General features: G+C 44.9%; 3 protein-coding genes across 6 annotated transcripts; 1 reads left to right on the top strand and 2 right to left on the bottom strand.

Annotated features, from left to right (window-relative positions):
- The first annotated feature begins 12,830 nt into the window (after positions 1-12,830).
- ALX4 (ALX homeobox 4) lies at positions 12,831-39,093 on the top strand. Its single transcript, XM_032189458.1, has 4 exons — positions 12,831-13,242; positions 34,617-34,927; positions 38,504-38,632; positions 38,770-39,093. The coding sequence occupies exons 1-4, from the start codon at positions 12,831-12,833 to the stop codon at positions 39,091-39,093; spliced, it is 1,176 nt and encodes a 391-aa protein (XP_032045349.1).
- A 7,771-nt stretch (positions 39,094-46,864) lies between these two features.
- EXT2 (exostosin glycosyltransferase 2) lies at positions 46,865-116,509 on the bottom strand. The gene is made up of 14 exons (XM_032188183.1): positions 116,458-116,509; positions 115,649-116,244; positions 115,398-115,487; positions 111,336-111,452; positions 108,013-108,208; positions 104,515-104,654; positions 103,629-103,722; positions 85,430-85,561; positions 76,202-76,391; positions 64,099-64,265; positions 56,669-56,812; positions 56,004-56,132; positions 54,751-54,833; positions 46,865-49,639 (listed from the first exon to the last, which is right to left on the bottom strand). Exons 2-14 carry the CDS (start codon positions 116,185-116,187, stop codon positions 49,501-49,503), a joined length of 2,160 nt encoding a protein of 719 aa, XP_032044074.1. The 5' UTR covers positions 116,188-116,244; positions 116,458-116,509; the 3' UTR covers positions 46,865-49,500.
- Positions 116,510-121,456: 4,947 nt separating this feature from the next.
- On the bottom strand, positions 121,457-137,044 carry LOC116490071 (1-aminocyclopropane-1-carboxylate synthase-like protein 1). 4 transcript variants are annotated; one of them, XM_032188947.1, is made up of 16 exons: positions 136,296-137,044; positions 134,500-135,107; positions 133,029-133,088; positions 132,146-132,157; positions 130,205-130,275; positions 129,576-129,645; positions 128,390-128,456; positions 127,825-127,922; positions 127,164-127,241; positions 126,106-126,206; positions 125,309-125,398; positions 124,223-124,268; positions 123,932-124,073; positions 123,224-123,366; positions 122,687-122,840; positions 121,457-122,469 (listed from the first exon to the last, which is right to left on the bottom strand). In XM_032188947.1, exons 1-16 carry the CDS (start codon positions 136,927-136,929, stop codon positions 122,171-122,173), a joined length of 2,673 nt encoding a protein of 890 aa, XP_032044838.1. In that variant the 5' UTR covers positions 136,930-137,044; the 3' UTR covers positions 121,457-122,170. The 4 variants fall into 4 exon arrangements, 3 of the variants coding, with proteins under 3 accessions (XP_032044838.1, XP_032044841.1, XP_032044839.1); XM_032188950.1 differs by having other exon boundaries at positions 136,473-137,044; XM_032188948.1 differs by lacking the exon at positions 132,146-132,157.
- Positions 137,045-144,179: the final 7,135 nt, after the last annotated feature.

Genomic DNA, 144,179 nt, shown 5'->3' with positions numbered 1-144,179 from the left:
GTCAATGCAAGAGGTTAATATGAAAGGTTAAGGAACTCGGTTCTGGCTGATTTATGGCTGGTCTGCCGGCTTTTATCCTGACCACAGCTCTGCAACTGTAGCTTGGGACTCTACAAAGCACAAGAGGGGGTGGTGGTGTTAAAAAAATAATGTGTATTTAGACATTATCCCTGCCTATAAAATAAAGACCCCAAAATGCTTAAATGACCAAGGAGCTTTCGTATCACCACATGCCACTGCGAAAGCAAAGCGCCTCCACTCCTTTATTCACAGGCTCCGAGACCAGAGGGGACGGCTGCGATCCTCCTGCCGGCTTCCTGCATTACACAGGCAGCAGGGCTTCCCCAGAGCTGGGATAGAGCCTGTGCTTCAGAAAGCTGCCCCGGCTGGGCTTAGTCTCCAAGTGACAGGACAGCCCTCTTCCCCCATGAGAGGCAGGGCTGCCTTCAGCAGCTACAAAAGGACACCTTGCTCCAGGGTTGAGTTTGTTTAGCTCCAGCTCCCAACCACTGCACCTTACGACGCATTTTTGGTTGCAGGGTGGAGAAGCTGCATGGGCACAGACATTTCTGTTTGCAAAAATCTGCAGCTGGGGATCCCCAAATTTTCTCTCCAAGATGATGACTGAGTCGTGTACAGCCTCCTGCTCTAAGATTTCCTTGCTGACCCCTCACCTTGACAAAATTGTCTGCAAATTCCTTCGGCAATGCTGCAGCCAGAGGAAAGCAGAGCTGAGGGTGACGTTTGGGCAGTGGTCTTACCGAGAGTTTTGTAATATCCATCCTCAGAAATATGCAGTGTTGCTACTGGTGTTACTTTTGCCTTAAAATACATGCACAAAATTATTTTTGTTTTAAAAAAAAATACATTTTAATTCCACATACTATGAGATTTTAGCCCTGAAGTTTTAAAAGAGACACCGTAAAGGAATACTAGTAGCCAAATTGGATGTAATTTACATTTGTCAAGTAGGCCTGTATTTGTGTTTGGAAAAGACAAGCAGTTCCTCTTACAAGGCGATTCCTGTGAAGCCATGTACCAGCAATAGACTTCTGTCCATGCAATTCGCCATAGCTGTTGCAGTGTTTAATCCATGACTGATATCAGACTACCCAGTCTATAGCTCCCTGAATCTTCTCTTTCAGTCCCAAGCTTCGTATTGTTTATTCTTGGAGTCTTGCGGATTTACCCTAGATTTACCTCTGTGTAACTGAGAGCCCAGTCTGGGCAACTGGGAGCAGCTCTGTGTAACCGTACGTGCTGGAGAAGGGACATAGCAAGGATACTTTCCCCATAATATTCTGCATCAATGATCCAAACCCACAAGAAATTCCTGTGCCTGCAAGTCTCTTACTTTGTTAGAGAAAATTGGGGTTGTCCCTCGATTTTTCAGTAAGAGCATCTGTCTGTCAATGATCTGGGGAGGCGAGACGTGTCTGTGCTCCAGCCCAGTACCAGCCGTGATGTTTTCCCACTTGGACTGAGAGACAGAGGCCACCCTTAGGCAGCTTGCCTTCCTTCCCCTGCAGCAGAGCACAGCACAGGGGGAGCTCGGTTGCCCCCACCAGGCCACAGCGTCCTCACAGTGCCATCTGGAGCCCTTGGCCATGGTGGTCTTTGCCTGTGCCACTCACATGCAGTGCCAAGATGCCCTTCTGGCCACCCTCTCCAGCACGGCACAGAAAGGATGCTCACGTACCATCTGGGCAGCAGCACAGAAGGGACAGTGTAGCTGCCTGTTTACAGATGCTCTGTGTGCCAAGGATACACTCCCAGACAAAAATAGCCTTTGGGTTCACATGCATTGGCTTAAACAAGTCATAAAGCTTTTAACCCCACTTGAAACCTGAATCTCCCGAGGATTTCTAATCAGAGAGAAAGAAAGGTGCCCTTAGTTGTTAGGGAAAGGCATTATTTGTTTCTTAGCTGCGTAACTAAGTTTTTTGTTCTCGCTTCATTTTCTTTTAGGTCAGTTATGCCTGAACGAGCTCAAATTTTTATATCTGCATGTTTATGCTACTAGCCACTGCTCCTTCTGGAGAATAGAGGATACTGGTTTATGGCCTATATGAGGCACAGACTGAGAGAGAGAGAGAAAAGAAAGTTAACTTTGACTTTAGACTATTCCTTACCGAGTTTTCTAAGATCAGCTGATGGGCATATTCCTGCTCTTGGCTCTTCAGACATTTTAATATTACCTGAAGGGTTCAAGGTGTACAAATACCTTTAAGAGCTCCTGTACAAGATTGAAGTACAGAGTAACTTCATTGAGGTATTCTAATCTGGGAAGGTAGGCATTCATATAATGAACCATACATTTTGTACACAACTGTTCGATATATAATATTTCACGTAAAAAAAAATAAATAAATAAATAAAAATAAAAAAAGCTTGTGTCTCCCTCTCCTCTTGCCTTCCCTATCACCACTTGACATCAATGGTTATAGACCTTGGCAGAAAAACTAAATCACAGATAAAAAAAGTAATATAAACAGAAAGTCTAATCCTGCTGCCAATGAGCTGAACAGCAAAACTTTTATTGACTTTAGTGCAGGCCAGACTGGGCCCATGCACACAAAAATTAGGACAAGTTGCTGTCTGTATTGTATGAGCCAATATAATGTGGGCTTAGGAGGCCAGGGAGAATATTTCCCGTTGGAAACATACCCTCCCAAACGTATGAAATACTGGAGTTTCACATGAATAAGTGAAGGAGGCAATTCCCAAAACTCATCTTTCCTCACAGACCTGGAAGCATGTTTCCTGGACAGCTCCAAATATATGTATATATGCATATACCCTTTTAGCAGGTAGAAAAATGTATTTAAGGTCTATGTGCCAGTATTGGTAGCATGTATGTGCATGAGTTCTTTTACTAGAAATATGGGCTGGAGAAATGAGTTTTCTGAACATTTGTCAGAACTGTTGCATATTCTTGCACCCTTCAGATACCTCTTTGCACTGCGCTAATTTAATGCCATGAGCAGCCATTGCTGTAGAGAGACGTCCCAGCTCAATGTGGTGTTTTGCTCTCTTAACTAGAAGAATCTCTCCAGAATGTTAAAAATCACTACAAAGACCTCGAATTGACCTGTGGTTCTGTAAGGAGTCTGCTTGGTGTATCCTCAGTAGATCCGAATAGCAATGGTGCTGAATTTAGCTTTGCTGGAGATTTTTGTTTTCCAGTGGAAAAAAAAAAATAATTTCCAGATAACTTCAGTGACAAGAGTTCTCCACAGACACATCTGAAATTCAGGGTGCAGGGACACAGTCTTGCAGCCCCAGTCAAAAACATACCTTTTTTTTTTTTTTTTCTGCTACTGTGATTATTTAGGGATCTCAAAGGAGGACAATCTAAAAGGATCAGCTTAGCAAGCTCAGGCCAGCTTCTGCTAACAAAACAAGCAGTGCCTGGCAGGCCCAGCAGCTGCTGTGTCCAGATGTGCAGTGGCTGTCAGGGCTGAGCATCTGAGAGGACGCTACCAAATGGTCCCTGCTGCTCCTGGCAGCAGGTTTCCTGGGCACTGCCTCAGCCTGCCAGGGCTGCACCCCAGGTAACCCCAAAGTGGTGATCCTGGGGAATTGGATACCCTGGTTTCCAGGGTATCTGTGAGGTCTCCGTTAATCTGTGCAGCTCAATGATCTCATCCTCACTGCTTGTTCCGAGGTAGAATACATTTATGGATTTAAGGCAACTCAAGGTTTTTAAAACAAATCTCTTCTTGTCCCTCAAGAAATATAAAAAAATCATATTTCAGCTTTCTGTTTTGTTTAAATGGCATCACACAACTCCATTGCCTTCATGGAAATATCACCCAAGAGCTGCCTTGAACATGAGCTGAAGGAGTGCTGATGCAGTTGAAGTAAATCATGCCGGTCATCCAAAGTGAACTGTTATTCCCATTCTCCTTATAAAAAGCATATTAACCCAGTAAAATATATATATATATATAATAATAATACAGAATAAAATGCTGAGTTTCTTGGAACTGACTGTCAGTCCGCTGGGTCAATTTAAGGTTTTTAGAGAATGTATTTCCTTCGTGTTGCTTGAGGCCTTGAAGAGGAACCACTATACACCTTCCAACATTTTGCAGTGCCACGTGTTGTATATAAAAAAAAAAAAAAAAAAAAAAAGAAATCAGGTGGACATATCTCTGGACTGTCTCCTCTTGTGCGAGTTTTGTTGATTCTCAGTGTTGAAACATGGCCAACCTAAGCCCGTGCATCCCTCCTTCTGATCAGCACTGCCCATTTTAAGTGTCATTCAATTTTTCAATTTCTCCTTTTCTGAATTGAGGCAAATACTGCAGAGTCAAATACCTTGTATAAACCACCACGATGAGGCCATGTCAGCTTATATTAGGTAAAAAATCCAGCCTGGGTATTCAGTGCACTAAGCCTACTGTAGGAAATTCTGCTGGGAAGGAAGATGGGAAAATATATACCAGACAAAAAGATGTGGCTTAACCCGTCTAGATACAGCAGGTTCACATTTCAAGCCCATGGGATCACAGGCTGGTGCACTTTTTAAAAACGAGTCAAAAAAGTCCCAAATACTATTCACTGGGCAGATGTTCTCCAGCTCACGGTAAAGACATGTTTGATTAATACTGTTTTGCCAGCATATTTAACAGCCTGTCCCTACAGAGTTAGTCTGCTAACTAAATTTCTCTTGAAGAGAAGAGTGAAAAAGTGAAGGACCAGGGTCTAGGTGTAAAACTATCATTAGCTTTACCGTGTGCTGTGGATACCTTCTGTAATTTATGTCAGAATACAAGAATTGATATGAGCTGATAGATTCCTCCACTTGTGAAAGTCGTGACCATAACATCTAATTTATGAGATACCACTTGCCCAATGGACCTGATGTCTTGAGCTAAGCAACATAGCAGAGGTTGAATCTACAGAGCGATTTTCTCCATGCCTTGGTAGTTTTAGCCTAGCATTGGATGTGAATTTAAGAGTAAGGTCGGCCTGCCTTCAAGCAGGGGGTGAAATCACACCTGTGCCACCATGGCATGATTGGATGGTGATGATCCAGTGCTCCTGACCCAGAGCAGCAAATGTTTCTGATTGCCCTGCTGAAAAGTGAGATGTGAAGACTATATCTAGGTATTCAGAGACCATAGATATCCCATGAGAGAGCCAGGTGAGCCTTCAGGGGCCAGTGCTGTTTGGCCTATGTGAGGTTGTGCTGGCACTGAAGGCTCAGTGAAACATCACAAGAACAAAGTGGTCAGTCTGTGAACCTGTGTGGGGCCTGCAGTGATCTGGGGAGAGGAGAAAAACTGGAAAACCCAGCTATATTCTAAAGTGTCAGAGACACAGCCCTACCGGTGTATGCCCGGGCTGTGGGACAGGGGATGCAAGGTGAGGTGTGCCTTGCAGAAAGGGAAACCCAAAAGCTTCTGCAATGTTTGAACCTGGTTACTCTTTAAACCTATTCTTCTGGACTGCCATACAGAGATGAGCTTCGCACGCTCTGAATGTGCAGCTCTCCAGGCTCAGCCTGTGCACCCTTCGCACACCCTGGGCAGATGGGGCACATCTCCCTCCAGCTGGCAACCTGGCTGTGTAGTGCCTGCCCTCGGCACATTTTTTTAACCACATCTGAGTCAAGTCCCATTCAAGGAATGCTACTTCTGGGTAAGCAATCAGGAGTTTAACTCACATCTGTGCAACTACTCACCATTGTATGAGGGTTTAGGCTGCTCTTACCAGTCAAGAGACATCTCTTGGAGTGTGCACTCCAGCCAGGCAATGCTGTGTCTCCTCTGGACGTGGCACCATCTATCCTCCTGGTTTCTTCCTTCCTCAGTGGAAAGTGTGGGTGTAGTGCTGGTGACAGTGAAGGACTGGTGGCTTCACAGGTCAGCAGGTGCTCTGAAAGCTTTAGGTAGCTCTGCCACGTGCTTCAAACCTGACTGGCAGCACCCCCGGTATTCTGTCCCTGCATTATTTGGCCAAGACTCAGCCTTCAACTTCCAGGCTTCGCTTTTTCAGCCTCAATCTCCACAGCTCTCTGTCCTTCAGAGCATCCCACCATGGAGCCTTGCTTAACACAGGTACGGCTCCCTGGGGTGCTGTTCAAACGTGCCATGGGAAGAGGACATAATGAGCACCCACGGCAGGACATCTGTAATTTAAGCCAGGATCGGAACCCAGGCCTTGGCAGATGGCTAGGAGAATTTTGCCCAAGTGTGCTTGTTTTCCTCCTTTCTTTTTCCAAGTGTTTGTTTCCCAGTTTGCACTAAATTTTATTGAAAACATCAGGCTAATAGCAATGGGGAGAGTGGTTGAGTAGGTTTTGCCTCTTTTTCCCTTTTCTTTCTGGAATGCAGCCATCAAAATAAACATTAAATACAAAATGCTGGGGCTTGAGTTATTACTTGTGAGGGTGCTGGGAGGGAAATTTATAGCAACGTTACTGTGTTTTGCTAGAAATCTCTTAATGCACCAAAGTGGAGAGGTGTGTGTGTTTTTTATTAAAATGTTACACTCTATAAATCTGAGCAGCAGGGAGGACACAGGTGGCCCTGGGGCTCAGCTGAGCGGACTGTCACTGCTGACACGGGGAAGGTCTGTCTGATTGTCCCCCTGCCCCATCCCACCACTGGCACAGCCACGGGCTCTCTCTTCTTTCATTGGTGGTGTTGTTGTTGCTCTCTGCTGTGCTCCCTCTTTTCCATCCTGCTGGGTTTTGAACCACCAAAAACATCTCAGACTGAGTCCTGCCTCGACAGTGGGTCTCCTAGTGATGCCTCTCAGAGTCTTGCTCTCTCTGGGCTTTCTTAGTGCCCTTCTCTCCTGCCCTGGCTGCAGTTGTGTCCTGATGAGGAGGTCTCATAGGAGGAGGATGCCTAAGGTGGGTGATGCCTAAGGCCATTCAGCGTGGCTGAGTGAAATTTTGGGCCATGCAGTCTGGAGACTGGGTGCACATCACCAGGGTTTTTGACTCTCTGGTCTGAATCATTGTGGCCTGGTTGCTGTCTGAGCTGCTCCAGCTTCTTCTGGCTCCAGGGGAAGGAGCAGCTCAGGACCTGGGGAAATCCCAGCTGCCTGTGTCCCATGCCTGTCGGTGGATGGGGCTCACCTGGAAGGATGGCTGCTGCTGCTGAGCTGCTCGCTGGGAAGGGGAACAGAGACCTGCAGGCCTCTCGAGCTCTTTTCCAGCTACCAGCAGCCAGTAAAGTCTGTGACTTTGTCTGAGTTGGAGCAGTCACGTGTCTGAGCCTCATTTTCCCTGCCTCAGAACAAGGGTGTTTCCCTGGGTGTGTGGCTTTAGAGTAAGTGGCATCCTCAGGACAGGCACATCCAGGCAAACCCCCTGCCTGCTCCGCTGCCTGAAAACTTGCTCGAGTGCTTTCTGTAAGAAAAAGAAATGCTGGAGCATCCTGCGGAGGGGTCTGGGAATCCTTGAATCTGGATACCCCTTAATTCATCACGGATTTTTTTACAGGACACCCTAAAAATAATACCAATAATAAAAGCAGCGTTCCTGGAAGGCTTAAAAAAAAAAAAAAAAAAAAAAAAAAAGCAAACGAGTAACAGAAAAGAAGAGGTCACGGCTATGGTCCAGGGGCCTCAAAGAGCAGCATTAAGCCCCTGCTAGGAACGACATCTGCTCGGAGGTGCCGCCGCAGCGGGGTGGCAGTGCCTGGCGGAGCCCGGCGGGGCGCTCCGGCGGCCGGGCAGCCCGCAGCTGCGGGGCCGGGGGGACCGGGGGGGACCGGAGGGGGCTGGGGAGAGCCGGAGGGAGCCGGAGGGGGCTGTAGGGGGCCGGGGAGAGGGCGGCAGCCGAGCTGCGAAATGTCCCGGGGGAAGCCGTGCGAAGGAGCCGGGCGCGTTATTCGCACACCCTCCTTCTCCTGCGCGTCCTGGCGCTGCTCCGCGCTCTTTTCAGACGGTTTTTGGAAAGGACTTTGCGACGCCTCGCCTGACCTTTTTTTTTTTTTTTTTTTTTGAGAGGGATAAAAAAAATAATTAATTAATAATTAAAAAAAAAAAAAAACGCGCAAACGGCAGGGAAGAGAAGTTTGTGCGCGGTGCAGCGGATGGGGAGCTGCTGCGTCTGGGGGGCTCTGGTCCTGTTTGCTTTCGGGGTGGTTTGCGGGAGATGCTTGGCGACTACGGCAAGAACGGCGGATGTTTTTCTTTTATTTATTTATTTTTGCAAACGACCCGGGAGGGAAATATCTGCTAGAGGGGCGAGCAAGGAAAGGAACAAACGAAACCCGACGGCCTGGCGGTGAGAGGCACCCCCCTGGGGTCTTCCCGCTGCTCCCCCCCGCCTGCCCCGCGGGCTGTCCCGGCTGTGCCCGGCTGGGAAGGTCGGGGGGGGCCGCTGGCAGGTGCACCAAAAGCCGCAGGATGCCTTCGGCTCGGAGCCCCCCTCCTCCCCCAGCCCCTTTGTTTCGTGCCGGGGGGCGAAGAGGACGGCCCCAGCCCCTCGCACCCCACCGGTGCTGGGGAGCGGGACAGGCGCGCCCCGGGGGGCTTCCCCCCGGCCCCCAGCATCCCCCCGAGCCCGGGGAAGGGGCGCGGGGAAGCGGCGGCCCCGAGCCCCCCTCCCCGGCTGCCCGGAGCCCCCTGCCCAGAGCCCGGTGGGGCGCAGAGCGGGGGGCTCCGGGGCCGCCCCCGCTCGGCTTTCCTATTGGCTGCCGCCTGATGGCGTCATCAGGGGGGGCCCCCGGGAATCTGGTGCCAAAGTCCCCGATTTTCGGCCCCGTTGTTTTTCCGGGGACGACGGAGGGGACAGGAGGGGATGCGGCATCCCGCGGCTGGATGAACGCCCCCCGCGGCTTGCAGCGAGCAAAACGCGTCCCGGGAAAGAAAAAAAAAAAAAGTAGAAGGAGGGGGAAAAAATAAAGCCCAATAAACAAATCCCCAAGCTTTATGGCAGAGAGGGCCTTTGGAGAAGGGAGGAGATGAGGTTCGCCAGCACACGAGGGGCAGGGGCCAGCTTGGCCCGACTCAGAGCCTCCTGCTTTGCTCCCCCTGGGAAGGAGAGGAGCGGGTCAGCTCCGTTTCTCTGCGAGCTGCTTCGTGACACCAGGAACGTGCTTTAATAACCATCGGCATGGCATATATGCGTATATATATGTGTGTGTGTGTGTGAGCACACATATAGCTCCGAGGAAAGAGGCGGAGGGCAGGAGAGCAAAGCCCCGGCCCCGGGGGTGCGGCAGGAGCCAGGAGGTACCAGCGGGGCTGTTGCTGGGCAAACTCCGCTCCCGAAATAAAGATGCAACCGTGGTCCTGCTGGGGAGGGGAAAAAATAAATAAATATCTTGGGGGAGATTAACACAAATACTTTTTTTCCCTTCTCCCTCCCCCTCCAGCCCCCCCAGCAGTGCTGTTACAAATAGGTCGCCTTCAGACCCCGGCCCGGTACAAAAGGAGCCCACGAGTGACCACACAAACCAAGCCGGTGAGGAAACAAACCGGGGACAGCTTCCAGGAGAGAGGCTCTGCCCGAGAGCCTGGAGGGAGAGGTGTGAAAGATGCCCCTGGCCCTGCAGCCCCCCTCCCCGCCGGGACGAGCCCACGGCCGGGTATTTTCTCTGCCCCCCACCCGCTCTTTCAGGAGGCTCCGGAGGCACCCTCCCGGCGATGCCCGGCGGACACCAAGCGGCTCCTCGGCTGCCAGCCCGCCGGGCTGCCCGCTTCTCCCGGGGTGTCTCCGGGGGAGGACACCCCGAGGACTCAGATGTGTCCCCCCCCAGCAGCGATTTGCTGCCCTAAACCAGGGGCCGGCTCTCCCCTGGGCTCCCCAGCGCACCAAGGGACCCTCGGGGTGGTGACACCTTCCCAAACCGGCAGCGGTTGCACCTGGGAACGGTCTCGGTACAGATTTAGCACCTACAGACACGCACTTCTCGGCCACTTTTTTCGGCCGCATTTGTTGTAGAGGCAGGGCAGATTTGGGGGCACTCGGAGGAAAAAAATACATATATAAAGAAATGCTGAGATCGGGTTTCGAGCGCTTCGTGTCCCTTTTTGCCCCCGCTCCGCCGATGCTCGCTCCCGCGGGTAGGGATGCTGCCCGGCCCCGGCTCCGGGAGCCCTCCCTGCCCTCCGGGGGGGCTCCCCGGGACCGGGACCCCCGCGGCCGGACCCCCCGGGACGGGCACCGGCAGCGCCCAGCCCCGTCCGACGGGGAGCGGGGAGCTCAGGCTCCCCTTTTGCTTTCCTGTTCTCTCCGGCTAACGGGGAATGGGGGAGCCCCCCTCAAATCTGCCCAGAGGACTTCAAGGGAAACCCAACCCCGGCAAAGGAAAATCATCGGGGAAAGCGGTTCCCCGGTTATTGCCCCCCCCCTCCTACCGCCTCGCCCCCCGCCATACGGGCAGGTATTTGCGAGCACCCTTTCTCTCGGTAACGATTCCCGACTTAACCTCTCGCTTCCAGTGCCCCAAATTGGCCATTAGGGAGAGGGGTTTATTGCGGTCCTTTCCGCGGGGCCGCGGATTAGCCCTGATTGGGAACTGATCGACTTTTCGTTGCAGTTTTTAATGCAAGGAGGGGCCGCGGCAGACCCCGCAGCCCTCCTCCGGCTCGGCCAAGCCGGAGTGCCTCGGCGAGCCGCGGTGCCGCCGGAAAAAAAAATAAATAAATAAGAAAAAAAAAAAGAAAAGGGGGAAAAAAAAAAAAACCTGTCCGGTCGGGGAATCTCTGCCTCGCAGTCTGGTTTCGTTGCCGTTATTTTCGCGTCGTTTTGCCGAGAGGAAAGCCGGGGAGGCCGAGCGCAACGCTGCAGCCTCGCCTCGTTTCAGTCGTGGGCACGGGTTTTTTTGGGGTGAGGAGAGGGGCTGCGGCCCCGGCCTTGGGGCAAATGCTGCCCGGGATGCGCCCCTGAGGCTCCGGGCACCGGGGTACCGGGGAGAGCCAAGGCTGCTCCCCCGGCTGCGAGCTGGTTGAGGGCTCCCCGGCGGCCGCCCAGAAGGGGATTTTAGGGAAAAGCTCGCCTGCCTTGCGTTGGGTTTGCTTTTTATTAAGTCGTGGAGAGGGAGAGAGGGTGAGCGAGAAGGGGCTGCGGTGGGGGGAGCCGGGGGTAGAGGGAGAAACTGAAAAAAAAAAAAAAAAGAAAGAAAAAAAAAAAACGAGGAAAGAATTAGGCAGGTAATAAAGAGAGTAAGGAAGGAAAATCCGCTGAAAGCTTTCTTGGACCAGAAACCCGAAGGAGCCCAGCGTGCCGCACTGCTCGGAGGGAGGCTTGCAAATGGTTTGAAACCTAGGAAATGGATCCACCGCCGGCCGGTTTAGCGGGGACCTCGCCTGAAATCCTTCTGCACCGGGGGGGCGCGGGGGGAGCCCCCGCTCTTGCCGGGGAAGTGCGCTAAGGCCGAGCCGACGAAGCCGTGGCGGCTCCTTCTGTGCCCCCGACCGCTGAGAACCCCCCAGGGGAAACTGGGGGGCGGCCACGAACCCCCCCCCATCCCGCTCCGCGCCCCCTCCCCGCCGCATCCCGCTCCCCCCGGCCGCATCCCGCTCCCCCCCGCGCCCCCAAAGCCGTACAAATAGAGGGAAGCCCCCAGGCTCCCCCCTGCTCCGCGCCGGGGGGAGGAAGCCGGGGGGAGAGGGGAGGACACACGGCCCGGCCGGGGGGAGCCCCACGCTCCCAGCCCGCAGCCGGCACCGCCAAGGGGTTAAGGGCCTTCTTCCCTCGCCTTGCCTCTCTTCCTTTCTTTTCCTTTCTTTTCCTTTCTTTTTCTTTCTTTCTTTCTATTTTTCCTTTTTTTTTTCTTATTATTTTGTTTTTAATTTTTTTTTTTGACCGAAGAACCGTGGATGTAGTTTGCGTAATATCTTTATTACTGAGAACTTCAAGGTAAGCGAGCAATAGGAACCAGATGTGGGGATGGGAGGAAGGCAGGGTAGGAGCGAGTGGAAGGGGTAGCAGGAGTTAAACGGGGGAGGAGGGGAATCAGGTTGAATGGCGGGTGGAGGGGGGGGGGGGCGACGGAAGGTGAGTATTGATTTATTTTTAAGCCCCTTTTGGGTCGCAATTGACCCTTCAAACCAAAAAGGGCTCCTTGCAGCCTCCGTCCCTTTGCAAGTTCACCTCCGCCGCTCCCAGGAGCCGGGGCCGATTTCGTGTGCTCGGCGCCCCTGCTAAAATCCCTCCCTGCAGCCCCCCCGGCCTTTGATCCCCTCCTTTACACCTGGGGAACAGGGGAGGGGGCAAGGAGCCGGGGGTCCGGGACGGCCCGGGGAGGGGGGGCACGGGCACGGCCCCGCTTCTCCCCGCGCGTCCCCGCGCTCATCCCCGTGCTGCGCGCACGTCGTGTGTCCGATTTTCTGCTTTTTATTTTATTTATTTTATTTTATTTTATTATTTTTTTTTTAACGCAAAAGATATGACCTCCACCCCTGTCTGCTTCCACACACCCCCATACACACACACGCACAACCCTCCCCGGGCCCCCTCCCCTCCACTGTCATCATCTACATATTAATTGGGGGAGAGGTCTCTCTCTCTCTCTCTCTCCTTTTTTTTTTTTTTTTCCTTTTTTTTTTTCTATGTGTGGGGGGGAAGCCCTGAGAAGCCTCTCTTTAGGCTGTAGATAGTTTGGAGGGAGAGACGGAGAGCAAGTGAGTGTGTGTGTGAGAGAGAGGGAGAGGGAGGGAAAGAAAAAGCCCCCTTTTACTGTGCGAGATCTTAAGGGGGCTTGGAGATCTGGTCAGCTTTCAAGAACATCTGAATCCTCTTAGAGCTCCCCGGCCCAGCTGTGGGTGTGTGTGTGTATGCGAGAGGGAGAGAGAAAAAGAGGTTCCTGGTGCCCCTCCAAGCGCATTAAGGACACTCGGGCCTTTTAATTTTAGGAATGAATGCTGATACTTGTGTTTCTTATTGTGATCCGGCTGCCATGGATTCCTACTACAACGCAGCCTCCCAGGGCACAGAAGGCTCCTCGCCTTTTAGGGCATTTCAAGCAAGTGACAAGTTCAGCCCTACTTTCCTGGCCAGCAAAGGACAAGGCTTTGGTGACAGCAGCGCTAAGTGCCGGAGCCGCTACAGCCAGCAGGAATGTCAGTCCCTGGATGGCAGCGTGCAGGCTCCCAGCTCCGCCGGGGCTCCGGCCTCCTTTAACAAATACCCTCCGCAGCAGCAGCAGCAGCAGCAGCAGCAGCAGCACCTCTACATGCAGCGAGGCCCCTGCAAGACCCCCCCGGAGAGCAACCTCAAGCTGCAGGAGAGCAGCGGCCACAACGGAGCTCTGCAGGTCCCCTGCTACGGTGAGTGGCGGGCGTGCGGCGGGGCAAGCAGCGGGACCAGCCCGGAGAGAGGCTCCCGGTGCTGCAAAGGGTCCCGGGGACGGCTGCCCGGCACCACGAGCCCCCCTAAAAATTCCCTCCTCCAGGGTCCCCCCTCCCGGCTCCAGGGGCTGCGCCGTGCTCCGGAGCCCGCAGGTCCCGGGGGAAGCGGTGGGTCCCCCACTAGTCCCGCTTCGCCGTGATTTTAGCGTCGTTTCCGAGCACAGCCGATGCATCCCCAGCCCCGGGGATTGTCCCCGGTTTGGGGGGACCCGCAGCGAGCGGGGAGAGAGACGGAAAGGGAAAGGACGAGCGGGCCGGGCCGCAGCTCCGCGCAAAACGCTCGCTCCGGGGACGCGGTGCCAGCGGGAGCCGTGCTGGGGAATGTCCCCCCGGCTCTCCGCTTTCCTGCCTCTCACTTTCTCCCCTAATTGCCACTCCCCTAATTGATTTCTGCCGGGCCGCTGCAGATAACCCGCTCGCATCCTCTCGGCGGGTCATTAGCGGTAATTAAAGACGCTGCCGTGTGCCCGGCCGGGCCCGCTTCTCCTCCTCGCCTTCCCCGGCGTGCGGTTATAAAAGGCAGGGCACGGGGGGAGGCTGCTGCTAAACCTGGGCGATTCGGGGAAAAAGGCAAAAATTAAAAAAAAAAAAAAAAAAAAAAAAAAAAAAAAGGAAGATAAAACAATTATATATACTTATTTATTATTTTTTTGGAATGGAAAGTGGAAACAACGTCTCTTCCTTTCCCCCACGATGCGGGGAAATCGGGGCTGCTCCGGCCCGAGCTCAGTGCGCTGCCGGGGCCGCCGTGACCCCGGGCAGGGACAGGGACAAGGGACAAGGGCCAGGAGCCGCCGAGAGAGGCCCGGCCGTCTCACCGCTCACGTCCCGCTCTCTCGCCGCCTTTTGGGGTATCCCCGCATTCCTTGTAGTGCCCTCTTTACTTTCTCTTTCTCCCCCGCACATTCCCTTTCCCCCTTTTAGGCTCGGAAGCAGGCAGAGGAGCCTTCCCCCCTCCCCAGCTCCCCATCCCCATCCCTCCATCGCTGCCCCTGCGCGCAGCCGAAGCCCCCCCGCACCCGCGGAGCCTCCGGGGGCTGCGGGGCGATGCGAGGGGAGGCCCCGGTGCCGTCCCCGCTCTGCTAACCGGCTCTCTTGTCTTCGTAGGTTAAAAAACCCAGGGCACCGCGACGACACGGTACAGCCCCGGGTAGACCCACCCGAATCTCTCAGCGGCCGTAACGCCGCCGGGGGTCCCCCCCGGGTTATTTTCAAGGGGGGCTCCGGGCTGGACCTCGAGTGGGAGCCCCGCATCGGCAGCCGATGGCCCGGCCCGGAGCCCCAGCACGTTTGCGAGCCCCGTGTGATGTGGCTAGGGGCCGCTGGGGCTGTAATAAGAGCCACATGGATCCGCGAGGATAATTAATAGCAATAATAATAATAAGGGCTAACGATTAAAGAGCGAGTCTCGCTAATAACAGCCACATTGGGCTTTCGCAGGGTGACTGCGGCGGGGACACCCGCAGGCGCCTCTCCGCCTCCTCGCAGCCGGGGCCGGGCGGCGCTGAGGCGGGGGCAGCGGCAGCCCCGATCCTTTCAGCCCCGATCCCTTCAGCCCCGATCCTTTCAGCCCCGATCCCTTCAGCCCCGATCCCTTCAGCCCCGATCCCCTTCCACCGGGGCAAACGAGGGGCCATCTCTCTCGGGAGGCCGGCGGCTGCCCCGGCTCCCCCCAGGACGCGGTGGGATGCTGTGCCCGGTTTTGCCCTGCGATTTCAATCGCACACACACAAAAAAAAAAAAATAATAAAAAATAAATAAATTAAAGAGAAGCACACGAGGGCGAGCACGGCGAAGCCTCTCCCGCCGGGCTGTACCCCAGCAGCCCGCTCCCTTGCTGTGCTGCGCCCCCTTTTTGCTGGGGGCGCTTTGCCCGTGCGCGTCTCCGCAGCCGGCCGGAGGGGTTTTGGGTTTTTAATTTTAACTCTTTAATAAACAAGTCGTTGCGAGTTATAAAAAGCCCATGCCTGCCATCTATTGCTGCCGGCTTCTGTTCCTAGACCCCTTCCGTTGCACTGTACGGGGAAATACAGGCAGGGGAGAGCTGCGCTCGTAAATACCCGGCCAAAAACCAGCGGCACTCGCCGAGGCGCTCCCGGCCAGGCTGCAGCGGCCGCAGCTCGGGGGCTGGCTCCCCGCAGCCCCCCGGGGGGCTCAGGAGGGGTCCCGCTGCCAGCTCGGCTCCCCTCGTCCTGCCTGTAACCAGCGGGCCACGGCTCGTCCCGCAATTAAAGCCGAAATCTTAAATAACCCCGCTCGGAGCAGGTTATATATCCTGGCTTAGGAGAGGGGGAAAGCTTGGGGGAGACCGCGAATGCGCTGGGGATGTTTGCTCGAGGGAGGCAGGAGAAAGGAAAAAGGGGCTTTTTCTTGCGGAGGAAATTCTCGGAGCGCCGTGTTATGCAAATAACGACCGTGTCTTTTATTTAGAGAGCAAACCAAAAGCGCAGGCTGGAGCGCGCTGTTAGCAGAAGCGCGGAAAGCGACGGCCGTAGGAATCGGAGGTTCGCTGCTGGATTTTTTTTTTCTTTCTTTCTTTTTTGTTTATTTTTTTTAATTTTTTTAATGACACTTTTAACGCATTTCTCTTCCTCCTCCTCCTCCTAACGTAATGTAAACGGCAGGCGCGGCAGGACGAGCCTGCTGGCGGCCCCCCCGCCTCCCGGGGGACACCGCTTGCTGCCGGGGCTGGGGCTCGCAGGGCCCCCGCCGGTTTTCGGAGCCCTTTGGGGTTTTCGGAGCTCGTCCTGCTCCGGGGGGGCTCGGTCCCAGGCAGGGCCGATGCCGAGCCCCCGTCCCAGACTCCGGCAGCGCTGCGGACCCCCCTGGGCATCCACCCGCCCCGGTGCGGGGGGGACGGGGAGGCTCGGAGGGATTTTGGGGCGGGGGGATCCCGCAGCTCTGCCGTGGGCTCCCGGCTCCCTGCCGGGCTCCTTCCCCGCCGACGAAGGGAGGCGGGTGGGGAGAGAGCGGGTGCCCTCGGCCCGGGGGGGGCCGGGGAAGGGGTGGGGAGGTGCTGCCCCCATCCCCGCGGGGAGCAGCGGGCAGGTATAAAGGCGAGCCTCCGGGGAAGGGGGCACGGCACGGCACGGCACGGGACCAGACCAGACCAGACCCCCCCGGGGTTAAGGGGCGAGGGCTGGGGGCGAGCTGGAGGGGAGCGGGGCCGCCTCGGCCGCCCGTGCCCCGCACCGCTGACGCCGCGCCCGCAGTCGGCCGCTCCTTCCCTCAATAGGGCCACCAGATCTGCCATTCAAGGGCGCCGGCACCCTCCCAGGGAGGGGAGGGAGCTCTCGCCAGGAGTTTGGCTCGGGCTCTGTTCGCCCCGGCGCTCGGAGGTGCGGGATCTCCTCCGCGGAGAGCTGCGGGATTTCCTCGGCAGCAGGACGCCAAGGTAGGGCTCCCGCTCGCTGCCCTGCCTGCGCAGGAGGACTCGCTCGCGGCTCTTCCCAAAGATGCCTTGCCCTTCCCTTGGCTCGGCCGGTAGAGCTGGCTGGAGACTTTTATAGGATTCCCGACCCGAGCTGTTTATAACACTCATGTGTCAAAGGACCGGGAGCCTCCCTCCCCCTGTGCTTGCGCCGCTCGCTCCTCGCCGACGATCTCTTTTCGCACTAGAGCTGTTTATTTGCCACTTGCCCGCTGCCGACTTGGGATTAACTCCGCCGGAGCCTTGCATCGCACGCTGCGGCTCCGGCAGGACGTTACCAGCAACGAGAAGGGTGCAGAGAGAGAGAGACAGGGGAAAAAAAAAAAAAAAAAAAAGTCTTAAACTTTTACTAGTCCGAATTGTTTTGAAAGCAACGCGGCGCGAAGCAGACGGGGAAAATACCGATGGGGAGAGAGATTTGGAGATGCTTACTGAGTGCGTCTTTTCCTAAGGGTTTGATGTAGGAGTGCTATTAACAATATATGCTGATGCCAGATAGCGCAAATGAGCTGTGTGTGTGTTATCTGGAGCTGCAGGCTGTTTATTTTGTGCTCCCTTTGAGTGTACATCCAGTGTGGTTGCATGACTAACCGGCGGGAGTGATTCACTGGCTGCTTTATGGGTGACTGCTCAAAACAAGTTGTGAATCAAAAGAGATTTCTTTGGCTGTGGTTTCCAACCTCCCATGTTAAATGCACTCAGGGTTTAAGGGGAGCTAATGTGCAGACTTCAATCCCTCAGATCTTGAAGATTTATTCCCTTTCCAAGCCCTGCATTCAAAGCCATGATGAGTTTCCCTTGTAAGAGGGAGGTGGTGTCTGGGAGGCTCGGAGCCAAGGTCTGCCACTGAAGGACATCTCCAGCCCCGTCCCTGTCCCTTCGGTGGCACCGGTCCCTGCTCTTTAGCCGCTTTTCGCCCTGGAGCCTGTTCAGGGCGTTGGGGTAGCTGTAGCAATTCTCGGCTGCGAGGCGCGATGCGCCCCGTGGCAGCAAGAGGATTTTCGTCCCATTTCGCAGCTGGAAAAACTGAGACCCGGAGCCCGCCAGCGGCTTGTGCAAGGGCAAGCTGTCGCCACGCAGGGGCACCAGTGCGATCGTCCCCGGGCCTGCTGCAGCAGGAGGCCCCCAGCAGCCGCTGGTGGGGTCGGGGGGAAAGGTCCCCGAGCAGAGGGCCTCAGCTTGGGTTTGGAGAGGGCTGAGGCACCGTTTCCATACGGCCAGGCCCTCGTTGGGGGCAAGAAGCTGTAGAAATCGGCACGTCCTCGTATGCTCACATCTCTCGGTACAGAACATAGGCTTAACCTGCCAGCCCACGTTAATGGGCTCACCTTTCAAAAGCAGCTCCATCACCTTGGGCAACCCGTGCTGGTCAAAACAAGAGACGGGTTGGTCTCGTCACTGCTTTTCAGAAAAGGCTGAGAAATTGCTGCCCTGAAAGTCATGTGTTTCTAAGGTATTCCTCCTACACATATGGAAAAAAAAATAAATCATATCCTAACCATTAATCAGTTTGGAAAGCAGAGGTCCTATGTATTCATATATAATAATAATTGGTAATAATATTAATATAGATATGTTTTCAAAAAGAAAAAATAAATAGTTCTGGATTAGGAGAAGCGCAAGCGTAACCCAGCTAATACAGGACCCCTGTGATGTGAGAATCGTTTACTAAGAGACGGATGGGAACGTTTCCCATGAATAAAGCATTAGAGTAATTTCCAACAGTTACATGTCTCTCAGCTGCCCCAACTTGTAAATGAGAGTTCTTAAGTAAAGGAGGAAGGCTACTTACATACATTAAATAAATGACCTCCACTTTATTTTCTGTGTAAGTTCGGCTGAATCAATGTTATTATACATGCTGCTGAATCTGCTCGGCTGTGTTTTTATTCGTGTTCACACACAATCCTCATATTTTGACTGTCACATAAGTAGCCACAATTTGAATCAGCACAATACTTCTAGGGACATTTTTCTATTGAAGAGAGAAGTCTCAGTGGGGAGTAGAGGAGGGTGGAGGGAGAAAGGAGCAGAGACAGAAGACAGGAGGCAGGGGGAGCAGGACCTGAGAAAGCTCAGAGGAGTGATGAGCAGTGGCAGGCTTAGCACTGTTATGGAAGGTGGTCTGTGACCGATTTTATGGATGATACGAATCCGCCAGCATCGCATTCTTCATCTCTCCACCAGGAATAGCTGTGATTCAACATGTTGTAGCTGCAGTCCTCAGGTCCCAGCAGGATTTAGCCATGACAAGCTGATATGTCACGAGCTATGCATCACCTCACTCAGCAGTTAAATGTCTGTAGAATCTGATAGTTATTTATGTGCTTGTTTGTTTGTTTATTTGTTTTGAGAAGATGTGATTTGAGGCTTTACCCTGTTGCAGTTCATCTGCTTGCTGGAAGAGGCTGGTTGAATCAGTACTATTCCTAAGCATATTCTTTATTATTCATCAGCTGTGAGGCAAGTGAGTTCTCTAGCAGGTGATGCAGCCTGAAAGGTAAGCTGTTTCAGTCACTGATAAGCACACTGTATGCTGAGGTAGCATGAAACCTTAGTGCTTGTTTAAAGATAGCAACTGCCTTTTTCTGTAAAGTCTGAAAAGCAGGGATGTGGCTGAGGGAGGGAGAGAGAGACGAAGCAACTGGAGGCACCACGTGAGGCATGAGCCACTGGCAGGGCTGCACAGGCCCTGAGCTAAGTAGGTGCAACCAAACTCAGTGCAAATCTTCCACACGGGTTTGGTGGTGAGATATATGTGTGCATGTGGGGCAGAGGAATCGTAACCAAAACCGCTGCAAAAACAAATAGGGGAAGTCAATAGCAAGTCAAGGCCAGTCAGAGGAGCTATTCAATGGGAAATGAGGAACCTGGGGAAGAGACAGAACAAACAATTTGGGCAGGCATCTGCCTGGGGAAAATCAAAGAAACTTGTAATATCAAGTCTAGAAATGACTTGCTGTCGATTGCTATTGTGTTCAGGGAGATAGATAGGGCTTTGTGTGCAAACACCACTGCGTTAAAGAAGTACCTCACCAGTTCCCCCCTGCAGTGGAAACTGCCTCCTCGGGGCCTCAGATACTGTCTGCTTTGGTCAGGAGCGTTCATGCTGGTGTCAAGGGTAGGGTTCATTTTCCAAAGAGGGAAGCAGGGAGCTGCATATTCTCCTGGTGCAAGAAGGATCAGATAACAACGGTGCTTACAGACAGCTAAGCTCCTCAGAAGCACTAGAAAGTGAAAGGAATTCACCCAAAAATGAAAACCAAACAAAGTTGTACGCTTCAGTAAGTGAAGGGCAATGCGGGGACTTTCCTCAGAAGTGGTCAAAAGCAACCTGGAAATGGCTCTCTGCTAGGATGGTGCCCAGAGGGATCTGAGGGGTCTTGACGTGCTGGGAACCTCAGGACAGAAGATGTTGTCACAAATCAGGGGAAACAGGAAGGTGTTGTTCAGCCTGAAACTTAGTAGGATGCCTGATCCACAACAAGGGTTTCTGAAAGAATAGAAAACCGTCTCAAAAAGCAAACCAAAGGATCACCAGGGTACCAGCCTGCTGGGTGTGGAGTTGGTCCAAGGCTGTCGGGGCAGTCACACAAGACTTGGTCACACATAGGACTGTCTGTTTGCAGCACGTGTGCTCCATAACACAGGCAAGCATCATTTTTTTCCAGCCCCAGCAATGACACTTGAGAAAGGACCCCCAGGGAGGCCAACACACATCCATTCCCACAGGGAAGAGAAGCCAGGTGGAGCCCAGCTCTGCGGCTCTTATCCACGAGGAGAGGCTGAGGCCGAACCCTGGGGCAGGGAGATGTGTTGTGGCCTGGACTGTGGTGCTGGTGTCTGGGTCAGGATGCCACGAGACCTTTTGGAGCACCGCGTGGTTCTCCTCCAGCCTCCCCTGGGATGGTGCATGCCCAGACCTCAGCCTGGAGCAGTCAGGAGCACAGCTGTGGCAAGGACCCATACCTGAGAGCTGAGAAGCACTCTGTTATAGACATAACCTGGCTTATCAAGATTTGGTCTGAACCTTCGTAAGCAGATTGGAGCCAGATATCAGTCTGAGCTAGACAGGACACAGCCAAATGCTAGGAGGCAAGAGGAAGAAGAGACCCACCTAAATTGGCAGAGGACCTGCAGACATTTGGTGTTCCTCACGTCTCCAGATGCCAGTGAGGACTTCCAAGATAAATAGCCGATGGACCAATTGCTAGACGTTTAGGCAGATTGCGGAGTAAGAGGAGGCCAGAAACACTCCATGAAGCTGTGGGATTTATGGCGGAGCTTAAATACTGCGTTTCAGCCCTTCAGCGGGAGTCAGAAAGCTGCTACTGGAAGAGAGGGAAGCTGGATGCTTTAAGTCTTACAGAGTTCTGTGCTAGAGAGAAGAGTATTTTCACCCAGCTCATACCACTTCAAGCTGTTAGAAAAAGGAGATTTTGCAGGGCAGAGAGCAACGGGGGATTGGCTACAACATCAAACGCGAGTACTGCGGCTGGGCTAAGAGTGGCTCTGCTGGGGAGGGGAGATGTCCATAGAGAGGCTTGCCATAAATACACGGCTAGTCAGGACAGAGCCTCGTACAGACCTGCTGAAAGGCCCGAACTCAGCTCAGGAAGCAGGGCTGTTTGGAGCTGCACGTGGTAAGCAGGGTGATGCTGGTGTTAAGGCTGCAGCAAGGCTTTGTGGTGCCCAGGGGGAGATATTAAGTTGGTGTTCAGAGCAATCCTCTCCTCTCTGTAACCTTTAAATAACTTGCTTTTGGGAAGGGTGCTTGTGTGGCTGATTCTGGGGAAAATCCTCGTTTCCTTGACCTTGCTGGCAAAAAGTGGTGCTCTTGGTTAAAGAGCACCACTTGTCCCACTTGTCTCCATTTGGCAGTGGTCACTTCAGAGGGAGGGATCCATGGTGCTGTAGCAAGAGAGAGGTCACTGCATGTCCGTGCAATGTACAGGCACCACAGGTGCTCGTTGAGGTTATGCAGTAATTAATTGAAACTAGCCGTAGACAACAGGGGAACCCAAACCAGAGCAGAGTGAGAGGGGAGGCAGCGACTGGGGAAAACGGCCTCATGGAGGAGAAATGCCAGCAGGAGACTGAGCCTCTGGGATCAGGAGTGATCTCAGCAAGGCTTTGTGTGCAGATTGCTGAGGCTGGTGCCTGGTCAGTGAGCACCAGGGCCTTTCAACCCTTACAGATGTGGCTCATGTGAAAGAAGAAGGTTTGGGCAATGTTTGTAGTGCTTCCCTCAGGCAGGTCCCTGAGCTGTCTCTTTGAGCTTGCAGCCAGCTCCTGGACCTCATTTCTTGTCCTGGTTAGAAGAAAGGCTGTGCTGTGTAATATGGGAAATTATGTTAATCAAAGGATGCTTGTGCCTTGCCATTAATAGATAATATCTGGGATGTGCTGCACTAGGTTCATTTTGGTTTCCACCATGGATATCTGGAGGTGAAAATGGCTTTCATGTTAGGACAAGTCCATAGCAAACGATCACATGGGTCTCCCAATGCCAGTGTACACTCGAGAGTTGAACAGAGCAGGAGCTGCGTGTCTGTCCCTCTGTGACAGCTGAGAACATTCCTGCATGTGGTGAACCTCTCTGGGGAAGTACCCAGCGTGAGGAAAGAGAGCAGCCGGCTGGTCTCCCGGCCTTCACAGCCCTCATGGCACCAACCCTACTGTCAGGGGCTTATCTGTGGCCTTGCAAGGTGCTTCTTGTGAGAGGGGAAAGCTGCCGGAGGAGGGTGGCTGAGTGGCCTCAGAGCTGAGGCAGTTTCTGCTGCACACAGCTGGGAACAGGCACGGTGCTGACACGAAACCAAAGGGAACTTGACCACAGGCTGACTCGATGCTGCAAAACTTGCTAGTGATGTATATGTGTGATCCTGTGGCGATTCAGTCCCTAGATACTTCCACCCAGCTGTTTAGTGTGGAGGTAAGCTCGTGGTCCTGGCATTGCATGCAAACGTGCAGCATCCTTATTTTCTCCTTCCTTTCTCCTTTCTTTGTGCTTATTTTCTCCTTTCTTTCACAGTCTGCAGAAACGAAAATGGTTCTGCCTCAGCCAGTAGATGCACATGTACAAGAGCAGGGTTCAAGTAGCTAACAGCATACCTCAGAAAGGCTCCTGGTCTCAACACAGGGCATGATGGAAAGACGAGTCATTTGGCAAACGTCTGCTTCGGAGTGTGGATTCCCTTCAGAGTAGCAGGGGAAAAGCTCTCTGGTCATGGTGGGAAAGCTGGAATTTAAAGGCGAAATATTGTATAGGAGAGGGGGAAATAAAACAATGGGTGATGAGTATTCATGGGAGTTCATTATACCAGAAATACTAAAAAAATATGAGTTTCTGAGGTTTTGCTATGATGTCAAAACCATTGGGCATCTTGAGGTTGCGTTCTTTCTTAGTCAGGGCAAGAGAGAACTGGTTTTGAGGAAAATGCAGACAGAGGGTGGAGAATTACTACAGGAAATGTGATGCATTTCTTGCATGGGCTACATTTCAAAAGTGGGTCCCCAAAGATGGGGAGAAACCCTACTGAGCACTGTCTCCTGGGGACCTCACTGCCATTCATTGCTGCTGATGTTGTTGGGTCTTTGCCTGAGATGGACCGTGCCAGACAATATTTGCTGGTAGCTATGGATTTCTTTAGAAAATGACCTGAATCTTACCCAAAAAGGAACCAAGAGGCTATGATAGCAACTGAGCTTCTAAGGCATGAATTTTTCACCATATTTGGGGGCCTAGACACAAGGAACATGCAGCATGGCAAAGGCTTTGAGGCCAAAGTATTTCGGCAGGTTTGTCAGATGCTAATAAATGCAATAGGAGCTGCCCAGCTTTCTCCAGCTGGCAGAGCAGGGAAAGCTTGGATGGTGCTGGGAGAGGTACTGGGCCATCTGCAAGTGTCTCGTGCTGGTGTAGATGTCCCTTTTTGTACCATCTGGTCTCCTGGTGCTGCTCCTAAAGATTTAGGTACCTCAGTGCATCTTGCACAGCACCAGAAACCTGGGAGTGGGTCCCCCAGATACCTTACAGGAGAATGACAAAAGGACCGGGGCTAATCCAGCCCTTGGTCTCTTCTGTTTATTTTAGCGACTTTTAGAAAAGTACAAGGGGAAAGCACAGTCTGACTCCAGCTCTTCTCTTCAGGCATCAGGCAGGAGCCACAGCAGGCTCCCGGGAGCAGTTCCTGAACTCGGGCCATTTGTTACGCACCAGTTGGGTCTATTGGGACGCTGCAAGAGTCTCCATGTGGAGTGGGTCAGGCTTTTCTTGAGAAAAACAACTGCGAGTGTGGCCTGAGGCAAAATGCATGCTCTCTGAGGTAGGCTCACATGTGGAAACCTGGCTGATCCCACATCCTGTGGAGATGGAGGGATGAGGAGCCCGAGGCAGATAAGGCACGGTGCGTCGCAGTGACCATGCACACGCGCCAGTGCTTGAGAGGCGAGTGGGCTCCCAGCCCAGGATGAGGGACCAGAGGGGCCCCGACAGTGAGAACACAACCATGAGTGTTGAGTCTGACAGAAATAATTTCCCTGCTTGGGGAAAACAGGGAATGGCCCTGTTCAGCTCACAGATTTCACTAAGACCAAAAGCTTTGCTGAGATCTCCCTCTCAGGGGCTCCAGAGGAAGCTGCATCACTTTAGCTGCAGCTAAAGGCCCACAACAGCATCTCACGGCATCTGAAATTGGCCCTATGAAAATGGCCCAGCAGGAAAATGTGGCACAAGTATGTAAACAGTTAAACTGATCTCTCTGATGCTCTTCATCCCTGCGCATCTGTGCCAGGCCACCCCTTCCCTGGGCATCAGCCCTGCTCCAGCCGCTGCTCTGCTGGCACAGCCGTCTCCCGGGGGCAAGGGCCATTAAATAAGTAGAAAAGATGCTGGATTCCCGATGTCCCCAGCTGGTGATCATCTGTAGAGCTTCCTACCATAGTACCCGAATATCCTAGCCCCTTTGCTGATGAGAAATGATGGAGCACTGAGGTTTTCTTTTCAGTTTAGCTCAAATCGTGTTCCTGACAAATTACCCTCACACACGTTATCTCTCTCAGCTGTTAGTTATTTTACATGGGAGTTATTACAGGGGAGGGTTATTTATTTCGGTATGTCCTGCAGTCTGAGCGAATTGTACTGCACAGCACTTGTGTGATCCCTGTGTATAAGACGCAGCTTCATCTGCTGTTAGAAGTGCCTGTGGGGACTGACGTGAGCCGATTCAGAAAGCTGCATCTTCACTTTGGAAAAGAGAGGATGTGAGCTACCTCCGCTCACGTGTCCCCAGGCCCAGACAAGCCCCCGGGTGCTGGCAGGCCCAGCGAAGGGGCTCGCTGACCCCTTCTTTGAGACAGAGGGTTTCCACCATTTCCACTAAAGCCTTGGCTCTAAAAAGCCCTGGTTTGTTGCAATCTGCAGCCTCATAAGTGTAGTCACTGCAGGAATTTTGTAGTTTGGAGAACCCCTATTTGTGTCTGACTGTGTGTATGCAAGGCTTATGAACAAAATCAGTAGCTGCAGCAATCACACATTCCTGTACAGGCGTGCTTGTTGCTTATGAATGCTGCAAAATTATGATGAAAAAGTCCAGTCAGATAGCCAAGGAGACATTGTGTGGGAAGCTGGGTTTGAGAGGGGAGGGAAGGAGAAAGCAACCCGGTGCAACCCCAGCAGCTCTCCTTGCAGACGTCAGCTCCTCGCCCAGCCAGAGAGCCGAGGATGCTCTGGGAAGCAGAGGCCAGTTGGTCCTGCTGGAAACCGAGGGAATCCCAGTCTACCCAGTATGTAGGGCTGTGCTCGGGATGGTGCTTGTGAGTCATCTTTGGTCAGCTCTTTGCACGTGCATGTCGATGTGTACAAGGGTCAGGAAGCCAAAAGGTGATCTGCCCTGCTGAGCTGAAGGTAGGTACATGGTGGACACATGGAGTCCTTCCTGCCCCTGACTGTGCGAGCATCCCTGGCAGAAATAGATTTCTGGGGCAAGTTCTCCTTTTCACGACTTCCTAAAAACAATTTCTGTAAATATTTGCTAATGTTTACTTGACATTTGCAGTCACTCATGTCAGTATGATCCTACCCTGGAATGTTAACTGGAAACAAACACAGAAGTGGGCACGAGCACCACTGATGTGAGTACCGTTTTTAATTTAGGCTGATTTTTCATGGTCATCGTCTTTCACGTAATCACCCGCTTCTGCTGAGAATTAGTGGTGCTCCAGGAGTTTCACTGTTTTTGAGATTCATGACTTTTTGTTCTCCATTCAGAAGTGTGTTACCAGAGTCCCTCTTGTTTGTGTCTACTGTCTGACACTTCCTACCAAAATCCTGCTTCTAACTTAATCAAAACTTCACAAAATGGGCTAAAAAACTCCCATAGCTGTTGTTTGCCTGTGGCTGTTTTTATAATAGTAGTAGAACAGTTGTTATTTTGTTGTGTGTTTTTGTTTTTAAGTTCATCTGAACCAATTAAGCTGTTTCCAAGAACGTAGCTAAAACCAAGCACATTTTTGTTTTTCCTCTGTCAGAAAAATCTGACAATGTCTTTTTTCAAAAGTTCTGGTGCTCAGTGCTGTGTAGCGAGTGTCAAACTCGTTGTGGAGCTGGGTTTTGGGTAGGAAATGTGCTTCCTGCCTTTCCTCTGAAAAACAGTCCAAGAACAAGCTTGAAGGAGCCGTGGCTCTCACTTGCTCAGTAGTGGCAGCTTTGATTTTCACACATAAATACACAGCAAATTCGGCTTTTCTGTGACTCTGTGGCATTGCTGGGCAGGGTGTGGGTGCCGTGCAGTAGGTAAGAGTTGCCTCCACAGGCTGGACGATGAGGAGAAAGCACAGAGCTGTTCACTGGGTGGAGCAGAGCTTCTGCTCTGATTTGCTTGCTTTTACCAGCCCCAGACAAAAGCTGTCCCCTGCCCAACAATTCTCTTGGCTCATGCAAACCTCTTTTTATTATTTTTTTTTTCCTGGTGACAATTAAAGACGTGAAGTAGTCCTCAAGTGAAATGAAATCCCCCCTCCCGGGGCCTGGGGCACGCAGTGTTCTGAATGCCTTGACATGAGCAGTTTACCCTCTGAGCAATTGGCGGCTCCCCTTTCACAAGTGAGAGCTCACTTTTGTTGAGGCTTTCCTTGTTCAGCATTACCTAATGGATTTTTTTCCTTAATAACTGTCATTTGCCCTGCGTCTTGCTATTCTCAACTGAAAATGAAAAATGTCAGTTGCCGGCTGCAAATACTATTTCATTATTCATTTACCAAAGGAATCTCAGGCACATTCATCCCATTTCCTCTGAGTGCCTCATTATCAATAAACCTTTGCCTCGCTGCTTCTGTAAATCATTTTCATCCCTTTCCTTTGCGAGCCAAGTGCTTGGGCTTTTGCACAAGGGTCTCCTGGGAGCCATTGGCCAAGTCATGCAGTGTTGTTTCTACTCCTTGATCAGCTGGCAAAGCTTCATTGCAAAGAGATTACAGAGCTGCACACACATATGTATACATATATATGGATGAGAAGGCATTGCACTTGAACTGTGAAGGAAGCAGAGGAGAAACGGGGGAGAGTTTCAACCACCCTTCCCCTTCTCTCCTCTACCCCAAGACCCCAAACTGCACTGCTGGAGCATCGCCGATGTGCCTCGGCCGTGGCACAAGCTCAGTGGTGAATGCCAATATGGCACGGAGAGCCCGGCGCCAGGTTGGGGCAGGGGAGGAGCGGCTGGAGGGATCCTGCAGAGGCCAAGGGTTTATTAAACTTCACTTCAACCGGAGCTGAAATATGTTCCTCCAGCGCCGGGCAGCAGAGGTTAATGGAGTCCTTTTTGTAGATGTTTTATGACACTCTTTTGGGATGCATATAAAAAGACCGTGACTTTCAGAGTAATTTAACCAAATATTTGTTTAGACTGTGTAAGGAGCAATTGGAGTTTCCAGGCAGGTCAGACATCGATGGGTTTTCCTTTATTTCCTTTATGACCGGGGCCACCCCCCAGCCTGCAGGGGGTGCCTGCAGCACCGTCCCCATCCCCTGAGCCCCCACCCAGGAGGTGTTTGGCAGCAGGTGAGGAGAGCTCTGGAGGCGACCAGCCTGCTTCTGCCAGCCTTGCTGTTATTTTGTCTTCGTCCTTGGTCAGCATGTTCCCGTTCTGGTTACACGCTGCTTTTCACTTCAGGTTGTGATTTTGCTGCCCTGTTCCTCTCTGCCAGCCGAGCAGATGCCCGCCCACCTCCCTGCCCCGCTGACTCTGAACCGGTGGGTTTAGTAGCCAGAATCCTAATTTCTTCCTGGACTGCTTACAAAAGCCTGGTGCTCGCAGCAACATTAGCAATTCCCAGACCTGGCTGGCCCCGAGTTTTGCGATGTGCAGTCAGAATGGAAATAAGTCCTAGCCGTGCTTCCAAGAACAGGCACACTTGGTAAAGGCTGAATGTTTTTCTTCCCTCGTCTGTGCCTTTCTTTACTAATCAGCTGTATAAAGCTGAAGAACGGCAGAACTGTTTTGCTAAAGAGCCTGGCTCACACTTTGGCCCAACGTTTAAGCTCAACCCTTTCTGTGGTTTGGTGAGGTTCAGCCAGCTTTGGGTGTTTTCTGTTTTGATTTCAGCTTTCCCATCACTCCTGCTTCCCAATTTCCAAGTGAAAGCGTCAGCACCCGAGTCCCCCAGTGACACACCATGCTCAGGGGGAGCCAGGGCTGTCCTGCCCCAGCATCTTGCCCAGGCTCAGGGGCCTCAGCTCATCCCCAGCGGGGTGCTCAGGTGCACAAATGGGGAACACGAGGAAAAGCAGCCTCTCCAGAGGGTGCCTGCAAGCTGCTGGAGTCTGTCCTGAACTGGGACTCCCTGGTGCAGACACAGCTCAGATCTTGCTCAGCTAGTGACGGAGAGGAGCTCATCTCCTGCCCCTGGGCTCTGCCACGTGGTGTCGGTCACAGCAGCACCAAACAGGCAACTGGAGGCCACCTCTGGGAGGCAGCTGAGCTTCAGCAGCGTGTGGCTGCCGCCGCTGCAGGGTCACTTTCACAAAGCAGACAGACAGAAGGACACAAAGGCACAGACTGATGGAGTGGCTGATGGCGTGAGAGCTGTCCAGGCAGGCGCAGGCACATCTGATGGGGTGAATCACCTTAAACCATGCCGTAGCCAGACCCGAGATGCAGGCTAGGTGGCTTTTGTTTTGGTTGGAGAGGCAAGTAGGATGTAGCACAATTATTTCCCAGACATTTATTGCCCACAGTGGGCAATAAAAGTTTTAAAAAATCTAAAAATACACTTCAAAATGCAATAGCTGACCCACTTTGGCTGTGAGACCTTCAAGCAGGACTTTGCACGTGGCCCTGCACAATGAAGACCATCAGCATCCAAAGCGTGGAGCTGCCTCTGTGGGACCTACCGGGGTCTGGCTTCCACCGAGCCACACGGGGGTGACTGTCACCTCCCGCTGCTGCCACCTGAAAAAACGTCCTGTGTGCGTGGCAGAGCACATCCCCAGAGCATTGCGTTACCACTGCAGCTGCTGAGGACTGTCAGAGAGGAGAGAGCCAGGTCTCTATGAAATTCATGGGTCTATCAGGGAGAGGCGAGACCTCCAGCTCCACAATACTTGGCATAAACAGTAATCTCTGCTCACCTTTGGTGGTGAGGAGCCATGGCACCCAACCAAGCAGCTTCATTTGCTCCCTGTGGAGGCAATGGCTGGGCATTTTTCTGTTCTTGCTCTTTTTCTGTGCTGCATTCTGGCAGCCAGGAGGTGAGCTGCAGTTACGGCAGAGGCGTTTTTGTGCCTTCAGAATTTGCTGGTCAGCTCTTTCCTGGTGTTCAGATGAGCGTGCCACATGAAGAAGGATTTGAGGTATAAGCTGTGCCTTTTTGCTCTCGCCACAGCTTCCATTCAGAGCCTGCAGAACTGATTTGTTTATATAAAAGCCAGTTTTGTTAGTGTCCTTTAAATAGCATGAAAGGGGAGCGAGCAGCTCATGGTGCATTTGTAGTTGATGCTGAGCTCTCCCCAAGTAGCCACAGGCTGTGTGAATTCAGCTAATCAGAGAATAAAGCAATACACACCCTCAAAAGCAGATGTTTGTAGGGGGAAATTAAAAAAAAAAAAAAAAAATAGCGAAAGGAACAGCAACTTCCACAAACAAATAGCACACACACAAGCGTTCCCAAGGACTGGCGTGATGTAAACTCCTCAGCAGCGTTAGGGCTGATGTTTATCAGGCTGTCTGTCCCCAAGTCCTCGCAGTGATTTACACAGCATCAGGCAGGCAGCCAGCCGAGGGGACCCAAGCACAGCCAGGGCTGAGGCAGTTTTGTCTCCCCGGGAAGCATCCCTGAGGCACGCAGGGTGCAGACAGAGCCTGGGGCTGAAGTCACATGTTGGCTGCGTGGCCACCAGGAGGATGCAGACCCATCTGAGCTGTGTGGCACTTTCGACACTGTCCCAAAACTGCCTTTCAGGAATAGGAAGTGGGTTAGAAGCCTTTCTGCTTTAGCGTTGCTCCTGCTTTGCAGTCAGGAGCATCGCAGTAAGAAGTGGCCTTCTCTCCCACCCTTCCTTCTACAAGTCGGCTTTTCTGTGGCAATTTGCTGTCTCTGTCACTATGTCCTCGAGGTCGCCAGGCATTTCACAGCTTTTAGATCTGCGGGTTTTATCCTCCAGCAGCATGTCATGATGCATGCAGGCTGTGGAGCCTCAGGAGGCAGCAGAGCAGCAGCTCCAGCAGCTTTGGTCGGGTCAGCGGAGATGGATGGTGGCCATGCACACATCTGTGTTCACCCAGTGGTCTCCTTGACACAAGGGGAGCCAGTGCGTGCCGTGCCACCAGCAGAAGAGCTGCCAGAGTACGTTCCAGCCTCCCGTCAGGTTCTGCAGGATCAACCAAATGAGCTCCTCAGCAGGGATAAATGGACTCGCATACAGGGATCACCTCTGTTTCGGGCAAGCTCAAGGGAACTGCGGGCAGGCTGGTCACAAGGATCTGTGTTCATCCTCATCCAGAGGGGAAATGGAGATGCTCCAAGCAGTTTCCACTGAGCAGCAAGGCTGGCTGCAGCTGCCAGAACAATGGTTTCTTACATAGCCTTATACCTCTTGCATTGAAGAGATGAATGTTGCTCACTGTTACGCCTGGCCCCAAGCGAGAAGGTTTGATTAATTATCTGATCATTGCTAATAAAATCAGCAATGCCAGAGTCAGCCACAAAGTCCTGGGTCTTCTCTCCATCTTTAACTCTTCTTTCTATCTGCAGACCACAAGAGTGCTCAGTCCCTGAGTGGGAATAAACCTAAAGATTAATTCCTCCTTATGTCTAAAATCCAGCCGCTCCTTTTTATCCTATGTAACCCAAAATGTGGATTTTTTTTTTTTTATTTTTTTATTTTTTCAAATGATGGCCCTGTGCTGCCTTCTAGACTGCAATGACAGACAGGAGGCAGAAGGCTGCAACAGACAACTCGGGGGAAAAGCATAATAGCTTCAGCATGTGTTCAAGCACGATCCAAGGGCTGGGTAGGGTTACCGCGGCTGGCCAGGTCCTGGAGGTGTGCTGGCAGGACGGGTGGTGCAAGTCCTCCTTGGTAAGAACTGCGGTGAACGCTGTCCAAGCCATACCTAGGGAAAGCTTCAGCGCTGGTATTTAGGCACGGAAAAAGAGGCTGCCAAGGCCTGTGGGTCTCATGCTGGCCACGCAGCTCTCGTGCATCCTCGCAGAGCACGGGGCTGCCGGCACGGGATCGGCCTCGGCTTGCAGGAGTCACGGCATGTGTTGTGCAAAGGACATGTTGTGCCAAGCTGAGCCTGATGCTGCTTTGTGTACTCGAAACGTCCCATTCTCCCCTGCCGTGTGGATGCGCCAAGCTGAATTCACTCTAAATTAAATTTCACGGATAAGACCGTACACAGAGAAGGGTTTAACATCCTCACCCTCCCAAGACAGCACCCTTTAGATACACACTGAGTCCGAACATGGTGATGATGTGGTTGAAAGCCCAGTCCCTGCAGGACAGCAGGGTGCTGCCAAGCCACCTCGGTGGGCACCTGTCCACCACAGCACCCAAGTGATCAGCATGGTCTGGGTTTCTCAGCTGTGGTTCCCAGCACAAACGTGGTGGCACCAGAAAGGCATTTCCCCTCTTGCAAGGATCCAAAAAGGAGCCGTGGCAGAGCAGCCCCATGCTGGGGACCCACGTGCCCAGCTGCCCCAAGCTGTCCCTGCCCATTGGCACCTGCTGTGGGGTGACTTGGGAAGGGCTCAGCAGTGCCAGAGGTCTGGCAGACGGCAGAGGTGAGCAGCCAGCAAATGTCCTCCTTCCACTGCCATGAGGGAGAAGGAAGCGGCCGTCAGCAGCGAAGGAGGCACCAAGCAGCCCGGTCGGGCTCGTAAGGGTGTAACGATGCTCACATTACCTCCTTGTCATGGAGCTCTTCACAATATGTAACTCAAGGTCTCTCCAGGTTTGATTGGAAACAGACACCCCAAACTTTGCATTGAAACTTTGAGGCCATCTCCAGTTACAGGAAGTCTGGGCATATCCATATGCAGATGTATGCAATTTGTTTCACTTCAGCCTTTAGCATGACTGTTTGGAGGTCAGGGATCCCGTTCCTGGGGAATGAGCCTTACTCCTCGGGACGCTCAGCCGAGGGTGGATGCACGCCATCCCCGCCCTGTGCCACTATCCATGCTTGTGGCCTCCTCCTTCATCCCAGTGCAGAGCAGAGCAGGCCCAGAGCTTTGCTGTGCACATAGGTACATGTGGAGGGTGATTTGCAGCTCTGCCATGACCACCTCAAGGACGAGGTGCTGCCCTGCTGCCTTCTGAGTCCAGCTGGGATTTGGGCAGGATCTCCCAGGGGCCTTCCGTGGACCTGTGTTGGTTTTTTTCCCCCTTTTTTTTGAGATGATTTTCCTCCTGTGATTTTCTACACACAGAGCTCATGGTGTGGTAGGAGGCTGGGTAGGAAAAGGGAAAGGAAAAGGGAATGGGAAAGGGAGAGGGAAAGGGAAAGAAAAAGGAAAAAAATGAAAAGGAAAAAAGGAAAAGGAAAAGGAAAAGGAAAAGGAAAAGGAAAAGGAAAAGGAAAAGGAAAAAAAGAAAAAAAGAAAAAAAGGAAAAGGAAAAGGAAAAGGAAAAGGAAAAGGAAAAGGAAAAGGAAAAGGAAAAGGAAAAGGAAAAAAGAAAAAAAGGAAAAAAAGGAAAAGGAAAAGGAAAAGGAAAAGGAAAAGGAAAAGGAAAAAAATGAAAAGGAAAAGGAAAAGGAAAAAAAAAGAAAAAAAGGAAAAGGAAAAGGAAAAGGAAAAGGAAAAGGAAAAGGAAAGGAAAAAAGAAAAAAAGAAAAAAGGAAAAGGAAAAGGAAAAGGAAAAGGAAAAGGAAAAAAAAGAAAAAAAGGAAAAGGAAAAGGAAAAGGAAAAGGAAAAAAGAAAAAAAGGAAAAAAAGGAAAAGGAAAAGGAAAAGGAAAAGGAAACGGAAAAAAATGAAAAAAAGGAAAAGGAAAAGGAAAAGGAAAAGGAAAAAAATGAAAAGGAAAAGGAAAAGGAAAAAAAAAGAAAAAAGGAAAAGGAAAAGGAAAAGTAAAAGGAAAAGGAAAGGAAAAAAGAAAAAAAGAAAAAAGGAAAAGGAAAAGGAAAAGGAAAAGGAAAAGGAAAGGAAAAAAGAAAAAAAGGAAAAGGAAAAGGAAAAGGAAAAGGAAAAGGAAAAGGAAAGGAAAGGAAAGGAAAGGAAAGGAAAGGAAAGGAAAGGAAAGGAAAGGAAAGGAAAGGAAAGGAAAGGAAAGGAAAGGAAAGGAAAGGAAAGGAAAGGAAAGGAAAGGAAAGGAAAGGAAAGGAAAGGAAAGGAAAGGAGAACAGGGAAAATTTAATGGAATACTTTATTACTCCATCTCTGTTGTCTCTCATAGGCAGTTGCTACAGACTTTCTGGAGCTGTCTTATGATTGTCTTATGATTGCTGTGGAAAATAATAAATTTCATTGCCGTAGCAGGTGACTTACCCAGGTCCCAGTGCCCAGGGTGCATAAATTGTGACAAAACCTCCTAGGGACCAATGCAGAGAGTTGAGATAGACGGGATAAGGCTTGCTTGAGCTCCTCAAAAGTCTGAGAGACCAGGGTTAGAAAGCACAAGTACTTCTGAAAACACAGTGGAGTAGTAGTGGCAAATATCTCCCTCCTCATCTCTAGTGTCAGTCTGAGCCCTGGCCGGGACTTCTCTGCACTAACTGGGCAATTTCTTTCTCAAATCCTTCAATTCTTATCCTCCCACATTTAACTTTGTGTCTCCCTGCCCTTGTGCCCGAGTGACGGCCACGTTTCATCCTTCCCCTTTCTGTCAAATTGCCTCGACGCAGCCTTTCAGCTGTGAGAGTGAGGATAGGGCAAGGGCACGGGCACGCAGCCCTCCTCTCAGATCCACTCCTTCGTAAAGCTGTGACAGAGCTGTTCAGCAAAACTACATGTAAATAATGAATTATTTATCCCCAATGTCATAACTGGGGATGAGTGCTGGAAAAAACAGGGATTTCCAAAGATATTGGCAAAGATGTCCGAGTTAGCATGAATGACCTTGGAGATGACAGCACAGAAGACTCCCAAGGGAAAGTTCCCTGTCGGGCTATCATTAGATGGTGGGGCTGTTTCTTAGAAAGGCTGATCGTGGACTTAGAGCATTTGAAAATAGACTAATGTGAAATAAATGTAAAAGAAAAAAAAAAAGGCTCCTGTTTTCCCTGTTCCTCCTGACTGTCACCACCTGGCTGTCTCTCTTAAAGACCTGTTGAGCTGTAGAAGCTCCTGGTTGAACCAAACAACTGACCATAAGATTTATGCCCATCTCCTTCTTTCTCTCTCCCTCCCCAAACAGGTAAAGAGAGCGGCTTGGGAGAGGCCGACTTGCAGCCGAGCGCCGACCCTTCGGGCATGGACAGCAGCTACCTCAGCGTGAAGGAGGCCGGGGTGAAAGTCCCCCAGGACAGGGCCAGCACGGACCTCCCCAGCCCCATGGACAAGGCGGACTCGGAGAGCAACAAGGGCAAAAAGCGGAGGAACCGCACCACCTTCACCAGCTACCAGCTGGAGGAGCTGGAGAAGGTCTTCCAGAAGACCCACTACCCGGATGTCTATGCCAGGGAGCAGCTAGCCATGAGGACAGACCTCACCGAGGCTCGAGTGCAGGTAACGGGGATGCAGTCAGCTATTTACTTCGGCTGCTGGGTGCAGCCCTGCGTTTCCCGGGGACACATCACAAGGGCATGGGGTGACAGCACGGGATACCAACTCCTACTGTAAGGACCGAGCTGAGCCAGAGCAGGCTGTCCTCCTCAGCCAGCCTGGTCTCCCTCAGGAGTTATGGGCAAGATCAGGCACAGAGCCCAGGCAGGGAAGTGGCAGCTCTGGGTTTATCCATCAGAAGTGGTGAAATAGCAGCTGGTGATGCCCGGAGCAGTGTGCGTGCCAGCAGCGGGCACAGCATGGCCCTGCCACGTGTGAATGGGGTGGTGGCATCCTGCCTGCCCCCTCTGCCCCCAGGAGAGACCCCTGCTATGCATGCTGCTGCTAGGACGCTGAAACCAACCTGCAGAGGTGTGCAGTGGGCATTGCTTTCACGTAGTTCCCACATAGTGCACTTATCCTGTGTCTTTCTCCTCCTCTTCAATGTTTTGGGCTGCAGAGACCCAGTAAGGGCTCCTGCTTGGCAGCCTGAGCTTTTCGAGTCCAGCCAGGGCTGCCACAGCTTTTCTTGGTGGTGGTGAAGCCAGGGCAGGGAGACAAGGACGGCTGAGGCTGGCAAAGGAAAGGGGAAGGCATGAGGAAGCCTTGTGGGCGTCCTTCTGTGTCCAGGCAGCGCTGTCCCTCACCAGCATCAGCTTCAGAGCCCTGGGTAGGGGAGGGATGGGATGGGATGGGGTGGGATGGCGTGGCATGGCATGGCATGGCATGAGGCTTCACAGCCAGGGAACACAACCCCTCATCCAGCCCCCTTCAGAGCCAGCCTTATGATTGCTGGGTCTCTTAATGAAATCTTGTCAGCGGTGCCCCTGTGATGCGGCAGGGGCTTGAAAGTGAGAGGGAAATGTCAAACTTGGCTGTAGTGAAATCACTGCCTTGGAAAAAAAAAAGAAAAAAGAAAAAAAGTAAAGAAAAAAAAAAGCAAAGCAAAGCAAGAAGTAATATATCTTGATCCCTTTTCCCCCATAAAACCCTGGGAGGCTGGTGGAAGGAGCGGAAAGACTGAGCTAAGCCTGCAGGAAATTAAACATGAAATGAAAACAAGCTCAAGTTATTCAATTCTCTCATCCCAGGCTCCAATTTCCCATTCCAGGCCACTGATAAAATGGTGTCCAGTTTCAGCGCTCAAGGATGAATTCTGGCTCTGTTCTTGCAAAGGGCTGGTGGCCATCTCCAGGAAGAGGGGAGACGGCCTGGCCGTCAGCAGGGGGACGGTCCTGGAGGCAGACAGACAGACAGACAGACAGACCCAGCGGAGGGAGGAGGAAGCAGGGATGGGGAGACATGGCTCTGCAAGGGGGCGAGCAGCCAGGAGGGAGGGGAGCTTGCTTTCATGCTGGGGAAGGACCGAAGCGATGGTGCAGCCCCTGAGTGGTCCCCAGCGATGGCCAGGGGTGCTGAGGCCTCAGCACCCTCACCTGTACCTTGCCAGCGGGGCGGTGGGGGACAAGGGCAGGGGGACAGGGGGCAGGAGCTGTGCAATTTGTTTCACGCCCTCCCCAGCCCCGCCGCCCCCCGTGGCACGTTGGAGGCACATGCATATGGATGTAGGCACCAGCATATGGCCGCCTGTTTATGGAGACATGAAACATTCTCAGTTCTGTAGGTTTTTATAGGGCCTATTTGGTACATCGGCGCTTATCAAAGCCCTGTCTGCAGGAGTCAGATCCACGCCATTCGCCTGCGCTGCCGCCCTAATCGTCAGCGGGGGGAAAGCCCACAGTCCCCAAAACGAGAACCCCTGCCTGGCTGCCCCACGTGCCACAACCCCAATGGGCACATCCCACACAGGTGGCACCTTGGCTGAAGGTAACAGAAAATGCACACTTCTCGCTCCTGCAGGTGTCCTTTAAAAAAAAAGCAGGTGTCTTCTGAGAGCGAGGGAGCCAGGAACACATCTCTCGGTCTCAGTGGATGTCTGTGCATCACCCACTGCCCTGCTCGCCGTTTCCCTCGAAGCACCACCTCTCAGTGCCACAGCCACCAGCACCTCCACCGAAGATGCTTGGGCCTGCCAGCTTAGGCCACTTTGCTCTGCCACCACCAGAACACCCAAGGCAAAAAGGCAGGGGCCGGGGGGATGCAGGGCAGTGCAGGTGAGCGGCTCGCCAGGCAGGGACAGCGGCATGTGCCCGGCATATGTGTGCCCCGGCACGGCGCCCGGCAGCTCCCTACCTGCTCCGCGCCCCTCTGAGCACAGCGGGGCCTCCGCCGCCCCGCGCGGAGCCGGGTCAGCACCACGGGCTTTGAATCTGCAGATCAAAGCGGCGTGAGCCCGGCCAGCCCTGGGACTGGCCTGCAGCTGGGCTGGAGTGGCCGTGCCAAGAGGAGGGAGAAGAAAAGCAGACAGACGCCTGGGGCACCCGGCCTGCTCCAGTCGGACACTTCTCATGCGCGGCGTGGGATGATGCTGGGAGCCTTCTGCTGGTTTCACTGCACCCTCTGGAAATCCTCGTAGGATGGAAGTTGTGCCCATAAGAAAGCCTCATGTAGCACTAATCCTTGTGCTGATTTCTTCCCAGACAAGTTTCTGCCTTGCCCCACTGCCCTCTGAGGACAGGGGCATCCCAAAAGGGGCTCCCGTTTCTGCAGCAGCCTGTGAAGCACTGGCTGAGCACTGGCATCACCACGCTGAGCTGCGGCTCGCAGGGCCCCCCTCTGCCCCCCGGTCACCGTGCAAAACTTGAAGCAGAAGCTCCCGGACCGCTCCTTTCATGCGCTGGCGTGACCTGCACAACCCAGCCCCTGGTGATCGCACGCATCGCTCAGTGCCTTCAAAGCAGCGCGTGATTGATGTGTTTCCCTGACTCACAGGCTTCAAGAGGCTTTGAAGACACTGGGCCAGGCTCTGATCTCTCTTACGCTGATGCAAATCAGGAGCAATGCTGCTGACAACAGTGCAATAATCCACACTGATGTCAAGCCAGTAAAAATAAGAGCAGAAGCAGCGTTTTGGTCTTTCTGCTGCCTCGAAGGCATCTGAGCAGCACCGCGAAGCAGAGAGCTACAAACCCCACAAAGCAAATTAGGTGCAAAGCAGGGCACATGAAACTCTGTAGAAGTGCACTTGTCATTTTCCAGCGCCAAGAAGAGAAGGGATGCTGCACCTTTAAAAAAATAATAATAAAATAAAATTAAAAAAAAAAAATAAGAAACGCAAGATGGAGAGCTCAGTGGGAAATACAAGGTCTTAGCCGACGGCATCGTCACAGCCAGGGCTGAGCCTGGGGAAAGCCCCAGCACTGCCAGTTCCAGCCTGGCACCAGCACACCCAGATGAATTTGCACTTCTTGTCTGGGGCTGGCTGGCACCATGAGCACTGCTGGCAGCAGCCAGACGTGGGGAAAAGCAGGCAGCGGGATGTAGGAGCCATTGGTGGCACCAGCCAGGACCCAGTGTCCAAAGCTGGGCTTCAAATTTTGCCTGGGTGCTCCCAGGCTGGAGCACAGGACAGTCCCAGCCCTGCCAGGGAAGCTCCAGGTGTCCCCCTGCTCACAGCCCCGTGCCCCCTCTCGCCCCCAGGTGTGGTTCCAGAACCGGCGAGCGAAATGGCGCAAGCGGGAGCGGTTCGGCCAGATGCAGCAGGTCCGGACCCACTTCTCCACCGCCTACGAGCTGCCCCTGCTTACCCGCGCTGAGAACTACGCCCAGGTGAGTGCGTGCCCTGCCCTGCTCCCTCTGTCCTTCTGTCCATTGCTGTTTCTGCTCCAAGCCACGCTTCGCTCACCCGGGGGACATGCGGCGCTCTGTCCCCAAGCCCTGATGCTCCTTTCCTCCCCTCCCTGCAGATCCAGAACCCCTCCTGGATCGGCAACAACGGCGCCGCCTCCCCCGTGCCCGCCTGCGTCGTCCCCTGCGAGCCGGTGCCCTCCTGCATGTCCCCCCACGCTCATCCCCACGCGGCCGGCGGCGTCTCCGACTTCCTCGGCGTCTCCGGCGCCGGCGGCCACGTGGGCCAGACGCACGTGGGCGGCCTCTTCGGCACGGCCGGCATCGGCCCCGGCCTCAATGGCTACGAGCTGAACAGCGAGCCCGACCGCAAGACCTCCAGCATCGCTGCCCTGCGGATGAAGGCGAAGGAGCACAGCGCCGCGATCTCCTGGGCGACATGACAGGGCTGCGGCCCAGCGCCTCGGGACACCGCCAGAGCCGGCGGGGACAGCCGGACAGAGCCGAGCCGCCCGCCGGGACTCCTCCAGCCCGCCCTTGCCTCCTCGGGGATGTGAACGCAGCACTTTTAGCTACCCTAGGTGTATAAAGGACGTGTGTGTGAACGTAAGTGGCGTGTTCCCAGCACGGACACGGGCAGCTCCCGGCGGTCAGGCTGGGGAAAGGTGGGGGGCACCGCGCCCGCCGCCACCCAGTCTGGGGGTGTCCCCTGCCACCACCACCTCCCCAGGAACCTGGGCGCCTCTTCTCCCCGCTCCTTTCTCTGCCTTTCTGGAGAGCAAGAGCCCGCCGGCATCCCCAGTGGCTTGCCCCATCCCGCCCCACACACACACACCCCTTCCCTTCCTGATCTGCCAGCAGCGAGGCTCGGATCTCGTCTGCCCCGGGCAGGGGACAGGATGGGGCTCTGGCACCAGCAAAGAGACACTTCTCAGGCTGCTCCCGTCCTCCTCGTGGGAGCCAAGACTTCCCACAGTCGAACAGGGCTGGGGGAACACCAAAGGCTAGCAAGGAGCCATGGAGGCACGTGAAGGGGATGCCCCCTGCCAGCAGGCACGGTGCTACCACACCGCCAGTCCTTGCCAGCTCTCTGGCCACCCAGCAGGAGAAGTGCCCAGGAGGTGACAGCTGCCTGGCACCGCCGGCAGCCCTGCAGAAGGTGACACCCCCACGGGCACCTGGGGTTTGCTCTGTGACGGTCGTGGCCATTGTGGTGCACGGTGGGGCAGCAAAACCTTTCCCCTGGCTTTTACTGGGTCAGGAATCGCCGCCCTCTGGCAGCGACATCAGGTCCCCAGAGACCCCACTGAGGAACAGCTCAAGCAGCAGTACGCAGGGCAGTGAGGGCATCAAAATCCTTGTCCACCCAGTCCCGGGGCCAGCCACGTGTGACAGCTGCCCTTCCCATTGCCCCCACACCCAGGGCCCCAGCACCAGCCCATGGGGAGACACCACAGCTCGCCCGGTTTGTCCCAGCCACCATCCCTCCCGCTATCCTGCCCTCGGTTTTCTCCCCGAGTGCTCCCACCAGTTAAGCAAGGTCTCCTTTGCAAGGCTAAATTGTTCCCCAGCTGCCCAGTGGTCTCGCAGTGCCAGGAATAATTTGCCTCGCTGAATGTCACCCAGACAGCAGCACCCACACCGTACGGCTGTGCACTCAGAGCCTGAGCTTAATCAGCAAAGGAACTGTAGGGTTTTGCTCCCACACCAACATTTTTCCCCTTGTCCTCCCTCCCTGTGCTCGGTACTGGGGGATCTCGTGGCTCTGTGTCCAGGGGTACTTAGTGGTCCCGGAAAGGGCTCCAAATATGCTACAACCAAATGTCAGGGCTCAGGTTAACTGCATACCATATAAAAATATTTCTACAGTGCCTAGGCGTTGTTGTACACCACATAAATGATACAGCAGTGCTAGATCAAATGTAACACGTATTTATTGGAATACAAAAAGACCGGCAGTGCTGTTTCTTTTCTCTAAAAATGCTAAGAGGTGCCTGGCTTGGTGCTCACCAGGAACCACCACGAAGTTAAGCAGACTACGCCTATGACCTGGGCTTTTCCCATCAGAAGCAAACAAGACTTATGTCCCAGCCTAAACATTCAGCTAAGTAATCAGGCTAAAAAAGTGTTTCAGGTGCTAAAAATGATGCTGATCGCATGGGATCGCTGCCGAAATCTCTTTTCTCCTGCATGCACTGGCACCATTACAGTTTAGAAACTGCATTGCGTACCAACTTTCTCCTTCCATCCACGGACACCCCAGACCTCCTTGTGTTAGAAAAGAGTCCTTTCCTGTGGTGTATTTTCCACCGCAGTGCTCAGCCCCCGGAGGAGCAGCGGAGCCGAGGAGCACGCAGCAGGCTGGGTGGGCACGGATGCTGCAGGACCCACGGGTACTGCTGGCTGCCCTGCTGGAGACCCGTGGCTATCCCAGGGCTTAGCTGCACTCTCTGCTGAAGTCTGGGGGTATTTCATCTTCCTCGGCTTCGCAGGGCCAGCATTTCACCCTTAGCAGCTCATGGGACAGAGTGCTGCATCCCTTGTCTCCTTGGAGAGGGCAGCCTCCTGGCAGCGCTGCTGGCCTTAACAGAACCCCTGCTTTCTTACCTTAAAAACCACGTTGTCTTCCATCTATCCTGAGCACTGCCACACGTGCCCAGCCCTGAGCTTGGCAGGGTGCTCCAGGAGCAGGGAACACCACTGCCCGGCGTGCCAGCACAGCCCCCCTCTGCCCACGGGTCAGCCTGGGCGGCTCGAGCAGCAAAAGCCTCGGGCAGCAGTTTTTGAGCTGCTTGCATCTGTATTTACATGCATTTTTTAATTAATTTAAAAGTTTTTTTTTTTTTTTTTTTTAATATAGCTGTTAAATTAACAAGAAAAGCTGTATAAATATATATATATATATACTTATATATATATATATGTATGTATCTTAACCTAGCCAGCCTGCAGCTACTGCATTTCCTAAGGGTCACAGGGTCAGTGCTGTTCTTGCAATCTCCAAGCTACCACGATGATGCCTTTTTTATTATTATTATTTTAATACCTTTCGACTCTATTTATGACTTTCTTCTCTATTTATTTCTTATTTAGTATTTTACTCCTGTCCACACACAGTCCCCTGGCTTGGATTTAAATGCCTTGGAAGCTGCAAGCTTCGTCCCCAGCCACCACCAAAACGCCCCACGAGCCCCCGGCCACCCCGTGGTGGCATCCTCTGCGGGTGCAATGCCTGCAGCCTGGGCCAGGCTCCTGTCTGGGCACCCTCTCCAGCCTTACAGAGGTAGCAAAGCACTCTTCTGAGCGGCCCCAGCCACGCAGCAGGCTCCCTGCGAGGGGGCTGCCTGGGTTTAGAAATGCAAGGGATGTCCCAGAGGTTGGAGACGAGGAGTAGGCAAGTGGGGAGAGCACCGCGGGTTCCCAGCCAGGTGCTGCCAGCTGCCAAGCACCCAGAGCATCATTTAGTTTGCCATAGCTCCCTCTACCCCAATCCCCATCCCCACAAAGCCCTTTGCTTCCCCAAACACCTCCTGCTGCCCAGGCAGGGTGCTAGGTGCCGCAGTGCCCCGGCTCCGAGGGCTGCTGTCACCACGAGTCCAAGAGCAGTGGGGCAAGGCAGCGGCCGGGCCGTCCCCCCGGGGACATTTCCCACCACCAGCACGGCCCAGTGCTGCTCTCATCTGTACTGGGGCACATCTGGCCCAAGGCACAGGTAGCGTGGCAAGGCCAGAAGCACTTGTGACACAGCAGAGCTGCTGGACACGTAGTGTCCCCTGCACACGGGGAGGCGAGGGGTTCCTCTGGTGGTGAGGGTGTTTTGGGGAGGGGAGGCCGGTTCCCCTGCTCCACGGAGCACACCCAGGCTCGGCAGCGTGTCGTAAAACACTCTCCAAACAAACAAAGCCAAAAAGGTAGTTTCCTGGAAAAAAAAGAAAAAAAAAGAAAAAAAAAAAAAAGGGTTTGAAAAATAATCAGGCAGATGCAGAGCCACGTGTTTATTTTGCTGCTCTGACTGACACAGCAAAAAGCAAACAGACCAAATTAGAAATTAAACCCAAATGGGAACGGGGGCCGAATCGAGCTGGAAGTCGTCCCCAGCCCTTTTCGGCTCGGGGAAGGGTCCTGGGAGGAGGCAGGGCGCAGCCTGGCTCCCTGCTCGCTCCTTGCTGGTAACGCGATGCCCCGCTCCCCCACATAGCTAGGTAGGTAGGTAGAGCTAGGACTTTTGTACTACTGATTTTGAAGGACAGTTTTCAATGTGTAATAATATATCGGTTTAGGTGTGCAGTGTTTGAAAGAGAGACTGGGAGAAAGGAAGAAAACAAACCTCAATCAATATTATTGTTTTTCGTTGTAAAATATTGTAACCTTGTATAAACGCAAACTTTTTTTTTTTTTTTCTTTAGCTTAAAGGCCTGGGGTAGAATATATTAAAAAAATAAAAAAGGTTGAAAAAGTTCAGGAAAAAAAGAATAAAAAAAAATCATTAAAACTGTTGCCATTGTGAGGTTTGTGCCATGCGATGTTAATGCCTATGCAGCCATGTATCACCAGTTAATTACAGTGGAATATTAAAAAAAAGAAGAAACAGCCTTGCAGCTTGGTCCTTTCCATGTTTTTTCAAAGTAAGTTATTGCACTTGCAGCAGCTTTTTTTTTTTGGGGGGGGGGGGGGTGAGGGCTGGAATTTCTGGGCACCAATTTTTATTTTTTCCTTTTTTTTTTTTTTTTTTTTTTTTTTTTTTTAAAGGAGTGAAATTGCTGGGAAAGCCCACGCTTCCAAGGCCCCCTGGCTGAGGAGATACAAACACTGTTGTTGTTGTTTTGGTTTGCAATAAACTCCTTCTCTTCTCCGCTCTCAACTGGGATCTGTCTGTTTTGTTCCTGACTCATGACAGATGAAATGCGATCAGAGGGGCCTCCAAAATCTCACGTTAATTGAAGTTGGCAAAAAATACTAACAGTGCCCTTTTGAACTGCTGACACAGTGCAGAATGGATTAGCCAGGGGTAGATTAACAACAGGTGGCAGCTCACGGGCCCGCTGCCTCTGCCCCTACAGAGACGGCCAGCAGCCCCGCAGCCAGCACGGGGACATGCGGGGCCGTGGGGCTGAGCCCTTTGGGTTTTGCTTCCCCCAACGCCAAGGCGAGGGCCTGGCTGAACCCCAGGGCTCCCTGTGCACGTCCTTTCCCTCCCTGTGTCCCTCACCTTCCCGTGGCTTGGCCGGCAGCACCAGCTCGCTTCAGCTGCGGCGTGGCTGTTTTCCATCTCGCAGAGAAAAGGAGAATGCAGGTGCTGTTGCGAGCTTATCCATTCCTCTCACTTGCAGAAGAAAAATTCCTTCCCTCTCCAAGCACTCGGAGCCAGATTCCCCAGATGTTGGCGAAGCTCTGACTATTGAGAGCCTGAAGCCAGCGTCGGTAACATCCCGGTGGTATGGGTTTACATCAGAAATCGCTCCTGGCCCGAGCATTGCCAAAGAGCTGAACAGCCTCTCTCTAAACTCCAGCTAGCAGCAGGACCCAGATGAGAAACGCGCCACTTCTGTCACAGCTATGCTTTCCCATCAGTATTACAGGAGTTGTTTAGAGCAGACGGAAACGTTTCTCACTGGGAGATGTGCCTACAGCACCTAGGTTAACATCTTCCTTCTCCGCTGGCAAATGCGACCTGCAGGCAGGGCAAAGTTCAGGCCGTTTTAATGAAAAACAATTTTTTCCTCCTGTAAACTAAACAGATCTGCCTTTTTTTTCTTCCTCTTTTTAAAGGCAGGTTATTAACCTTTAAGCAGATGGATGTACAGTAATCTTCTCGCTGGCAAGAAAGGTAACAGCCACGCAAGGTGCATCTGCTTACGGCCAGATGGAGGCCACATGTAAAGGTGTTGCATTTAATCTGAGACAAACAAGTGTTTATTATTTGTGAAAGGATCTTCCACTTTCTCCTGCTTTTCAGTTCGTAACTTACTCGCGGGGCAGGGACAGATGCTCCGAGTTAGCGATCTGCTCCTTTTGCTGCGGCCCTGCCGAATTCCTGGATCTCATTTTACAGCGCTTTCTGCTCCCAGCCTTCTCCCCCGCCTGCCTTTGTATGAAGTGTGGCAAATGGGGGATTGTTCCCCACCGGCCCTCAGCCAGAGGCACCCAGCACTGCCTGTGCCTAGCAGGCAGCTGGGACTTGGCCCTCTCTTCCGAAGGCAGGGTTCACAAAAGAAGGCCTGATACATTTTCAGGCAGCCAGGCCATCGGGTAAGAAACAGCGTTTGGCCCTGAAGCCCTTGGGTATCTTACCAAAGGTAATGCTGGTAGGTATTCTGCTCCTGCTGATGGGAGATGGTCACACTGGGCGGGTGGATGCCCATAAGCAGCACTTCACAATCAGGCCCACTTGCTGTTAGTTCTCTTTATATGACCTTCGTCCTCCTCCTGCCCACCTCATCCTCTCCTTCCCCACTCAGACAACCTAGCACCGAGCCCTGATCCAAGTTCAGAGACCTCACGAGACCACGGCCAAGTCGCATTGATCTTGGCTCCCAGCTATTGCAGAGCTGTTGCTCTCGGCTGGACAGGAACATTTCCTACTGATGCAAGTAAGCAGGCGTTTAGCATGAGGAAAGGAAATCTGAAGAAGAATTACTGGATCCTTTTCCAGACAAATGAAGACAGCAAACAGGCAACCTTGCAGGGAATACCTTTCAGCCGTGCTGCCTGCTTTCAGTCGGAAAACTCCCTGCGTGCTGCGAGCTCCATGCCACTCCACTTAATTGCATCAATTGTCGCTGTTATCCTTTAATGGGAAACATAACTCGCTTTCAAAGCGACCACAAGAAGCTGCAGACAGGGCAATCCTGAAGATCAGCAGAGGTGGGACTGCATTACAGCCATTTCCATCAGGCTGAAATTACACAGAGTGCACCAGGAATGTCTCTAAATGGCTTCAAGCCAGGACAGGCTGCAGCACGCCGGCACTGAAAGTCAAGGCCAGCAGTCCTCTGCCCTGGTACTGAGCTACCCAAGACTCCAAAGCATGGCTGTTCTGCCAAAACACGGGCTTAGGATGCTGCTGTTCAATCCTGTTTTCACCCACACAGCTCCTCTCCATTTGCTCATCTGCAGCAACAGGTACGATGCTGGTTTATCCAAGCAGGACGACTGGGGTACTCAGTTTGTTGCCCTGCTCAGGAACAGCAGTGGCAAGAACCAGAAAAAGAAGTTAGGCTATCCTACATATATTTGATCACACAGCACGACACACAAACAACAGATCCACAACTCAACAGCAAAGCAAAAGCGTTCCAGATGATCGTTCTGCTGAACAAATGCGCTCTCTCTCTCTCTCTATATATATATAAACATAAATATATATATATTTTTTTCAGGAGGGTGGAAGTGCCCACCTGCTAATTGGATACCTTTCAGGTGCTACAGAAAGATCCAAACTCTGCGTTCAAGGTTTCTGGTTGGTTTTGACAGGAACAAAGTTTTGGGTCCTAAAATTTTTTTAAAAGTCAATATAGGTGGAACATTTCTCTAGTTTTTATTCTGCTCAACTGTTCCAGAACAGCCTGAAGTTAGCAAGTGGACCAGCTCAGTTTATAGTAGTCATCTAAGATGACTTTGCAAAATATTTTTTTGCTTTAAGTATGTGGAAGAAACTCTCCGTGATTGCAAGAACTCCCTGTAAGGCACATTTGGAGCTATATATCAGTTTATAAACATACTTTGCAGCAGTCTTAGCAAAAATTAAACTTGCAACTCTTTAAGAGTGATGAAAATAATCATACTTGCTCTGTCTTCTCTCTCAGTAAGGCATTTAAAATCCACTTTCTCATCAGCACTGTCACTTTCAGTTTTTTTCCCGTGTTGTGCTGAAGAGTTGTGGCAGTAGCTTCCACATGAAAGGGATGGACAGGAGATCTCTGCAGTACAAATTAACCCTTTTGAGATCTTTCCTGATGCAAAGATGCTCTCTCTACCTGTGGTAAGTACGCAAGGTGCCAGACACTTGTTATGGAGCTTTCAGTGTAGGGAAGAACGAGTAGGCAAGGCAAAATATGGACAGGTCTTGCTGAAGTACATTGTGGATATTTGAGTTTAACAGAGATTTATGTAGCAAAACAGCCTGTCATTGCAATTCTCCTTGTAAATGCAGTCATCTTTCCTGATGCTTTTCCATATACCAGCGCAGCTCAGAAAGTGAAATACAACAAATGATCCTTGGATTTACCTTTTAATATACCAATGTTAAACTCTTTTGATAACATATATACAATGAAAAGTTAACAATGGTCTTAATTTAGCGACTGACAACAAAACCATTCCAAATCAGTCATACAGATACATCTTACCTTTACAGATTTTGAACCAACAAAACCAAAACAAATATAAATGTAGTGGGGAAGCAAGCCATTTTATTTTATTTATTTATTTATTTTTAAACCAGTCAACTGCCCATTTTTCTCTATGGCACAGAGAAAAATTACCATGTAAGTGAGACAGGGCTATGAAAGTAAAGTGCTAAAAGGTAAAACACGACTGATACAGGTCACTTGGCATTTTGAGGAAGGGGAACCCACTCAGACACTCCGGGATGCAGACACAAGGACCTGGTGCCTTTTACTGACTGGAGACCATAGACCGGTTTAGGAGGGCTGGTTAGGCTGTCCGCACCTGAAAATAATCCACCAACCATTTGAAATCCTCCAAGTCTTTTAAAATGCCAGGCAAAATGTGGATTTCTGGCTTTACTGAGAAAAAAGCAAGAAATCAGAGCAGCTTCACAACTTTGTGTAAGGAAGATGCGACAACTCAGTTATATTGCCAAACTATATCAGCCCCAAAAGAAAGGCTAAAATTCAAGTGACCGCTACACTTTCATAGAATAAATGTGCTGAGCTTCTCTTGATGCCCAAGCACCAGGGCATAAAGCAACAGAAAGATTTGGAAGATTCACGTGAATGAACAAACGACACTGCAAAGGAGAAATAGCAAGCAACAAACCTTCCTCGATCTTGTCATACCCACTGTGCTGAAGCAGTTTTTGTCACTGCAAAAGCTGTCCTCCTAGCTCCCTTACACCCTCTCCCACAGCAAATTCGGAATGAAACAAAGACTACAGTGAAAAGCATTTACTAGTAATTAAACGTTCCCAGAGTTTCGGACGATACAGTTTACAGGCACATCCCAGGGGAGTTATGAAGTGAAGCATCCCCTCAGAGCTATTGTTCCAATATGATTTTCATTCACAGCACATCCACTGCGTTGGGCAATAAGATAAAGTCTTAGTGGGGGTGAGACAAATAGGAGCAGATGTTTCCTGTTTCTAGCCTGACTTTCATTTGGTTTCTGTCATTGCTGCCTATCCAGCTTAGGAGAGGGGGTGAACTGTGATGCCTAACACTTGTCCTATTGTTTGGGGTTTGGCAAAATCTGAGGAATAAGGCTGCTCATAGCAGAGCAGAAAAACAGCCCATCGAGGAGGATATCCCTGTAACTGGCAGCAAGGGAGGTTTCAAAAGACAGCCAAATCACCCTTATCTGGTAACAGACGTTTTATCAGTGGAGCTGAAAAAGAGATTCTTTTCTCAGCCCAACGTGGAATCATCTTTAATATCAAAGGACAAGAGGTAATGGTCCAAGCAATTTTATTTCTGTTATTGCTGCATTTAATTTTCTAATTCAGGTTAATTTCAGTATTGAGAAACAATTCCAATGCTTTTCAGAAATGTAAAGCTTCTCCAAAAGCTTTCCTAAGCAGCATGTTTCAGTGGCAGCCTGTAGCAATGGGTTCCTTAGTTAAATCACAAGCTAAGACCCAGCAGTTTTTCCAACAGTAATTTACAGGAGTTTGCAAGTGTGTGTTAGTGTCTTGTGTGTACACATATCCCTGCACATCAAAGCTTTAACTGGGAGTTTCTGTAAATTGAAGGTTTTTACAAGTCAGTACTACAACACGCTGCTTGCTGAAGAGGATTCAGATGTTAAAACTTGCCTTCACAGCTGCCGTTCCAATGTATGGCTATGATGTAGAGTTGTTACCTGGCTGTTCTGTTTTGCTAATGAAAAGCAAACATGAAAGATACTTCTCTGTGAAATACTCGCTTTAACACAGTCCTGGTCTCTTGCATGGACGCAGCAGAAAACCTGAGATTTACGCGGAGAGAAGGGCTGCAGCATTTGGAGCTGCATCCTGCAGGTCTCTCTGCATTAAGAAGACCATCCTCCCAGCTGCTGTCTGTCTCAATTCACATAAAAAATAAGTAACACAAAATGGTTTGTCCTTTAAACCACGTGATAAACACAGATTTTGTATAAAAAAATTAATATTTGTCCCACCATGCAGAAAAACAGGTTTGGTATTCAATTAAGCCTACAATTAAGCTCAAAAGTTGCAGGCCCACCAATAACCCAGGAAATAAGCTCCTCCTGAAAGAGAGCACCTACACAATCCAGGCAGTTGTTTCAAATGTATGGATGCTTAGAGAATCAGAGGACTGCAGGACATTCGATAGAAGAGGTCACTCATGCCACAGAGAGCAATATTCAGTCTTATTCTCCCAGGCGCACAGCCTCCTTTGGGGAGAAGTGTCTGACATTTCTGGTAGGACGCATGAATATAATCAATCCTCTGTGAGCAACAGAGAGTCAGTTGTTCAGCTTTCCGTTCCACCTTTGTGCAATATAAAGGTAAGACAACATACTAAAATACAACATTAGTTCCTGTTTCCCGTGGGTGTAACCCACCCTAGCGTTTTTGTTTTTGTTTTTTTTTTTTTCTTCAGGGCCTCATGTTCCTCTTAGCACCTTTTCCACCGGTGTTTTCAGCACTCAGGTTTGTGTCACAGCTGCCGTTACAAGCTGCCGATATTGGGAAAGCTCTTCAGTTTCTCAGGAAAGTCATCTTTGTACAGGACGGGGTCAGCTCGGTGCTCCACCACTTTCAGGGGCATGGTCCCGAAGACAGAGGCAAACTTATTGATGCATTCAGATCTGGTGAGAGGGAAAGCAGCGTGATTAAGAACCACAATAACCAGGCTGGCTACCAGCTCCCACACCAACACAACCAGTAGGAAAACAATGCCGTAACCTCCCCTCGTGTGCTTGGAGGTATTTCAGCCATGCTGCCTACTACTCAATAAAAAAGAGAGCCTCATTGCAGAGAGAACTGAAAAGGAGCTGGTGTTCTTTGATTTATCCGTTTAATCACGGAGAAGAGCAAGGGGATGCCGGCAGCAGCACATGTGCACATGGAGGTCAAAGCTGCTCCTCTCCCTCCCCCTAGAATTCCAGTCATTCTTAGAGCGATGTACATGCTGTAAACCAGAACAGATTAACTGCCAACATGTCTCTTAAAGGGCCGCTCTTGGGTCAGTTTGGCTCATAACCACAGCTCTGCAAAATGCAAGCCTTTGTGAAAGTGAAGTTCTACAAAAAGTCTCTTTTTTTTTTTTTCCAGACCTCTTCAGAAGCTCTGCCTTTTCCCACAAAAAATAATCATGCCTTAATGTATAGGTAGCACTGATTATACTGTAACTTAAAGGTGAAGCTGAATAAAAAACTATAAAACAAAACCAACTAGCTTATTTTGTCTAAATCATGAGATACTGGGCAGTAAGGCCTCCCATTAGCATAAAGATGAGACCGCTGACGATTCTTTCGGTTTTAATAATCCCGGGTGTCAGCAGTGCTGTGGAAGGGAGCAGCCTTGTGCTCCAAGAAGCAAGCAAGCAGATGTTTAACCTTCCAGTGCTCCTTTAACTCTTTCACTGAAAGACATGCTACCTGTGGAAGCAAGGCAAGCAGAACGTGCCTAATCTCACCCTGGCCAGCACTCAGCCCACAATCACTCCCTACTTCATAATGCAGCTCTTAAAGCTTTCAGACACCGAGAATCATGATGACAGTCCCTTAGATGTAACACACCAGAGACAGGTACAAGAAAAAGGGTCACGTTTCTTCCACTGTTTAGAAACTAAAAGAGAAAACAAAACAGAGACGAGTGCTTTGACTCGGCTAGAGAGGCTGCTGTGCTGCAGGCGGTCCCGGAGCAGGTCTCTCGCCCCACAACCACTGCACTCCCTCCCCGACCCCTTCGAAGGGTTAGGGGGTCACTGCGGCTCCAGGATAATTTTCCTGAGCAGAGCCAGTCAATCACAGCAACCGAGTGTGACAGTTTTGTGATGGGGACTGCTCAACGCTGGCCCGAACACTCGTTTGAAGTAGATGGGACAGCAAAACTGGTTTTCAAAATTAATTCCTCAGCCTCTCAGCATCCTATTGCTCCCTGCTTAACTGGAGTAAATGACTGAAAAACACAGAGCCCAAGCTGTAGAATGGCACATCCCTACCTAGCTGTTTCAAGCTATAACGGTCATATTTCAAGCCCTTTCCTGGCCTGAGAAGGGAGTCAGAAATTGACTTCATGGGCGATATTTGAATAAAATATTTAATGGAGGTAAACACAGAGATTTGGCTTCTCCTCCACTGCTTCAAATCCTGCCTCTGCCAGTAATGACTGAAAGGCATTGTAATGTCACAGCTGCTGGGCTGCCTGCGCGAAATGAATTTGTTGTCTCAGCCTGCTGCCCGAACCCAGCGGCACCTCAGAGCAAAAGGCAAAGCTGGATGGAGAGAGGAGACAACTGACCTCCTCCCTCCACAGGCTGCACTGCTAAACCAAAGGCGAGGTCTCAGGAGAAAATATCAAGATGGGATCCCTCTACAGCTAAAATTATGCTGGTGGTAAAACCATTCAAGCATAGCAGTACAGTACCTTCAACCATCAACAAACCGCTTTGCTGTTAAAGAAATAACGTTAAAAAAATGGAAAAAAACATGTTCTAAGCATTCTGGCTGAATTGGAAAAGCTGGTCCTCAGGAAACGTCAAATTCAAATATCAGAAGCAGCTTTTTGGATGAAAGAAATGTCACAGATAAACCACAAAGTGTGTTCGAAGGAAAGCTGCCCCTTTCCAAAAATTTCATTTCCTGCACTGAACTAAATCACTCAAATGCCAAAGCATTTGCCACTTTTGGACCACATAAAACAGAAGGGCCATCCAGCACATTAAACATGCAGAGGTAGGAAGCCAAGAAAAGAAAACATGTCATCATATACGAAGGGTAGGTGTTTGTCTTCGTTGTGCTGATATTTTGCAAATTCATACTGAGAGAGGCATCTTTGCTTCCCCAAATTATTCATCTTTTCCTTGCTTTGCTGACAATACACGGTTGTGCTCAACAAGGAATTAAGATGGTGTGAACTGGGAAACTGGGAGCCCTGTTGCCCCTGACAGACTGGATCAGCCTTGTTCTTGTTAAGGTCTCTCAAGCAGCTTCCTCTCCCTTAAAATATTTTTGGGGAGGGTAATTCTGCACCTACAGCCTCTGGTCAACCGTTACCTGGCCAGTTTGCCTCTTAAGGGAAAGTCCTCCTGTTTTGACTTCAACAACTATTTATTTACATGTCCTAAATAAGACGCTGTGTTAGTGTAGCTGCAGAAGCAGCTCAGCCTCTTGCCACATTTACTGTATAGACAGCTGCCCTCTAGGCTGCATCTTATAAAGTTCTCAATTTTTTGAGAGCCAGATGCAAAGTTGCTAAAGGCAGAAAACTTGTTGCTACTTAAACAACACCTGTAAATACATGGATTATGAGATCCTTCTAAAGTTTTTTTTCTGAGACCTGATGTAAAGGCTAACCCAGGGCAAGAAGGGGATTCTTGGTTCAAAGCTTCCTTTAGTTGATGTATTTTAATGATGGAGCTCGATAACCCTGAGGACTTAAGTCTTTTATTTATCTCAGAAAAATTGCACAGCAGGACAAATAGCAGGGTTGGCTTTCCCATGACTGGCTGTAAATATCTTCACTACTGGTCAAAAAAAAAATAAATCCCTTAAAATAAGAGGCACAATTCAACCATACCACTGCACCATCTTTCCATCGTTGTCTCTGCTGAGTGTCAAAATGCTGAAGGTAGATAATAGTTGAGTGGTAGATAATTAACACAAGTGGGGTGAGAAGGTTTTATATTATCAATCTTCAAAATGAAGCCTGAAAACACCTGACTTGTATATGCCCACAGCTTCCCCTCCTGCACCCAGACTCCACTGCAGTATTTACAGCTTTGGCTGGATACAAAAAAGTATGTGGATTCACAGTCTACCTAGCATTTCTTGCACCTCAGTTATGTCCACTGTTAGAAACTGCAGAGGAGAAGCAAAGCAACAGTTTAAACGTGTTCTCAATAAACTGTCAATGATATTTTACTTCGAGGATACGAGAATTGCTGGAGACATGGAAGCATGACCTTTACCCCGCATCATAATGCACTCTGGAGCAAAGACCACTTTTTCATCTTCTGTTTTTACAGTGCTAACCTTAATGAGAACCTAGTTCGTGACTGAAATTCCTACGTGGTGTTGTAATGCTACTACTACGATCATCGGAAAGCTCGACTGGGTTCAGGGAGCCCATCCTGTAAGCCAGTGCTGAATTGCTAGATAAACAATATCCTCCTGGGCTTCCTTCAGCTAACATTTAAGATCTACAGAGCTTCCAGCCCCTTCCTTAAGAAGTTTTCTGCAGAGAAATTTTTACCATCTTCATGGGGTACATTTGTACATCCAACTTATTTTTTTTATTATTATTTTTTTTTAATCTAGCCTCATTATACATCCAGTTCAAACACTTTGTCACTGACCTTGGTGGTTATGCTCTTCAATGCCTGGCACGATGCTCAGTTAAAAATCAACCAGACAAACCATGTATTTGTGTGTATTGTTAAATGTGTCTACACATCAAACAGATAGAGCTATATACTCTTCTTACAAATAAGCCCCTGGACAAAATTTCAATACATAAATATCCTTTCTGTAGCAAAAGGCCAGGAGATAAATACAACACTTTAAATTTGCTGAGTACTGCAGAGATGGAGAGAAAAAAAAAAGCTCATTGGTAAGACATAACTATGTTAATTGGTAAGATATCCATGTTATTTCTCTCAGTTCAGAATTAAACCAGTCTATTTTAAATGCACAGCAGGTTTGTTTTTACTTTGTCACCTCTTCTGCTGGTACATTACAGCACTATGGAAGCTACCTTTGCTTACCTACCCCATCAATTCTATGGCTGCAAATGATTTTTCCCATAGATTGCAGGGGAGATGCTACAGCCTAAAGAAGCCTAAGGGGAAATGCCTTTATTGGTTCTAGGTTAATTTCAACCAATAATTACTATGTACACTTATTCTCAGGGTTCTCAAACAAGGGTTTCCAACAGCTTTATGAAAGCGAACAAACTTTCCTTCACTTTATGTATTCAGAAGCCAAGGAAAAAGGAAGCTTAGTGCTTGGTCAATGTTAGCAAGCCATTAAACTGTAAAGCAGGGAATGAAACACTTTTGGTTAACCGACCTTCAGTATTTCACTGAACTTTTTCTTTGCAAATACATACTTCATTTCAAAATTAATTTCTCATAAAAGTATTGCTGCCATTATTAGGAAGTGCCACAAGCAATTGTGCAGGCAAATGCCCTTTAGTAATGGAAACAAAGTGATTCAGAATGACAATGTACAAACATCCATTCAACTAGCATTATTAATATCCTTATTAGTCAATCAGTTTTTGGTAAGCTAACAACCGTCTGGACTAAAAAATAAATAAATCTCATATTCATTACAGCTGAAGTTCCATCATGGAACAGAAATGTGGCAGTATTGAAAATAATGCCAACCACCTGAATTTCACACACATCCTATAAGCTTTACAGCAAAATCTGCTAAAAATGGTACCCTCCTCAAGTCCTTTCTTGTAGTAGTCCACTTTTTGTTGTCACATCATCCTTTGTGGGAATGACTTATGTTGATTAAATGATCAAATCCATGAGACATTCTTTCAAAATTACTATTTTAGAGAAATATAATCACTTATGTTTAAATGAGCATTTTTATTCAAGAGCATTAAAAAAAAAAAAAACAAGCATTTTATTTTATGAGCATTTATATTTAAGTGAACATTTTGATCCTAATTTAATGAGACACAGAATAAAATTCTAGCACTCAGAAAAAGGCAATCAGAGAAATAAAGGGTGGTCACTCACCTTTCTACCATGTGTGTCTGGTCCAGTGATAACCCATCGATTGCTGTGCATTCTGGACATTTGAACTTCTTTCGTGGGGTCACCTGCACAAAGGCACGCCAGATACCATCAAATATCAACAGAAGGGACATTAATCTCCTTGCACAGAGAGCAGCACAATACCTCTGAACATGCCTGCAGTGTAAACTGAGCTGTCTCACCAAGGGGGGGTGGGGGGGTTGTTTAAAAAAAAAAAAAAAAGCCACTTCATTCCTCCATTCAGCTCCATCTGGCCCGGCTGACTGCAAAATTCACAGGGGCCCAATAAAAACGGCTTGGAGGGGTTTTTCCTTCTGTAACTGAAAAGAAGTGGCGATGACAAGCTCCTTAATTCCTGTTTAATGACTGTTTTCTCACTGCCAAGGTCCCTGTATAAACACCATTTGTTCTTGCAGCCATAACAGCGATGAAATATAGCTTCCCATACTTCACCGTAACGTTAATCCAACAGGCGCTCTTTTGCTCACTCCAGTTAATAGCTGACTGGCAAACTCTGCAAGGCTCTCCGAATCGCACAGAGGTGCCAAATTACTCTGCCTGTGCCCTCGTACAGCTCAAAACCTTTTTCAGCAAAAACACACACTTTATCTTCTAAAGACTTTTTTAGGAAGTGCAGCCACCAGTCCCAGTAAATGATGATGGACAGATGGGAAAGTGGACCCTGCTAATTGAAGTAACGCCTGGTGGCCTCTAAATCTCATTCCAAGTTGACACATTTTGAAATGAATGTACAGAGTGAATGTCCAGACTTGAAAACGTGTCGAAACATGTCAGGAAATTAATTCAGGGATAAAAAGTTCATTTAAAGCTGATCTTGCAATTAACATTCTTGCAATTAACATTCCTATAAATCAGCTGTTGCCAGTCCACGACAGAGAGAGCTGTAGACAGTTGGCTATTTCTTTCCTTAAGTCATCTCAAATAGTTAAAATACATGTATGTTGGTGTGGCTATCATTTAAATTACCTTCTTCATACTTCATCTAGTTGTTTAAAATAACCACCAGAAGCAAATGGCATAAAAAAATTCTGTGTTCCTAGTTAGCACAGAAGTTTTACTATAAAAGGGACTTGCTACTATGGAAGAATGAGACACAATACCAGAGGTAAATGAGAGAAGAGAGAAGATGAAATAATATATTCAAGACTACTGAATTTACGAGAACATGCAAGTGTTTTTAAACTTTGTAAAGCTAAACTGCAGAGAAGTCCTACCTTAATGACCGATTTGCCGGTGACATTTGCCACTAGGAAATTCATGGCAATATCTTCACAGTTCATATGAGCATCCACCCAATTCTTGATGTCTCCAGGCATTTTGTATGTGTAAAGATAGTTGAAATACTGCATGACAGATGGAGAAGAAGAGAATTTTTAAATACAGATACAGTAATTTTAAGACTTTTAAATGTTTCAGTCACTGAACAGCAGGCAGCTAAGGATGGATTACAGGCCAACTGACACTGCCTTCAGATGGTCTTCTCTAGCAGACAAGAGAATCATTTTTGGGTGCTTAAGTGCAAAATTATTCCATTCCTGACCAGTACACGGATTTCTTTACAATTGTTGTGGGTTTTGTTTGTTTGTTTCCTAAATGCCTAGCTCCATAGCCACATTAATTGCCAAATACACTATGTACTTTGTGGTCATGCAAACTGACTGTTCTTCTGTAAGTTCCTGAAGGTAAGTTATTTTGCTTGTTTCCACAGCAACAGAAAGAGAAAGAAGCTTAGGGAAAGTTTGCAGTTAGTTCTCAGATTGTTGTAGAAAATTATGGCACCACAAAACACTCATAGAATGACAAAAACACATAAAGCTCCTGAAGAGAGTCGTTCATAGTGTATACTAGTCGTATACTACAAGTTGTCTATTACAGATACCTTGTGATAAAATGCAGCCCCAGTGAGCACCATTGAGACTTCATTGGTCCATTCTGATTCGTATTTCCATTTGTTCATCTCATGGTCCCAAAGATGCAGGCGACCTGGATATCCAACCAACCTGTCCGGGAACTCACGCCAAACCTGAAGAGAACAAAGACATGACATTGTGCTAACCAGGCTTGCACTCCAAGCAAACACGAATGTGCAGATGCAACCTCTGTTATGGGAAGGCAGAAATACAGAGGGGCAAAGACCACAATCCTCATTAAGTCCTAATTTCTGAAATCAGTGGCTGCCTTGAACAAGTATGAAAAAAACAAGCTTGCTTTGGAAGGACCCTACAGCTCAAGGATGCCACCACATTCCAGAGTAAACAGCCACTAAGCCATGCTAACTTCCTTCTTGTGGAGAAATACAACTGGCTATTCAAGAAGATTTTAAATGCTAACTAAAACAAAGCACAATTAAAATGCAACTTCTGATGTTAACTTCAGTAGATATGGCTACAACCTAACTACTTTCACAGCTGGCTTCGGACCTAACCAACCTGCTTCTTTTGATAGAAATAGGCTTAAAACAGGCTTATATTTTAATATTTCTGGTATTCTTTAGTGGGTGCTTGTATGGATCTGCTGCTACATGGAAGGCCTCTTTGCCCTTGACTTGTTCCAGACAGCTGGATGCAATCAAGATACCATCCTTGTCACTCCATACATTATTTTGTAGCTGACTACAGGATCAAACACAGTAGACAAGAACAAGGAGAAGGGCATCATTAACGCAACCTCAGTTCTCCACACTGCTGGCCACATTAAATAATGGACAATTTTTGCATTAGGAAAAAATAGAGAAAGGATTATAATTATTAAAAGGGGTCTGGATGCTATTTGCTTGCTAAATACACCATATGCCTTTAACTGATCAATAATGAAGTTAGTATTTATCTATTCTACTTGAAAATTCAGAATTTATCCTTTATTTTGATTCAAGTAACTGCTAGATTTGTTGGAAAACTAAGTCTTGACTCTCTAACACACAATGTTAAGTGACAAGAGTTCCAACACATACCCAAATTTCATCGTGCATGCATGATCAACAACAGCAAAAAATCCCCAAGGGGCAATTTCCAAGCAAACCTTTTCTTCCCTGAACAAAACCAAAGGAACCCTACAGCTGAATTTACAGTATAGAAAGTGTTATCTGTAATTCCACGATACAGCAAACCTCACTTTGCCAGCAGTTTGCTTAGGGCACCTTCCAGGTGCCAGCACGTTTCAGGTGGGAGGCCTGGGTTATAAGGACTCTATGCAAGTATATGGCCAAAGTAGTATGATAAAACAATCAGCATTAATTTACTGCTTCTCTATCTACATTTCTGCGATTTTGCATTACGATATACCTTTTTTCATCTATCCATCTCAACACATTTTATTGCTGTCAGTTAACATAGCTTCAAAATCCCATGATGAGAGCAGTTATTATTTCAAACGTACAGATGAGGAAGCCTGCCAAAAATCAGACAGGAAACAAGAATGGGAACCAGATCTTCTGACTCTCTGACTTGTACTTTATCCAGAAATCAATCTTTCTAGACAGTTCTAAGGTACAGGTACTTGGATAGTATATAGACAGGACAACCACCTAGCAGAGGGCTCTTGAAAGCAAAGATGATTTGGAGCTCAAGAAATAAGATCCACTGAATGTGTTACAAACTGGTGTCACCAACTAATTATTAAAAAAAAACAACAATTGTTTTCAAGACAAGCTAGTGAGAGGATTCAGATACTTATTTTGACACGATGTTAAAAGCACTAATAAAGAGCAAAAGGACAGAGGCATAGCCACTCCCAAAATTTGATTCCTCACTTTCTGGGACTCTAAAAGTAATGCTTTTATATATATATATATATATATATATATATTTGACTCTCAAAATGCCCAATTCCCAGCTGTTGGAATGCAGCAGCACCTGAGCTACTGAGGCTCAGCAAAGAATTTGACAGAGCAGTATGGATCTGTATCATACTGGGCTAAGAATTCTTGTAAAGGGAACAACACGCATATTAAACGCAGCTGAAGGAAAGATTAAGCTCAGCTACTGCTTCCCAAGGGACCTCAGTGCCTTCCCAACACTCATCGGCAGCTTCATATTCTTTCTACTTTTTGCTGTCAGTGTCATCTTAAAGAGTCCAAACAAAATAAAAGCCAACTCTAATGCATGTTACCAATGCAGATTTCTTTGTATGACGGTAAAGCTCAACACTACCCTGACTCTGGCCTCTGAAAATTGTCAGTTTGCTGCATCTAAAAAATAACTTAGTTGTATTAAACAAAGATTCCTTTTAAAAGTAATGCTATCGAAGTCAGAGGAAAAGCTTGGCTTCTTCTTACCGTTCATCACTAGCTCATTCAATGGTAACTCCGGGAAAGGCTCCAAATAGCTGCATCCAGCTCATTGCCCAAATCCATACAAATGTTTTGTGCCAAAATTATTATGTACAGCTACTGCTTATAAGGAAGCTTTCAGAATAGAAATTGTGGTAATGATTTTTATACTACTCTCTGTTTTGTACTACAGTCCATTTTCTTGTTTGATGGCTGCCTGTAATTTATTAGTCTGTTAGGAATACATTCCATCTTAGACAGTGATCTTATTAGCTTTCACAGACTAAAGAAGGATGGCCTGAGTTAATACTGCTAAGGGACACATCCAGGGAAAAACATATTGCCAAGTGAAGAGGAGGTATGCTTCTTTGCAGACAACGCTATTCCAATGACTCTGCTAGACAACACTGAATATAAATATTTTTGGACAAACGATCTCCCAGATGAAAAATCAGATAAAAGCTCTGACTCGGCAGCTTTACTAAAAATCTTTTGAAAGACACCAAGAGAAAATGATGATTTTTATTTTCAAGTCAAATTCCCCAAGAGACATGGAAATTCAGCCTAGCTAAAATAGCCTTCACCCTCACTTGCCTACAAGTCTCTCTACTTCCTAACCAGAACTATTCTGCTCTATTTCTCTATACCATCAAAACAGCTACAACAGCTACATATAGCCAAAAGAAAGGAAAAGTGCTTCATTCTCCAGAATATACTCCAACACTTATGCATAAAATGTATTATATTATATTAGTGGTTACATGCAACTTCAGGAGCTAATTGAAATTTAAAAATATTCTAGTTGTATAAACTGAAAAACAACCTGTGTTTCCAAAGCTACAATGGCAATATCATAAGAATGAAACACTGACCATCTTCTACAAATTAAAGAAAATACAATCAATCAGCATTTCTTCTCTCTTCCCAGAGCCCCTTTCACTCTCAGATCTCCCTCAGTCCTCAAAGGGATAGCTTATGCTATTATTAAAAAAAGCAGAATGTAAGCATAAAGTTTATTAAAAAATAAGTGATGTTTCACATGCACATAATCTGTAAAATAACTTTTCAATTTAAAGAAATTTGAATGTGGCCAACAGTTACCCATGGATATCTTATTTTGGTATATTACCCCTCTTATAAGGGAATCCAAAAAATACATTTTTAATAGTCAAAATGGGCATGCAAAAATTGTTCTAAAGAAGGCAAAGTTTTACGATGATCTTAGCTTAGTCGAGTAAATACATGATTCATCAGAGAAGTGTTATTGTATTTTTCTATTTAAAAAAAAAAAAAAAAACCAACAAAAAAAAAACTTTTAAAGAATGCCACAGCACTGAAAAACTGAGCTCTGAGACCACCATCCACTAGCAGTAGGCGAGAAGTTTCCAACAGAAAAAATAAACTTAGCAAGGCACCAAACTATTCTGCCTACAAACAAAGAACACACAACTCTGAGCAATGATCCAAATTTGGATTATTTTTAATATTGCCGTCATACTTTGTAAGGACAAAGTGCTGTGTGAGTACTTCATAAGAAGTCTTCATGAACTTCATACTTGGAGTTATCCCCGCTTTTCAAATTGATAGAAATGCTAGCAATCTGCCCTGCCAGCAGAGCCTCAGAGGTGGGAATACAAGAATGCATGCCCTCAGTTTCTCATTCAAACACCAAACTCTTTGGAAGCAGCCAATGGTTCTGCTTTAATTTTTTAAGATTATGATATTCTAAATACTCACTCCTTTCCTTGCTCTCCGATATTCCCTCTGTGAACAACAATGATTGGTAAGTGGGAAAAGTTGTCTAGCCCTAGCAGTTTATTTCCAGGGCCTCAAGTCATACCTGTGATTTCACCATGTAATTTACAGAAATAGTCTTTTTTTTTTCGTAAGTCAGAATGTCACAGGCATTCTTATGCTACCTTAATGCAGCAGCACACAGGGACTATTTTTCTGCTTGCTCCAATAGATTTACGCAACGCAATAAATCACCGTACCATAATAGCTCACTTTTAACAAGTAAAAAACGTCTGACACTTTGAGTGTTACTATAATTTTTTATGGCTGAAAGTGTACTGAGATCAAAGTTTTCAGTTTTTTTTTAGGCTTGCTCTATACATTCAGACAAGTCTGTGACAGAGGAGATTTTGCCACATGTTTAAATGTAAAGTCTCAAGGATGTCAGGAGGAGAAAAGAAAATTACCGAATGTCACGTTTCCAACCCTTCTTATGACCAAAGCAGAAGCAGACGTACTTTTAAAATAAAAACTTTCTAGTAACATTATATTCTGCTACTGTTCCCTCTGGATTCCCCTGCAAATGAGTCAAGAGTTTGAGAGATACTTTTCTGGTAACACACATAAACAGATAAATAAATTATCACAGGCTGAGGACAATTTAAACATCTGGGAGCCAGCTCAGGCCTGTCAAGCAAGTCACAGACACTCAGGGACAGGAAAGATCAATCTTCAACCCCTGATTTCTGTGCCAGAGAGTAGGAACTACATCACTCACCCTCCTTAAGAGGAAAAATGTATATTTATAAAATAATTCGCTGTGCTTCTGTATTCAAAGACATTCTTACTCATTTATTTTACAAGTTTAAAAAAAAAAAAAAAAAAGCAATCCGAGAATATAAGGGTTCAAACGACCCATGGGTCTGTCTCAACTGTCTGCTCAGTAAGGCATTTTAGTTTTCCATCTAGGCGGCTGTGTGCTAAGCTGGATTCTCAGAATTAAAAACGAGTAGGATTTATAGTCACAAAGAACTGCAAAAGCCGTAAGTTTTAGTCTTCCAGACAAAACAATCCCAAGTCCAAATGGTTACACACACACACACTGCATATAAGGGCTGTTACTCGGACAGCCCCTGCCACCAGCGCATGCGGTCCACAGAAGGCCGACAAACCAGGCAGCACCACCACCACCTGGCCTCAGCTTTTTCCAAGAGGATAACGCTTTCCTGGGCAACTCGTCTCAATATACATGACGTTACAGATGCTCTCAGCCACGGGTGTTTAAGTTAATGCCTCAGACACACGAGCTTCGCAGCTCTATTCTCACAACTGCTGGCTGACAGATCTGACACCCAACTGCAGCGCTGCAGTTCGAGCCTCTGCTCCGAAGCCCTCCAAGCCTGCTTCACCAGTAGCAGAGATTCATTTGGAACTACTTACACAGTCACTTAGATTTACTTGAGCCAGCTCTATGAAAATCTAACTGGAAATGGAGCCAGAATTTACACAGCATGCACGTTATGGATTTACTATTTTTCATCACATCAGCTCACCCTCAAAACCAGTAGTTAGAAGCACCAATGCAGACAAAAGTTGGCTTGCAGAACTGCCAACATTTCATTGCTCTGCTGCTGTAACACAGTGCTTAAAGCACTCAGTGTAGTCACCATGATACCATATAGAAAAGAGGCATATGTGGCCACAAAAAAAAAAAAAAAAATCACCTTCCTTTGGTTGTCTTCTCTTCACTGTTGTTCACAGTCCATGTACTAACCTGTTACTCTTAACCTGGCAAGGCAAGTATTTCCTTTCTAGAGATACACGTGATAGATTAAACCTCTGTCTCCAGTACTTAACATCTTCGTTATGGCATCAGTATACCTACATTACCACATGCAACTTCTTGAGGCCAAAAATTTGTTGCTTGCTAAGAGTCTCTTTGACTTCAGAGGAAGAAAGACTTATTTTACCACTTATGTATTCAGACTAAATAAATACTTCCAAAATCTTTCAAAAAACATCATCTTGTGTTAGCAACTGCACTTGAGTATTAAAAATGATACAACTATCATATTTAGTTTGCTTTCTGGACTTTTGAATAGTGATTTTTGTTATTTCACTCAATTTAGATAACAGTCTTATTTTCTAGCTCTTGTGTAAGCAGCCTAGTGTTGTTTTGTCATTGATATTGCAGGTACAGATGTGAATAAATGATTCACACCTTTTTTTACATCTACTCTTACATTTTGTAAAGTTTCTGATTTATTTACACATAGAGCATATGTTTGTCTTAAATACATGCACAGAACAGTAATGTCAGGTTATGGACTGCGTCATATACTCAGATACAAACAGAAGACAAAATTAACTCACTTAAGCCAAAGTTTTGGAAGGAAAACAACAGTGGCTTTAAGTGCGCTTTTGGACAAACAACTCAAAAACGCCTATAAAGACCTTCACCTCTTTGTACTGCCATGGGTAACTGATTTGGACAAGCTTTCTTTTTGTTGATACCCTCATTACAACAGCAGCTGTTGAAGCTTTGCCATTTAAAGCATATGATACATGTGTCCCCTCTCTGACATTCTTCAGTTCCTCTTTTCACTGCACCCCACCTTACTTTGGCATGTCCTCAGGAGGCCTCCTCTGTTCCCAGCATTTAATCTCTAAAACTTGTCTTGTCCATCAATCTGTACAGGAAGAATCTGATGGCAACATGCCCCCACCAACAGGGAAAACATTGTTCTACAGGCTAAGAGACCAATTAACATTTGTTATGTTTCTTTTTTTTTTTATTCTAAGGTGCATGAATGCTAACAGATTAATAGTGGGACATCTAAACAAACAATTTGACTTGAAGAGAACACATCATAGCAACCAGTCCGATCAGATGAAGAGCGTGCAAAGATATGGAACTGCAATCCTTGTAATCCCCGCTTAATGAGGGGATTAATTGCAGAAATATCTGAAATACTAAATTGTATAGCAATTGAGTTGTCATGCTTGGAAACCTTTTTGAAACTGATCAAATTAATCCTATTCACAGTCTCCAGACTGTTTCCATTACACATCTACACAACATTTTCTGGAGTCTCTTGGCATCACTCTGCCAGTTATGGAAAGCTTTCTGTTAGCTAGCAGTGTTTTCTATAAAGTAATGACAATCTGTAAAAATACTTTGGAAAGCATTGAACTGCCACAATAAACAGAGATGCAAAATAATCAGCAGACTGCACAGTGCTTCCTCCATTTCAAATACACATACAATGTCAAATTGTGTGAGAGGGGAAAAAAGGCTGTTCTCTTACCTCGTAGCCAAACTGAAGTTCATCTGAGGTTAGCATAATGATATCATCATCAATAGCCAACACTGCTTCTGTTTCAATTTCGTCATAGGGGAAGAAGCGGTTACTAAGTTTGTTTTCTGCAGTCCTAACAACTTTCAGTGGAACACGAATCTTTGGCCAGAGGGAATCTAGAGCAGAATATTAGAAGAAATTTAATTCAATATGTTACTTTGCTTCTGAACAAGTCTGCACTTCAACCTTAGCTTCTTTTTACAATATAACCTGATTTCCATTCCCTCAAAGCAAATATGAAGACAAGAGGCAGAGAAGTTCATTTATATTTTCGTCTTTTGCTCTCTATAGAGAGCTTCACAGATAAACTATACAGGGGATTAGCCTGCCCGAAACTGCAGGCTGGGATAACCACACAACAAGGATCAGTGATACTGTTCTGATTTAGGACTCAAAGCAATTTAAAAGAATTTGAAGAAATACATGATGACTGCAAGTCTACGGTCATAAAGAATTTGAAAATAATGTCAACTCTATTAATTGCTGAGAAAAAAACAAACTTTATTTTAACAATTAATGACCTAGATATACCTAAATTGTTAATCACTTCACAATTGGCCATTAATAATTAAGGAGTAGATTCTGTGTGAGCATATTTGAATCATTTCTTTCACCTTCAAAGTCCTGAGTGACAGTAATACATTAATCTGCATAAATGCAAAAGGATTCCAGTCATACCCTACACCCTCTTTACAAGTAGAACAAAGCACTAGAGTACAGAACAATGAAAAATCTCAAATCAAATGATGCTCTAATTAGTAACAAGAAACTGTAGATAGAAAATAGGACCCAATTCAGTCTCGAATGAGGTTACATTTTCATTTCTCGTTGTGTTTAAAATGTAGCACTTTAAGTGGTGCATTAACAGTTTCTGCAAGCTTTTACACATTGAAAATTTTGAAAGTCATATTCTATTCCTACAAAAGCATAACCGGAGGCTTAAGCTTTGAAGTACCAAGCTAAAACTAACACAGCAGAACTAAGAACTGTACATTAAACATTAATTCTGCATGCACTTTTAACCACTTTCCAGCACAAAACAGCAGACATTATTACAGTTTGATGCATCTTTAAAGCACTAAATCATCAAGGTGTAGTTGATGCTTGTCTATTTATTAAACTACAAATGTGGTGTGTTGATTTCTTCCAGCTTTCACAGTAAACATTTATTTTAACAAGAGCTTGAAAGAAAAGAGAGCATTGTAAGATGAGTATGCATTCTAAATGGCAAGGTTGTAGACAGCACACAAAATTAAGACAAGTTTCTTACACTGGTGAAATGAAGGGGCTGACAGAATGATATGTAATAAGAAAAAAAAGAGAAAATACACTAAATCAACTACAAAGTGACTACTAAGAGATTTTGTAAGTTGCTCTCTGTATCAAATGGAAATGTATAAGCATAGTGTGTAAGAACTGACACAAAGTCTGAAGCCATTGAAATAAATATAAAGTGATCTGAAATAAATATAAAGCTTGGAGACATGAAAAATAGTGTGGACAACAAGGTCATACAGAGCATTCCGGACTGTTTAGTGAACTTAGGTACATTTGAACAAAAAGCAGACCGACAGAGCATTAAACAGCAGGAAAGGCAACTTTTTCTCAAAAGCAGCTACTGACAAAAATTAAGAGGTCAGAGTAGACATTGGCTCTCAGCATGCTGCTTCAGCAAAATAGATTGATGTAGGTCTTCAGTATGTAGATGGGTAAACAGTAAGAAATGTTGGGAAGGAAGTGGAGGACAATTTTTTTGTACGCAGACAGTCAGATAGATGACAAAATACTGTTTGTGGTGCTTTTTGTTTGTTCCAAAGCCGGTCAGAAGACTGGAAACGATAGCAGAAAGAACCATGTAAGTTACCTGAGGGAAGGAGAACGTGTTATGGTGGAACTTGATCAACCTGCTTAGCTTAATAGAAGCAAGAACAAAAATTCATAGTATAGATAATGTAGTTGTCGTCTTTAATAGTAACAGGGGTTAACCTCTGGAAGAAGACAGTAGCTGATTCTGTACATCTTGCCTTTGAACAAGGCTAGGTATTTTTATAGAAAATGCGCTCAAGCTAAGTCGAAGTCACTGGGTTGCAAAGTAATGTGGTGACTGATGACTACAGGTCAACCCAGATGATCTTACTGTCCCTTCTGCCTCAAACACTACGGAGACTGTTGGCCATTGTCAGGATGAGAATAGAAAGCTTGAACGTAAATTCCTAGGACATGAGGATTAATACAGAAATTCAGAAAACAGCACAGGGAAACAAGACCCTTGCTTCTGTGTTTTAAGATCGAAAGGAAGAAGGCAACATGAGTGCCCATAAAAGGCCGAAATAAGGGAAACTCTAACCCTAGGAAATGCTTTTAGTTTGTAAACAAACAAAAGGTCAGCTTCTGGAAGCGTTCTCAGCAGAAGGATCTGAAGAATGCCGGAGTTCAGGCAAAACCAAACGTAAATGAGTTGTAAGGTGATACAATTATGCACACACACTTCTCATTCCATAATAATTCAGAATCAGATCTCCTTTAAAAACAGTTCTACCCTCTTTCCACTGTAACTAGGAAGACAGAATTAGCACTAGAGAAGAACAAAAGCTGCCTCAATCCAACACATACAAGTAAAACTTGCTCCCAGGAGCAAGTGTCCACATCCTCATTGCCACTGGGCCTCTCAGATTTAACAGCTCAAATAATGCTCTTAAATAAAACACAGAGCTACATGCTCCTTACAGATACCAGAGCCCAAGCACTACTTCACTGGGAAAACAAAATCCTCTTTCCAAACCACACCAGAAGTCTTCAAAGGGCAATTTTTCTTGGAGCTTTAGTTTAGGAAGAAGGATTGGCATACATGGGTGGCCAAAAGAAAGGAGAAGAAATAAACCGATATTTACTGGCAATATTTTTATTTAGTTTCCTACCCTGAGGTTATTCCTGTGAGACTAAAAAAGTGACTATAAAATCTACCTTTATCTGGGTGGTCTTGTAGACCATGGCTTGTATTTGACATGTATGCAGATTCTTGTTCAATTTTACTCACTTCTTCTCCTTCTAGCAGAAAGCAAGAGGCATCACCCCAAGTGATGTGACGCTACATCACTGAAGTGGCCTGTAATAACAATTAGTAGTCAGTCTGAAGGATTAAATCATGCTACTGATGGTCTCCAATGGAAGTCAGCCAGCAGCTGGGGGGACAGAGCAAGTCACTAGGGGCCAAAACAAAAATGTTGAAGAGCCAGGGATTCTAATTATAATGAAATGAGTGCGTTTTATTCTCCACATTGCTAATCAAATGCAAGGGCTTTGAAATTCCCTGCCTCAGCCATAACCTGAAATGACAACTCCAGTAAGACAATACCGAATTAATTCCAAGATTTCCATCTTATTAGTCATCCTAACCTCAGGAGGCAGTAACACTGGATGAGAGAACAGTTTACTGCAAATTTGTACTATCAAGCCTACTCATTGCTTTCTCACTGGTTTACCATACAACATGCAAGCACCGTATTTGTAAGACAGTTACAGCCACTCCATGGGGACATACATCACAGCCTCCAAAGGCTGCAGATTGTTTAACATTTGCAAGCTACTTAAAGACCTTGGGCTAATTGTCTAGAATTACCCAATTATAAGCTGTGCATTGGTATAAAAGAATTTTAAGTAGCCTGCTGGATCCCCAAGAGATTCCACTGTCACAAGTGTTTGAGGCAAGGAAAATTGCCATAAGTATGTATGTACTTGTAAATTTGCCTTTATAAATATCAACAAACTTTATAATTTATACATGCTAAGTACTTTTTTATTTGGGCTTTTCTTTGACTTTTGCCTGCTATATGTATGAAAAATTAGAACAATATGGCAACAAAAATTTTATTTCAGTACAATAATACCATAAAACAAAAATTAAAACCGAAAAGCCACTAGGATTGTGAAATAATAATTCAGAATAAAATCAATCAAACAAGGACACTTTAAACTTCTAGCTCTTAAAAAAAATCAACCATTTGATGGTTTACTTACAGACATGCCACTTGCATTAAATTATGGTAACAGAAGAAAAAGTAATGAAAAGTGTATGAAAAATGAAGGTGTAATCTAATCATAATTGGCATGCATCTCAGATGTCAGCAAATCCTGTTAAACCCACATGATTTACTAAGGTCTTGGAAAGTCTCTCAAAATGACCAATTCTCAAAAAGAGATAAGTTACTCTAAAATATTTGTGCTTTGAGAAACGTAATACAAACTGTTTGAGTTTGGACTTATGTTAAAGAAATGAATGGAAAATAAGCGTTTTGGAGACACTCTGAATAACGTATTGGGCTATCAGTTACCCTTTCTTTCATTTTGCATACTGCAGAGTAAGGCTACTTACTGCCTCGGATGCTAAGCGTTGCTTTACCTACAGAGAAAGGAGCACGTGAGAAATGTAATGACACAAACTAACTTGGGTTGCCACCAGACTGACTACCTGAGCAAAAATGACCGTCACAGAGGACAGCAGACTCCATTCAGAGATCCTAAATATTTCTGGTTCAAAATTAGCCCTGCTAAAAGACCCCAACGGAAGTACACAGTCAATAAAAGACGACAACTACTTCAGAATCCAAAGTCTCAGAATCCATCAGGAAGGTTAACATTGTCCTTCCTTAAAATTGTCCTTTAAATTAAAAAAAATATTTTAAAAGACAAAAAGAGAAGACAGTACTTTTCCTTTCTACATGTAGGAGGAACGAGGCATAAAGAGAAGTCTGAGACAGGTTCTGCCACTTCTCTAATACCACACTGAGTTTTCATACACTGCTTGGAAAAGTAATGTTCTGAGAAACCTGAGCACTAGCAAAACATATATGGGGGTAATCCTCATTTTAGTAGACTTTATTATAACCAAGGCAAAAGCCCATGCCTTAATTCTTACAGTAAAGGGGCATTTGCATCATTTAACAAAGTATGACAAGGGCAAAAGAAGCCCAAGATAAGAAGTGATGGACAAGGCAGATGAAGTCTAACAAGATGTCATGAGGACCTTGAAGCATACAGAAGTAAATACGCATGTTTGCGCTAGGAATCACTTCTTTTAAACTTGGTGAGGGCTTTCTGTGATGCAGCAGAAGACCAAGGTAAAATATTAAAACAGAGCTCCCTGAAGTATACAAAGTCTCTATCTATGCATGGAGCCTGAGGAGAAAGACAGGCCCTTCCTGTTGTATCATACTGAAATAATTACGAGAGACTAGCTAGCGTTTGGATAATACATACACTTGCTCTTTGGCAACAAGATTCCAGGCATTCTTGACACTTTGCTGTTCAGGACTACTGATCCACTGATTGCAGATGCTACCACAGAAAACAGTATGTGGTCTTCTAAAAACAAAATCAGCAGTTTCCAAACTTTCCCAAATGCGGCTTCCATTTCTAATGGGCTTACAGTCTGTAACAACCACATACATGTCTGCACTTCTGGCCAGCCCACAATCCTGCCATTAAGTCCTGCAACTCCACATCTCACAGCAAATTTTTCAAGCATGATTTCAAGATGATTTCCATGAACTTCAGGATTAAAATCAGTGCTAACATCCTCTATCCCAAGAAAAAAAAAAAAAAGAAAAAAAAAAAGTGTTGCAATTACATTTCATTAATAACTGAGCATTTCAAATAGGAGAATGGCAAAAAGATAAAAATCTTCTAAATATGTATTTCTCAGCTACAACTCTCAGTGAATTAAATGAAAGTCATAATGAAGAGAAGGGATGATAGTCATGAGAGGCAATTTTGTCATAATCTGAAGGACTCCCCTTTCCCTGCCTAAAAAAGTTTCCATCTCCATACCCCATAAATCCCTAGGCTTGCTATCTTGGTTGGCATCAGATGTTTGTACCAAAATATAAGTAACACAAGCTTGCAAAATGGTTATATATAATAATGAATTCTTGCTTTCAAATCCATACCTGCTTCTCAGGTATGAGGGAACTGTTAATCAATACATGAGAGAGAGAATTAAAAATAGTAGAGTGATATTTCTGTGGAGCATATTACCTCTTTTTGTCAGAAACAGCATCATCATTTTGTTACATAGCATCATTCACTGATCACTCACTTCTGAGAAACTGGTAAATTACAAACATCTGAAAGGGTCCTCCAGCAGTAGAAGCATTATTTTCTAACTTGTCCACAAACAGAAGTGTGTTTTTATAGGAAGTTACTAGCTCTAATTGTTCATCATCCATTTCTAGTTTCAGCATTCAACACTGGGAAAGAGAGAATCAATACAGCTGCTGTGCAGAGCCAAACAATAACCTTGGGACACCCATTCTTAGTAACAAGTTCAAAAATAGAAAGTGATATTTGAATGCAGATGGTTTATTGAATTTAGAGTTGGAAGCAGCAGATAAGGATAATGAGGAGGAGCTGGAAATATGATGTATACTCCTGATGGCAAAAGCTGAATGCTTGCATATTAAGAGCAATATGATAAATTAAATTTAAAAAAAGATCCACTCACTGGTACACTAATGGCATTTTGATGACTCACATGAAGCTACTCACACAAACATGTTCATACAAATATGCTTGTTCTATTCTACTTTATCGGTAAGAAAAACTAGGGGAATCTCACGTTTGCTGATTACGTGGCACCAGTGCTCATATTCAGCTCCGATTTTCCACAACTCCTCAGAAGTCTACTTGGAAGTGCAAAAAGGAAAAACTTTTCCAAAAGGTGTGCAAAGTAGACTAAGATGAATTAAAAAAAAAAATAAAAATCACTAAACATGCCTCTTTGTATGTATCTGTAATTGCTCAGATGCTCAACTCCTACCTGATGAGTTGATACTCATTCTAATCAGCCTATAGCAGCCTGTATGAATTCAACTAATGGAAGTGCATGATGAAAGCCTAATGAGGACTTTCTGTAGTCTTTGACTGAAAGACAGAACTCAGCTCATATCTGAAGTTTCAAAAATTTGTCAGAAAAAGCAACATCAAGCATGTTTAGCATTTATTACTAGCACTCCTTCAGTAATGGCTGAAATTACTGAAGAAGTCTGTTTGGGTATTTGACCTGCTTACACTTAAAACTATCTGTCCAAAAAAGATTTCTACCTGCACTGCAATTTTTGTACAGGTCTATTGTAATATTGTAAAATACAATATTGTAAAAATATTGTAATATTGGAATATTGGAATATTTACAATATTGTAATAAATTACAGTATTGTAAAAATATTGTAATATTGGAATTCCTCCTAGATATAAGGAAACCGATTACTGGTTTATAGGACATGATTTAGAGCCTCAGCTGGGTGTGTTAAACTAGATTTGTAGACTTCCTTCAGAAGTAACATTAGATGATTCATGGAAGACTGAAACAGTCTTCAATCAGCTCTCTAGCTATCAAGGAAAATGGCAGTAAGCACATTGTGAAGAAACCAAATTAATTCAAAACTTGAAAAGTAGTTCAACAAAACATTCTTACCAGTGCCAGTAAAGTAGGAAAAAAAAATCTGCCACTGAAGGCTTTTTTTCTTAAGACACAGTAACCCAGAGGACACCCAGGTTCATTATCCTCAATGTTTTATATCAATGTGGTCAATTAATAGTATCAAACAAACAAAAATGTGGTTGTTGCAGTAATATCTATAAACCTAGCGATCTGTACCTTATTCTGAAATTATCAGCAATTTAGCTCCAGGAAACACTGCTTAAAGAACTACGGAGAAAATACTACACAGTTTTTTTTAAATCATTTTTTTTTTCATAAAACTGAACCTAAAAAGGAATCAAACTATCACATGTGATTCCTTACACATTGCACATTTACTAAAAGTAACGGACTTAAGTGTTTTTATACCATGTATGTGGTAGACAAGATGATTTCTTCAACTAAAACACACATGATGAAATGTTAGTGGAAATTACTATCACAGACTGTTTTCTTGAACTTCAGAACTAGCAATTTAGACAAATTTAAATGAAAGGGCAAAAGTATTTGGCTGAACAGAGAAAATAAAAAAACATCCTGTCTACGCAAATATTCCCAGCAGCAGACAGTTGGACCACAATGTTTATTTTATTGGATGCAGAGCGAGTGAGAAAAAAATATTTTTTCCTATAGTATTTCAAAGCTTTTAACCTTTTTATTAATACTATACATGTAGTCATGGGCCTGCTGACGTTACGGCTGGGTTGACAAGCTTCTTGCATGCCCCATATGGCTGAGTATAAATGGAAAACTCAGACAAAGACGCAGAGATCGCATCTCCTACATTTACAGAATGCTTAAGATCAGCAAAATGATTCTGCAAAGTGTTGACGTTCCAGATTAAAGTCATTATCATACATATTTCCTCTCTGCTGTTGCACACAAGATCCAACGTTTTTACCATAAGCTCTCTGAAAACTTTGAAATGTCTGCACAAGACTTCTGTGTTTCTCTTACATTCCTCTGCTGCAGCTTTCTCATCCTGATGCACCCCAGGGCACACTGCTGGCTCATACTTGGCTTGCTATCAACCAGAGCCCCCAGGTCCCTTTCTGCAGGGCTGCTCTCAGCCTCTTGTCCCCCAGTCTGTAAGTACAGCCAGCAATGCCTCTTCCCAGGCACGGCCACTTGCTCTTGTTAAACTTCATATTGTTGATAGCCCTCTAATTCGTCAAGGTCTCTCCGCAAGCAAGGCCTCTCTACTCTTGAGGGAGTCAATATCTCGTCCCAATTTAATATCATCTGCAAACTTACTCGAAACACCTCCTAGTCCCATATTCAAGTAATTTATGCAAACAGTGAGGAGAACTGGCCCTAAAATGGAGCTCCGCAGAACCCCTCTAGCAACTGGCTGCCAGCCTGATATAGCCCCATTTTCTATAACCCTTTGAGCCCAACCCATCAGCCAACTGTTCCCCCATTGTATCATGTTTTTTTATCTATCCATATGCTGGACATCTTGTCCAGAAGAATACTGTGAGAAATGGTGCTGAAACCTTTCTGAAATCCAAAAAGATTACGTCAACTGGCTTCCCATTCTCTCTGTTTACAATAAACACTTCTCCGATAACAGCATCAGGTGTAATTGGTGTCATTTTCAATTATGGTACTATTCTCATGTCACATTCATGCAGCACTATGCCAGCTCCACCTCAGGAGGCCCAAATCCTATTCTCAATTTAGTGTGCATAATCAGTATGGAAGACAACTTCGATGCCCTCCACCCAGCCCTCCCACTTACACCCACCAAACAAAACCACAGGGCTGCAATGACAAAAGCCAAGACCTGTTTCTATACAGAAATGTGTCCTGTATATGGAAACACCCAGGAAACATAGCACTTGATGCTCGAGGAGGTCAAGCGCCTCAGCTTTGCTACGACCAATTAAAAGAAAATAGCCATAAAAGTGCAGATACTACTGTAGGGTAATAAACTTGACTTTATCAGTGACAGTGGTGCACATTACAAACTTCAAACTCATTCCTTGCCCTAATCCATCAGAAACTTCCTGGCTTTAACAGGCTATAAACAGCAGAAGCTTTGAAGTCCACAGATTAGGATTGCTAATAGACAGACCGAAGGAGAGACTGGCTGAAGAGCCAAGTGGAATGCCCTGCATGGATCTGAAATAAAACAAGTTAATTTAATCAAACTGACCTCTCTTTGGCCATGGCCCAAGAGATTACAATGGTTATAACAGCAATAAAGAGACGAGGAACGCTGGAAACAAATAGTTATTTACTTCATTGCAATGCTTAGTCTAATGTAAGGGCAAAAGTGCCTGGGCATTTAACTATGCTCTCAAAACACTTGAGAGCAGGGTTTGAAACTCTACAGACAACAGCATTTTTTTTTCTGACACTAGTTTGTCTTCTCAGTAAATGAGGCAGAAAAAAATAAAACATTAATATTCAAGAACTTTTAAATGCAAAATTAATATGAATGATTTAACAGAAAAGTTATGCAATGTTTTATTTGCTTCAACTTTTTTTTTTTCCTCCACTCAAAGGAAAACATGGAAGCAATCCATTTGGGTCAAGTCCACCTGCATTCAGAGGATACATGTCCTCACAGCTTACATAACTGAATGAACGTTACACTAAGCGTTTTTGCTTTCAGACAAACTTCTTACTGCAAAAATTCCAGTATCATCAATTTATATGCAACACTTCTCACTTCAAAAGACTGCAAACATTTCATAAACCACTGAATTTGAGGTGTTTAGCGCAGCAGTATTACTGAACACTTTTCAAAGCAAACAATAAAGCTACTCTGCTTTGAACTGCAACAAGTTGCCAAAATGGCAAATGAGCCAAGTGAATAGTTGTAATAGCTTGGCTCCCGAGAAGCTGTCAGAAGATGGTAAATTGAGACAAATGGCAAGGGATTAATTTTTGCACTGCATCTTACTGCTGTGCCAAATAGCTAACTTCGAAGAGTGGAAAACAGCAGCAGCTGAAGCTGAGCTACAAAGCGAGGAGTCCTAACCACAAACATGATTTGATACAGAAGATAGACAAATACACAACGCTCTGTATCACCAAATTTAGCATTTTTGAATACACAGTCCTAGAAGGAAACATTGCTTCTCAGACAAAAACATTTTCCGATGAGAATGACCAATACATACATATGACATGCAGTTGTAAATGAGTTTATTTCCTGTTATATCTATAGTCTCAGGAACTATACTATAGTATCAGGAAAAATGGGAGCTGATGGCACACAGAATCATGGTATTACATGGAAGAGGACAGAGAAACACAGGATTAGGATCTGGGACTGGAAAACAGGCAGCAAGATGTGAGGTCTGGGCAACCTGAGATGGAGGTCCTGGCACAAGGGTTAATATATGACAGGAGAGAATCTGGAGGATCACAGACCTGGGACAATAAGGCTTAAAGTCCTCACCTGAAGGAGGCACAGCAAGTGAAGCAGAATGCCTGAGCCAAGGCCTAGGGCAAGAACGTATGTAACCCCTCTGTTGTTGTTGACAGACTGGTGGAGGTAGAGCAGATCAATCCTCACTGCCATACATAACAGCAAAACTACACTTCCACATGTACACTGCAGTGTGGACAAGCTTATAAAGGCAGTTTTGCTACTTGAAGTTAGATCTGAACTAAAACCAATTTGTTAATACAGTACAGCAGCATGCCAGGCCAGCAAATGCTCGTGACAATGAAGCACACCTTGGATACTGAAGATTAAACAAATTAATTCAGATTTATATCACCAAGTCCACACATGAGCAGTTAACATACTTTTGAAGCCAAACCTTAAAAAACAAACAAAAAAAAAAAAAAAACAAAAAAAAACAAAAAAAAAACTCTTCAGATATAAATCATTTGGGGAAAGGTCTCTGAATATGCTCTCACTTTACAATAACCATGAATTCAAAAACTTAATGTATCCTGAAGTCTTCAGATTCACTCATATGAAGAACATTGTAACATATGTGTTGGGAACCAAAACATTTAAATAAAGGTATGTATGGCTTGCTTTATTCGTCTAGCCTTAGTGTTTTCACAATACACCCTAGTGGTGTAGTAACTTTTCTTCAGATACCCAAAACGTCTCAAGTTTTCATTTAATCAGTCAAACTACTCACTCATTTTATAGTCTCAAACACTCATACTACTTTGCTGCTCTGAACTGTGTTTGCCCCAGAAAACATCCCAGCAGAATAAAAGTTACAGCAATGACAGTGTCTACAGAAAAATAAACCCAAGCAAGGTCAAAACCAAGTCTCCCTCCATACCCCTCCCCAAAATACTGTGAAGGGCAGACAATGTTTCTGCAACTCCTGTATGTTACCTTTGATCCTAAAGTTTGTGCAGAACCATTCATGTGTTGTTTTTTGTTTTTTTTTTTCTTTTCATCTACTTTGGCCTCTCATTTCACTTTCAAAAACATTGCCACAAAAATCCTAATTCGTTATTTTGAAAGAAGCTATGAAGTATTTTTTGAAGACACATTAATCAACCAGAATACAGGTTATTTTGTAAACTGGTGCAAGTAGACACGCTACCCCAGGTTCACCCTTTTCCATCACACCTACCATGAGGTCTTACCTTCTGGTGGATTCTTGTTCTGATTGTTCCAGACAACTAACAATTTGGACAGACTAGGCACTTTGGACACCTCAGTGATGACTCGGAAAAGGCTCTCCACCCGGTCGTAGGTCAGAACTATAGCTGTGAATCCTTGGGACTGTGGTGGAATCAGTGGAAGGAAGAGCGGGTTGCTCACACTGCTCCATTTCTGTGAAGGAAAACAATTCAAATAAAGGGAATTATTACAGTACAGAGGAATTATTATGGCAAGGAGTAATTCATGTAGACAGGATTTAACCATCATATTTGGAATGTGTTCAGATCAGGCAGGATGATTCTCTAATTTCAGCAATTTTTTCCATAACTTCCATATTTTTTCATAATTTTCATTCCAATCTCTTAATTCAATTTTTACTTTTACCTGGCTGTAACATTACATGTAAGAAGATTTTCAGAGAAAAAATAAATTGGAGTAGGCAAACAGATTTGTGGAGAAGGAAAACTCAGTGAATTTTGAGCTCAGCTACCATAACTCAGTTTTCATTCACTAATTACTATTTCAATACATTTATATTTACAGACAGGACTTAGCGAACAAACAAACTTTATCAGTATTATGACTTCAGAAGTGAAAAAATATTAAAAACATCAGAATAGCAAAAACCATAAACCTGTCATAAAATGGGCATCCAAGCAAAAAAAAAAAAAAAGCACAAAAGCAGGCACTCTGAGGAAAAACGTACTAGCTCCCACAAAACTGCATTTGTTCAATGGGGTGAGAAAAACTATTGTGTTTAAAAAAAAAAAAAAAAAAAAGCACGAGATGTGCAAAGATGAATTTCAGAGAGTTATCTACCCCTCCTGAATTTTAACTAGGGCATCCCTTTTAAGACTTTAAAGGCCTTGTTTCAATACACTGCCAGCATACGAGGCCAGCTCAACTGGCAGGAGGCAAGACAGACAGCTAAATTCTCACTGCGTGTGCCAACCCCGCTTGGAACCGACAGCGACGAGGAGGAAGCAGTGAGGGGATCACTCGACAGGAATCAAAGGTGTTTTGGTCCCAGGTTTTGCATCCCAGCTGACATTCCAAGCAGATACCAAGGGTCAGACAGAGAAGCAAAGGGAAAAACAAGACCTTTTGGGACGAGGTGAAAAGCCGAGATGGGAAAGCCAAAACTCAGCGATGCTGTTTTGCAAGAAGTCTTGTTTTGTAACTACTAGGACAAGGAGAACAGATAGCCTAAAAGAAATCATAATATTTTTTTTTTTACCATTTTGGCAAAGGAGAAAAAAAATAGGTGAATATTATCGCCTTCTACAAGCACATCAACACTGACATGGGGGTAAATGTGATTAAATTTAAGCACAACGTTAGCACACTGTTTTATCCGTGATGCTCTAACGATATGTTCCAGGCAAGAATCTGGCAGCAGGAGTAATGTCTTTTATTAGACTTCCCAAAATAGCTGGAAAGACAGGCTGGTCTTCAGCTACACGTGTCCTTTATCAGGCCTGGTACAAGTAGCATTTGATATAAACTGTCATAGAGGTTCCCAATGGAAAACACACAGCTTTTACCCACCAGGAGTAACAGGGTAACATAATAATAGTAATAGCACACCACGGAACTTCAGTTCATGAAAAGGACATGGCTACCTGTGATAGAGGAGGACTACGCTCAGTAATTCAGAAAATATACATCCATTACTTTATGGATGGATACAAATCTGCTTTCAGATTATTACAATTTCTAAAATTAAGGTTTATGTACACACTTTTGCTAATTTTTACAAGACAACTGGTGGCAGAAGAGGTCAGCCCTCTGATTTTGTTCCAGCTTCAGTAATTCCTACAGCAAATCACACCCTAAGCGTTAACAGGGCACAATCCACCCCATTAAAGCTTTACAGACTCATTTCCACACAAACCCCACCCCAAGACTGCTGTTACCCAAATGATCCTTGTAACGTTGAGAAACTCTTTAAAACAACTTCCAGAAAACTCTTTTCATTAATGATCAAATATTATATATATATATATATAATATATATTTATTATATATATATATAATTATATATATATTATATATATATATAATGATCAAATAATAATCAAATTTACTTGTAGCAAAGATTTAATTTCATACCCAGCAGGCTGCCGAGAAAATCTGATGTTTCTGTCCTGCAAGTAATAGTACCCAGTAAAGTAATCTATAGGCAATTCTGTACTCATGACTTATAGGCAAGTCTTGCCACCTAAATTAATAGCCCCTCCCTGAAGTTTAGTTTATTTAGCAACTTCTTCTCTGGCCACAGCATTTCCTAACTTGCTAGATATCCCTGGAAAAGGATTATCTTTATATCATTTTAAGGTGATTTTAGGTACCCACAGAAAAAATGCAGATGCATGACTGTGAGCACATGCATATGCGTCTATAAAAAGTTATAACTGGCCTTGCTGGTTATAACTTAGGAAAAATAAGACAACTTTTAAGTTTTTGCTCATGCATCTACTAAAGGATGACAGAGGGAGGGAAAAGCCTGTGGACCCACACTAATGGACGGGAGAACCAAGCCCCTCATTTGAGAACATTTCAAAAAGGCAATTAAGCATCTCTCAAGTGCCATTAAGAGCCAACCCCCTGCTGCCTGCCTCAAGAGTGTGTCTACAGTCTGAGACCTATTGACCCCACTTTCTGCAGGAAATCGGGCAAATTCAAGCCTCCATAATTTACTAAAGTCTTCCAGATTTCTCCTTCGGAAAAGCAAGCCATACAGGCGATTAATTCAACAGCAACCTAATTAAATCTCCATTATGGCAGCAAAGCATGAAATGGGGAACGATACAGGGATGGGTTCTCCCAGTCATTGCTCAAGAAACCAAGTGCTGAAGGAACATTTGCTCCAGCCCCATCTTTATTAACATTCGTGATGGAATTCACAGCAACTTTCACTCTCAGAAAGAGGAGCAAGCAGCAACAGTGGACTGATCATCCATCACCCCTCCCTGACAAAGTGCTGACATTCAGCTATCAATAAGACAATCCTTCAGTCTTGCCCTCCCAGCTAATATTATTACAGGAACCAGGATAATTAATCTAAGATTAATAGGTTGCTTGCTGTGAATTATTTTTATGGGCAAAAAGGATCAACTTCAAATGTCCGTTTCCTAGGAATAATCTCTCGTGTCACTTAAATCTTGCAGTCTCAGATGTCTGACAACTCTTGCAGATCACACGAAAAGACAAAGTAGTGGGACCTGAATGACAGCAAGAACTCACAGGTGGCATAAAGCTGGGGAGAGAGAAGATTTCAGAAATGGGTATGTGTATAGGGAAGGATTCAGACTACTGCCGCTGTCACGCATGCTTTCCACAACTGTGCGTGTGTAATAATGCCCTTAGAAATAAGCACTTACCTTTACTGTAGAATCATTAAAAATTGTTCTCCCTCTCGGTCATTAATAACAACTTTATTCAATTTTAGGAGAAGTCAATGCATTGAGGATACAATATTAAGGGATTTGAATTCTCGTGTGAGATGCTTAGGGTTGGACTTGATGTGGAGCCTTCAGTTCCAAGTTAGCTGAGAAGTTTTAAACAGGCTGTTCTCAGGACACAGAGGTGAGACAGGTATGAGTTTCACAATGCTACTGAACAGAGCTGGCTGATCGTTATAAATACCACAGTATCTCAAAGTTACTGGTATCAGACACAACTAAGACAGGGTCCTACGTCAAATTTCATATTTGAGTGTACACTGGGTGTCACCAAAAGAGACTCGAAGAAACACACAGCAGCCAGATTACAAACTGCAACACGAAATGATCTCTAGGAAAACAAGGCTGTATGATGCTGTTCCATATTACAGAAAAGAGTCAAGAACTCCCCAAGCTATCATTTAGTGGGAAAATTCAGCAAAAGCACTTTAGAATAAAATTCCACTGTTCCCATGAACAAGGCGGAGGGTTTTCCTCCCTATGTATTTTATGTTCAACAACCAGCCTTAGTGCTTGTTATAACCAACAGCAGTGAAACCGCTCAGTTTGAATGACAACAATTCTCAATTAAAACCACAGAGGTAAGGCCAACAGTGCTGAACTTAATGCAGCAGCTAAGCAGCTCATCCATACATCAAAAAAGCATTCATAAATTCATAAAGCAAAGCAAAGATGCATCCCTGCCTCTGTGGGTAAGGCTTTTTCAGCTGGGTAGTTCAGAGTATCAATCCTAACCTCAATGTGGTTTCAATTATGAATTATCAGACCAAAAATGCCTTGATTTATTCTATTTTGCTCCGATTATTCGTGATAAGTTTTTATTGAATACTTTGAGAAAGTATTTCATCGTGCTTCCCATCCTCAAGTGGTCATAGGGCAGAACCAAAGGAATTAACCCCCTCTCCCTCTCCGGAGCCAACCACAGCACTCACACTCCACAGAATCACAAGTCAAGTTGCAGAGGCCAACATTTCACATTCTGGTCAAGATTATAAAACTTCCTCAACAACATGTAAGCCATAAAGGCACGCAGGAATTCCCACTTGAGTAATGAAATCTGGTATCACAGATTTTGATTGCCAAAATGTATCATGCAACTAAAACACTGTTATTCAGCTTTTTTTTTTTTTTTTTTTTTTTTTTTTAAGCTGCTTAGATTTAGCCAGCCCTTCTGATAAGGCATCTATAGACTGAACATAGATTGAACATATTTTTTGATAGGAAAACTCAATTTCAGGTTTACCTCTTCAACTCTTATTTTTAGTAATATGCCAAAGGAAGCGATTTTCAGTGATAACAGAATTAGCTAGAATAAAGGTCATATTTAAGGTTTCCATAAGGCAGGTAAGTTAAAGAATCAACTGTCCAATCATGTTTCCAAATAATAATAATAATAATAAATAAATAAATAATAATAATTTTAAACAATCAATATTTATAACTGAATATCTGTGTTACAGTCTATTTGTCTATAACATCAACACTGCAAAAAGCATATAATTAAACTGAAATTTATTTATTTGAAGAAAGAATATGTATCTTCTAACATGGTAAATAAAGCAAAATTTCACCCAGCTGACTCAACCTATCACACAATGTAGCTGGAAATAGAGCAGGAACAGATATAGTATCGTTCAGTGGAAAAAAAAATAAATCCAGATGTGCATTGCCAAAAAGAGTGCTAACTTGTTTTCATTTACAGGTAAAATTAAAAAAAAAAAAAAAGTATATTAATGATTGGTTAATGTTCTGAGGATGACGAGTGATAAGAGGATGGAAGTGCAACTATAACAATTGGCATAATCTGGGGACCATGAGGTATAAAAAAATTAGTTTAATCATTAAAATCAGTTTAATCATTTAACAAGTGTCAATTGTCTGGTAATTGGATGAAGCCCACGAATCAACATGTAGCTTAGGCATCACTGTTTGAATGGCACTTTTTGCACTGTTAATTTGGCTATTCATTTCGGTTTAAACCAAACGACGCCTCACTGGGAGAAACGACATCTGGTATGCTTATTGCTCAGCATAGTCATATTCTCAAGTGGTTATTAAAGTACAGCTTCTATCTCCCAAGGTCAAAACTCAAATGCAGCTACTGGCAAACAAATCCTAATGTTTTACAGGTCTAAGTTAGGAACAGGCTTAAAAGAATTTCAACAAAAACAATTAAAGAAAAAACGCAAAAAAGAAAACATCCGCATTTTTCAGCAACCCGTATATATTAGGAAGATATTATGCAAAGTAAAAGGAGAATTTAAATAATCACAATCAACTACAAGTGAGAAAGTGATTTTCCTCTATTAAAGCATAACTAAATACTTAACTAAGGTGACAGATCAAGGTCCTTAGCTCTACTGCAGCCCAAACTGGTAACAAGCAGACTGCACACCATGCAAGTCATCATTTTCTGGCTTTCTTGAACATGACTGCCTCTACCTCACGGATAGTGGCTGGACCAACAAATCCAAAAGGCATTGAATTCACATGCTGGCAGCCAAAGACTAGCTGAGACAACAAGGGAGTCAAGTAGCCTAGGAATGAATTTGAGGCCCCCAAAACATCATTTGTCCCCTTCCCATTAAAAGGGGGAAACAAAGGACATTTTTATTGAAAGTTACATATTAGCACTACCAGCCATCCACTTCCTCAACAGGACAGCCTGTGAGGAGGCGAATTACCTACACTACATTTTTTCCTTTGGAAAAGGCCAACAGCCTCCAGTCAAATGATACAAACACGTACAAATGTTTGAATCAAATAATGTATTAAGTATGGAATTAACTGCATATGCATTTATCTTCCATGTACCTTCCACCCCCTCCTGCTGGAAAAACATCCTGATGCACTGCTGCTGTGCCCACACTGTGGTGAAGATACTCAGGCAACAGTGTCACAGATGGTCTGAGCCAATGTAAGCCAAACTAATGCCAAAAAACACTGCAGTAAGATTCTTCATTTAAAACGGTTATTGCACTCTCTGCACCTTCTGCTAACCTGACTACGACTTTTACGTACTCTTTCTGCTCTCTGTTCCTATCTGAGCTGTGTAATGGGAACAAGAGCATACGGACGAGCACTGCATTTGATCCTTACCATCCACAACGGCACAGCAAACAGCAAGGAGAGACGGAGGAACTGGATGCTGAGCCAGCCTAGTTCCTTGGGAGAATGCATACGACAAGTTCTGGAGGTCCCGTTCTGGCCAGTAACACGAGAATTTATGGTGCTGAGTTACTCGCACATCTCACTGTGGCATTAATGTTAACTCACAGGTGCTCCACTTCAACAGTTACCTGGGTCCTGGCCCTCAGGCCAATCTGAAATAATTTTCTTTAAATGCTTCAGTATTGGAGTTTATTTAGAGGCTAATACAGCAGTTCTGCTGCAAATGAGGAACACATTCAAGTCACCTTTAGTTACTTTGTCTTATCAGAGTTCAAAAATACACTTGGCATCTTCTGCTACCCCAAATATACAGGTGTACCTGCTTTCCAGCTATCATTTTTCAACTAACTAGCAACCGTAACAGTGCTATGAGTGCACGTTAGGCACAAACTTAGGTAAGAAACATTTATTTTGCAACAGGCAGAATTCTGACAAATACCACTATTTTTTTAAAAATCTTTTTAAAAGAACCCCATGACTTAGCAGGTACGGTATATATCATCCCCTTCTAAATTGTCTTTAGCTAGGTATTAGCTGAGTCCTGGAGAATATGGTCCCCTATAGATCACAACTGTAATGTGCTCTCACCTCAAAGAGATAATATATAATATATCCAGGGAAAAAATAATCTAAAAGGTAAGTTGGAGAAGGCTCCAGTTACTCACTTCCAAGGAAAGAACACTGTTCGAAGCCCAGCAGAATTAGATAGTTAAAAAATAAGAAGAAAGAGCTTGATGGAATGAACTTTTCATGCATGCTCAGAGTAGCTATTAAAAGCTGCAGTTAAAGGTATCACAGAATTGTGTACTTCTGTTCTACAAATTTAACTGCTCTTGAACACTTCCCGATCTGAATTCTATTTTCTTTAACTGACCCTGTGAGAAGAGGTCACAGGCACTCTGTATTGCTGGCTAATATGGAGCTTATACAGCCCATAAAGGAGCTTTTTTATGATGTTTCTGTTCCACACTAAAGCAAGAAATGAATTCATGCACATATTAAGCAATATCCATAGACTAGGGTAAACATCAAATTCTTTCAACCGAGACATAAAACCACCAAGGAACTGACCATTCATGGCACGAGAGAGTCATGATACGAGGTGTTAACTCCAACATCCTGGACAAATTCCAGCCTGTCTAATTGCAGTCAGCCTGCTAACTTCTCTTAGCAGTTGCACATCGATACAACATTCCTGTTTACTCCTCGTGCTGCCCTAGCGTGGCACAGCTGCTATGTGTTCCAGCACAGCTTCAGTGCTCTGTTTGACATGTTGCTCAGTCCGTGGCAATAAACCTGCCTGAAAACCTCTAGGTTGAAAAACTAGTATAAATATTTTTTTCCAAGAATATATATTAAAAAAAAAAAAAAAAAAGAGAAGCCTGCTTGTTGCTCGCAGTAAGAATTGCTTCCCCAGAAACTGATGAGTTTCCATTACAGGAGAGAACCATAAATGGTGTTTTTTTAATTCCCTTTAAAGCCCCTTTAAGGACATTTTCTTCATTTTACTAGGTGCTTCCAGATGCTCAAGATGCTTAATTTGCTAGCATAATCTAAAGGTGTTAAGATGCCCTGACCCCCTAATTGTAGAATACACACTTCTGCAGCCTGCTTTGTTCCTTAAATACATGTGTTACACTTCCTCTCTAGACAATGACAACAGTAGTCCAATGCCTTTGGTTAAACAACAGAAATTTGTCCTCTGAAACACAGCCATGAGCTTCTCACCCCTTGTAGCAACTGTTCACACTCTGTCAGTCTGAGGAGTTCAAAGTCAAGCACGCTCCTCCCGAGCACTCCTGCCCAGCTTCCAGAGAGACTCTCTCTAACCCATCATAAAGTGAGACAGTTAACAAGTTTGCTTTTATTAGTAAAACAAAACTATTTTTTATATTTTGACACAGAGAAAATTAACTGATTATGAGTGAAAATCATCTGCAGGCTTTTATATAGTAAAAAAATCAGAACCAGCTGCCTGGTGCAGAAGGTTAATTAATTCTCCAGCATTTTTTTTTCTTAACAGAGGCAGGTTTAACTGGTGAAACATTTCTTTAAGGGAAAGAAAAAACAACCCAGCAAAACTCTGATCATCAGTTTCTGCAGTAGAGAAATTACGTAGAAGTAACATGGAGGAAATTGCAGGCATAGGACTGATTAGCTATTTCAGCAGAATTACATTAAAGACCCTTGCAGATTAACATCTTCAGTATTTCCACCATTTTCATTGCAGTAATTAATTTTTAAGAGCACTAAACTCATACTAAATTCAACAGAAATAAATGTGTGGATGCACGCATGAAAAATAAATAAATATATAAATGAGCAAGCAATTTGGAGCGTGCAATAGCAGAAGTTAGAAGTTTGCATTTCACAGCCAGGACATAAAATGAACTGCTAGGTATTTTGCCAGCTGTCATAAAATATATTAACTTCATCTGCGCAAGTTACCAACACAATGCATGCACAAACACACACACAAACACACAGAATTATTACCAAGTTTCATACCACATACCTTTTATACGAGGAAAAAAAGCAATTTGTTTTATGAGTGAATCAAACGAATTTACTTACCACAACTGGGGGATCATTCCAATCTTCGTAAGAAATGGCAGCATATGGGTAAATTCTATCGTTGATAATCTGAAGAGTAGCAAGAGCGATTGCTTTCATTGATCGAAAGTATGCTTCCCAGAACCACCTTGCCTGTAAAGAGAACAAAATTCACTTTCACATTGAACAGATGCAGTGCTTAATAATCGGTTTTGTCTTGACTTATACAATCTGTTCAATGCACTCTACAAGTCAGGTGGAAATTAAATCAGGAGGCATGTTTTTTGTAACAAGAATATTTTCATAGAGCCAGAAGACTTCAAACTCCGTCCCGCTCTCAAGAAAAAGATGACTTACAGCCCATAAAGTGAAGCAGCAGCATTAGTTTGCAAGTGACTAAGTAGAATGGAAAAACCTTGCAGATACTTAAAGAAATCAGTTCCTTCCATACTTTTATCATTATTTTTGCTCTTCAAAAATGTCAAAAGCAATTTGACCACAGAACAGAAGTTACCATTGTACTGTTTTTCCAAGGCAGAGGGATCCACAGTGCAGCTAGGAAGCTTCATAAGAGGGCACGAAGCCTAAAACATGGAACTTAAGTCATTTTTTAACATCAGTGTTAGAGACAGCCGATCAACTAGAGAATTTTAGTACTCCTAAACTCTATCAAACTAGTAACTTCCAAGTCTGTCAAGAAAAACCTCAACACTGTTATTTATACAAGTTAATATTAAGATTTTTACATAAAAGTACATACATGCATATACGAATTAGTTAAAAAGCATTCATCGGGTCTAATTTGCAACATGGGTAGCGTAAAACAATGCTGAAACAAAGCCTGTGATTTTCTTGTACAGAGGCACACTGAACTTCACAGACAAGTCAATCTCAGGTCCTGTATGGCAAGTTTTAATCTCACCCTGGTTTCTATGTAAGACAGAAATGCTGGAAGAAAAACAGGGAGTTGGAAATGAAAATGCTGAGTTATCTGATATCCTGTTAGATATAAAAACATTTTTTAAAAATACCTAGAATCATCAAATGATCCTGTAGGATTTCATCCAACTCATAAGGAAACATATTATGCCAATAAATATAGTTCAAGTGTTTTGGCCAAAAAATGTAAATTTATTCAACCTGCTTTTTCTTGAGGGAACTCCAGCACCTGAAGTGTCCAGAAGGTAATTTAATTTAAAATCTCCTCGTGGTTCAGTATGAACTGTAAGAGTATGTGTTTGTATCTTGGTGGTAAAACAGAAGAACTTTTTTTCCTAAGCTTAGAAGCTCTCACACCAGAATACAACTGAAGAAAACATCACAAATTTGGACAAACATTATTTTATTTTTGTTATGTAGTTTTTAAACAGCAAAAAGTATCTACAGAATGACCCCTTTTAGCTATGTGTTATGAGAATAATAACTAACGTTATTTAGAATATTAAGTTACTGAAGGAACACTGGAGCTTTTGGAGATACAGACTTTCAGACGAACAAAAACTAATTTTTCTTTAGCTGTAATGTTAAGTTGCTAGTGTATCTCCAAATGCAGTTAACAGCTTTTTCATAGAAGATGGAGTGATTCCTACTTGGATACTGTGCGCTGTAGTGTTCCTCAGCTAAAGCACAATGTAAAGGAAAGGAACAGGGAAAAAGGGAAAATGCAAATTCATGTGCAAACTTGCACAAAATCATGCATTTGTTACCCTGTATGTTACTCTGAGTATAAGCTGTGGGATTCAGAACTGAGCCAAAACACTGGCCCCAAAACCCTGCTCTGTGGGTAGTCTGTAAAACTTGTTCTTCAGAATAGTTTTGTTAAATATCGAAGAAGAAAGAAAAAAAATCACGTTCCAATTAAAAAAACTAACAGAAGTGCTCTCTGGAGCACTATTTTTATCGTGAGAAAACAATAACATAAGACTTACTGGTACAGTTCAATATTTTATTAAGGAGACAGATGAGTGTGTCCAAAATATTACACTTCTCTGAAGCCTGTCAACCAGAGAAAATGTAAAGCAATTTCACTCTAGAACAGAATCACTTCTCTCTCCATATCCCTCTCCCTGGTGGACTTAACAGCTGGATAACAGTCTGAAAGAGTATTACCAACAACACAGTACAAAACAAATATTATGCCCAACTGTAAAAGCAGAAGAATTACATGAACAGGTAAGAATAAATATTGTCTGACTTCTTAAAATACCCAAAAGGCACTAAATAAACACCATGTTCTAAGAAAAGATATATTCTTTTTTCCTTGTCCCTTTTCTTAAGAAAAATGTATTATCCAGAAGCAAGTGATTTGAAAAGAAAAACGGTAGTAGATTAAGAATTAGAAGTAACCAGAGCAGCAAAATGAACCACTTCTCTATTCAGGTGTCCTAACTGAACAAGAGTAAGAACACAGACTCCAAATTTCATTGTCACATTGGACATCAGTTTGAGAAAATCACTGCTATATGCAGCAGTAACTGGGAAAAATAAATTATTTTATGTAGCCTTTTAACAGATAACTTTAAATAGTAATTGAGTAGCATGGGACTACGTATTTCATTCTTGCTAAATGACCCTTTCTTAACCTGTTCTAATTCTAAGATTATTTGTATTGTAATAATTGTAACTGACTAGCTTGGTACCAATGAACTCTTTCCTCCTTCAATAAAATTGGGATGGATCTGATCTAGCATCTCTTTGCTGAAAGAACGTTTGCAACGTCAGGCAAAACTACACCTTTATACCAGAAGCAGAAGTGTAGAGGAGGGCAGGGGGAATTTACTTTTTATAGACTAATATTTATATAATTAGTTTTTTGTAAGGAGCTAGAAAATGTTCCCACAGTTGGTTGTAATTTTTTGGAGTTGTGTTTCTTTAAGACAGAACTCAAAACCTTCTAAGGGGATTCTAAGTCTCCAAACAGATGTTTCAGGGTCTCATTACTTCCTCCCCACCTTGTTTGCTTTTATAAAGCAGAACTGATTAACATGGTTTGCTAGTCTCCACTACTCAGCATGGTGAGTTGCTAAACATTTTGGGAAAGTTTTCTATTGGGAAGATGTGTGTCAATTCTATTTGAAATGTATTTTCTGCTCTACTTGGTGTGGTTGAAAAGCTTATGTTGGAATGTAACGAATACCTAGGGGGAATAAAAATCCCATGAACACATACAGGGATACCGGAGAGAAAAACAAGAAAACCAGCCCCGAGATATATTCCTGACTCTTATGCCAACTTTTAGTATTCTTGTATAATTTTTTCCAAGCTATCCATTTCTCTTTCCCTTATCTGTGAATTTAGGAGACTAATGGTTATGTAGCTCAAGAGTAGCTTTAAGATACTAGGTAATGGTTGTAAGAGATTGCAATTACAACATACTAATTAGAGCTGACCTGAAAGGCTTAGAGGACCTTGAAATAAATGATCCACATTTATAGATCTTGTCTTCCACACAGCATTAATTATACAAGGGCTACGATTAAGATATGGTCAGGATACCATTCCTTTCAACTTGAACTGAAATTCATTTCTAGTACTCTAGAAGCCTGCTTGATTAGACTTTGGAATTTTCTGAGGAAACACACGATGTGGACCACAGATTTGTAGCGAATGCTAAACGTGTGTACACCCAAGTATTGCTGTGGTCACAGGCAATCTAAATTATAACCAGAGATCAAACGTGTAGTTTGTACAACTGCCAAAACAGCACAGATGAACACATGTTCACCTACTGGATTTTGTTCTGGGTGTATGGCTTACCTGGCAAGAGCATGGGACAGAAGCATTTGCAGCTATTTTCATAGCTGTAACAGGCAACAGTACGCAGCAGAAGGGTAGCCTACTCACAAAAAGTAACATTTATTTAGGTAAGGTGTTATTTTCCTTAGAAATAAATACACTCAGGGGCCTAGCATCTCTTTATAAGCCAGCATAGCATCAGGTTACAGAGTCCATTCATATAATGTTTATAGGTTCTAGTGTTAATGCCGCTAATGGTGCTCCAGCACAGAGCTCAAGGCAGATCAATGTAAATCTTGTGATTAGTTTGTGAAAAGAAAAACACTAGGCATGAGGCAAGGAAAGGAATGCTTTCTGTAACGTTTAGATTAAGAGGAAAAATATTCCATGAAGGGAACTTTCTAGTCTCCTGTCCTTTCACCACCCTACAATTTGGTGGGAGTTTGTCAAGTTAGCAAAAGGGAAAAGACAAGATTCGCAGAAGAGCAGTAAAAGTTAATTGTCCATAAACCATCATTTCTCTCAGCTTCTGGGTCAGGCGCCATGATGCTGTAAGATCTTGCCCCACGGCAGGACTTCAGTGTTTCCAAAATGCCTTGAAAAGATTTATGAGGCCTCGAAAGGTAACCATTTTCGCACTGGCTGAGGTGACTACTTCAGTGTTTTCCCTTTTCAATGGCTCTCAGTGTTTCTGATTTCTTACTCCCTGATCAATCGAGTTAGGGAAGTCTGGCTGAGGAGAAGAGCACGACCTAGCTCTGCTGTGTATACATACCAGCTCTAGTCGTGGAAGGTCATCCACAAAGACCTTCAGGCTCCCAAGTTACACATGATACTGCAGTATAATCAAATGCTTTCCTAGTTACTGAGATTTAACAAGTTATTGTCCATTAAGTAAGCTATTATAGTCAGCCACATTCACCCTATAACCTTTCTGTTGCGCAATAAGATTAGGCAGGCTACTGAGGTTCAAGATAAACTGAATTATCATGTATTTACTCCACGCTAAAGATACATACGAGGATAACTGATGAAATATAATAATCAGATAGCAAACTTGAGCTCTCTTCCCCTCCAGTCTATTCCCTTAAGGTAAAATGGGACTGAAGAGGGAGAATCAGTTCCTCTTTTGGAGGAACAAACATTTTATACATCATTTTCCAAAACAAATCTTCAGTTTAGATGGAAAACCCAAAAACACCAAATTCACATATTTTTCTGCCAAAAATGTACAATTTGACCCCTCCTTCTGAAGCAATGTAATGTGTCTGCAGCTGGTTCCCTATCCCAACAACCTTCTTGCTGATCATATGCATCACTTTTAGCATGCAGTTCTTCAGCAAAACTGATACCAGCTGGGTCAGCTAAAAACAGGGCCATCTTTGCTTCCTTAGCAGGCTTATGAAAAACCCTCAGAAGCCTTTATACAATTAAGAATAAGATGGCAGTTTGTTTCTATAAAGTGATAAAAATTTGGATTTTTTAAAAAAGTGCTTGTTTGATTTCGGACCCTTAGGAGCAATACCACACAATCAAATTCAACCTATCTAAGGTTGGCTGGCTCCCTCTTTTCTTACTGATCAGTGAGGAAAAAATGGGGTCCTTCAGAGAGAAAGTGAGAGCTATGGTGATTTCAAATACCTCCTGAACAATCTGTGCTTCTCTTAGTAAGGGAGCATCAGAGGAGGACAGAGTGAGTGACCAGCTTTGGGCCAGGATATTCCCCTCAAAGCCCTGAGGGCTCTCATTTTTCCAGAAGGGCACAAAGATTTCAAATGAGCAAAACCAAGAACATAGAACACACTTGTCAAACATAATATATATGTCTCAGGCTATGGGGAAAAAAAATAGTCACACTCTGAAAAGCCTGCTCTCTTTTGGGGTGCCAGTATAACTACTCTGTTATAAAACTAGAGGTAAGCTCTCTAGACAAGTCTGAAAGTGAAAGGAAAGGAATACTTTCTGTAATGTTTAGATCAAGAGGAAAAATATTCCATGAAGGGAACTTTCTAGTCTTCTGTCTTGAACACTTGATTCCCAAGTAAATAGGTCAATTAAAAATTTTGGGGGCTTTAACTCAAAGAATCTATATGACTGGCATATGGAGAAATATTTCTTTACTAGAAGACATTTCTCCAGGCTGAGCAAGCAAAGTATTTAGATTATTACAGTCCTACGCTTTACAAAACAGATTCTAGATGGACATTTTGTGGTGCTGCTTATCTATCATAATGCAATCTCCAAAAAATAGTTCTTCAAGAAGTAAAACAGAAGGTGAATGTTAATATAGTCCGCTATAGTAATTTCAGTCATAAAACAAGCATATTTGCCTACCTCAGATACAAAACAAAGAGCAGAAAATAAGCCTTTCCACTATCCATTTTTTTGCTCTTTTTCTTTTGAAGCTGCCAATTCATAAAAGGAACAGAGGTCAGAGTTCAAAATGCTAGTCTTACCCTTCAGATACCAGCCACTTGGGAGTAACTCCTGCTGGCTCTCGGTTTTATTGCTGTACACTGCCTGGCAAATGCTGACTCATACGAGAGCTCAGGGTAAAGGAAAATGTTAGTTCAAGAACAGATATTAAGTTAAAAATTTAAGTCTTTCTTCCATACTCTCAGATAATTTGTAGCTTAAGTATTTTTTTTAAGGTTGTCATCTTGTTACAAACAATAACCTGCACTGCTTAATATCCTGCTCAAATACACAAAGTAGCTATTTTTATTAGAATGACATGGTAACATTTTATATTGTTTTGAAATCCTACATTATCCTGACCTCCTAGAACAGATTTGCACTACTTTTGATCCTAGAAATAGTTACTCTGTTTTTAAGATAGCAAGAACACAAGACCTGAACAGATACACCACTAAACACTGGTGATTTCCAGCAGATTTCTGGAGCTCAAACTTGCTTCTTTGGTTAAGGAGTACGTCAACATGACAACTCTGCTGCAGAATGCAATGCTGCATCAGTCAGGAAACCTGACTTAGTGTGCTGGCACCCTCCAAATCCATTGCCAAAATATATCTCGGTTAAAGAGCCAACAAATAGATACCAACGCTAGGAGCAGCACAGAACCTGCCCCTTCTCAGCTGTGAATACTGCTGCAAAGCATGAAGACAGTCAGTAAAGAAAGGAGCAGAATGAAACAAGTGTAGTTTCACAGAGCACATAGTGCTTCGAAACTGTCATGCAGAAATGGCCACTATTTCCTGCATTCCCTTTGCTCCCACAGAACATTCAGCTCTGTCCTGCTATTTGCAGGCAAATCCATATGTTGGCACCACAGAAAAAACACAGCTGAGAGTAACACAAATTCTCATCTGGCTTCCAGACAGCCATATCTTCATAACCATCATTGATAATGACAAAGACAAAAATAAATAGCCTGTTCTTTCCCCTTGTTTCAAGGAGTTTGTTCCTGATCACTCCAATTTCATGAGGCTACGACTGTGAAGGAGCAGGCGGACCCAACCTGAGGAGCAGTCACAACGACTTGGGTGCGCATCATCCTTTTTGCAATAGTTTGGCCTTTGCACAATCCCCGTTAACTGCATGAAACCAAACCAACGATAGGCTGGGGTTATGCTATCATTGATTCAACAGTGGTCCAGAAAAGAATGGAAAACAAATATGTGTGTGCAATGGTGGAGGATGTTCAACTACAACATGACCACGAGCTGGGGGCTGGGGGCAGGTTTTAGCCACATTTCTTGACAAATGATGGACAGCTCCTGAAACTGAAAGCAATAGGTTTCTAGTCCCAAGGGTATTGCCTTCAAATATGTCTATGTTCTCAGGGTAGATCAGTTTTCCCTGCTGCAGGCATCCTGCTGAGGGGTGAGGTCCCAGGCAAAACACAGGAATCTGACTGCGAGCCTTTGAGGTGGCAGGAGCCAAGGGGGGTTCAAAGACAAGGCTGGCTGGTGGGCAGCACCTCTGAGTATTGCAGAGGTTAGAGGTTAGTAAAGCAGGAGCCACTGGCCAATAAAACAGTGTTTGGAGAGCCCACTCTACAGATAAATTGAAGATCTGTTTACACCTTTCCCAGCTTTCTGAGTTACACACACTGATGCTTCCCACTGCGATCTTGTCCTCTGTCCACTAGCATCTCCCCTCCTCAGCAGCTGCCCTGCTCTCTGCTGGTTGGCTTTATAACATGGCTAAAGGATGCTTGGAAACTTTTAATCAGCATCCAGCATCAAAAATAAATAAATAAAAGCACAACTGCTTTTATTTGTGTCAACTGCTGCAACAAGATCTGTCTTGTTTGAGATTTCCCATGACTGCTGTACTAATGCTGGGAGAATAGAAGCTTAAATTCCCTTGATTAGAGAAGTTAAACACAAAGCAAGCCCAATGCCAATCACACACATGAAAGGACAGCTTTTTGAAGCAAGAAAAAAAAAATCTAGGTAGGGTTACCACCATATTATAGCATTCAAAAATCAGCACATACCTCATTTCGGAGCTTAAGCTCTGTACCAGGACAAACTTGTCCTTTTGATGAAGACATGTTTTCGTGCTTCCTGTAAGCTATATAGTTCTATTTTAAATAAGCATAAACATACACACACTCCATCCATATGCAGTGCTCAACATTGGACAATTTTTATCCACAGGCATTACTTCAATACCTGCGAAGATAAAAGCTGAAGGACTGGCAGCCGTGGTTTTCTCCTCCGTATCTACAGTACAAATTTGGTTTAGAACATGGTGCTGCTTTTTTTTCCTCCACATCTCAAAAACAAGTGACTTTAGCTCATGTTGTGGAAACACATCTCAGCCCTCATCACTTGAGCTGTGTATGGCTGTGTGACTGTCTGATTAAATAGGTAAGGTCATTAATAATTGCCAGTTGTGTTCACATTGTGAGATGGTCACACTACAAAGGAACAGCGTTGAAAATAATTTTACATGGACAAAATAATTTATAAATAACTCTAGTTGATTTCTTATTTCTTCTTGAAATACATCCGAAATAGTGTGCTATACAGGAGTGTTCTTTACTGCATGAAGCCAGGTTTTGCAAAAATGGAAGTAATCAAAGAAAAGTCTTCTCAGAGAAGTCGCTGCTATCTCAAAAAAAAAAAAAAAAAAAAAAAAAAAAAGTACAGCACTGACCTGTGTTTGCATATTTATTCTGGTTTGATCTTTTGCTTCACCTGAACAATTAAGAATGTCAGGAAGGAGTTGTTTTTCCTCTCCCCTTGATACTCATGTAACACGGCCTCTACAGTAGAGGCAGCTCGATTCCCAGTGGATTCCCTGAAGCACTGATTACTAAACACGGGTAACAACAGACTAGAAACAAACAAGTGGTGAAAGGAAGAATGCAAAGCCTGGGTTTGGTGCTGCTAGTTTACTGAAGTGCCCCAGACAGTTGGTTAATGGCTGTTACATTCATGCTCAGGCATGAATAATCACCAAATTCAGGATTGGGAAAGAGTTTTTCCCCATAACTCAACAGGGACCATTGATATTTTTTGCTTTTGTTTGCTACAGCGTTGGGAAGCACTTTATGGTAGACCATGCTGTGTGAGGAAGACACAGACACCAAGTATTCTGTGGGCCCTGCGGGACAAGAATGCACTACCCTGCTGAGTCCAGTTGCAGGAAACTATTCCTTAAGTTTAACAATAATCGAACAAGGGGAAGAAACTAACCCAAAAACACAAGCTACACTGCTTGTGAGCCAAAGGGCATTAGAGCATATTCCTAGCACAGCCCGCATGTTCAGTTCTAACAAAAATAGAGTTTTCCTACACACAAGAATCTAAGAAATTGTTAGATATCTCTGCACAACTTAGGAAGACTAAAGGAAAGGCATCCAAAGATTATCCAGCATCAGGCTGTTTCTACTGAACACGCAAAGCCTTTGTAACTTAAAGCCAAACATCCCTACCGTGTTGCAAGATATGTTTGATTTAGTTATTAAAACAGGATCCAGGACTTTTAAGCTCCATTATTAATACTGTGATTTGACCTTGGAGAAGTTACATCTCTATCCACTCATCGGAAAAATGGATCCAAGACAAAGCTGTATTTACTACAACACACTCAAATGCAATTCCTGCAGCAATGCAGGGTGCTTATGGATAACTGCTAATGTTATAACAGTTCCAATAATGAAGGAAGGGGTAAGTGAAACAAGTAAATTTGACAAATAAATTTGATGTTTACAGACTAAGCAGCAGCAGTGGGAGAACAGAGAGCAATGGAGAATTCGTGGAACACCAGGAGAGAGGTTTGATCATCCATTTATCTGCAGCTAGCTGCTTCACGGGCATGACATGAAGATTCTCAAGTATTCTTTTAAAAGAAGTTCATGCTTTTCCAATTTTTGGATCATGTGGGTTTATCTGTAGCATATTCAAGCTGTGTATAGCAATCTGCAAGGGATAAGCACCAGAAGTTCACTTTACAACAACATACAGATTGATTTTAAAAAGTCTTAAAATAACACAATTTCCCTCCTACAGTTCAAGTTTAACCTTTTCAGGTTCAGAAGCTGCAAACCTGAATATTAAGGCAGCACAACTGCATCCCCCAAAAAATGACTCAATGGGGTGCTGATTGCTCTCAGTTTTGTGAGCCCTTGCTCAGAGATGCCATGAAGACCACCCTATAATGCAGCAAACATAAAAACAGCCTTCTTCAGTCAGGAAAGCAATGGCTGGAGAGACAATAGGAAAAAAAAAAATCTAGGATAAGAATACTCGCCACAACAAAGAGGAGGAGAGGGGGAGCAATGAAAGCCTCATATACAAATGCCAAGGATTCTACAACTCCCCTGGTGACCCTGGCAATAAGCCAGGAAAAAGTTTTCTCTTTCCTCTGCTGTTTGCAGCAACAAATCTTTCCTCTGGGGGAAGGGTGAGAGAGCTGCAGCTAACTTCAGTGCATCTGATAAGATGGCAAATTGTCCAGGCCTGACATTTATGGGGGACCCGGAGCTCCATTGAAGCACTCTGGGAGGATTAAAGCAGGGTTAGCCTCTCCGATCGCACTCCTTAAAATGCTACAAATGGTAGACAGATGAAAGTTCGTTTAAATTTGATAATGATGAGTCCAAAGCACCCCGAGACAGAAGCTGTCCCCTGTCAGGGGAAGACTGGAAGTTGAGTATTCTCACTGAAAAGGAGTTGTAAAATCTAACTATATTCAAAGAGCATCCAGCGTCCAGACACTGAAATGAAGCTCTGCTTAATTGATTAACAAGAACTAAATCCCACCTCCTTTAGGTGAGCCGCACCACCCACCATCCATTTGCCTTAACTCCATCCAGGACCGTTTCGCTTGAGGAATGGGAAGTTTCACACGCCTGCACTCCTTGCCTGGAGCCAGCAGAGAGGCTCATATAGCTGTCAGCAAGCTGATAAGAGCTGAAATTACTCTGCAGAGCCCTCTTTAAAGAAGAGCCAAAGAAGCACATTAAATGAGAGGGAGGAGGGGTCAGAAAAGCCAGCCACTCATGTTGTCTTAACGTGGCACTAAAACAAGTCATTGATTTATGCATGTGTCTTCAGCTCTGTTTGACCTGGAGCCTGAACTTTCCTTCAGGTCAGGGCTGAGGCACATGGGACGTGCACTAGAAAAAACCTAACAGCTTGTCCAGGTACTCTGACTGTGGGAACAAACACTGCAAAACACACATTTTACTATCCACTTTTTTTTGTTGTTGTTGCACATTTTCAAACTGGATTTGTATATTTTTTTAAGCTTTCGATTGTCTATCCAGTCTGAAAAGACAAGAGGCTGTGACCATCTAAAGCTTTCGGTAACAAAATCAGGAATGCCACATTGTCACTATTTGAGGAAAACACTTCGTGGGGCTTCAGGAATCTGAATTACAGATTCGTACAAAGAAGGAAGCTATACATCATAATAAAAATTCTCTCACTGAATTGTCTGGCATTCACTGAAGTCGAGATATATTTGAAAATCTGCCAAGGCTATTCCACAAGGCATCATACTATCAAGGTCTTCTGCAAATCCGAGTCCTGAGTCACCAAGACTGCAACGCACCCAGCTGCTCCTATATTCTGACAACGGCCCACAGCAAACACCTTAGGAACTCCTACACACAGACATCACAAGCACAAGCCACCACGTCTCTAAAATATGCTCTAGCTCCCATAAGTTTGCAACTCAGGAACTTCCTAAGCCAGAGGGCATACCTTTTCATTCATCTCTGACAGATCTTCCTTCCCTGGATTTCCTCATTCGCCCTTTAAGCAGATTCAAACCCTTCACTCACAAAATCCTAAAGCAGTGAGTCCCACAGACTAAATTTAAGTTCTGTGACAAGGTCATTTCCTTTTATGTTTTTATAGAACAGATTCCCAACAATGAAGTCCTAGAGCACATCAAATGAAATCGTACCAGACAGCGTATAGCCATGTCCATTCATTTTACTCATGATCTTGTTTTGTAGTGCTGTATTATATTCCAGCTCCTTATCTTATCCCCAGTAATTCATTTTCAAGATGAAGAGTCTTAGGCTGCTTAATCACTCCTCTCATGAAATCTCTCATCACCCTTCCCCTACTATATTATCTTTACGATTAGAGAACTGTAACTATGGATTGTATTAACAGTGCAGATACACAACAGACTTGCACAGCAGTGTAGTGGTCTCTATTTTGTTCTCTACCTCTTTTCTAAAAATTCTTTATATTACTGCTTTTGACCACAACTGACCACGAAACTTGTCTTTTCATTAACTGCTCATGGCAGCTCAAAGAGAACATACAAAGCCATCCTGTCTTACAGACTAGATACTAATTCAAAAGTTTTATTTTTGGAAGGTGGAAAGTGTTATATAGTCAGAAAGGAACAGGTTTATACGCTAAGCCTTCTTTTGAAAATCAATCTCCTTACCTAAAATCCATTCTGTGAAAAAGAATGCCTAAATAAATGAAGGAATAGCTCTTTCATTCCCATCTCTTGATCACTTTCACATTCTGATTCTGTGCCTTAATGAGCCTCTCTCTGTTAGGGGACTTCCAAGTATGCTGATAATTAGTGAGGAAAAACATTTACAACATGTCCGTATATTCAAATAGGTTCAGCTCACAAAAAAAGAAGGGGAAAAAGGCACAGAAGCTAAAACTTAAGTTGTAGAAAACTGTCAAGCAAGTCAAAGCATACATTTCTGTATCAACTACAGAAGTATGTTTCTATAGATTAACAGACTAAAAGCAAAACACTAGAAAAAACTTAGTTGGAAGGGAAACTATACAAGACATGGGATAAGAAGATACTAGCAATGTTTTTAGCAATGTTTTCTTTTGCCTTTCTTTCTCTATTTCACTCTTCCTCTTCAGGAAGAAAGAAAAAAAAATCTGATCTCCCTCTTCATCATATATATGTACTACATTTACTTCTTGCCCCTCCACTTCTAGAACTTTGCTACTAACTAGGTGCTGGTTTGTGGTGCAGAGAAAACGAAGCGTAAGGATATAGCATCAAGTCTGCTGGGTTAGTAGCCGTGCAGCTGAACTACTTATCAACTTGCCTCTGGGCACTTCTGCCAGTGTTTCAGACTCCATATGGAACTATTTGTGAGAGGGGGATGGTTCAAGGAAGCTTCAAAGAAAATGAGAATGACAACCTTACTGTACAGAACAGACAAGACAGCAGGCCCAGAGATGCATAAGGCGGCTATTAACTTTGTCAGCTCAACTAGCAGAGGCTTTTTTGATGATCAATACATGGGAGATTTTAAGAACTACAACATGCCGGCCTCCAGTTCTCACAGGCATGGTCCGTGCATGTAATACTGAAAATACATAACAATTTTTCACAACAGCATAGGCCAGGGTATGAGCACAGCATTGAATAACTATTCTGTTTGTGAGGAAAGGCAGGAAACTGAACCAGGAATCGTTGAGGGCAAAAAGTTCTGCAAGCTTGATTAATAAAAGTATACATTAATATAGCTCATCTCTAGAGATCTCAACGATCAGGTATAATTGCAGGGCAGTAGGAATTAATTCAGATTTCCCACATGCTAGACTCTGCTCACATGACTAAGTACTAATGCCCCTCTTTCTCAGCTCATACCACATACTGTCTTACAAAACTAGGCAAAATAAAGCTGTATTACAGGAAATTATAGGCCGAACCAGCAATATAAGGCACCTGTATTTTACCCTTCTCATGACAGCAGTGTGTGATGCTTATGACCAGTGTATTAAATCTCAGAAAATCTTTTCAAATACAATTTCTTCTATATTGTAAGTGTAGTACTTCTCTTTAAGATCCTCTTTTCTTCAGCAGTTCTACGACTAAAAGTGCTTCTAGAAACAAAGCAGAAATTAAGCATAGATAGAAGTTCACTTCCTAAAAGCAGACAATCTACATCAACTTGGGAAAAAAAATCTTTGTATACACATAAACATTGACATGTCATCTCCAGAGAATCAAATGCAATAAAATACTGAACAAGTAGTACCTAATCAACTAAGAGACCTGGCAAATTAATACAAAGGTGTTTTTTTAATTATGAGGTTTTCCACATACGAATAACAACTACTTCATTATCAAGAGAGCCACTGAAACCAAAGCAGTCAGATAGCAAGACTTCCCTACCACAATGATTATAACATCCAGAGTCTGATATTTATAATGAAAGTATGCTTCATCCTACTAAAAACCAGGACAAATTTAGAGCAAGGATTTGTTCTGTTTGGCTAACGAGAGGATGGTCTCAGCCATACTCATGTCAATTGGTTTCTTAATTTACTGAGAAAATATGTTAATCGGCACGTAAAAGCAAAGCATATTTCACAAGTCTTTATCAAAAATATATGGTTTCCCTTAATGGAATTCTAGTAATTCATGTGGAAATAAAACCAAGTTTTTAAATTAAAACCTAAACACAACCCACCTGTAAAGGAAACTGTGCGGTGGTGTAAAACAGTTTTTGCATCAATTTTAGTCAAAGCTCTTTGCAAAGGTCACTTTTTCTTCATTTTAATATTAGATATTGACCACCTGTTTTGTAACTGTTAGAGCGAACTCCAGGCATTTCACAATATAAATAGAAGAAACAACATGATTTTTGTTATCTAAATGAATTTGTTTCAAACTAGGCAAGAACAATTCTTAGTAAAAAAAAAAAAAAAAAATAGAATTGTCTGAAAAAAAAAAAAAAAAGGCTACAAGGCCAGTTTTAGTCAACTTTCTTCCACTTGACAAAAAAAAAATCAAACTGTTGCATATAAACTGTTATTAGCTCTTGAAGTGGTTTAAGTATTACCAAGAAACATGAGTTACTAGCAAAAACAGTATTTTGAAGTTTTGTTGCTCTACCATGGCAAGGCAGAATAAAATGTATAAAATGTATTAATGCCTGCTACTGATCACATCTGAAAGCACGCATAAATCTCTCCAGTTCACTTGCAGATTTATTCCACAAACATGTATCAGTTGAGTTTCACTTCAGTAGTTCCTTCCTAAGAAACTAAATTGAATGCTCATCACAAATTCACTTTGCTTTTGAGCAACTACCATGAGCACCAGCCTCCTCAGAAGATGCATGCCAACTTGAAATTCTCTCTTCTCCTAGCATCACTTCAGCTTTATATTGTGAATCTTTATTCATTTATCATTGTACGTTGTCAATAAGCCAAGACACTGAAAAAAACATGGGAGGAAATTTTGGCCAGCCAAAAAGTCCTAAGATTTTTTTTTTCCAGAAACATTCAAATTGAAAGAAAGTAAAGCATGTAACTGCTCCCGACTGTGAGACTGAGGAGGAGGAAGGAAACAAATCTGTAGCACAGGTGGAATATTACTGCACATTTATCAATACGGAAAAGCAATCAAGTTATTGGTAGTCAGCACAATGTCAGTAAGTAGTTTTTCACCATATGAGATTTCTAGGACACAGAACCGTGTAACAGCAAGGGAATTTCACAGATGCTTACACTTGGACTCCACCTTGTAAATACAGCTGACAGCACACGAAACATATGGATAACACGTTCAAGTATCCTCAATATGCAGACAGAAATAAATTCAGGAAGACAAGAGAAAGACAGACCTTATAACTTCATTCCAGTATTCTCACCACCAAAAGACAAAACTATATTCACAACAAAACAATGTGTGAGACAGAGCTTTAGAAAGAGATGATTCTCACCTCCAGTCAATAGAATTGGTGTTTCCAACGTGTTCAGTGATGCTTTGGACCCAATGACTACTGCAAACCATCTATAATCCAAAAATTCTCACCAGACACAGACTAAAACTGCATTCTATGTATTTAAATATTTTCTATTTTAGCTTAATTTTGTAGAGAGTTACCTATAACATAGCTTACAGATCATCTGACTTAGGGTTGTTTTATTGCAAAGTATCCAAGAAATACATTGTAAATGTAAAGGGGAAAAGTAAAAGCAAAAATACACAAACCAGTGTGGTTTCTTCATTTCACACTTTAAAATCACTATTTAAGCTGTCCATGATGTAAAGCACTTTCTCTGTAGAAGAACACTACCCTAAATGATTATTTTATAATATTAGTAAAATGAACAAGAAAATCACTGCACACTTCAACAGACTATCAATGTCAGTTCTAAAGCTTTACTACACTTAACATCCTCATGTTAGTATATCTACATTCATGTCAGTGAAAAATAAGAAAAATCAAGCAAAATTATGTTTCTAGGCATTGTAACAGTGAAGCTATTTCTCCTTCTGCTATTGCCCATGGCAATTTGGTGCTGCCACTGGGCCCTTCCAAAATAGATCATTTGTGTGTAGGGACTAAAGAGAAAGGAGACCTCTGATGGCTACTGTGATATTTGCAGCAAAGTGAAGCTGACAAAATAATTCAGGCATGAAAGATACGTACTGCTACCTTTGAGAGCCTATTTTATCCACACATATCCAGCATTATTAAACACAATGCAGATTTTAGCACTGTCTAGGTAAAAATAATTGAACTAGAGTGCTGTAGAAACCATGGCTTGGGTTACTTTTTACAAGTACCACACGAAAGATGACTTCGTCACTGAGGTTGTGCAAAGAAATTTCAGAAGTATCTTCACAACCATTGGAGAAACCTCACCACAGAAATCCTACACACCTCCACAAGTCACCTGAGCTCAGATAGTTTACTTTTTCATTATGTATTTAGCACTTAATTTCTCTATGCCTGGGTTCCTCATCAGGAAAAACATTAACAATATCTCCCTACCTTATAACAATATATGTTCGGTACAAAAAGATGAGAAGGATTACAGATCCTGGTTATAAATTTATAACATATGCTAACATCTTCATTCATCTCTGGCCCAAAAATGTCATCCATACAGTCCAACCACCAAATGAAACATGGTTCATCAACAGCATGGAATAACATGAATCCTGCCCTACATGTAATTTGGCAACAAATCTCTTCACACTGCTATCAGTGCTGTAAGCATGAGCTCTTGAATTAAAGCAGTCTATGATGGCTGTGCCCACAGCAGCAAAGCTTTGCTGCTGTTACAAACAGGAATCAGCATCAACTGGAGTTAACTACATAACACTTCCTTTTGACTCTACCCAACCAAACAGACTTTGTTCACAAGCTTGGATGATTTATGATCTTGGCTCTTCCAATTGCAAAATAAGTGAGATCTCCCCCTCTGAGGAATCATCAACTTAGCCAGAATATTTAAAACATTTTTCAATTCATGTTTCCCTCACATTTTGAGGGATTAAAATTTTTCAACAAGCCAAAGTTTCTCTTGGGATAGACTCAAACTTTTTCTTTCAGATATCAATCAATTCAGCTACCGTGTAGAAAGAAGAAAACAAATATGCTCTGCAATTTCACCAGAAACATGTTAATATGTAAGAGCAGGCAGTAAACTTGCCTTCAGCAAGAGTTTCCATCCCTGTGTGCATTAAGAAAGCAGAGTGGATGCAAGAAAAAAGCTCATGAAAGCAAAGTTTGACTACCTTGGTAGGAACCAGTAGTCTCCACTCACGGCAAATACAATATGATCTTTACATGAAAAAGCAGGGGGTCAAAACCTCAATTTCACATTTCAGATCTGGATGGGGAGCCTTTGATCACTGTGGATCCTAAGGATCCTATAATACGTTTCACAATAGCATGTAAGTTAAAATAGAGGGGTTGGAGAAATTCCATTCTGAATAACTGAACCCTGCCAACTCAAGTATTCTGCAATTGCAATCATATGCAGTATTCTTAACTTCCTGACCTAAAGGGTAATGTAGTACTGCTCAACAGCTGCTGTTTAACAGATTTAGCTGTACCAGTGATGGCTAAAGATAAAATATTGGAAAGTAATGGTGAATGCATATGCTAAACATAAAGAAAGGAGAAGATAGACTAATCAAAATACTAGCATGGAAGTATAACTGATACTGCATTCCAACAAATTCCACTGCAATGTAGGCATATGAACCCACATGACCTGCAAATAAAGGATAATTTAAATACAGTACTTTATTTTACCTGTCTTTGCATCTCTTCGATCTGTCGCTGGGGAACACTTTGCAGAATACTGTACATTTCTGGCATCTTTTCTTCTGGGATGACAACAGAGGCCCTATAAGCAAACAACCAGGACAACAGTAAGGTGAGAACAAGGAAGTTCCACGTTAAAAGAGGTCAACCCAGAACCTTGTCCTATTCCAATACGATGTGCTCAGAAGATGTTAGCAGAAATAAGCAGTCTCCTCTCAGTGTAGTTAATTATTTTGTGTAGTTAATTATTTTACCGACTGATCAGTGGAGACAAACGACTGAATGTGGAAAGGACAGACTCAAACTTCCTGAATTCCCATCCCCAGACTGCCACTGACTTGCTGATATCTTAGATCTCTTGGAGTGACAAGTGATAGCATATAGGCATAAAAATTAGTAATTTTTGTATGTATTACTCTAAGATAACATAACTGGGCATTGTTTATGCATGGCAAAAAAATCTAAACTCACAGTATGCTCAGCTGCAAAATAATTATACTTTTCAGTTTCAAACTAACCTAGGAATTCTGATACAATATAATAAATTCAGTGTTTATATGATTCCCTTTTTGGCACATACTTGGGGATCTGAATGCAGATCCGTCATCACACAGCGCAAGCGGAAGACAACAGAAGTCTGTTTTAGAACAGGTATCGCTGGCTACAGGATAACCAAAAGCTCAGTCATCTCTACCTCCTTTGTTTTCCACTCCTGTTTTTGATGCATAAACACATCAAGGACATCTGTCTTACCAAGTATTCTGTTCACTGTACCCTGACATTTGACTTATTATAGTGATTCCACTCAAATCGCTGAATGTAATCTGGGTATCTCTTATGCACGTGTTGGATGTACAATAATTAGCGTACAGACCTCTTCCAGTCCAAAACCTCAGAGAAAGGTAAAATGTAGGAGTCAGCAATGATGACCGGGACACAGCCAGCTTGAAGAACGTCACTTAGCACAGCCTGACCCAGGCGGGCTCCACGGAGAACGACACAGAATGTAGCTTCCTGTCAACAAATGATAAATAAAAAATAAAGAAATTTTATAGCTGTATTACATGTGTAGGTATGTATTATGCACTCCTGCCTTGTAAAAAAAGGAGTAAAAAAATTTTTTAAAAACAAGTCAAAAGGAAAACAGGCTTGCTCTGTACTATCAACATATTCTGAGTTATCAGCAAATTCAAAATAATTATAGAACTTTATCTACTAGTGACTTATAAATACCAAGCGTAGAGTTAAGAAATCAGCTAATAGGACTATTCTATGCTTTGTCATAGTGGCCTAATTTAGAATTCTAACTGAGAAAATTCAGGGAGAAAAGCAACATTTTGTGAGTTTGGCATAACAAGATGAGCAACAGCCAATATGAAGTTATTGACTACACACTGCACAAAGCCAAACCAATTTCTTTCCATTATAGGGCAATCCAGCTCTATGGACAGCAGAGAAGTTACAGGTTTCATATCTCAACTTTAAAAGGCGCTTGACGTAATCTTTGATAATATTTTCACAAGCAAATTCAGAAATCATAGGCTTGTTAAAGCCCTCATAAGCTTTCTAATTACATAAATTACAGTTACAAAACTCTAAATATAAAGCACTTAGCACTGGTTCACAGGTAAAACGGAGTGATGGATCAAAGAGTTCCAAAAAATCTCTCCTAGATCTAGACTTAATGCATCCCTTAGGTTAGGTGAGCAGCAGAAGTAAGACCATACTTACTAGACGTGAAAATACTTATATTTTTGTTACTAATCCTGGTAACAGGATTAGAGTTTGACACCATATGGAGAAATTGACTAAAAATACTGGTATGTAGGGTTCAATATTTAGATAAGAATCACCAACCACACAAATATAAAGCAGGAAGTAATGAGCTATGTTTCGCACTCTGCAGAAAAGGTTATTTCATACAAAAGGCCAGGAAAATGAAGGATATTCACATGCAACAACATCAATGTTGCAAAAATGAACCACCCCACCCAGAAGTGCTATTAGAATGTAGACAGAAGCACAACCTAAGAGACCAGCAGTACTCACTCGCTCTACTCAGCAACATTAAGACCCCAGACAGAGCAGCGTGTCCTGCCTTGGGCAGTACACTTCCAAGGAATAAATCAATGTATGATTACTTATCTCGAGAACATGATCTACAAGGAAAGACCAACTTCATCAAGACTACCTATTCTGAAATGCTAACAACAGGAGGAAGATGGCTAAAGGAAACTTTGATGATATAAAAAACTGCTAAAAAAAATGAGTGTTATCCATTTATTCACATCCACAACATACACACGAGTTTAAATGCTCATCCTGCAAATAGGGACTTTAGTTCTCACTGTCACTGAGGAACCTCGCTACAGATTCAAGATGGCAAAACAAACATGCTTGAAGAGTTTAGCTGCACAAACAAAGAAAAAGCCCAAGTCAGTGTTATTCCCAAGTCTAAGAAAGAAAAATTATGAAGTTGATACAGGGGCTCCCACAGATAAGAAAACATCTTTTCGGCTTGCATTCTGTTGCCTGAGGAAAAGGAGCCAGGAGGCACAGCAGGGCAGCAAAACATCAAAATGGAACGAGGAAATACAACAGGGTTTGCTGGCTCTTCACTTGTTTCCTAGTGCAATCGTGGGACCTGCGTTCATATCTACATAGCAGTGATTAGTATGAAAATCTCATCCAAGAGAAGACTGCAAGCAGGAAGCATTAGCAGCCCAGAAGCCCAAGAGCCTGTCTAGTAGGAAATCTGTAAAGGCAGTGCTGGAAAGGATGAACTGTGATCAGTCCTCAGGCTCCCCCCCTTCCCCCACCACCAGACAGGAAAAGAAGGCTTGGGGGGAATGGAAGGAGCAGAGCGAAAGAGCACACATTTTAACCATTCACTCGCTAGACCGCGGAGGAGCAGGTGGAAGAGACCCCAGTAAGGTCTCGGAGAGGGGGAGAAAAAAAAAAGAAAAGCCCAGATGTGGACACACATGCTCATCTGCCCAGATAACCATTTTTCCTGTCTAGACAAAGGTTACTATAAATACTTCTCCTCACATCACCACCGTTATCAGCCAGACATTCCAAAGGGAGATGCAGGGCTCTGCAAAGGAAAGTATTTTAACAATCTCGGCATGTGCCAGCTCCCTTCAGAGTTATAAAATAATACATAGCAAGATAGAGATATAGATCCCCGATTTGCTATCCTTGAGCAATCCAGCCTGTATTTAAAGAAATAAAGCAAACAGGCTCTTCACCCCCCTCCTGGCTGCAGGCTTCGGGCTCACGGTCACCCGCGCCTCCCTCTCCCCCTCCTCCCCGAGGAATTTTAAACATATTTCCTCCAAAACATAACAGGAGGGGTGGAAACTTTCCCTTTCTTCAGCCTGTTTGTTATTTTACCAGTATTTGTTGAAGTTCAAAGACAGATTATGTGCTGGTGGCCACAGACGGAGCACAGTGGCCTGTGGCATAACTCACTTCACCACGCCGCATGCCAGAGCACCTCTCCGTCAGCGAGCTGCCAGGAGACCCAGGGGTCTGAGAACGCTATCTGGTTTTATCTTCACTGACACATCAAAAGGCCTCTGGAAGTTGGGCCACGGCCATCAAACACATTTCACCTAGATGTTTTCATAGCTGCATGCTGACAAGTCTTCCAGCTCAGTCTGTTGTATCTACAGAGAGCATTTTCTAGGGTTTAACTACTAAGTTGCAAACAAAAAGATATAACCCAACCTACTCTTGTTAAACATAGCACCATTTCCTCCCCCAAATTAAATCTCTACATAAACTCTGTAAAGCTCATTTTTATCCACCTCCAAATGACAAAGCAGGCTGCTGTCCTAATCTTCATCTAACAAGGCCTGAACTGTCAGAATTTAGATATCAATTCCAAATTCATGCCTGCTGAAGCTCATTTTGCCAGTTATTCTGGAGAGCGTAGATTCTGAAGTTCTACCCCAGTTTTAAAGAAACCCCAATTGTGTCTGACCTTCCAAAGTTTCACCCCTCATTGCAGCTGGATTTGGTGGTATTTCCATATCACTTTTTAAGTTTACATCATGTGGTACTAGAAGACCACCACAATCAACCCCACGAAGATGTTATATATAAGCAGTTTTTTCAGACTGCAGAGTAGCCTTTATATAAGTTTGAGTACACAGTTCTCAGCCCTCTTAAAATAAAGTTTTGGATAAATAACAAAGTTAGGATATAACATCCAAGCTAACGTAATGAACTGTGCATTTTCAAAACACAGTCACCATAGCAAGTTAAGTAAAATACAAAAAGTTTCCTATCAGTGCTAAACAGCAACAGCTCCACAGCCAAGACAGGCACCGAGGAGAAGAGAAGATTGCAGGAGAGACAGCCTTACCTGAAGCACTTGAGGATAATCAAAGATTTGATTGTTGTGACAGCGTTTGCGAACAGCAGGGACCCCGTCGGACAGATTTGTGCATTTGTCTAAGACTAACACCGATTCCCCGTTCTCAGCCTGAAGAGCCTCCAACTCAGACCGGTACTCCGGGTGCAGAGCCATCTGAGATGACAGAATGAAATACCTGCGGGGACTGAAAAACACAGAGAGGTTACTTGGCAGCACCGCAAGTTCACTTCCAAGATGCTCTACAACACATTGACTTTTCCAGGGCGGAAAGCAATCTCATTCTGCTGAATGTGGACGCAGTACTAAGAGAGTATTTTCAGACAAGAGTGAGAAGTGTAATGGTATGTGGGAAGAGTGCTTATTATATTAAAATCAGCACTTGGATTATAATATATTTTATAAACTGAAATAAACATTATTTGGCTATATATAAAACAGCTTACTGCTGATGCTACCATTGTTTGTTTTATTATTTGGTGCTTGTGTACTGTTACAAAGTAGACACTGAATGCTGCTACTAGTTTCTTCTCCCATATATTTTCTCATCAATTTCAATGGAAAAAAGATGCCAAACTGTCACCTCAGCTACCCTGCGCATATTTTACCTTGATATGGTGTCAGTAACAACAGGACAAGCTCATCTCATTAGCTGTGATTCAGCTCTGTCCCTTTAGGGCACCCTGAAGGCAACACCTCCAGGACAAAGAGGAAGGCTCAGTAGCCTGCTCACTCTCAACTCCTACCATGTCCTAGAAATATGCACAGTCAAATTAGATGCTCACAGCTTTAACAAGTGGGTTTTGTTAATGATGAAATAGAGCACGCCTTATAAACATACTCACTGACTTTGATTTTTTTTAACAGATAAAATAAGTCAGACTACTCCACTGCTTCCCATTCAAGGGAACACGCAGTGAGAGCCTGCCCTCAACTCAGCCAAAAGAACACAGGAAATAGGAGGCCTGCACTTAGGATTCCAATTCTGCTCCACGTGATGCTATTTTTAATTTACAGCTTTGGGAACACACACAAACACACACTTTATAAAGTCAGACCTCTCCCACTGCTCTTCTCACCTCTATTACTTATTTTCCTGCTGGTCACTTTAGTTGATCCAATTAACAGATAAGATTTACACACTATTTTTTTAAACACTCTATTTTTCTAAGTCTCCAACTGCTACCATCTTGCTACGAAAAGCTTTCTAGAATACACATTACTAGCAGAGTTGCAAGTAAAATAATCTAAACCACTCAACTAAAAAGGAGAATGAATCAAAAATCCTCAGCTGTTCTCTGTAAGAGGAACAAGAACAGATTTGCCTTAAAAAAAAGGAAATACTGCTACACAAGTGATAAAAAAACAACCAGCTAAGAATTGTACAGGATTGTTTATGTGTTTAAAACCAAATTTTGCCTTTAAACTGTCGTCAACGTATGACATCCAAATGTAGTGATCGAATCTTGTTACGAAAAAAAAAAAAAGCACAGTGCAGCTACCAGGAAATAAAGCCTTAGTGTAATGGAAAGTAATCATTTACCCCAATCAAGCCTGAACTCCAAGCACTGCTCCCTTGTCACACCCTTCCTGCGTAAAGCAAACAAACTTTCACGTTTCAATTCGTTAATGCTAACTGGCCACTAGATGGTACTCTGGAGACTACAGTTTGCTCCTCACAAAAAAATTGAGTGCCTTTGAGAACACGGAACCTACACACATCCACGGAACACGATATCCTGCAGCATTTAGCTGACTACATGGACAGGAACAGGATGACCAAATCTCTCTTTACAGCAGATTCTACACACGCTGAAGCCTATCATCATGTTCATGCTTCCCAGACAGAAACACAAAGCATGCTCTCACTCTGTGTTTAAATAATACCAGGGATATATGAAGAATCGACTGGGATTCAAACAGATGCCCCTATACCAGCCAGGTCCAGGAGTATCATAATCAGGATCATGAAATGTGTGACTGAAGCAAACCACTGCTGTACATGTCTGTCCCTTACCTGGAGCAGCACAGAGCAACAGCAGGAACGCTGCTCTTACCAGAGGAGAAGACAAGGAGCCAAAGTACAGCAATTTTTTTGGTCTGTAACTAGCAGCACCCTTTCAAATCACAGTTTTCAACTCTAATCATTCATATTCTCTGAAGGATGATGTTAGAAGAAAGGACCTAAAGCTTCCGCACCTCCAAACCTGATCTTCACTATCAGTGAGCATGTCATTTACTGCCACTGCCTCAGTCTGCTCATCTTTTAAACCCCAGCACAAGTAAGACAGTGAGATGTTTTCAGCTGCGTAATTAAAGGCTTATGAAATACAGAAAGAGCAGCCTTTCATAATCAATTATGATGTTTTCCAGACTTCTTCCTATTCTTGTTCTGAAGACACAAATGGATAAGAGAAGCCTCTATTTCCCAGAGTAGCTCATTTTAAATGGCTAATTACATTCTCTGATAAAATTAGTGCTTCATGTCCCACTTGTCTTGCTTTACTTCCAAATATAGTATCATGGTGATTTCTTTGTTTGTATGTCTTACTCCAGTACTTTGTAGAATAAATAAATAAATAAAACATCAGTATTAAAATCTCTGGATATAACTATTCACCTAAACAAGTCAGCTCTCATTCTTCTGCTTCATAAGCTAACCACATGAGCCTCCTTATGATTCTTTCTGCAAGAACTTCCTCTCTTCAGAGCTCTATTTCCAGGCTTCTCCTAGTACCTCTTCTACCATGTCATTTTCAAAGGACTTCAGAACTATAAAAACATCTACACTGATTTAGAAATAATGTATCAGTAAGACACACAGAGGTAAATATCACATCCTTGCTCCCATTCTCCTGTTACGTATTGGAAGTTTGCACTGTCTGAGGCACACATGCTGCTCCCCATGATCCCTTTACCTCTTTAAAGTCCCAATGGAGGTATAGCCTGCTGCTTTTACCATTGCTATAGGCATCTCTTGCCCTTACTTTGCTTTTAAGCATCGTAAAATCGGTTATCTGAAGAGATCATTTATTAGGGAATCTATATTACTTTGAATTACTGCCTTGCTCTACCTAAACGTTTAAAAACAAAAACAAAACAAAACAAAAAACTATTTTTATTTAGTTCCAGTGAGCTGACTTGATATATTAGACATATTGAACCTAATGCCACAAGAAACATTGCCACTCCATCATCTTTCACCCCTCAGTTTCTGGAGTGGGTCTCCTAAAACACTATATTCACATTTTATCAGCATCCACATTAAACACAATATTGAATATATTTTGCCCAACTACTCGGGATTGCTTTACCCTGGTCCTCTTTCTGGCAGATCCACTTCCCCAGACAGCGGGCTGTAAACAGGAATACTGACATCGTAGCCTTGCCGGTAAGTCCACGTGGAGAAGCCTCCACCAGCTAGCAGAGCCCTGAAAGACAGGAAAGACCACAAACAGAGCATGTAGATCATCCCAACTCAGAACAGTATTTACTGATCATCGTTACCAGAACATCAAAAAGATGCATCTGAGATAACAGTTTTTTCGCTCAGCTTCTGTCAGTGGCATTTTCCCTGCAGTTTTTACGTTCACTTTGGTTTTCCTGAACTGGGCTTACTGCCAGGTGGGATCCAGTCATCAAGGGAATGTTTACAATCGCATATGATCACTGAGGAAGGAACTGTTCTTGCATTATTATAGGGAAATGGAATCTATTGCAGTCCTTATGACCATCCTGCATTTTTGCAAGCTTACACATACCAAGTCAACTTTAACTTAAGGAAATACATTCTTAATTATTTACACTAGTTAACATATTTCTTAACGTCTACCCTAAAACAGCATGTAGCACAGCTCAGTGTTAGAGCAGCTCTATTCCAGGTACAAGTCCAGATAAAATAATACAGCGTTTTTGGAGCCTGTAACAACTCAGGAGTTCTCAGACAAATACCATTTGTTTGTACTGTATTTTCAGGGTGATCACACTAACTAACAAAGCTTATTTTGTTTCTATATTACACAAAAAAAAATGCTATAAGCAGAACACAATGCAATGCGAGTTTGATATGCTCCAAAACTGATCTCCAAGAGTAGGGGCAGCATGGGTTGCTGTGCTAAAAAACAGGGGAATGGATCCTAGAAAACAAGGATAGATAAATTAAGGCATATTTCAGTCTCCCAACAGGACAAACCTGATGGTGGCTTCTCCTAGACAGGACAACCTTTTATTACACAGAAGTAATGAGCTTTAAAAAACAGAAGAGAATGTGAACAGAATAAACCAATGCATCATCCACAGTCCTGGAAGAAGCGTGTGTTATCTCCTGTCCCAAACCTAGCTTCTTTGAAATAAGCCAGTAGAGGACATCAGCTTTGCAGTTACCTTTTCATCCTCAGTGAGCAGGTGGCACAACAAACACATCATCCTGTTTCCTAAAGAAGCTCAGATTCAGCTTCTTTAGTGAAGCAAGTCAAAATGAAGCCAGATGACGTGCTGACAACCCATTAGGTGATACTCCACTTTTCAGTTACCACTGAATTAATTCCTCAGTATAGTGTTTAGAGCAGTTTTTCCCTTGCTGTTGTATAACAGATTATTACTCTACTTAATTGTCATCCAAGACTGATTGTTTCTTCCCCTTGGAACACGACACCCTGGTTAAACGCCAGTATGTTTTGCCTGCTTTAACTCCCCTCAGATGTGCCGCAGGATACTTCACTTCCTGCCCTGAACTGCAGCACAGTTGTTCAGCATCCCAACATCACCAGCACATTTGGGGCATCAACGTGACTCCACCCAAGCAGTCAAGCAGGCAGTGCTAAATGTCATTTAAGAAGCTCTTTGGAAATTGCAGGATTGGATTAGAGATGCGATTCAGTTCGATGACAACTACAAAACCAAAACAACTTGCTCTATTACTCTCCAGTCAGAGCACAAACTGTTTGTAGGAGCAGAAATCAACCTGAGAACAGGGATGATAAATCAAGCATGTGCCGAGTGAGAGTTTATGCTCTAAGTGCTTATTTGGGGTTCCTTTCCAGTGCCTCTCCCCCTTTGGTGGGGGCATGTGCACGTTACGTGTACAATGCTCTCATGACTGGATCTCACCCCTGAAGTTGCATGTTCCAGGGTTATCCACATCAGTTCAACTACAAGCAGGGAGGAAGAAAAAAAAAAAAAAAAGCTGGCTTGGGTGTTGCTGTTCTTACACTTTATACCCCTCTCCTCTTTTTATAACCCCCTAATTGGGAAACTACAACCAGATTGTTTTAATTGGATCCGGTGAAAACATGACAGCACCTCATCAGCCTTGAGAAAGCAGGTGTGTGTCGTGCAGACCATTACTTACACAAACCCACCGGGAACCAACACCATTTCAATAACTCCTCGCAGATTTTCGTTGTATGGGGCACTAAGGGAAGAGAGATATTAACTCCTAACGTACTCAAGATGAGTAATCTTTAAATTGTACTGACCAACGAGGAGTAAGTCTGCTCCCAAGCAACTTTTCACCACTGCTCGGGTATTGATCCTTCTTTCTCTCCAGGAAGTGCCCCAACTGCTCTGCACTCTCAGTGTTTCTGTCCAGCTGCCATCACCATCAGTTTTCTGCCAAATCTCACAAGTCACTGAAACCAATTCATCAATCGAAGCAGAAAGAAGAAGTATCTTAGTCCATATGTTGAATCCTACAGCTACAGAGTAGCTTAGCGAAAGAAATCCCTTCATCCACACTGTTGTACCACATTCAATAGCACTTATTAACAAACAACAAAGAGCTTATCTTTTAAGGTTTATGGCAGAATATTACATATGTTATGGCAGCTAGTACCAGCAACATAGCCTCCATGCCTCCAGGGCAGACTTTTATCTTCAAAATAATTGGAGTAAAGCACTTTTACACTGTCTCCTGGAAATTAGATTTAAAGACTTAATAAACGAACAACCACTCAGTGAGCTAACTTATCTAAGGTCTTTCACAGGTGTAAAAACACTATAGAACTGAATTCCCTCTGTGCAAAAGGTCTTACTCTACCTGGATTAATATTCTGCAGCAAATCAGCAGGACATGATTCTGTCATATCCAAGATCCACTACTGTGAAACTTCAAACATTACCTGTGTATTTCACCAGACATCCACAAAAAATGGGCACTTAAAGTGTGGACGTACTCAGCTGAAGAAAGCATACCTGGTTCACTTCTGTTAGCTATGAACTACAACCTCCAGAGGACTCCAAAATCGTACTGTAACCACACACTGCAGCACTCAGGCCTCTTTGCTCTGGTGACCAGAATCTGTACTACACTTAGTACAGCCTAATTGTTGGCTGCCTACAGAAATGAGTTTCCACCTTTTCTCAGTCCCACGCACTCACTGTCATTGCCTCTCCACTGTATTACGGCTGGTGATTGTGCAGCCGCAGGGCAAAACAGTTCAGCAAGCTCTGACAACTGCTGTTTGCCAAAAAAAGGGTTTGATATTTTTTATCCACTCCCAAAACAGTCCATTCCGTTAAACAGAACACTGTCAAATAAAAAAATTCTTGTTAAGAAATACAAATCTTAAGACAACAGGTATGTACTAACAGATCAACAGGTTTGGTTACAAAAGAACAATGCTTGACTGCCCTCTTCAGGATAACACCCATCCATCTAACATTTCATACAGTCAAAAACTAAAGCATTACTTCACAATCTGTGACGTAATTAGGAAGAATAAACAGGCTCTTTGAACATGTCCAGAAAAAAACATGTTCTGTTCTGGCAGTGAAGAACGATGTTTTACAATGCCTCTGGTGCAAAGAAATCAAGATACACTACGCATGCAACATTCCTCGCAGCTCTCCTGTATCTCAGCAAGATTTTGTTGACAAAACATTCAGCAGAAGAAAGTTAACCCTGATCTTCAAAGAGAGGGACTGGGTACATTGGATCCACCTCAGCACTACTAAACACGTACACGAGCGCAGCAGAATCATATTCAGTAGCAGCTTCCAAACCAAGGACTTCTAATTTGCATCAAATGAGACATTCTGTAAAGACTTCAGGTTGGTAACAAAAGATACAAGTCTAAATTGAAAATTCTCCATCCCTACAGCAAGCCCAACAGGTAAGACAAATGAATGCCACAGATCACATCCCTTGTAAAATTAAGAACAGAGTGAGCTGTAGGATATCTGTCAGCAGGAAAAACTTGTCCTATATGAGACAGGGACTTGTATACTTCCCTTTTTTGAGAGGAGATGAAGCCACACTCCAGTTTTGTAAAGACTAAGGTGTACATCCTTTGCTATCAGCTGCACTCCTGGGCCTGCTGCCCCTCCAATGGCACTTAAACTCAGATCTATGCATTCAAATACAGCAAAACGCATACCTATCCCTGGGAACATCTAGTGCAGTGTTGTAATCTGGTGGCCCTCCGGGCAGCATATTGAAGAGCAAGTGATTTGTGCCTCGATCCCACCTAAAGCAAACAGAAAAAACAGACAATAATTAGAGAGGTGCTCTCTACAAACGATAAGCTCTGTCAAAATCTAGCTCCGGCACTGACTCCCGGCCACCATTAACCTTAATTTTTTCCACTTGGGGGTCTTCAGATCCCCGCAGTGGAGCTTCTGTAAGTACCTGGATAACTGTGCCAAAGCCTGAGCCGTCTCCTTGATGCGCAGCGTGTTCTGATTGAGGACGTCTATGGAGGGCACGAAGAGGCAGGCCCGGTTGACATCGTCCGTGTAGAACTCGCTGTCGGAGATGGCCGTCAGCAGCTCGTTGTACTCCCTGGAAATGGTGTTGCTCACCGACGCCCCGTACTCATCCACGTACTTCTTCAGCGAGTAGATGTAGACCTTGATTTTGTTTTTGGGGTTGAAGCCACAGCGGTAGACGTCAAAGCAGGTGTGCATGCGGCAGCTGAGGTCCCCCCGCTCGGGAATGGGGCTGTCGGCGGGGAGCTTGACCACGGGCACGTCGTGGACGCTGCGCTTTTCCACAGCCCAGTCGCTGGACGACTCGATGGAGTGGGGCCAGAACTGGAACATGCCCGTGGCGATCAGGCCCAGCAGCACGATGGAGAAGAGCGTGATGTAGTAGACGCGGTGCTTGGTCTTCATCCTCGGGATGAGGGCTGGACCCCGCGTGTTGTACTTGGCCGACGCGCACATCATGGAACCGGCCACCTCTGGTCTCTGCGAGGCAGAAAGAGAGGAGCTGAAGGCTGAGCCCTGGAAAAGACGCATAATTATTATTATTAAACTCAATTAACAACCCACAGGCTCTCTGCCTCAGCAGGCTGACACCCAAACCCCTCCACACACCCACAACCCCCCCCGCAACAAGACCAAACGATGCCAACCGCTGACTGCACTGGGACTGCCACCCGGGCTCCAGCAGCCCCCACACCCCTTCCCCGACCCTAAATCCCGGTCCCCGCTCACCTCCGCCCGCCCTCGCTCGGGTCCCAGCGCCCGGCGCCCCGCGGGGAGTCCCCGCTGCCGCCCGCCGCCCGCCCGCCCCTCGCCCTCCGCTGCGGCCCGGCCCCGGCTGCGCACGCGTGCGGCCCCCCCCCCCGCAGCCGCTCGGTGACGGGCGGCGGAGCCGCTGCGAGGCCGCCCTCAGGCGGCCGGAGGGCGCCGCGCCTCGGCACGGCCCCTGTGGGGAGCGGCTGAGGGAGCCGCTGAGGGGTTGGTCTGGGGGGTCTCGGAGGGTTTTCCAACTTTAATGGCTCGGTGATTCAGTGAAACCTTTCCCCAGCTGTCCTCAAGGGGTGCCTGCTGGCAGCAGGGTGAATTCACGGCACAGAACTCCACCTCTGCACCGGGTTCACTCCAAAATAAAGCAGGTGTCGACACGCCACACCGTCACCACAAGTACACAGCTGAACACACATTCATGTCCCGTCCCCACACCAGCCCCTGTGTCACCAGCCCTGGCAGCCACCTCCTGCCTTTCCCCTCTCCCCGGCACAAGCTCGCTCTGGCTTTCAACCCAGCTTAAAACAGCAGCGGGTGTCCCTGCACACAGTGCCTGCTGTGGGCCAGGCGTGTGACAAGGACGGACACCCACACACCCACACACCGTGCCACATCCAGCCCACACAGTGCCTGCTGGCACCTCCTTGCCTCCCCAGCCCCATAGCACAGGGGCTGGGGCTGGGACATGGAAGGAGTCCCGCTGGCAGCTCCATCACTGCAGGAAAATTTGGAAGGCAGTGAGATTTTTTTAAGAGCTTAAAATGAAAGATATGCAAGCGGCATCAGCTTTTCTATTTCCAAACAACAAGAAAAAATGGAGGAGGTAGTCTGTTTTGATAGAGATTTCCCTGAAACCACATCAGGGAGCCTATTGGTATTCCGGTGATGCTGCTGAGCCAGACAAGTCTGCAGCACAGTGCTATTTTTGGACTGCAGGTTGCCATTTATAGCTTGTAAAAATATTCATCAGCATCTGAGTAACAGGCTATCCATTTTTATAAACGTACAAGGGAGATCGCATATTTTACCTCACTTCGCTTCGCCCTTCGTGTCTTGCCTTATTCGACCCTTTTGAGGTCACCTGGGAATTTGTTGTTAAGTGCCCTGCCAGCACGCCATACATTCGCCTGCTGTCGCATCCAGCACCATCGTGTATTTTCTGCTGGGACGATCGGTGCACAGAACAGAGAGGAACAACCGCAGAGCCCTGCCGTGCTGGGTCTGCGTGCATGCAGAGCAGCTGCAGGTGAGGTTGCGGGGTACCTGATGCAGCCAGTGCTGGAAGCAGCACATCTTCAAAACTCCTTTATAATAAATAATTAAAATAATAATAATAAAAGGCTAATAGGAAAGGGAAAACAAACGGCTTGCAGACATCTTTTCCACCTTATTTTCAGCCCGTGGCATAGCAGAAGTAAAAGTCATAGCTCGTATTTTACTTCTAAAACATTAGCTAATGGCTGCTATCGATAATCCAGGTACTGGACTGAACGAAGCAGTTTGGCTCTGGTGTAAGAGAAAGCAAGATATTGTACCAGATACAGCACTGCCTTGCATCTAACTAAATGATATCCTCATTTATGTCACTGAGTTTACAGCTAGGCTGAGCAATAAGCTGCATCCAGCAGCTACCTGCCCAGCTGCAGCCTCTCAAGCCATCACACACCTCCAGTGGTGCTGCACCGTGGTCCGTGGCACTGGGCAGCAAGCACATGCCTGACCTCATAACTTGAGGACAACTTTACTGCCTTCCCAAACCGAAAGGAGAAAGAAACGTAAGTATCTGCTGCTATGGCTCCTGTGGAAGGACGTGAGCTGTGAGGAGATGCAGTTGAGCAAGCGTTCCCTGCGAAGAAACCCTCAGGTGACAGAGGGACACAGACTGAGATGCTCTCGGTGCCTCTCCCTGTCCCCACAGCCCCCAGCCGTCACGCTGTGCAGAGGCAGTCGTGTTTCGCCAAGCGAGTGCTCCCTGCAGCGCGTGGGCAGCACGCTCACACCTCGCTGGCCGGCAGCGGTGAGGGGACGGAGCTGCTAAAAACAGCATTTCCTCGCGGTGTTTTTCCAGACTATTTCTGATTCTCCGCTTTGATAAGGTCGACTGGCTCGTTACTAAAAATAACTGATCCCGGCAAGCTGAGGACAAAAAGCAGAGTATTTATAACCATCTCTGACTAACGTACATTTGTCACTGGTCAGTTGCCAGTGCTTTATGTAAGCTGGTAATAAATAAAGCAGAAATTGGAGTGAAGAATGAGTGTACCTTGCCCCTCTGATTTTCTCAATCAGAATACGTGTATTTTTGCAGATATCCTTGCAGGTTACCTTGTGTTCTTCATGATGTAATCTGATTTGCTTCAGAGAAAAAAACAACAGTGATCCTCTCTTAGAGAGCCTGTCTCACTAAAATGGCTGCACATGTGCTCAGAAGTGCAAAAACGGCTATGTTTTTTGCATGCCTGATATTTTAGATGTAGATGTGTTTAGGGGGGGATTCACAGGGCTTTCTTCATGAAGGTTTTTTATCCAGCCATTAGTCTGACCCTCTCTCCAATTAAACATAATCCTGCTGACAGCAAGAGAGCAGAGGAATTCCCTAACCAAGTAACTGAAAAAAAAAAAATTATATATATATATATAATAATTTGACCCCTCAAAAAACCCACATTTTGAAAAACTGGGTGGTTGGGGATGAGGGGAGCACACAACCCTTGGCTCTGCTGACTGCTCTGTTGTCAGCACTCTAATAGAGAAAGAACATTTAAGGTATTTGATTTTTTTTTTTAATCTGAAAAAAATATATTAAAAAAAAAAAAATCTATCATGCAGTACATTCCAGCAGCAGCCCTTCTTCAGTTACAGTAGAGGATTATTTAGTGAATATTTTCCCTCAGTATTTGCCAGGAACACCCATCTTCTCAGATCTGTTCCTTAAGTATGCGTGATTCCTCATAAATATGTGTCTGGACAGGGCCCAACCCATGCTGTTCACTTAGCCGCAGTGTAACACAGGTTAATAATACGGAGATTTACTGATCTTCCCCTCCCACAAACATGGGCACACGAAGGTTGGACATGAAATATAGACTAGGGCAGTTTCTATGACAGAAAGCTGTGCTATATAGGAAATTACCTCTTCTAACTGAAAAACTCCGAACGTGCCCCTGGGATAGAGAGAGGAATTAAAAAAAAAAAAAAAAAAAAAAACAAGACTGGAAAAAAAGATCTAGCATCCTTTCTGTACTCAAATGAATCATAATCTGAAAACAAAAATTACAAGCAAAGTGGATTTTATCATTGTTTAACTACAGTGGACATAAAGTGGACATAAGCAACAAAAGCAGAGTGTTATACACAACTTGATGGCCATTCTTATATTTTTGTAAAAACACAGCATTTTTGTAAAATATCTCTGACCAGCTTCATCATTTCAGATACTGTTCTGTTTGCCTGTTGCCTGCCAGACTGGAAAAAGAAATGCAGGGGGCACTCAGACCTTACTCATTTCTGCATCTTTTTTTTTTTTTTTCCTCATGTACGGATTTGCCATGAAGGGAAAAAAAAAGGCACGTTAATGATGATGATGAGCAATAGTGTGCACAGAGAACATCTGACACGGAGGCAGCAGAGGGAACAAAACACTGACACAGGCACAGCCTGGGGAGGACAGCGTGCCCGGGGGGCTCTGGCACAGAAAGTCCCCACCATGGCTCCACTGAGCTCAGCCTCAGGAATTTCTTAATGTTCAACAATTCTTTTTCATCCAGAGAAGGCCATTTTCAAGGCTTGCAGGTTTTGTACAGTCAAAATGAATGCTGCTTGTTCCAATAGCAGGCCTCTGATACCACATTTCTCTCTTCCCTCATTTCCAGATTTTTGTTCGTTTGTTTTTTTAGCCCTGATGAACCTAAGCTGCCTCAGCGGAGAGCTCCTCAGGTGCTAAACCTGAAAACACATGGAAAAAAAATGTGCATCTCCCCTGCTATTTTTAGTCACCATAAACTCAGATGGAAGTGACCTTGGACCACATTATATTAGCTATGGGCATTTTGAAAATATACTGCAGCCTCTTTCCTAGGGAGAGGCATATTTAACTGGCCACTTCCACATAGACAGTGCCAAACCCATGCTTTCTGAACAGTAAACATCTACAACCATGTGAATGTTGTATAGTAACATGCTCCAGCTGTAGAAACGACTAGAACATCCAAACAGAAGTAGGAGCAATTAATGGCTTGAAATTGCTATAAGAATCCCCTAAAATACAGCTTTAACTACTGTCTATACAGCCTTACTTTGTTCTTCATTTCAAAGAGCTTTCTCCCTAAATTTTTGTTGCAGATACTCCTTGGGATACATAAATAAGAGGAGCAAGCCAGTAAGTCCATTTGTGTATTGGCTGCACATTTTACCTCCCACTCTCATAAGGAGACCTGTCTCGTGCTATAGCTTTCTTTGTGGACAATCAAGAGCACATGCAAAATTATAACAACCTCAGAATGTCTTTAGAAATACTGTGCATGGAAAAACAATAAACTAAGCAAATATGATGCTTCTATCTATCCCTTGCACTCATCTCACCAATTATCTCACCACCCTTGCCTCCACACCATGGTGTCTGAGACGGACCCGTTCCTTCTAGCAGCAGCTCGACCTTCTCCTCAGCAGCTGGTCACTCTGCTCCTCATCGTCCCCGCAGTTCCCCACAGCTCCACAACTCACCAAAGTTCATCTGCAGTAATTATTTGCTCCCTTTGCCATGGTGATTCAAGTTATGATATGCACACATGCCTTTGCTCTTCAGCTGTGATCAGCAAGCTCAAACTGCTTTGATATCACAGGATTTACTCCGAATTTTATCTTTCACTTCTCTAACTCATAACTTAAACAGATTCCATAATGCTACCAAGATGTAACTTGGCACTGCCAACAAATTACAAGAGGAGAAAGGTGCACTTCAATGTCTTTGAAAATGGCATTAAAAAAGGCCAATAGGTGCTTTTTATTTACACAAGAAGGACAGAAACAGAAAGAGGCATTTCACCAACCAAGGGGGTTAGATACTGTCTGATCTGAGAACAGAATGGGAAACAACTCAAAATGAAAAGCTTTTACAGAACTCAAAATAAATGATCATGTTCTAAGAGCCCCACGTATGCACGCTTATTTGATCTTAGCTGAGGCTACCTTTGGGCTGACACCATGTTCTATCTCCCAAAAACATTTCTTTGTGAAAGCAGTCATCTTCTGGCACTGAAAAAAATTAATTATGTCTGGGCTCATTCAGGAAAAGGCAAACTTCACACATGTTAACAATGTCATGTCTCCGTCTTCCCATACAGAGTGAAATAAGAAGCATAAAAAAGACTCCACAAGACCTTCTAAGAGAGTTAAGAGCATATTCATTAGAAATGAAATACAAAATACAGTGATGCAGCAGGACGAGGGGCAGCAGGTGAACAAGACCCCCATCATTCCTTACCCTCACCCCAATCCGAGGAAAGCACCTATATAATACAAATCAGAGATCTCCAACAGGGGGTAGAGGAGGGGTTTTACAAAGTGATTTTCTTGCTATACAGAAAATATATTATTTGCTGGAAGTCAATGCTGAGCTGTTAGGGGCCCAGGGCCAGTCACTCGGTGCTCAGGAACACCCCTGAAGGCACGCTGACCCCTACTGTTTCCCCACCAGTTTGCTGAACACGTCGTAGATTTCTGGCTTTTCCTGTGCAAACTGCTCTGCTGTGTTTTTCTGGAGCCAGTCAGATGAACGCATCTGCTGCTGCAGGAGGCCAATGAGGTCACCGAGGTTGGAGCTACCAGAACAGGTAGGTTCCTGGTGGCGGGATACAAAAATGACTTCATCTGTGCTATCTGCTTTGCCATCCTGATCTGACTGACAAGGCTGCTCCTTTTCCTCAGCCAGGATCTCCTGCTCTCGCTCTTCCAAAACCTTGCGGATCCGCTGCATACCTGCAGAGGCGTAAGGAGGGGAAACATTGGTGGATTAGTTTAAGCCACAAGGGTCTCCAAATCCCAGTCAGATCCAGAAAAATTTGGAGGATGGAAGGAAAGGAAGGAAGCATGGAGAAGACAAGGATAATAATAATAGGATAGTTTAGGATTAAGGAGAGGAGGGAACAGTGCTGCAGGAACTCCGAAGGGAGGAAGAAGGGAAGACATCACTCACCCAGCTGTAGTCGGTGGGTCTTGTCAGCAAAGATGATGCGGAACCATCCAGGCTCACTGCACTCAAAGGCTTTGCCGCAGGACAGGAGGACCTTGTTATCGAGAAAGCGCCTCCAGAGCAACATCTCCTCCTCAAATGTTCCTGTCCTAAGGTACTGGGAGAGTCACCAGAAGGGCCAGAGGTTAGTCACATATAGGCTAACTCACTGAGATCCTCATGAATTTGTGATTCCCATGAGGTCTAAAAAGGCCAGGGGAGACACCTTTTACCTCTGAAGTACAGCAGTTGTGATAAAAAGGAAGAAATGGGGAGGAAAGTGGCTTGAGAGCAGTAAGATTCCTGCAAGGAGGGAAATGCACAGACAGACGAAAGGAAAAGCACGCACAGAAATACAAGGCAGTCCCTCCCTCTGCTCACCAGACATCAGATGGGGTTTTACCAAAATGCCTATCGCAATATTGAACTTTCCCCTGGACGCAGCTGCACCGTGTGCCTGCCCTCATCCCAGGAGAAGCCTCCTTTCCCAGGCCTACCAACCTTTCGGAAATCAATCCAGACAAAGAAGCCTGCGTTGCGGTTGAGAAAAGGAACCCCAAGTGTCTTCAGCTCATCTGTCACATATGTATGGGCAGCTTTTAGGCGGGCATGGTTGGCCCTCAGGTACACCTGGTTGATCCAGTCTAACCAAAGGGAGAAGAAGAAAAAAAATATTACAAACTGCCTAAGAATTCAGATCTGTTAAGGTTTCTAAAATACTCACAATGACTTTTTACATTTCACCTTTCGACTCCTTTTTTGTTTCCTCAAAAAGCAGAAATGGGGGCAGGAACTATTTAGCAATTTCATGTCTGTGTGTATCTTTTTCACCATTTCCCTACAATCGTGGCTTTTACAGCTATGGACTGTTAGCACTCCAAGCAGGGCAAAGCTAGAAATCCCAGTTCCATTTCCCTCTTCCCATGAGGTTGTACTCTTTTGCCTCTGCTCAGCTGGTGCTGCACAACACTAGCTACTTCTACACACTTAGCTTCTTCAGAGCTGCTCCTCTAACTGCTGCTGGGGAGCTCTGCAGAGATGTTGCTCTGCTGTGGACCTGTCAGCCATGGCTTACGCAGGCAGCTTCAGGATCAGGGGAGGCTGCCAACTGCACACACAGAGACCATCTGGGAGAGTAAGGGGGCAGAATCCCACAAGGTACCAAGACACACAGCCAGCAGAGGATCCCACATCAAGCTGCTGACTCACCTCTGTCTCTAAGCAGCTGCGCAACCTTGTGCTGGACAGTTCCACAGACCCCATGGAAGTAGCACAAAGAAGCCACCGCGTTAGCGACATCTTGGTTCTCTGTGTACAACGTACCAAAGCGAATCCCAGAGACAGCAAAATCCTGCAGAAGACACAGAGAGACTACTTTATTGCACAGGAAGGTTGGGATCCTACAACCATTGCCTTGTTCTTTCTTGCATAAGGAACCTGAGGACAGCAAGCCAACCACAGCGCTGAGGAAGCCACGGCACGGTGGCAACCAGCACTCACCTTGCTTATTCCCCACATCACATGGGTCCTCTGTGGATCAGGCAATCTGTATGTAGAAGGATGCAGATGGGCAGTTAGTGTCATAGGTGCTGAAGCTTTTGGGTCACCAGTGCAGCAATGCGAAAACAGAGAGGCAGCATTACATAGTGACAGGCAGCGCAGCACGGAACAGCAGGCAGGCAGGAAAATCCCAATCTGACCTAACTTCAGCAGCAAGGAACTCCCAGGAACTAATTTTAGATGAGATTTTTAGGTATTTCAGATATATTGATACTTCCAGCAAGTGCTGTACTTCACACACCACAAGTTTTCTGCATGTATATAGCTTGTACATTTAATGCTACCAATCAATTTCTATTGATTTCAATTTCTAAGAATTTAAAGCAATTTTCTTTCCTTATTTCTTTCAAACCACAATACTTTGCAGAAGGAGGTTCTTCCTTTGCAATGCTGTACGTCCAAGCTCAGCAATGCTGAGAAAACAGCCAAGTATAATTTTATTTCTTTGCAAATGAGCAAAAAAGAAAGATAGCACCATTGGTGAAAACCAGAAAGAAAAAACAATTATAATAAATATATTAAAATATGACTTTTGCAAAAAATTTTGCAAAACATATCATTAAATTAATACCTAATAAAACCCATTCTCAAATCTGTAGTAACACTGTGATCCGTGACTACTGTATGAAAAAACAGAAAGTAAACAGCAACAGAAGGTCTTTATAGCATCAACAGAAACATGGGAAAGAGGCAGCAATGTTTAAACGCGAAAGAAAAGCCTCACTCTCAAGAAATGAAACATTCATTGCCATTCTGGGGGGACTGGCACAAGCAAGTACTAAAGCACACGCTGGAAAGGGTATCACAGCAGAAAAATAGTATTTTTTCCTTGCTAGATTTTTCCTTGCACTTGAAAAAAAATGCATTTGCCATTCAGAAATTACAAGAATAATAACAAAAACAAACAGTGTATCGCAGATTCAGAATTTGCTAGCTCATGACTTAACTTCCAGTCACAAGTTCTCAGCAAGGCATCATGTTGAATTGTCACTGGAAGATGGCCAGGGAAGTAGGAGCTGATTTTACCTGTCCATGCCCAGGACACTGTGAAACGTGGCTGATTCATCAAAAACTGACAGCATGTAGATCTCATCTACTATCACATGCAATTCATGTCTGCAAAAGGACAAAATGGAAGTTACAAAAAAAATGCTGCTTCTGAGCTTAGAAGCAAAGAGAAATTCTGGATTCTGCAAAGACTGGCTTTATGCAAAGAAGAGGGACACCAAATTTTGTAGCACAGAAGCACTTTTCGACAGCTTGGAAGGTCTGTTGTGCGTACACTGAATTGCTTTGAGTTATATCCAGCTAATTGTTACACACTGCAACCATACAATGAGAAAAAAAAATCAGTCATTTCCAATGCACTTGTGAAAATGAACTGCTGCAGGTACCACCCTTCTAGAGTATGATGTATTACCACCCACTCATGATTGACCACATTTCAGAGAGCATCAGCAAGGAAGCTGGGCAGCCATATTCAAATATTTATTAATATTTCTGTATGTTTTTCTCTGTAGATACAGAAAAACTGGGAGGAAAGGAACTCAGATTCCTACCAAAGACACACAGCACAGCAGCGAAATAAAGCTTTTATTCCTTGACACAAGTTTCCTTCCCACTCCTGATGACTGGAAGGTCCACGCTCCCTTCTCCCCACCAGCCCTCTCTCCTCTTTTAAGCCTGCTGCGTGCTGTGTGAAGAACAGGCTTTATGCCCGTCTGAGAAAATATTCACACATAAATTAGGAGACAGCAAGTAGTCCGACAGACTCTGAAAGCCGTATCTGACTTGGGATACCTCAGCCCTCCAAACTGACATACCTTTTAGCAAATTCCAGGTAATCCCGTAATTCTGACAAGGAATAGATGTCCCCAAGGGGATTTTGGGGATTCAGTAGAATTAAGGCCCTTACAGTGATGCCCTGCAGAACACAAAAAATGCAGTAGTAAGAGAGCATTCATCACAGGACAGATTTTCAGTTCCTCCACTGGAGCACTGAATGCGACACAAGACTCTCCTTCAGCTTCCCCCATGACAATTTCACCTCAAAAGTTAGATTTGTAAGAGACATCTTTTAGCCACAAATTAAGATATTTTTATAATTACAGCACTTGCAAAGGGAACTGGGGAAAACACTATAGAATCAGTCTACGATTTTGAGAAGGGGGAGTTCTGCTATGATTGCTGCCATCTGGTAAGCCAATTTATAACAAAGATGCTCTCACACATTCTCAGGGTGGAGGAGAATTGTGTCTCAGCTGTATCAGCAATCAGGAAGGAACAGATTACTGAAGTTTGCCCATGAATGAGGCAAGAAAGAGAGGAATTTGAGCTACGTGGATGCAAATTGCTCACATTTAGAGCACATGCGGCTGGAGATGTCAGAGCCAGTAACGATGTAAAGATGCAGCTAAACCTGCATTGGGTTTAGGACAATTTCAAAACCTACAGACTAAATATTCAAAAACAATCTGCATTTACCTTCTAAATTTGCCCCTCCTGCAAATATTCTTCATCGTCTTGCTTGATTCTGCTGCACTACTGAGTATAGCAGTAGTTTTTGGGGGAACTCAGCTGGCTTTCCCAAAGGAGAAACTCTGGGTAGTCCCTACATTGTAGCGCATGCCCAGGTACATATGACGTGGTGGGATTCCTCGTGAAAGTGAGGCTCAGTACTCTGCCACAAGTGCAAACAGGATTTGCAAGGAGCCTGATCTCAGCCTTTCTGTAAGGACCGTGAGAAAGCCAGGCGCTAGGTTCTGAAATTGTTTTGGTCTTCAGGCCATTTCTGGGACCAGCCATTTCAAACATACTGCTGACTTAATACAAAGAATTTGAATACTTGTAGACCGATAATAAGAAGCTCAGCTACACTCACCTCTGCACGGGCATCCTGCAAGGCTTTTTCCAGTTTTTCCACAGTAAGCTGAAAAGGCCGAGTGCTTGTTCCAGTAATCTGAAAGACATCACAAAGATACAAAAAAGGCCAAATTATTTCAACAGAGTCTCCTTGAGCCATTCCCCTGAGAAACGTCCCCAAAACAAAATGAAAACTCAACAATAATGACCAACAATAAAGAGTATCCACTCTTACCTCTTTATACTACAGAAAGCGTAAATAAATAAAATCAAAGAAACGTTCATCATAGACAGGCCACAGGCACAGAATTCTCTGGCCATTCTTAATAACTAAAGCAATGCCAAATCTCCATGTGCTCTTCGACCCCAGACCATCTCTAGTGGGACAGCACCTACTTCTGTCTCTAAGGTTCATAATGGCCATCTTCCCCCCTCAACAGCCATTACTGAATGTTTATGGGAAGTAACGTGCAAGAAAAGGAGAAGACTGGAATCCAGATTTATGCCCTCAAACAAGTTTCTTGAAAACTACATGTCCAGTTTCCCAACAATAAATGGGAAAACACCCACAGGCTGCTGCCTAGCCTTGTCCTCAGGTCCCCAGAGCTTGACACTTTCCTGTGCCAATTATTTTTTGACTGCAGAGGTTGATACATGTATTCCCTCCTCTCAATTCTTACCTTACTGTCTAAATAGGCGTACACCAGCTTCACATTGCCATACAGAAAGACGCTCCGGGTGATACCACCATAAAAGGGAGTAGCAATCAGAACAGCCTCTGGAACCGAGACAACAAAATTTGTCAGCCACAGGCCCCAGTCCTTCTCTCTCTTCTAGCATATTTCAGCTAAGCATGAAAGCTTTTCTACACTTATGCCCTCTGGAAACATTTTAATGTTACTGCCTTTTTCTCTACTTTCTTTCTGTATTAATTCTTCAGTCTTCTGCAAGAACTAGGACACTGTACATCCATCCTCGGTAGCCCTTGTAAGCTTGAGCAGAGCCCACATTTAGTGGGCTAAACAGAACACCCCAAAACAGTGAAGGCAGACAGGGTGAAACACAGAGTGTGAGCACCAGAGATCTGCAGAGTGTGAAGGTGATGAATTTCACAGCACAATGCTGCAGGAAACAAGAACCTTGCAGTTCTAGAACCTTGCTTCTATCAAACAATATTTAAACTGAGTAACTCATTATTTCCCAAGAAAAACAAACATTGAAAACATCTCCCGGCAATCCACTTACCTCCTGGATCACAAAGGACTGTAGCTAACGCAGAAAACAAAGAGCCACAACCATTCAGAACAATCACCTAGAGAAGAAAGAGACAGGTTAGTGATAAATCAGTCCATAGAAAGATACCACCACAAAAAATGATTTCTAATAGTATCAACAAAATATATTTGCTCCCTAATCCTCTAGCACGGATGTTCCCACAATTTTCCTGCTGAATTCCCACTTCTACCAGAAATAACTTTAATCCTGTACTCTGTTTCATGACGCTTCATCCAGGTGCCTTTCTTGATTGTAATATGCAATACAGTATTTAGAAATAGCAGGTTTTATGTTGGGGGGAAAAAAAATAGTTCTGAAGCTTTAGAAAGGCAAAGTCCTTGTCACCAGCTAATTCGCATTATGTTCTCTTTGTGGTAACAGCAGCTCCTGCCTCCTGCCAAATTTGTGCAACAGTGGAAATTGTCATCTCATACGGGGCAGTTTTGACTCCTGCTTCTAGAAGACCAACATCCCTTGACGTCTAGAAGACTTAAGGTCCCTTGAGTTCAATCCAAGAATCAGGTAGAATCTGCTGCCTTGGAGGGGCAATGATCAGCAAACTGATCAGTCACAACTTCAGCATGTGTGAAGTAGGGGCCTCTGCTTGAACTACAGTAGCCAGAGCAGCAGTGGCTGCTCCTGCTGCCTTTACAACCCAGCAAAAACAGGACTGATGCATGCACCGAGCCCAGCCTGCATCCCTCGTAGGTCAGCAAGTCCTGCAAAGCCTGAAAAAGTTTGCTCTTGCCAGGTAAAACTACTCTTGGCTTAACGACAGATTTTGTCCTGAGGTGTAGCAGCAAAATGGTAAAAAATAAACCCAGCTGAAACAATGGGCACTCTTTGTCCCTGAGGGACACAAGCGCCATAGGTCCCAGAGCTGAATACAGAGATAAAAGCACAAAGCCACATTGAAAGCAATGGCATGAAAAGTTGGCACACAAAAGTAAAGAATAAGGCAAATGAACAGCAGAACTGAAGTGTTTTGGCTAAAGTGTTCATCAAAAGCTACTAAAATGGCTATGATTCAATCTCATTTACATGATAAAAGGCTGTCATCTTACAAAATCACTTGTTTAAAAAAAATAAGATGAAATTGTTTGACAACAAATGGCAATACATTAGAATAGACACCAATGGAAAGTGGGTTACCCACATTTTCTGCCTTAAGAGGTGCAGGGGCCTTGCAGTAATAGGTCAAAAACCGAGCCACTTCCTCCCGTAAACTGAGAAAGACACAAAAGCAAATATTGATTCAGCTTATTCTCCAAGAGGCTGGGCTTCCCCAGGTCCGCATCTCAGGAAAATAAAGCCAGGGCACAGTAAAGTCTGATGCAGATAGCTAGAAAACAGGATAGCTCAGGCCCGTGCCACAGACACGACTGTTACACATGGCAAAGGTGTCACAGATAATGGCTACAGCTAGGCATACATTTCTGAAGAGCTTTAACTGAGAACAGAGCTGAAGGATTCAAGTCCCCAGTGTTCATGATGTCTCAAGGAACTTTTTGGAGTTACCTGATCTGTTAATGTATACCGTGTTGTTAAAACTGCATTGGCTTTAGAAAATCAGCATCTTCTCTTACATAAAAGGATTTTTAACTGGATTTTTAACTGGGCTTTTAACTATCTGGGTGACTAATTTACACTTTTGAAAAGAAAAAGATGATTAAGTGACCTAGAAAAGTTTTAACTAATGTGTAGCAGAAGTGGTTTGTACTCATCCCCTTTGTTTATCAGACAAGTACTCAAAAAGCAAAGCATTACAGGCATGGGAAGACTTACAACATATGTCCCTTCCAGTCAGGATACTGAAGCAGTGGAGGCTCCATGAGGTTCATATCGGTCTGCGTCAGCTGTGAGCAACAGAAAGAGGCATTAAAAGCACAATCACGGAAACCAGAAACACGGAAATAGATAGATCCACGTGCAGGCACATACCTGCATAGACACATACACACAAAACTTCAACAGCCTTAAAACTGGATTGAGAAAGCCACTGACCACCAGAATTAATGCAGCTGGGAGAGGCAACGATCAGCAAGCTGACCAGTGACAACTGCAGTTTATGGAAGGTCTTTGCTAAATGATTGCAGCCAAAGCTTCTCTGCCCAGAGATCTACAGAAGGGATGCCAAACAGGCAATACAAGTGATGCCCATAAAAAAAGAAGCCTGCCAAAGACCTTCTGAACAAATGAAGCAATCAAGTGTCCCAAGGAGTGCTTTGCCACGTTATCAGAACAGCAGCTTTCAGCTGGCAATTAAGTACCAATTATGGAAGCTCTAGCATCATGAAAGCTCAGGTCTATATTGTCAGAAAGAGACAGGATTTAAAATCACAATATGATACATATTTCCTTTTTTCTTTTTTTTTTTTTTTAAAAAACTTTCAACATATTAATTTTTAATGAATTCTACCTTTCATTTATATCTCAGTTCCAAGTTACTTCAGACCTACAATCCTGATAAGTCCTTGTAAGCATTAGAATGTAACAGGAGCCTTCAAAAGACAAGCGAAAAATAAAATTATCTTCTTGAATGTCTTCCCCAGGGCAGGTACTCTGTCCTTTATTAGGAGCTTATTCTGTTCTCAAAGTCAGATTCACCTGAACTGTGGGCGAGCTCTAGAGCCCTTTTTAATGTTTATATTTAGATAAAATAAGCACACTGCTTTTATCTAAATATTTTCAAGGTTGTCATTATCAGGGTTTCACAAAATCCAGTTCTATGAAGTTGCAAGGGGAAGTGCAGCGGTGATCAGGGCAGAAGGAAAAGGACATCTGACACGAACAAAAAGGGGATAAACAAATGTTATGTGCAAGGTAACTTCCAAACATTTGATGGCAACCAATCTATGAGTTAATACTAACAAACACAGGGGAGTGTGGACACAACAAGTAAGCGATGGTGCAAAAGAGGAAGGAAATTTAACATGCAGTGTGAATGTCTACCACAGAATAACAAAACCACAACATTCTGTATTGGTGTTTTAATAACTTGTGCCAAGCTCTGGAAACTGGACAGTTTAAAGACACTGTCCTCATCCCATACAGAATTACAACCTGACATTTGGGGAATAAAGTTCCTTTATTCATCTGCAGATGTTCTCGAAGCCTATGTAGCACAGAACTATGTCTCCTTAGATCTCTCTCCTAAACTTGTCTAGAGAATGCAACATAAAACGTATCAGCAAACTTGGCCAAAAAGGGCTATGCAATAATAAAGAGGAGAACCCTTAAAGATAATGCTATAAGGGCTAAGGAAATCAGATGGGCCATCTAAAATTAAGATTGTCTGAGATCTCAAGCCACAGAATATTAATTATCCAATTTAAGGGTCAAACGTTGAAGACAGAAATCTGATATGCTGCTTTATTCAGTGGGAACAGTATTTATTTTCCCCAATAGCAACAAATTATTTTTCCCTGCAATCCCAGCTGGCACAGTATTCAGTGAAGCCCTGCTGTAACTCTGGGCTGTGACGAAGAAGCTGGAAACAATAACACTGTCCAACTTGTCGCCACCCACACGATGGCTCGTCACACTACAGCTTATTCTCACGATAAGGCTAACGAAGATGCAGCTGATTGCTGTCTCCCTCTGCACTACTTGCTGCAGACGCCGTGTTAGTGTAGGGGAAGGACAGTGAACGAAGGGAGGTACAACCTACACAGCCCAGAGGGCACCTCCTGTGTGCACAGCCGCCAGGCAGCAGCTCTGCCTTACCTGTTCTTTTAGCTGGAAGGCCGAGTGGTGGGGTAGCATCCCCGAGTCAGTGGTGTGGCAGGCAGGAATAAAACAAGGAACACTTTGAGGGTGGGAATTGGTGGAACGGGAGTAACAGTGAGCTTCAAAGCGCAGAGACTGACTGCCAGAACCCCAGCCACCTTCCCTCCCCACAGGTAGCTTCAGCTAGGAAAAGTGCAGCCTTTCCACCTTCGAGGCTGAATCTGGTCAGTAATTTTAAGGGAAATCAAGAAACATTCCTCTAAGGCACAGGTCTGTCACTTTCTTTTGTCTTTTTTGTTGTTTATTCCTGATTCATGTCATTTGTTTCATGCAATTGAACAAAGCGTCTGAAAAGCAGCCGATCCACTATGATTTCAAGAGGTTTCACAAGATGCCCCATTCACTGCTGCCACCCTCTCAAATTTTAGGGAAGTTCAGAACTAGGAGTCTGAACTGTGAAACTTTACAATGGACAGAGCCAACTTCCTTTGTCCCAGGCTATGAAGACCCTCAAAATTAAAGAGAGATCAAAACTAGTTCTGAGACCTCTGTATTAAATGAAATGTGGTCTGTGGGAGAAAATAAAATTCATCTTATTTTCATTTAAGTACTGAGTCTTAAGTATTTGAATGAGCCAAGTACATTCCCACAAACACACTATGAAAAGGAACAGAAAAATATCCCTGTTCCTATCCTCCTACTAAAATAACGTAAGTAAGTGTACAAAGAGCTGGATTCAAAAGTGACTTCCAACCATAAGAAATACACAAGGAGAAACTTAACTAGAGAACCCTGAACGGCAGCAATAATACTAGGAAATTAGAGACACTGAGGAGGAACTACACAGCACATTTGCTTTTCTTTTTGGAATAGAACTTACCCGTTTAGACATCAGGTCAAAGCAGAGTTTATTCTCACTGGTGCCAAAATTAATTATACCCTAGAAAAAGAAAGAATTTATCATTTAGGGACACAAAAAAATATGTACATACCACCACCTTCGCTGTCACTTCACTGATGTGCCCTCAAAGAGCTGACCAAGGAAGTCAAAACACAGTTCACTGAAATATAGAATGTAATATAGAACTGGAGATGTATACGTATGTTTGAGTGTTTACATACATATCTCAGGCACTTAGCTTCTTAGGCAATAAACTTTGTGAAAATGAATAGCTACTAACAATTTGTACTTCTTCACAAGACACGTTTAACTTATTCTTCAATTCCCTCATCATTATGCATCTAACTGCAAACACATCTAAAACGATTCTGGGGAAACTGAGGTTTACACTTCTGCAGCAGCTTGAAGAAATGTTTTTGATATATTTCTTTATCTAAAATAACTCATTTATCAGTCGTTACCATTCCACTCCGCTGATTTTTTCAAGTAACCACCTAAATACAGTCATTACATTTTCCCCTGTGGAGAGACAGTCCTGCAGTTCCAGGTCTAGGATTTGGCCCTGCTTATTTTATATTATATATTAGATGCTGAAGAGCTCAAGTCTACTAGCACAGTTTCATTACTGGAAGAGGTTGGATAAATAAATTTAAAAAAAATACCAAAGGCAACCTAAACAATTGTACATTTATGCTGTTTCTAAAATACAAGCCCAATTTTAGGCATTTCTTTAAAAATCTACTACTTACATTGTTAGTAGAAGCTAGTAGAAGAGTTGGTAGAAGTGAGAGTTTCTGCCTCATAACGCACCTCTATCAAAAAATTGATTGTGTTTTTGTGTCTTAAAAATCTATTTTTCAACTCCCAACACTGTGTGTGACTCAAGTCAGGCAGGGCTCAGAACAAAACATTTAAAAAATTTCAAGTAGTTCAGTATCTGAATGCAGGATCTCTTTAAAAGTAACCCACGGATAAATCATTATTTATAATCACTACACTTGTTACTTACTCAATACCAATTATTAACATTCAGCCTCTGTGCCACAAGGGGGTGTGTGACAAGCTACTTACAACCGAGCAGCACAGCTTAAACAGGCAGGGAAAGTTCTGAGGTTTTTTGTTTTAAATGTCTACTGCTCTGTGGTTTTATCTCGTCCACCACCCATCACCAGCAATAATCGGTGACTGTTCTCAGTGGGAAGCAGGGGTGGTGAGATAAAAAAGAGGAACAGCGTGTTCCTGCAGGTTTCTTTTGCCTTTGAAGGTTTGCTACTGCCACTGGCTGGCTCCCGACAGGAAAACCTGGGCATGCAAACCTGTGCTGAACACAACGTTCACCTTTGACGTGGGAGTGATGGGCATAGTTACTTTTTATTTCACGTCCCAGAACAAGCAGCTTGGCCCACCACGTCTGCGTGAGCCAGGAAAACACTCGGAGACTCGCACTCACATTGGGGTTCTTGTCTTCATCGTACTTGTCAGCATGATAAGCTTTGTACCCCTCCTCGGTGGAGCCCCGGAAAATGTTGACGACGTTGCCCCGAGCGGAGAGGTAGGGGCTCCTCTGGAAGTCACCGGGGTGGCAGAAGCCGTGCATGTCAACGCTCCTCTCGGCCTGCGATCGAGCCCGCAGCTCTTGAAGGTCACCTCCTCCGAGGCCGGTCATTTCGGACAGCGCCTGGTTGAAGTCCAAGCCCCGAGGCATGGTGATGGAAGAGGAGGAGCCGCCGTGGCTCTGCTTCAGGATGCTGAGCATCTGGGCGAAGACGTTGAACATGCGGTACTCGTGCTCCCGCTCCAGCTCGAAGCGCCGCTGCTCCAGCTGCATCCGGCGCTCCTCCACGTCCAGGTCTCGCTGAAATCGGCGCTCCTCCATCTGCAAGAAGCGCTCCTCCATGGCCCGCTGAGACGTCAGGGTCTTCAGCAGGAGGTCGTCGAGAGGGTCCTTCACCCGCTGGCCTTTCCGCTTCTTCCTCAGGCGATGCAAGGCGGAGAAGCCAGGCCGGGGAACCACGTTCTGCATCCGTGACGAGCTGGCCATGTTGGACTCACTGAAACCTGCGAATATTTGAAAGTAGGAAGAAAAATGAAACGTGTAGCAAGTGAAACGGTGCGGACGCATTTTGCGACCTTCCACTGCCCCTCCTAGAAAACACCAGACTAAATACAGTAGGATTTTAAAGGAAAAACAAAGTAAAATCAGCCAGGTACATCCTGGGAGTATGCTAGTTTGGTGGTATTTTTATTTTTTTTTAAACTTCACATGCTGGGCTCCCCATTTCGCTGCCAGCCCCTGGCCTGGCTTCCCGTTTGCTCTCTGAATTGACCTTCATGAGTCAACCCCTTCCGACAGCGCTGCCCTTGGCTGCCTATGCAAGCACCACGGTGAGAACACAGCGTTTCTTCCTGATCTCGGAAATAAGGCTCACGCTGATCACCACCTCTCTTCCTCCCAAGCACGCTGTGTTCTTCCATCAACCTGTCCGAGGCCGGCTGGAAATCTCTGTGATTTCCAGACTCCACCTTCCACGGCAGCCAAGTAATGGTCTGTTGCACGCCCAACTCTCGTCTCCTTTACACACATAAGCTGTTTCTACCAGTGACTTCCAAACACGTCTTCTTTCCAAGTCCTAATTAACAGATTAGAAAGCCGGGCAATGATTATCCCCAAGCATTCTTCACTGCTGAGTGGTCTAAAAGATTAGATAGGGAAAACATTTAACCAGAGCGCAAGGAGAGTTTCACCTGCAGGTTTGCTGTGTCGCAAGGGCAGAAGAGGGTCTCCTGATACAATTCAGCATGAGGACTGCAGACAGCCCTGGTCATGTTCAATTGACACCAAAAAGCATGCAATTTTTTTTTTTTTTTTTTTGAGTAATGTACACACTGTCAGCATTATATGCAGAAATCCAGCACGAATGTCTATCCCAGCTTATAGCGGATGTGACAGTCCTTTGGATTTCATACACAGTATTTAGCCTAGCATGGTAATTATAGAGTTGTTTTTTTTTTTTACCTGCAGCAAGACACGTTTCGGGAATTGCCACAGGACTATTAATGCAGATACCAGCCTTCTACTTTAAAGCTTTTTGGGACGTGGAATCCTTATTGGATCCAAACGCCAGCGCATAAAAAGAAAAACCAAACCAGGTGTCCATCTCCGCACCAGAAAAAAAAAAAATAAATAATCTCTTTCTGGGAAACGAGGCAGCAACGTTATGCTGGAATGTAAAAGGCCATCCCTACCTGAAGGTGAAACACTGGTTTCAATGGGAACCTCCACCCTGGAGATGGGAGAGTCGTCCTGGGCCCTCTCCAAGAAGGCTCTCTCCATCTCACCTTCTTCGGGGGAGCCCTGCTGGTAAGCCAAGGCGGCTGGGGGCTCGGGGGTCAAGCAGTGCTCATCAGAGTTCACCTCCTCACATTTGATCTCCATCAGTTCGGGGTGCTGCGCGTGCCCGAAGGCGAACTGGTGGCGGCGGTGGCGGTGGTGGTAGCTCTCCACCATGGCGCCCTGCAGCACCTGCTGGGCCATCACGCCGCCGCCCAGGGCGTAGGGCAGCGCGGGGCGGCTGTTGAGCACGCGGTCCATCACGTCGAAGAACTTCCAGCCGCGGCCGCCCCGCGGGGCCTTGGCGTTGTCCTTCAGCCGCCGGTACTCCAGCTTCATCTTCTTGATCTTCTCGCGGCACTGGTCGCCCGTGCGGTGGATGCCCTTCTCCCGCAGCACCTCGGCGATGCGGTTGAAGACGTGCTGGTTGCGCAGGCAGCTCTCCAGCTCCACCTGCACCGCCTCGTCGGCCCACAGCTGCAGCAGCTCCACCACCTCGGGGTCCGACCAGTTGCTGCCCCGCTCGTACTTCTTCCCCCGAAAATCCATCCCGACCGCCGACCGCGGCACGCGGGGGCGAGCGGGGACGGGGGGCTCCGAGCCTGCCCACCCCGGCACCCGGCCCCCCGAGCCCACGGCCCGAGGGGCTCCGGGGGGGGCCGGGGCCGCCCCCCCGGCCGCAGGAGCCCCTCGCCCCCCGTCCCTCACGGCCGCCCGGGGGCTCCGCGTCCCCCCCCCCCGGCCCCGGCCCCGGCCCCGGCCCCTCACGGGCGAGGCGCGGCCGCCGGCGCCCCTGTCCCGGCCGGGCACGGCTCGGCACGGCTCGGCCCCTCCGCTAGAGCCGGGCGGAGCGAGCTAGCGGGGAGCCGTGCCGGCATGTTCACATCCGGGGTGACAGCACATGCGTGCAGCCCTTATTCCGGGATAATTTTAGCCCGTGCCAGCCGCTCGCCGCGCTCCCGTGCCGTGCCGGGACAAGAGGGAAGCCGCAGAGCCTCCCTTCAGCCTTCCCTTTGCTCGGCACGGCTCGGCTCGGCTCGTCTAGGCTGCGATGGGTCAGGCTGGCGGCAGCCCGAGCCGTGCCGAGCCGTGCCAGAGCCGCCCCGCCCGGCCCCGCCTCGCCCGGTCCCCGCCCGGCGGTGCCAGGCACGGCTCGGCTCGGCTCGGCACGGAGCACGGCGAGGGGAGGGGAGGGGACGGGAGGGGAAGGGAGGGGGCCCCCCGCCGCGAAAGCTGGGCGAAAAGGGGGCGAAAATGCCTGGCTTCGGGGCCGTGTTGGCGAATTCTGTGAAAAGTGCCTTTACGGGGAGAAAAAAAAAAAAAAATGCAAAAAAAAAAAAAAAGCGTTTCAAACGGTACTGCCTTGCCTCGCAACTTCTGCTCAGATCGCAGTTGGGATTTCCTCAGTTTTTCTGCTTCCACACCGCTGTGTGGCTCCCTAAGATTTTTATTAGTTTTTTTTTCCCCTTTCCTAGGGTTTTTCAAGGCAAAGGAACCCGTGCGCTGGCTCCGTTACACAAGGACGCCTGCCCTCCCTGCTTGCTGGAGCACACAAAGAGCGGGGTAGCGATGAATAGGGCCATCCATGACATAAGTTTAACACCAGATAGACACAGACCAGAGGCAGCACGGAGCAGGCTCCTTCAAAAGCTCCTCAAAAAGCTCCTCAGAGCCGCCTGAGAGCCAACGGCACCCCGGGGCCATCGCACACCCCATAAACTCTCCGCTTAGCCCTGGCTGCAGAAGCTGTGGCTTCAGCATCCCAGCACCACAAGGCGTGGAGCCCTCAATCATTGCATAAATCGGCAATAACAAATGCTGAGCTATTTTCTCGCTCACGGCTCACTTGTTTCCATCTCTGCCATGCGAGGTGGAAGGCTCGGCTGGCAGAAATCCCTCACTGCCTTTCTCTTTCTCCTGTAGCGTGCAAACCGAGCGCTGCCGCACGGCGCCCTCCTTCCCAAAGCCTTCCTGCCTCCATCTCATCCCAGCAGATAACACCAGAGTGCTGCAGAGCCTGGGCAAACCTCCCCTGACCCTCAGCTCCTTGTCTAGAAAGCCATAATACACAATCCTGAAAATTCCCCCCTCAAAAACAGTGCTGAGTTTCCCAGTTTTGCTCCGGGTCTCCAAGCCCTTCACGCAAACAGCCGGCGGCCAGCTAAACCTTAGGCACCAACATTTGCCCTGCACACCCCAGAACACCGGGTCGCACTAAATAAAGGTGGTATTCACATTAAATAAAGGTGATATTCCCACTAAAGGTGATATTCCCACTAAAGGGTCCCTCCCTTCGGGGGCTGGAGCCGAGGGAGGCTCGGGGTGCTGCCGCCGGCCCCGCAGCCCTGCAGAGGGTGCTGCAGCCCCGGCGAGGATTTATTGGGCTGTCCCGGCTCTGCCCAGCGGCACAAATATTTTTGGTGCTTAAAACTTAATAGTAATATCGATTAGCCACACAATCCCCCTGCAAAAACCCTCAGCCCAGCCCCTGAAAAGTCACAAAGCGTCATTGAAATAAAGCATGGAAACCTCATGGTGACCATTAGGGCATCTCTAATTCATCACTCCTCCATCTCATCCCGTTTTGTGGAGATGGGTTTATACCTCACTGGCTTTTAGCGCAAGCAAGACCCACAAAACCTTTACGGATACCTTCTTTGTAGGCTTCCTATTGTATTGGCAGCCAGAGCAGGGCTGCACTTGGCCTTGTACAGTTTGGTGACCGCTTTAATAAGCAGGGTCAGCACAAGGACATGAGAAGGGAAGCCAAAATTTCAGAGGGACTCGTGCTCTTAGTACATCCCCAAAGGGTTAGTTAAGGGACTTTGCAGTAAAGCCCCCAGAGGGCAGTAAGGCAGTCTTCAGAAACCTACCATAAAGCAGAGCCGGAGAAGAAAAATAAAGAAAAATAGCCATTTCATGGTTAATCATGTAGATTCCCTAAGACTGACTTTTTGGAAGGGTTGGGGTGAATTTTGGAGCTGATTAAACAGCACGCTGCCACTCCTGAGAAGTTCTGGGCAGAAGCACGGGACGTGCCCAGCTGCAGGCAGAGGCAGCTGTGGGAACTGCTGGGCACTGTCCACCCTCACGCTCAGTGCATCAGCCACACAAAGAGCAGAGGAATGGTGTTTTTCCATCTTTCTGTGCAAGTTGCTTAGGTCAGAGTCAGGCCTGCTTACTCACCCCATGCAGCTCGTTAATGGGATTCCCTGGGGCAGGAAGCGGCGGTGGGTCTGGGGGTGTATCTTAAGTACTGGCTGACCCCGTGACTAATAACAAACAGAGATAAAGTGAATCTGAGTGTCCAACTTCATATGTTAGAGGGAACGAAGTAAAGGAATGGATTCCAATTCCTGGGACCAAACCTACTTCTGGCAACTGCAGGATTAAAAGGAAGAGGGACCAATTATGTATATACACCTGGATTCATGTAGGTTCCTCTATCATAACACCCTTTCTGTAGGTTGTGACTAACTGAAGGTCTCTTCTACAGCAGAAATGGTGACAAATTTCAGAACAGGAGTGGATTGCACTTTGGATAAGCCAAAGAGCACACAACAGTTAACTAGGGAGTGACAGGATCCATGTTTTCTTCTTCAAAGTGAAATAAGTGGCCAACACCCCAGACAAGAAATCAAACTCGATGTGCCCATCAAGGCAAAGAAATTTACCTCTCCGTATGACATTGACTCTCTTCATACTACGTGTCAAGAAAGTTCTTGTGGTGCTGTACATCCTGTGCATCCTTCAGCACAGGCTTGGAAAGCACCTTGTGGCACTCATCACCTGCAGATTCACACGTACATTTTTATCTCCTCGTAGAGCTGGTTAAAGGCCTCCCTTCCTGCCCCCCTACATGCAGAAATCTGGCACTGCCCTTCCCAGAGCCATAAACCCCAAGAGGCCTGACTGTGAGGCAGGGACAGGCTGTGCGGCCTGCTTGCAGCTTCTTCATGGCCACCGACACTGGAAGAGGACCACGGGGGAAAACCACGATGAAGAGAGTGGAAGAAAAGTGCAAACACTGACTCTTGCTGGAACAAGAGCACTCAGAGCTGCTTCCCTCTTGACACACTGTTTACATTAGCCTGTCATGCATTTTTATTTGTTTAGTTTCTTTCCTTTTTGGCCACCGCTTCTTCTCAGGCTGGATCTGGTCTGTACTGCGAGTTCCTTGCAAGAAGACATGCAAATGTTTTCTCACTCTCTGCTGCCAGAGAACAACATGGTCAAGCCAGGACCTGCAGACACCAAGCCAGGAGCCCCTCAGCTGACTGTGGGCCTCAAGGCCCACAGCTGAAGACTGCAGAAATCCCAGCTTGGTAGGACAAGCTTACAGTTCTTGTCACAGAAAGTCATGTTTTTTGACAGGGTTATCCTGAAAGAAGTACTAAAATGGTAGCAAACCTCTTAGGGAACAGAGCGACGACCTGCAGGGATGTATGTGTTGCTATATAGCTCTACAAAATCGGGACATGCTCACACCAAAATTGCGTGAAGTCAACGAGAGATAAAAGTCCAAAGGCAATGACGCAACAAATCCAAGTATCAGCCCATCTCCCTCTCTTTGGCTGGCTGCACTGCTCCGTTCAGTTTCTGCACGTTTTTTGTCCCTCCAGCTTTAAGCAATGCATATTCAGGTTCTGTCATCATTTGCCTTAAAAGAGAAAAACCAAAGGCAAGGAAAGGAGCTGGCTAACTGGCCCTCATCTGACGTTAAATATAGACACAGCAATCTTCCTGTTTGCCCTGACAGGATTAGATTTCTAGATTAAACCATGGGTGAGAATTCTTCAGTATTTTCATTTATAATAGTGAGCAGTTTACATAGCTTTTGCCTGAAATAGCTACATGAGCTGTAAGTGGGGTTGTGTTTCCTGTAGCACGACCACAGCAAGACCTGTTCATCCACGCCGAGGCTTTCCCATCCAGGGGGTCAGAAGTGCCAGCAGCAAAGATTTTTGCAATTGCAGGGGAAATTAAATATTTTTATAGAGTGGGAAACCAAGTTCATCACGAAGCCTTTCCCACGTGGCTGTAATGCTGGCCTGCAGCACCCACTGCCATCGGTGTTCCTGTTTTTCACAGGGCTCTGCCAGTGCAGCTCAGCTCCAGCTTGCAGGGGCCCCGCAGCTATTCTAGCCCAGTCCAGCCTCCCTGCACTGACAACAGATCATCCTCCTCATCCTGACCTTCTTTTCTGCTCTGCCAGGCCTGAGAGCAACACAAGATGCTAGCATTTATGGGTAGCTTTGTGTCAGAGACTGAGGCCACAAAACTCCTGCCACTGCTTACCTTGAACAGGGAGAGCTACAGAGCAGCAACCATGTACCCATCCAGCTTGGCTGAGCTCAGATCCTCCTTCCTGAACCAAGGGCAGCCCTCAAAAGGGTATGTTCCCCTCACATGTTGTCAGAGCTGTCTATCCTTAGTAACTGACAACAAATAAAGTCCTCCTGTTTGTTTGTCTCAAAGCTCCTCCTTGCAGTCAATCAGTGAGAGCTGGAGACCTTTCTGCTCTCAATTCTCCCCATCTTGTGCAAGAGCTTCAGAGACGTTGACCTTAACAAGTCTCTAATTGCTCTTTGTTTCCCAGGAACATTGATTGTCCTTGTGTAACTACCAGAACACTCAAGAAACAGCCTGAGATGCCGTGAGACTACATCGGCCTGGCTGAACTGCATTACACCAGCTGCCCCAGACTGCACAATGCTCATCCAGCTAAACCACGTTTGTCTGAACTTGGGGTGGCCCAGAAAAGAAACCGCAATTTTTAAACATGATATTAATGCAAAATTTTCAAGAAGGGGTTGGGGAAATCAGTGCAAGGTTGGCTGTGCAAGGGAGTGACTGACAGGGAGGTGTTTGAGCTGCCTGAAGAAAATTTCCAAGCAAGCATAAAGTTTTTGCTAGCCTATCATTTAAATTCAAATAACCACACTGGATTGATTGCTCTCTGGAAAGGAGACACGACCAGAAGTTAGAATAGCATCACTATCTGATACCATTAAGTAGATATTTGGCAGTGCTGCTAAAAGCCTGTATTCCCTTTAGAGCAGTGTGTGAATGAAAAAAACTGGTCGTGGAAAGAAACACAGAACTGGTCGGGATAGAAGTCAGTTCTCTCACGACTGTAAACCCTCCCAGTTCTCCACATGGAACACAGAACTAGGACCTGAAACCCCTCTAAAGAGGGTAGCACTTATATTACATGATGGGAGAGGATTCTCCTGTCCTGACAGATTTGCAACCTGACATTGGTATTTGGAAAGTAAAATTAAGGAGAAACAGTCAATAAAAGCATGTAGGTCCTTCTGCTATCTTTGTTTCCAAAAGGGCTGCCAAGCACCTCTTTTCTTCTTTTTTTTCCTTGAGCAGCATCTCCTGCTTCTGCCCTTCGCCTGGCACGGACCAGCAGTGACACAGCCAAGACCACTCCAAAGCCAGGTTACCAACATCTCAAGACTGAGAAAGAAACCTCTTTGCCCAAATGTCTGTCTAGTTTTTGCGACTGTACTGTCTGGGCTCTCTGTTGTGCACTTTTGTTAATTACCTCTCTGCCTATGGTAGCAATACCTTTACACAGTTCCTGAAAAATATAAAGTTTTTGTATCTCCAGCTAAAGAATCCCCAGCCTCCCTAAGCAACCTACTCAGTGCTTTATTATACTTGGCATGAGAGAAGTTTCCTAATGTATGTCCCCTGCTACAATGTTTTCAGTAGATTTCTTGTCCTATCTACCACCAACGTGAGAAAATGTTTGTCTTCTTTCTTTTGCAGCAAGCTGAGAGGTTAGCATGCAGTCTTCTCAGAAAACACACAAAAAATAATATAATATAGTCCCTAGATTTATAATTAGTTTTGTTTTTCTTCTCCCAGCTCTCTTAAACCAATCTACAGCTTCTTGGAAATCCTGTATCTGCAGTTAGGCATAATACTCCAGACAAAGCCACACCAGTAGTAATCAGAGAAAAGAGGCTGCTTCAGAGGCTATACTCATGCCTGTCAGTCCTAGGATAATGTTGGTCTCTGAACAGTCGCATGGCATTTGAAACACATTCATGTTGTCATCCATTATAACCACTAAAACCTTCCCTACCTTGCAAGCCATTCCCAAACTTGTATTTTTACAGTGGGATTATTCATCCCTATTTTGTGGCTGTCCGTACCAAATATTTTTCACTTTGGTTCCCCAGCTTCCGAAGACCACTTTGACTTCTGATCCTGTTCTCTCACATGTTTGCATGCCTCCTGGCATGATGCTGCCAGCAGGTTTGATGAGCATCATCTCTGCTACACTTACGAAGCCATTAACAGCAAGACTGACTGCCCCAGGAGGGACCCCTGCATCCCCCTCACTGCTCCCTTCTCATCTGATGCAGGGCCCCAAGGATTGTTCTGCAAATAGGCTTTTCCACAAGACTGTGCACCCATATTCCACCAGTTTCACCTGGGATGTATATCCATAGCTGGCTTATGAGCATCAAGTGAATGAGGGTGGAAAACCTTACTGTACTGGGAATGTAGGACATCTCCATTTTTTTCCCCTGGTTGGTTATTCTGCCAGAAAAAAAGAGGGCAGGCTGCTCTGACAGGATTTCTTCCTGACAGTCCTGTATGCCTGCAACTTATCGCCTTGTTATCTTTGAGATGCTTATGCAGAGATTATTTGTTCCACTTTTTCCAGGAGCTAGGTTGACTCCCATCCAGTTCCTTTCACCTCTCTCTCTCTCTTTTCTCTGAAAACCACCACTATGTGCACCCTTTTCCTGTATTTTGAAATCTCATCCATTTTC

The sequence above is a fragment of the Aythya fuligula genome, chromosome 5, assembly GCF_009819795.1.
Source record: "Aythya fuligula isolate bAytFul2 chromosome 5, bAytFul2.pri, whole genome shotgun sequence".
Taxonomy (NCBI): Eukaryota; Metazoa; Chordata; class Aves; order Anseriformes; family Anatidae; genus Aythya; species Aythya fuligula.
The sequence above is the reverse complement of the archived record's forward strand: the minus strand, read 5'-3'. Positions and strand labels throughout refer to the sequence as shown.

Coding starts and splice junctions, on each gene's coding strand:
- ALX4 (XM_032189458.1), top strand. CDS start 12,831: ATGAATGCTGATACTTGTGTTTCTTATTGTGATCCGGCTGCCATGGAT. Junction 13,243..34,616: donor TCTGCAGGTCCCCTGCTACG/GTGAGTGGCGGG, acceptor CTCCCCAAACAG/GTAAAGAGAGCGGCTTGGGA. Junction 34,928..38,503: donor TCACCGAGGCTCGAGTGCAG/GTAACGGGGATG, acceptor TCTCGCCCCCAG/GTGTGGTTCCAGAACCGGCG.
- EXT2 (XM_032188183.1), bottom strand. CDS start 116,187: ATGATGTGCGCGTCGGCCAAGTACAACACGCGGGGTCCAGCCCTCATC. Junction 56,813..64,098: donor AACTTCAGTTTGGCTACGAG/GTAAGAGAACAG, acceptor TGTTCTCTTCAG/GTTTGGCGTGAGTTCCCGGA. Junction 49,640..54,750: donor CAGACACACATGGTAGAAAG/GTGAGTGACCAC, acceptor CCCTCTCACCAG/ATCTGAATGCATCAATAAGT.
- LOC116490071 (XM_032188947.1), bottom strand. CDS start 136,929: ATGGATTTTCGGGGGAAGAAGTACGAGCGGGGCAGCAACTGGTCGGAC. Junction 135,108..136,295: donor AACCAGTGTTTCACCTTCAG/GTAGGGATGGCC, acceptor AAATATTCGCAG/GTTTCAGTGAGTCCAACATG. Junction 125,399..126,105: donor TACCTGGAATTTGCTAAAAG/GTATGTCAGTTT, acceptor GTCCTTTTGCAG/ACATGAATTGCATGTGATAG.